The sequence below is a fragment of the Manis pentadactyla genome, chromosome 1 (assembly GCF_030020395.1).
Source record: "Manis pentadactyla isolate mManPen7 chromosome 1, mManPen7.hap1, whole genome shotgun sequence".
In the NCBI taxonomy this organism is placed as follows: domain Eukaryota; kingdom Metazoa; phylum Chordata; class Mammalia; order Pholidota; family Manidae; genus Manis; species Manis pentadactyla.
Window position 1 is genome coordinate 169085369 of NC_080019.1, and position 121896 is coordinate 169207264.

A 121896-nucleotide genomic window follows, 5' to 3' on the forward strand; every position below is an offset into this window, starting at 1 on the left:
CCTCAGAAGGCGTCCAGCCACTTTAGCTAAATCCCTAATCTTCACAGTGCAACAGACTCTGGAAACTCTTTAACTGGCCTTCCATAGGGGGATGGACTTCGGGAGAACATGGACCATGGGCAGTAGGGATACCTTTCTGAGTTTAACCATGCCCACCCACCAACTCCAAAGCCCTCCTAGGCCAGAGCCTGCATCTGGAAGTGCAGCCCATGCCAAGCGACAGAGACGACCAGCCCAAAGCCCAAAGTCTTCAGACTGCTTTAAGGGGCTGACGGTGCTAGGCAGGCCCGCTCTGCAGGTCTCATGGACTGAGGGGGAATGGAGAGTACTGCCTTCCCAGCTCAGAGCAAGGGGTAGCACAGAATCCCAAGGTCTTTAAGTCCACAGAATTGAATCTCCTGTCCCCTGAACATAAACCTATCTAGACTAATGGAAGCTTAGGTAACCAATCTAGACTAATTAGGAACAGATTAACTTAGGTTAGGTGACTTTTATTTTTAAACTAATTTCTTTGCCTTGGAGTCAGCTAGACCTGGTTCTGTCATTTCCTTACTGTGTGACCTTGGGCAAATTGCTTAACCTCTCTGAGCCTCCATTCATTCAACTCTAAAATGGGGCTAAAAAACTTACAACTTTACAGATATATCCCATCTTTCTTGATAGACCTTAGCCACAGCTACTTACCTTTATGATTACTTGTTCTGTCATTTTCCTACAAATATTTCTACTTCCTCTTATTCTACCCTTAGTGCAGTCAGAAGACAGCTGGTCACCATCATTCCTAAATATAACTACCTCCCAGAGACCTGAAAACAGTTAATAAATCATTCTTCAGCCTCTGAACTTCAGGCTAACCAATGCCAATTTCTTTACTCTTCCAAGATCCTATCTGAAACTCTTGAGTAATTTCATTTTTGCCTTACGGTTTCTCTCTAAAGTATTAACGTCTCGTGTTTTAGTGCCCAAACATGAATGTGTTATTTTAATAAGGACCTGATAAAAATGTTGAACATAGTAAAGTTTAATTCATATAATTCATGCTCAGCTTGGGGAGCCACTAGTACCCTTTATATATATACGTATATGAATGTTAGACTACACAAATATGAACTAGAGAAAGGTCAGTGTTTGCTCCTTTAAGAAGACAGACTTGCAACTAACTTATTAGTTATATTTGTCCGATTTGCTGGGGGAGGAGAAAAAGAACGAATACTGAAAGGGACACTGAAGGAAATCATTGAAGTGAGGAGAAAACCCTTAAGAGATGTTTTCTGCCCTCTGAACCTTCCGTGCTTGATTCTGTTCTCCCTTGGTGACAGTGCAGCTAGTATAAGTCTGTGCTCCACAGGCCCCTGCTGTGCAGGGCTGGGGTAGGACAGGAAATCACCACTCAGAAAATAAATGACCTGTCCCAGCATCTTTTGTTAATGAGTCCAGGGCTTAATAAATCAAGGTGACCCAGTCTCAAGAAACACAAGCCTGTTTAAAGACAAAAAAACCCTGAAACCCCAAGCCACAGAGGTGAAGAGGAGGAGAAGGGAGAGAGGGGACTGCAGGGAGTCCTTATAAATCACACCCAGATGAAACTAGTGCAGATGTTTTCCAGTTTCAGACCCACTCAAGAGGCAGAGAATGGACGCATGTGGGCGTGAATGGAAGGGGCTCTCTGTTGGCGAGGGGAGATGTAGTCGGCGGCCCTGTGGACACAGCCCCTGCTCTCATGCAGTGTCCTGGGACTTTCAGTGGCCAGGTTGGCAAGCTCTTACTGTGCTTCTAGCTGTCACAGGCCACTTGGCTTTTTCATCTCATTCCCCAGTCTCCCTCTAATCAACATGGCCAGAGCGTCTGGAGCAGGTGGACTGCCTAAAAGCCCTCAGATGAGAGAACCAAAGCCTCTGTGTCAAACGTGGGTCCCAGCTTCCTACAGTGGCAGGCCTCTGTAAAAAGAAGCGGGTGGTCAGGTAAACCAGAGGAGGGTCTTAGCTTACCTAGTAAACCGCAAGCTTTCTGAGGGTGAAATTTAACAACAAAATAGAAAGAATGTCAGATTGGAAATAAATAACTCTAGTATGTGGTAGAGAAATAGGAGCCTGTAGATCTAGGTGAGCTGCAGCATGAGACTCAGTTATTTGCAGAGGGCTTTCAAACAAAGCCATAATAGCCCAGTGAGATAGATGTCATTGTCCCTATTTTACAAATGCCATTGCAAATAACAAAGGCATTTGTAATGCACAGTTTTCACAAACACTATTTCATGTGGATACACCCTGTAGGCAGGGTAAACAAGTGTCCTTCCTCAGCTACAGATGAGGAAACCTGGGATGAGAGAGAAGAAAAGAACTCCCAAGTCACACAGCAGCGTATGGTGGAACCTGGTCGACACTCAAGGTCTCAGATCTGTCTGTTGTCCTTGCTGTTCAATCACAACTTTTTGCCAGGGTTCCATGATAAGATAGGGAAAAGACCCTGATCAAAGAAAATCAAAAGAAATGACATCACACCAAGTTCTTTAAAAAAAAATTATTGCCCATGCTGAATTCAGTTTTAACCACTACCACTTTGTATAGCACTTTATGTTTCTAAATTCTTTCATATCTGTTACCTTCTCTCAACCTCTTAATCAGCACCGTCACATAGCCTTGCAGAAACTGAGATCAGAGTGACTTGTCCGTGATCTCTCTCCATGGCAGAACGGTTATCTTTCCCTCTAGCCTGGCCTGCCTCCAAAACAAACACAAGTAGCCAGATGTCTTTTTCTGTTGCCCCAGTTCTTCAGTGACAGTTGTCACCTTCTCCATCCAGAGTTCTCCATAGACTTCCTACACCAGCTCTGCTTTCTTTTGAAATAAAATAATGAGCATTATGCTCTAATCCAAATGCAAGTCCAAGGGTTTGCCCAACCACACAGTATCATCGACCACAACAGGAAGATGCCACAGCAGGCTGCCTAAAATAAACCAAAATAAACCCACAGCTTTTAATTGGTTTATGACCTAGATCAGCAGGACAGCAGGCACACCCATGAAAATTAGAGCTGTTCCAAGTATTTTAGGTTGAATGGCAGCCTTCCACCAAGGCGGAACACAGTGTTAGGTTTCCTTTCCTTGTTTATGTTGGGTTTGGGGGCTTCGGTGGCGGGGGCGAGGGAGTTATTTTGTTTGGTTTTTTGGTTCTTCTCTGAGTCCAGATCTTTTATACTATGATGCTGGCTCTCAGCTGGATACCGAGAGGCAAGACCCCCCAAGAGGTGGGCATTTCTATGAATTCTGGCATATGAGTTTTGTGCTATAAAAGAAACTAGTATTTCATTCAACAAATACTGAATTCCTATTGTGTAACAGGGACTCTTTTAGGTAATGAAGAAGATTAAGACTTAGGTTTTATATTGTCTTGCCACTAAAGAGCTGGGAGACCTTGGGCAAGACCCGCCCCCTTTGTGGACCTCTGTTCTTGCCTCTGTAGAGTGAAAGAGTGGATTGGCTGGCCTCTCAGTCCTTTCTAACCCTGCTGCCCTATACCTCATGGGAATCTGTGCTGATGGAGTCGGCCTGGGCACATGACCTAAGAAGAATAGTGTCCTTTTAATTTGCTGATGTCCTTTTAATTTTCTAATCTACTTAGAAAAGGAAGAAGTAAAAGTGGAGAGTGTATTTTGCAAGGAAATCAGACTTTGCAGTGACTACTGAGTATAAGGAATTCATTATATATGTCACAAAAAAATTAACAAATACAACTACGTGTATCACTTCATGCTCTTTTCTGATAAATATTTTAGATAGCTATAATCAGTTCATGCATAATTTTTTTCATTCTTTGTTTTAACTAATGTTATTTTGTATGTACATTTTATATATATCACAAAGTGTATGTAGTCTTCTAATTTTTTAGTGGTAACAGCATTCCATCCTATCATACCATAGGTTTGATATTGGTGAGATGTTTGGAGTATGTCCTGCGCTTCCCCTTTTTAATAACTTTGGTATAATTTTTTTCCCTAAATTATTTCCTTTGGACACTCATTTAAAAAAAGGAATTTCTAAATCACTGATGTAATCAGTTTCCAAAATACCCAATTTATAATGGCATCAGTAATTTATGAACATTTCTGTTTTCCTATGACCCCAACTACATTGCATATAATAATTTTGATGACTTAGAAATCGTATAATGTTGATACCAATTTCTTTCAAGTTGTTCATACTTGCCTTTCATTATTATTGAGACTGATCTGTTTTCTATCTGTTGAGTAATTTTCTTTATTTCCTCCTATGTGAGTAGTTTATTTATGTCTTTTTACCTCATGTCTAATGATTTTTGAAAAAAACGTGTTCTGGCTTTCATGGGCCAAATTCTTAAGCACTCTTGAAATTGTGGATACCCAAATGTGAATACATTTATCATCAAGAAAGTGGAGATTTTGTATGTTTTGTTCACTGAAGTATTCTGAGCACCTAAAACAATGCCAGGCACATAGTAGGTACTCAATACTTAATCACTGAATAAGTGAGTAAATCATCGCTTAATATTTGGGAGATGCCCACTATGCATTGGGACAAATGTGGGCATTCAATTTTGACATGGAAAATGAGAAGAAAATTGAGGTCAAAATAGCCAAAGGAGAGGTGATGTGTCTCACATCAGAATTTTAAAAATCCACACCAGGTGAAGTGGCAAAGTAAGAAATTACTGAGGAGTCCCTTTAGATAATGATTTGACATTGCCCAAACATGGCATAGGTATTTCTTTGTGAGTTCTTGTCTCCCCCACTCATTGCTGTGTGCATTGGTATATTAAACCAACTTCAATATTATCACAATGTGAACTTAATTCAAGCAACAAACATTTTCTCAGTGTTTACTGTAATGTGCAAGCATTGAACTCTTGACAGGGCACACACTAGTGCACAGAACACAGTCCCTGTGGAGCCATGCACTGTAATACTATACATAAAGGAAAAGGAACAAGCTACTAGTGTAGACTACAACATATATAAACCTCAAATACTTTGTGTTAAGTGAAAGCAGTGAGATGCAAAAGAATACATATGCTATGATTCCACTTATATGAAATACCCAGAATAGGCAGATCTATCAATATAGAAAGGAGATTAGTGGTTACCTGGAGCTGGGGAAGAGAGGTGACTACAAATGGACACAGGGGATATCTTTGTGGTGATGGAATTATTCTAATAATAGTATAGTGATAATTGCACAACTGTAAAATTACTGAAAAACCACTGAATTATATACTGGAAATGAGTGGATTTTTATGTTATTTAAGTTATATCAGTATCATTGGGTTGTACACTAAGATTTGTGCATTTTATCATATGTACCTCTGTCTTTAAAAAATTAATTAATTATACCTCAATAAAGCTGCCTTTTTTTTTTTTTTTTTTAAGAGTGGCTGCCATGACTTGTGCCTTGTCAGAGCAAAGCCAAACAGTCCCCAGAGCAAGAAGGCAATGAAAACACTGTCAGGTAAGGGCTGCCCTCAAGGTGAGCCCACAGAACTGGGGGAGCCCTCAGGCACCTAACCCAGTCCTGGCACTCAAGGGAAGTTTGTCAGAAGAGATGTCTGGAGGGGAGAAATTGTTGCAGGCAGAGTAAATGGGAGGTGGGAGAGTAGGCAGACACATACTGAGTCAGTGACACAATATTCATGTGATGGAATAGCACGGAGGCCCATGCCTACCTTGTTTTGAGTTTAGCAGGTTTCAGAGGAAGAAAAATACTGGAAAATGTTTTCTATATTGATTATAACTACCATCTTTCCAGCACCTTGCCAAGAGTCAAGAGCTTAGTAACAACAATCTTGCAAGGCAGGATTACAGACAAAGAGACTATGGCCAAGAGAGGCTATGTTTCCCTAATATGAACACCAGAGCTGGAATCCAGACATAGGCTGAGTCTGAAACCCATGCTTTTCCCCCTCCTCTATCTCCTTTTACCACTACACACATATATGACTATTACCAGCGTGGAATTAATGACTTCTGTTGAGAAGGATGTAGGTTTTGCTGATCTGCTTTAAAGAATTCATAAAACTCATCTGCAAAGAGTTTGGCAAATGCACTTTGACAGGGTCTCAGAGCCAAGGCCGTGGTCATTTATCATTGTCTCTACTACACTGTTCTGTATACAATAGGCAGGCATTTCAAATGTGTTGTTTCCTATTTAGGTTCAGAAAGACAAGTAAAATCCAGTAATCTTGGTTCAAGATAAATTAAAGGAACTAAACTTCCTGAAGAGCTAGGAAATTCTGAAAGACCACAGAAAACCAGTCTGTGACATACAGCCCAAATCCCAAAGGCCTCACTAAACACCTTTCAAAAATAATTGTAGATGATCACGCAAACTGCTTATGATGATATGACCAAGACAGGAACATAATTTGTTTTAAAAATGTGTTTAGTTTCTCTTTCAGTATTTGTAAGAGCTCCTTCCTCTCACCTTTGGCTCAAATGTGTCTACCCCTAATGGGAATTGTGAGTCGGCTTGGGTGAGGCAAACACCACATTCTTCTCTAGAAAGAACAGACTTGCATTCCTATGAGCTAAATAAATTAGGCCCCGTTTCTCTGTCCATTAATTATGTGAAATAAACAACCCAGCTCAGAGAGCAGCACAGGAGATCATAACACATTTCCTCCTCAGACTCAGGGGAAATCTCACTTGACCATCCAGGAGAATGCCTATGGTCTGTGAGGACTCGGAGGATTGGAACAGGCAAGGCTCTGCCGCCAGATGTTTGTAAGAAATCCACTGATGGAGACAATCCCATGATACAATACACAGAGGACTGCTGTTGTGGGGGGTGGAGGCTAGAATTGCACAAGAGCAACAGAGTGAGAAGGAATTTGCATCCAGTGTTGCCCCTCGGGATCATCCCAATCATTAACCCTGAAGACAGCCTATGGAGTCTCGGAAATGTACTGCCGTGGGTATTTCTGTTATTTTTAGTTAAGAGTAATAGAATATATCAGGAGCATAGGGATAGGGGGTGGGGGGCGTAGGAGGTAATGCACAGCCTCTGATGGTCTTTAGTCAAGTTGAACCGGCTGGGATCTGCAAGAGAACGGCACGTCACCACTGTGAATCTACACACAGGAGAAATACTGGAATGACAGAAGTTTCAGAGTTGGAAATGTGTTGGTATTTTGGCTTTTACACACTTGTGACCAATACTGATGCTGTTCCTCCTCACTAAGAGAATCTCACCTTTATTAAGAGCTCCAGCAGTGCTCCCAGTTACCACACACAGCTTCCCAGACGCCCTGCCTCCAGGGGCCACGTGACCCCCTCCCGGCCAATGAGATGTAGGGGAGCCCACGGAGGTGGCTTTGGCGGTCACCCGCTTTGGCCTCTTGCCCTCACTTCCCCTCAGGGTGGGAGCGCGGACACCCAGACCCATCTATCACCAGGAGAGACCAGAAGGACCCCTGAGAGCTACGAAATACCGACGCAGCCTCTGTGCTTGATGGTTCCCAGCAAACGCTGCGCCAACCCTGCCCTGCCACCTCTGTCCTCTTTCTGCAAGTCAGATCTAATTCAAGCCACTGTCTGTCGGGTCTTTGATGCGCGCAGCCAAACATAACTCCTAACTGTCAGCAATCTGAGTTCGGTTAAATTTGGCGGGGACCACCTATGACGTGCTCGTTTGGGACTACAAAGATGAGAGAGAAAGCTCATCACCCTTACCAAGTTCACGAGGTAGCGCGTGAGAGAAAATGCATAAGCAAACCATTGCAGTGTAGTCCATACGTTCTAAAATGGAGGCTTGTTTAAAGGGTTACGGGAACAGAGGCATCATCAATATTAATGAGGAAGCAAAATACGCTGGGGTAAATTGTGTGGAATTACAAATTATTCTTGCACCTTTTATTACACGTACTCATCTAGGTAAATCCGATAAACCCACTGAGTAGCCACAATACATATTATTGATATAATCTGCCAAATCATGAAGTCACAGTTATTTTTTCCCCCGTAAGTACCACTTTACACTTGTTTATTTTCTCTGGTGGGGTCAGAGGACCTCCATGTTTCCTGAGTAAATGTCTCAAACCTTTGTTAATTCTTTACACACAGGAGAAACCCCAAGAAGTCCATGGAAAAATAAACTCAAAGAGCAGTAGTAACAAAGGACCGTTGGGTCTGAAGCACACCCCGAGGTGAATGCCAAAGTGCAGGAGCCACATTTCCACCCACTGTGGGGCTCACTGCAGCTACTGCTGCCTGTCTCCCTCCTCTGTGATGCTTTCTCTCTCCCTGCCTTCCTCCTGCCCTGTGCATCTCATGCCTCACTCCCCAGCAGCCCTCTCTAGATGCCCAGACGGCATCTATTCCGCCCACTTTCTCACATTCTCCATCTCTGTCTCCCTTAGCCAACCATGAATTAAGAATAATAGATTGTTTAAAGGTTATTTGATGCATTTATTGAGAAGATTTTTACCCAAGATTTTAATCTTTCAAGCTGATGGTTGGACTCATTGATAATCACAAAAATAAGTTTTAGCATATTTTTTGAAGAAGTAATACATTCACCTGGTTCAAAATTTAGGAAGCTTGAAAAGATATATGTAAAATATCTCCCTCACATTTGCTAGCTCCCTTGCTGAGGTCACCAACATCACCAGTTTTTGTGTATCCTTGCAGAGCTATTTTATATACAAGACAGCTATTTCCCCACTTTGTTCCACAAAAAGATGGCATATGCTAACATATTTTTTGAACTTTTTTCTTCAGTTAATGAACCTTAAAAATCTTCTGTATCAGCACATAAAAAAGCATTCTCAGGACTTTTTTAAGCTGAAAAGTGTTCCCCTGTACATATGGATCATAACTTGGTCCCCTATTGATGGACACTTAGGTTGTTTCCAACTTTTATTATTTAAGATAATGATGCAATGAATAACATTGTATATGAATGTTTCACAGATGAGAGTATATTTTAGGAAAAATTCTTAGAAGGGAATCAAATTGTATGAGCATGTGCAATTATGATAAATATTGCCAAATTTCTCTTCATAAAATATACTGCTTTATACATCTACTTACAGTGTATGGGGGTGCCTAATTACCAAAACCCAAACCAACTCAGTGACTTCGTCAATTTGATAGGTAAAAAATAGTCTGTCAGTATATTTTTAGTTAGTTTCTCTTATGAGATTGTTCATCTTTCTCACATTTCACAATTATTTGTATATTCTATTACACACCTATTGATATCCTTTACTTTTTCTTCTGTTGAGTAGGTAGTTTTTTATTGATATTTACAAAATTCTTCATTTACTAGAGAAATAAACCATTTGTCTATGATAAAAGAAGCTTATTTTTCCCCAGAGTGTCATGTGTCTTTTGATTCTGCTTCTCAGGGGTTTTTATTTTGCAAAGATGTTTAGTTTATATGTAGTTGAATGTATTAATCTTTTCACTTCTGATTTCTAGGTTTTGTTTTGTACTTAGAAAAAAAGCCTTCTGATGGAAGAGGAGTTATTTATTACTTTCTTAATCATACTTTATATTTAATGTCAACTATTAACTTGTTTCTTATGTGACTGGTACAAATTAACCAATGATCAGGAATCAATGCAGATTTGAGGGGGAGCAGTGAGAATCTGTGTTCAAATTCTGTCCACTCCTGGTTTACTGGTAAACAAGAAGGCTTGGAGTTATTCTGACATCCACCCCATCTATTTGTCTACAGTAGACAAATGACACACCCAAAGCCTCACAGACTAAGTATGTGTGAAGGAGGATGCCCAAAGGCTTTGACATGTGTACATAAGCCTTTGAATTCCTTCACCTCTGTGTAGCACAGTGCCATGTCTTCTGCTGGACACCTAGATGCTTCTTGTCTACATAATGTTAATGTGATTGTCCTCAAAGATAACAATTCATGGGGCATACAGTAAAACCCATTACAGCTAAAAAAGGATGTGTTGTGGAGGGTGTGAGGGGAAGAAAGTCAGTCAATCAATGTGCACCTTCCTGGCCGAGCAGAGCGTGAGAGGGGGCCGAGCTTTGATGTGTGTGTAATGAAGCACCTGTAACAAGCTAGAGCCACCGCCTCTTCCGCCCTCTGCCTTCCCCAGGCACAGCCTCACAGCCTCATGGGTTCCAGTCCCATCCAGATGAGGCCATCGCCCAGACAGGCACCTGATGGAGGGAAGCGGCCCTCCGAGGATTAAAAAGCCACCACCAGCCAGAAAGGGCAGTCCCCAAGGTGGCAGCATCTGAGATTTTGGAAGCAGTAGCCCATCCCAGTGTTCTTAAAAACTCAGAAGAGCAGGGAAGCTGGCCACTATGAACCCAAACTTGGCTCCAGAGCATCTTGACTTGCTTCCAAGGGGCACCACTCAGGCTTTTAGAATCTGTCTTCTATTTCTTGTTTTTAGGGCATTTTGAAACACTGTCCCAGCTACGTAGGGTTCTGATCTGAGAGGAGTGACCAGAAGATCTGCTACCATTGTTCATATGTGGTAGGTCACTCTAGGGATATTAGCCTCAGTCATCGGGTGCTCTCAGGGCTTGGGCTTTAGGGGGATGAATGGTGGAGCCACTTGGGGGACAGCAGAGCAGAGTGAGGCAGCCACAGATCAGAATGACATGTGATGCCAGAAGGCCAGGTCACCCTAAGTCAATGTCATGGACTGCACCTGTGTCATGGACATGGACTCTTAGGGCAGAGTTAGAAGTGGGGGCTGAGGGATAGGGTAGCTCTGTGTGCAAGCCAAGACGATATAGGCCTGCAGGTGCTCCCCTGCCCTGCACAGTCACCAGCTGTATATGCGATAGTCATTTAACATTTGGGGGTACCAGTTACCGCACAGGTGAGACAGTGGCCAGCCTCACTGGTTTTAAGGGAGCCCCACCTGTTTCTGATTTGGCTGGGAAGAAGAAGGGATTCATTAGTCAGGAGACTAAGGACTGAGGAGGAGGAGGCTATGCCCAAATGGAGAAGCAGCTATGTTTGAGGGAATCCTATACTCAGGTCCTCTACTGTCCTCAGATTTGGGATTCAGTTAGTTTGAGGACATTTTCTACCTGAAACTATGGCAGTGACTTGAAGCTTCAGTGCAGGGAGACATCAAGAGCCATGAGAGAAATGGCTCTAAGTTGTAAACTCAAAGGTAAAAGTGATCAGCCTGCAGGAAAGGGAAGAGGGGCCATTCACTCATTTGCCCACTGTTCACTGAACCCTGGGTGCCAGTAACTGTTTAAGGTGCCAGAGACATAACAGTGAACAGAACAAGGTACCTGTTCTCATGGTGCTCTAGTCGGGGTGGCAGATGATAAACAAGACATACATTTTTTTTTAAGACATACATTTTAAAAAATAAATATATATATATATATATCCTCCGTCTGTCACTTATCTGTCTATCCCCTCTCTGGCTCTATGAGCTCATAGCCTTCCTGTTAGCTAGTAGACAGAAGGAGGCTGGATGCTGTCCTAGATAGGGGGCCATGGAATGCCTCACTGGTAATGATGCGGCATGTGAGCAGTCAGAATGAAGTGAGGGACGGAGCCAGGTGAACCCAGAGGGAAAAGCATCCGAGGCAAAGTGCACGGTAAGCCCGGGGCAGGCAGGAACATGCTGAGTGCTGCAAGGAGGCCCCTGTGGCTGGAACACGTGAGTGAAGGTGGCATCACAGGGGATAAGATCACACAGGTTGGAGGGAGTTTGTGGTGCAGGCCACACAGGGCCTTGCAGACCACGGTGGCGATTTAGGGATACTGATTGCAGGAGATGCCAGTAGAAGGCCATATACTCATCAGGTTCCTGGAGGGCCTAGAAGACTCTGTACCATTCATATAAATGTGATTCTCCAGTTGTGTACTTACCTAGCCAGTCAAGGATTGTGCCTCCCACACCCCCGATTACAGGGAAACCAGTTTTCCCCTTCAACCACCCATTGTATAGTTCTGGGCTGCATAAGGACCTGAAGAGGGTAGAAAGACACAAAGGCTGCAAATCTCAGACCGCTTGAGCAGAGCCTTCCTCATCTGAATGGCAGTCACTACAAGTGCAGCCTCATAGGTGAGAGGTGCCTGGGCTTCTCACTCTCAAAAGTGGCCATTGCTCCAAAGTTCAAAAAATAGTTCCTGCTTCCTAGTACTTGAATTCTTCCTAATCTTTCCATAGTCCAGGCCTCGGCTTAACAGAGCCTAGGAGGCCACCTGCTATGTCCATTTTCCTCCACCTGGGACAAAGCACCAGCTGGCATCCAAAAGCTCCTTCCTGAAATCCCCCAAGTCCCCATACAGTGAAAGAATGAGCTTTGTCTAGAGAGTTTATAGGCTCAGTCTGGAAAATCCTGCACTTCTCATAAGATGCATGCGCATAAGCAAATATGCATAACGAAGCAACCCAGACTCCAGAAGCTGATTTCTTTCACAGATGCCCTTCCTTGAAGGCTTAGAAAAGGCAGGTGGTCTTGTCATTTGTACAGGATGTGTGTGTGTGTGTGTACATATACGGGCACGTGTGGGTGCGCTTTGGCTTATGACACAAAGGTTTATTTCTTGCTCATGCTACATGTCCATTACAGATACCTGTCAGTCCATACTGTCTTCATTCCCAGACGAAGGCTGAAGACCTAGTCCCTGTCTGCAGCAAGCTCTTCACCATCATCAAAATCATTCCCAAACACTGAAGGTTTTTGCAAAATAGGGTGCAACCTCTGTGCTTTCTTTGGCAAAATAAGCCCATACTGCCTGCCCAGAATCACCATCTTGCTCTCGTTTTCCTATTTGGTTTTTATCAGAAAGTTCCTGAACACACTCATGAAAGTCACTATAGTGTTGAAGACTGTTTAGTGACCTAGAAAGACAAGCATATGAAACAGTATGCTCAGTAGAGTTGCACATGTGTATGTGTGTCCTAAGTATAGGTAAATATGCATTGATAGATCTGCCAAAGTGGTGGCACTATGGGTGACTTTCATTTTCATCTTTTTTATGTGTATTTTCAAATTTAAAATATATTTTTAAAAATCCTTACATCCCAACTACCTGGATATGTGATCAGAAGGTTACAGTCTCCACCTCAGTCCTCCCATTTAACAACCCTCTAATATTACAAGGCAGGGCCTTCTAAGTCCATCCAGTAATCCTCTTTTAAATGGCACACATGTGTACAGTAAACATTCTTGGACTGACCGCCTGGCCCACTGACCAACCTCCTTTTGTTACGCACTTGTATGTGGCTTAGAATCCTTTGCACACTAGATCACAGAATTGGAAGCCATTTAAAAAGTGATCTGGCCTGACCGCCCTCTCAGTGCACAGCTCTCCTTGCTGCATCCCTGACTGGGGCTCATCTAGTCACATCGCAGGAGGGGGACCTACAGGGCAGGAGACCAGCCATTGGTGGGGAATGGCCTGGTTAAGAAGGTCCACCTTACGGAGAGGAAGAATCCATCCCCCCAGAATCCCCACTCTCGGATCCTAAGCCCCAGAACTCTGGCCCTGCAGCTTAAAGAACTCTTCTCCTGGGAAATAAAAGGGGACATGTAATGAAGAATTGAAGTTCACATGGTTTATTTTCCTCTTGTTGTAAGAATCTCTTTTAGCTCCTCTCAGTTTCTTTCCCATGCTACTCGGCACCACTCAAAGGTTTGCTCTCTTTTTTCATATCTGAGGTTTCTTTCTCCCCTGGGGAAAACATCATGAACTTCTCTCCACTTCGTCGTGACCACCTTTCTTCATCAGACTTCCCAGCTTGCTTATGTCCTACCCTCTAGGTAACTGGCTTTCTTTGACTTTTTCCTTCCTGTTCCCATTGCCCTTTTACCTTTCTTCATCAGAACTGTCTCTCTTTCCTTTACAGAGTCATATTAAAACAGTTAAGGTATTACAATAACAACCTTCCAAGTGTAAAGCAAAAGAAAAGCAGTACCTAATGATAAAAGTTATGGGAGAACAATTTGTTTCTTCAGATTTTCACAAAGATGATATTTCAGTGCTTTTTTTGCATTTTGAACTACATAATGCAACATAAAATTTGCCATTTTAAAGTGTGCAATTCAGTGACATTAAACACACTCACAGTATTGTGCAACCATCACCACTATTTAGTTCTAGAGCTTTGCATTACCCCAAGTGAAAACCCCGTGCCTGTAGAACAGTCACTTCCCATCTCCCCCCACCCCCCAGCATCTACAACAACTGCCTGGTGTTCTGCATAGTGGATTCACCATTGCTGGGGATTTCCTATAATTGGAGTCATATAACCTATGGCCTTTGCATCTGCTTTCTTGGCCATGCATAATGTTTTCAAGAATGTTTCATCACTATTGTAGCATGCACGCATCAGTATTTCTTTTTATGGCTAGGTAATATTCCTCTGTATGAATATACCATGTTTTGTTTATCCATTCATCAATTGATGGATTTTGGGTTGTTTCCATCTTTTAGCAACTGTGAAAAGTGCTGATATGAATGTTTGTAACCAAGTTTTTGTTTGACATGAATGCTTTTTTGAAGTATTAATTTTTTTTCTCCCAAACACAAGCTTGTCTGTTCCTTCCTGGGGCAGGGTTGGATGTGCCACTGCTCTGGGCTGCGCTAAGGGAACCTGCTGTCCCTTGGTCATCTCCATCTGTTCCCTGGGCTTGTGTGCCATGATGATCTGTTCCCCTCATTCCCATACCCTCTTCCCTGCACAATTTGCATGTGTATGTGGGTTTTCCCTTGTGCAGACAATTTGGGATTCATATTAGCAAGTGGATTTCCTCCCTCTTATAGAGGTGATTTTTAAAAAATAAGTATAATGAATGTGTCCAATTCAGAAAGGCCTTAGGCCTCAGTTCTCAGCTTCCCCTAGCAAGGCCCCTTTCCAACTCAATTCCAGGAAAGCTGGCTCCAGGAGCTCAAGCCAGGAGAGGCCCTTCCTCCAGGCCTCAGCTCATAAAGCCAAGGTGTGTCTGGGCCCCTCAACTCTGTCAGGCTTGGAACTCGAGCCTTCACTAGCTGGCTGCTGTATGAGTGCAGTGCTGCCTGCCAAGCCCCTGGAAAGCTGGGGGCCAGAGAGACGGAGAGAGGCATCAGATTACTGCCTGCAGAAAGGAGGGGGCTGCCCAACGGACAGTGCCTGCATATAGTGTCCAGTGCTGTGGCGAGCATCTGCACTGCAGATCACATCATAGCATGCCATCTGAGCATCTTGCCTCCCCGAGAGATGCAGATGCCCATGCTCCTTTCCCCTTTGCCTCTTCCCTGGGTTTACCTCTCTCCCCCTCCTCCACCTCCCCTGCTTTCTCAGATCTGTTTCTCCGCTAATTTTCCCCCAAAGGCTCTCTAGTTCTCCCCTGTCCCTTCGATTCCCTCCCCTTTCATCCTCTAAACCTTTTCTGTCCACTCCCTGTCTCCTTGCCTTTCTCGGTGTGCCTTTTGGATCTGTTTCCTTTGACACTAGTCCCAGGCCCGCTGCCAAGTTTCAGACCCATTAGCGAGGTGCCTTGCTGACTGAAACACAAATCAAGACTGATCCGGGTACAATTAGCAGCTGCTCGCACCTCATCTGGAAAGCATTAGCAGCACTGAGAGTGGAGGCAGGGAGACGGGAGGGAAATATTGATGCCAAACAGAAGAGATCTCCTAGTTTAGAACATGAAAGGATCCTGACTAGTAGACATATGACTGAAAATAAGATACAAGTAGACAAAGAGGCCCCTATGAGATGCTAAGGTGAGTGGCCTGTTAACTGGATAGCCTTCAGCATGTCTGTAAGAGATACAGGCTCCTCCACATTCAATTCATGTGTATAACTATCATCCAGGAAAAGGGGTGTCTGTTCCATTGAATACAGATGGGCAAACACTTGTGTGATCTGTGAGCCTTCTGCTCTTTTGCTGTATGCTGTATTTATCTTGGCACTGCTTCTAGAAATCTACTGTGCCTTAAAAATCACCTGGCATTCAGTTAAAAATGTAGATTCTGATGTGTAAGGACTGGTGGGGAGCCTGAGATTCTGCATTTATACCAAGCTGGTGGGTAGACTACACTTTAACTAAGGTCTAGGACAATCAACTCATGTAACTTGGGTCAAATAACCCCACTAGAGGCTTCTCCCAGTACCCTGTCCTCTTTTTTAGCACTCAGAATTATAACAAAGGGTACATGATGTAATCAGCTCTTTGATGCTTATCTTCCCAACTCAAAGGCAGGCTGCACAAAGGCAAGGCCCAGGCCTGTCTGGCTCACCTCTGTATCCCCAGTATGAAAGAAAGGCCCAGGGTATTGCATATAGTAAGTATTCAGTAAACAAAAATGTCACACGTGAATTTTCAGAAGTGAATGAACCAGCTCAATCCTCAAGGCCTATCAAAAGTCTCTCTTCTTTCAGAGAGTCTTCCTAGTCCAGCATTTCTCATCTGTACCTTTCTGGTGGCATTTGATGATTTCCCATGTGTCTTAGCCTTTCAGCTAGATCATTAGCTGCTTGAAACTGGGTCTTTGTCTTCTGAGTTTCTGAACTTTTCTTATGCCCTTCCTCCTCCATACCCCCCACCCACCTCCAGTCTTAGTACTGCCTTGTTCCAGTAGGCATTTAATGTTAGTTGATTGATTGAGAGACCCTAGGATGATGCCAAGTTCTGTTTAGCCCTCAATAATAATGCCCAAGGGGTGGCTGAATTTTAGCTTGGACCAAAGCCAAGGTTTTATATGCCCCGGTGGAAAAACCTTTAATACTACGTAACACACTCATGGGGTGGGAAGGCTGAGACATTATGTGTATGCAGAATCAAGAGATGGAATATTGCGAGGCTCCCAAAACAGTTATAAATCAGGCCACGCTGGAGGTTTTACTGCACAGCTGTGGCTATTACCTCACTCTTATTTTCTCCCCTGAAAGCGGTGGCTCACATTGCAGGACTTTACTTTCCTTGCAGAGCTGGGGCTGTTGTTCTTTTCCAGGATTAGGCAGAACCATTTATCTTGGAAATGCAGCGTACTGGCTCACAGCACTCTGCCACACATAGGAGAACCTGATTTTGTTCAGAATTGACTAAATGTCCTATTTTTCAAACAATTCAAGCCTTTATCAAACCCAATGTGCCTTTCACCAAGCACTTTCTCTCCATAATCTTAAAACACATGAGTATTTTAAGGGACATTTAATGCATGTGCTTTTGATTTATTTACCCTTAAATCATCAAAATATTGTTATGCAAGACCTGTTTGATGTCTAAAAAACTTCATGAGCATAATTTGGAAGTTTGAAAACCTTGCTTTCACAATAAAAACACGAAATTGTATTTTTCCAAAAATGCATTGCCTTTAACACAAAAGGATTTGAGGGTCTTTCCAGAACCCTAATTTCACAGGGCTCAAGGGGTTCAGAGCCTGCCCAGCCCAAGTTCACATCCCTATGTCTTCAGTGACTCAAAGTGTAGTTAGAAGTCCCAGGCTTGCAGACACGAGCTGCCACACTTGACTGAAGTCTGTGACCCTTCAGTACCCAATGGAGACAAAGCTTAATCTGTCTGGGGACTCCCAAAGCATACTGTACAACCAATACCCCAGATGCATGTTCAGTGTATATTCCCACAAAATGCCTGACTATGGCTTAATTATCTTAAGCAGATGAGATAGAAATCCAGGATGTCAGAGACACATTTTGAAATTTGAAAGTACCTGGCAAAGAAAATCCACCAGAATGCAGCACAAAGATATAGTTCTATGGAGTGGCTTTTCAGGGATCTGATTGATCTCAGGGTGGCTATTTGGCAGGGAATGTAGACTGTTCTGTGTTGCCTGTTAAGGCCCTGTCCAAAATTGGCCCTGAAAACTGAGAGCCACCACTTTGGTCTCTGAGTTCTGATTCACTTACAGTTGCAGTGGTGAAATGGGTGGGGTGGGTGAGTTTTCAAAGCAATGCTGATATGCACACATTTTTGTATGCCAATGTCCTATGTAAATGCAACAAGTTGAGTGAGCAACAGAGAATGCAAGAGATTCTTCTGAAAGACAAAACAAAATGCACCTAACATAAAGAAAAAACTCGGTGAATAGTTGTTGAATGAGGAGTCACTGCATGTGCTGACAATAGGTAGCAGGAATCTGGATCCAGAGCTGTCAATTCTCAGATAATAGGGTCACCTGTTCCATGTTTGGGGTAACAGGAGGACAGAACATGGCTGCTGGGCAGGTAGCAGTGGCCTTATCAAGCAGTGAGAAGCAGAGATATGGGGAGGCCCATGTTCCCTGGGCCTCTTGGCCTGCCTCCCCATTGTCCTCCCTCCTCTGCAGAACCCTGCCTGGAGAATGAGTCCCCCAGGAAGAATATTGAGCATCTGAGTTGATCACTCAGCAGAACTCACTGAGGACCTGCCATCTGTCAAGCGTGGCACTGCCATCTCAGAGCCACCATGGTGGCTAAGATGCAGTCCCCTCCCGTGGAGAGCTCCAATCTGGCAAAGGCAAGCAGCCAGCTTCCTGCCTGCCTGTCCAAGAGTTGGGAGTGTGAATGGAAACACAGGGCAGAAGTAAAGATAAGTCAGAGATGGAATGGACAGCACCAAGCCCTGAGCAGAGGTGACGGGCAAAGGAAAAGACAGCATTAAGGATGCCATTAAACTGTCACATCTCAAAGGATGGTGGTGGTCCCGACAAAAATGGGGATCCCAGAGGAGAGAAGCAGTATAAAGGTGCCAGGGCCTGTTTGGAATCTACCTGCTAAGTCTGGCAGGACATCTCTGTAAAATGGCACCAAAGAGGCCTTGCTTTGTCCATTTTGGGAGAAAAAGTAGCTGCCCAGAAAGTTCGTACGACAGCAGCAGAGAGAGGAGAGCAAGGTGAGAGAGGCGAAGGCCCTTCTTGAAGGGTTCCCTTCTTCACTGGTGTGCGGGTCAGAGACCAGCAGGAGCAGTTGGCTCTCTCAGCGTCGGGGTGCCTGGTCAGGCAGGACTACATGCCACTCTGTCTCACTCCCGATCATGATCATGCTAAGCATTCTCAAAATGGTGGAAAAGAATCCCACACTCCCATCAACTGGATCAGATGTGTGTACTTCAGAAAATAGCAGTGAATCTACATACAGAAAATTGTATTCAGAAATGCCTGACTCCAGCACTTAAGTTTCATGGGCCACATGGGAGGAACTGAGGAGATAGCCAAATTTACAGATATTCTGCCCACACCATGTAATATGGCATCCTGATGCCTTCTGGAAACCGAAGAACAACATAGTGGGAAAACCTCTGCACAACTAAATGTTGAACACAGACTAAATTCTTTACAATATTTCTATATTGCTCGGGACTTGGCCATTTCCATCATATTCTGAAGAGAAATCATAGTTTATTACCTCTGGCTATCTAGAATGCTTTGGATAATTTATTATTTCAAAGAGCTAAACATTCCAGAAAGCAAAGGTTTTACCCCTTTAAGTGCCAACACGTTATTTTAAGATTTTGAATGAAATCTTTCCCAAAGGCATATACTTTTCCTTAACTTCTTAAACATGAATTTCCCTTGAATAAGGCCAGGTACAAATTATGGTATAATAAGAGAAATACTGGACTATAAGTTCCTTGAGAAATAAGGGTGTGCAAAAGCTGGTGAAATGCACATAAGATCTTAAGCAGTCCATTTAATAGCAGTGTCTTGATGTCAATTTCCTTGCTTTCGTAATAGACTATAGTGTGTAAAGTGATACCATTGGGGAAGCTGGGAGAAGGGTAGACGGAAACTAATTTTGCAGATTTTTGTGAGTCTAAAAATCATTCAAAATATAAAGTTTTTTTAAAAAGAAGTACCCTCAGATCAGGGACTCTGTTTCCGTTATCAAGTGGATGCATAGAAGAAGGCAGAAAGGAAGGGAGGGAAGGAAGGAGTGGGGGAGGACGGATGAACAGATGGACTTAGAATCTTAAGAGATCTAAGAAAATATATGGGAGAGTGTGGAGTATTGGAAATCTGGAGGCTTTGAATTCAGGCAGGCTCTGAGGTCATGTCCCCTTCCTAGCTTTGTGACAAATTTCTTAAACTCCATGAACTTCCATGGAGGTAATATCAGAGATAAGAACACACCTTTGTGATACCAGAGGTAAGAGTGCACACTGCAGAGAATGGCTATAAATCGGACTAAACAATGATGTGGACAGGACTGACTTAAATAGGATGCCCTAGAGTATCCAGCCCTACTCAGTAAATTGTCCTGTTCTAAGTGCCCCTGAATTCTGCTGTTGTATTTCTGTAGTTCTGGTTACTAATGAGCAGAATTCTGCTCTCATACTTTAGCACTCTCGGCATGCTTCCTGTTTAGTTTGCTGCTCATCTGCTGTGAGCTTCCTGAAGTTCTATATGCAGTATTAAATAGGCTCAAAAGAAGAACTTCATCTGTGAATAAAGTACTTTTGTTTCAGCCCACAGACCCTGATTTTAGCTGCTCAGAGACCTTTTTCTTTTGGACTCATTTTCTAGTCTTCCGCTGCATTCCATATGGATGAGGTTCTTAGATGAGTTCCAGTTAGGTGAGGAAATGATAGTAATAAAAATAACAATATCCATCATTTATGGATCATTATAATGCTAACTATGTTAAAGGATTTACATATATCCTCTCACTTAGTTCTTACTGCAGCTCTATGAGGTAACTATTTTAATCTCTACACTAGAGATGAAGAATTTCATCTCTTGCCCAAGGTCCCAGAGCTCATTATCTGCAGAGCTGACACCGCAAAAGGCAGCAGACTCCAGAGCCCAGACTCTGATCACAAAGATACTGCATGCAACAGCTCCCTGGTCCTCCACTGCAGTGGGAAGTAATTTTAAATGACCCCAGTCCTTATAGTGGGAGCTAGGCCCCTTTGATGAAGGAGGTAAAGAGAGGGTGAGCAGGAAAGGAAGGGAGGAAAAGAAATGAGTAGGCAAGAATCCAGTTCTTTAAAAACCTCAAGAAGAGAACAGTCCTGGCAACAGTACTATTTTATACAGTAGATCCTGAATAAATGTTTGAATGTTGCAGAAAAAAATGGGGTTTCCCCAAACTGCCTAAAGAAAAGATTCTCTTATGGAAGGTTTCTCCCTTCTCTACCCTGAGACCCCTCATCTGTGCTTACTCAATCTCCTGATGTAGGGCAGAGCCAGCCAGGAACCTCTCCTCTCACAGAACAGGAAGCCGTAGGATTGGAATTACATAATTTCCCTTTACAAGCAATCTCTTAGGAATTGTCTACTTTGCATTTTTGAAGAATTCCTGTGAAGGATTTCAGACATTTGAAGAAATGTTAATGATCTTGCCCGACTGTAGGTGTTCCTTGCTTACGTGCATAAGCCCTCAATGGGAGCCATGTAGGTAGACAGAAAAGAAGAAAAAAAGGCAGAGAACTTGGGCTGAGGCACGAAGAGAATATGCCTATTCTATACAGGAGCGGAGGCCAGAAGCCAGCAAGGCTGAGGACCTAACCAGCTGTAAAGTCAGAGAAGCCTTTAAACAGAAGAGGTTGCTGGGCCTTGGCACGGATTTTGCAATGGGTTGTGGTGTAAGGGATGTTTGGAACAACTGTAAACAGGAACTGCTGTGTCCTTTTTAGGAATAATCACTTCTCCAGGCAGAGAAGTGGCTGTTGAGGCTGTGCTTTCCAACTCCCTCTTCCCTCCTGCCCCCATCTATCCTCCCCATTGCTCCTGTAAGCCATTGAGGCCGTACTCCATGGTTGTTCTTGGAGATTGCTACTCAGCAGGGCCCAAGAAAAGAAAAAGCCAGGGATCCCATCTGGCTGGGCCCACCTTGATCCCAGCTGCTCACAAGAGCTGTTTATTCCCACCAACACTGAGCCTAGTGTAGCCCTCCTCCCTACAGGGTGGCCTTGAGGGCTGTCCAGCAGGCCTGGCAAATTTCGTCAAAGCCAGAACACTGGGCAGGACCTCAGGGGGTGGGTCTGGATGCTCAGAAGCCCGGATTTGGAGAGGCAAGAGCTCAACAGAAGGTTGGGGCTGTGGAAAGAGAGCCTGGTGCCTCCACTTCCCTACTGGGAAGGGGCAGATGAACTTTCAGGCCTCAATGCCAAGGTCACTGCCCAGAGGCCACTCTGATCCAGTATCACCTGTGCAGAAGTAATTAAACACATAGGCTGTGGGAACAAACAACATGGATCAAAATTTTGGCTCTGCCTCTTCCTAGATGCATCTTACTGGGCATTAGTGAAAAACTTGGCAAGTAGCTGAATAAGGGGAAACAAAGAGCCTTTTAGAAGTCTAGGCATAGGCTGCACTGCCTCGGAGGAGGTGAAGGTCATTTATAAAATATGAGATTAAGGAGAATGAGCAAACCTGAAGATGAACATAGAGTCAGTTTTTCACATTTTGAGTTGCTAGAGCTAATGAAATAATCAAATGAATGTGCCAGTAGGCAACAGGCAAAACAGAAATGGAATTCAGGAGAAAGTTTAGAACCAGACTTTTTTCATCATTGGTCCATGTTTGGCCCCATCTTTTAAACTTCATTTTACCTTTAATAATATGGTGAACACTATGAACCTGTAGCCCAACACAAGGACTGACATTACCAGCAATGCACACCTACCCAGGTTCTTATCCACTTCCCATCCCTCCACCTCAGAGGAAACCGTGGTCTGTAATTCTGAGTCTATAATTCCTCTGCTTTGTTTTCTGTTTTATTACATGCATATTGTTGTCTAAAAAGTAAATTATTTTGCTTGCTTTTTAACCTTACGAAGAGGTTAAATTATAATGTCTGTTGGAACTTGCTTTGGTTACTCAACATCATGTCACTAAGATTCATACATGTTATGGTAGCTGAATGTCAATATTTTTCACTGCTGTTTAACATTCCATTTTGTGAAAATTCCATTTCTATTGCTGGCATATGACTTGTTTTCAGTTTTTTGCTATTCTGAAAAGTGAAACTATGAACATTTTTTCACGTGCCTTCCTGTACATACGTATATGAGTTACGTGGGGCTTATACCTAGGAGTGGAATTGCTGGCTCATGCAGCATGCATATATTCAGCTCTCTAAGATAATGCCAAAGTGTTTGTCAAAGTGGTTGTGTCAATTAGACAAAGATTTAACAGGTATCACCAGGGAGGCAACTGTTAAAGTCAGAGAAGCAGCTGAGTTTGGCCATGGAGATAGTGTAAAGCTAGAAAAAAAGAAGACTGAGGTCTGATTCTTGGAAAAACGTATGTTCAAGTATGTACCAAAGCACAATCAGGTGAGAGGAGAGTCAAGCATGCTGAAAGGGGAGAATTTCTTCCAGACTGGGGTGACCAGGATCAAAGGATGCTGCAGAGATGACTTGGGAAGGATAAGGGTTAAGAGAACGTCAGTGATTGCTAAGGAAACTGTAGCTTTGTTGACTGCTGAGGGTAGAAGCTAGATTTTAAAGGAGTTATAGTTGTGTGGGTGGATGGGGGTAGGTAGAGAGAAATACTGTGATTATGAATACCATTTGGATAGGTTTGACAGTGAGTTGAGGAATACATATAGAAAGAGGAGATAGCAGAGCTGAGACATGATTTTTAATTTGTTAATTTTTTAAGAAGGGGGAAGACTTGACATGTTTATAGATCCAGAATTGGAAGGCAAACCGAAAAAGCAAGAGATTGAAGAAAGCAGAGACATTCATTGTAGAGGAAGGTATTTTAAGGATCGGGAGACAATAAAATCTGAAGCATATATTTGTTCTTAGCAGCTATTTCTCTAAGGCAGGCAAGATAAGAAAAAGCTTTAAAATACATCAAAAATTATCATTGCCATCATAGCAACTAACATTGACTGAGTGCACTATGTGAAAGATCCTGTTCTAAACAGTTAATTCATTATCCCATTTAGTCCTCTGAACAGCCCTGTGGCAGGTGTACTTTCTATAATTCTGTTATAATTTCCACTTTATGGAAGAGGCAACCAAGGTTTAAAGACATGAGTAGACCAGGCAAGTTGATTGAGGCCTTGGGCTCTTAATCATTACACAGAAGCTGAGAATTAGAAAAGTGGAACAAACTTGTATGAGATGGTGAAAGCTTAGGGCTGAAGGGAATCAGAGATGAGAGTGGAATGGAAAGGCTTGGACTAGGCACCCTTGGTAACGTGTTAAGGAACCAGGGGAAGAGAAAAGGGGGGTGAACTTAGAGGTTCCTACTATGTTTCAGGCTAAGGGCTAGGCCCTTTACATGTACCAACTTATTTCAATATGAACAGATAACTAAGTAGCAGGGGCCCACAGACAATTAGATAACAGCCAAGTGTACAGAAACTCTGCAGGTTGGGCTCCCTCCAGCATGCTCAAAGGCCAGGAGCAGGAATCTGGAGAAGACAGACAAGCCGAGCATGGGTTGGGGATACACACAGTGGAAACCAAGAGGCAAGAGGGTGGGTGAGGCTGGAGAGAATCACTTACTGCCTGACCCTAGGGGTCTCAGGAAGGGAGGAAGGCAAATAAGGTCATAGGGGCTGATGAACTGAAAGAAGGCAGAAGATCCAGGGACTGAAGATCACTAAGGGGGTGCACAGCCAGTTCACCATTGACATGAGTGGGTAAGAGGTGGGAAGGTGAGAGCTTTAGGCACCGGGACTTTCATGGTTTGGGATCTTGGAGGGCGAGCAGCTGAGTGCTGTGAGGTTAGCTTTGTGCTCACTTGGGTGGGTGCTGACAGAGAAGAGGATGTAGGGGAAGCCACAGGGACTGAGAAACTAGAAGGCACTTTTACCTTATGCTCTTTTATAATCTTCATAACCACCATGGATAGGTGTTTCTAGAGGAATTGCATAGAAGACCAAATGAGGCTTCCTCCATTTGGAAGAAGCGGTCCTGGAATGTGAACTGAGACTTCTGTCCGCAGGTTCCCCTCTTCCTCTTTTGTACCTTCAGTTCCCACTCACCTCAAGAATCAGTTCAAATGGCATCTCCAAGAAGGTTTCACCTCTTTTAAGGACTGAGTCAGGTACCCTCCTTCTGTGATTTCACAATTCTTTCTGCCACCTTGTATCCCAATTGCTCATATATTTGTCTGTCACTTGTCTAAGGGAAAGTGTCGTTGTCTTTATTTATTGCCAGTGCTCAGTAACATTTCTTGCCCAGAATGGACTTAGTAACTGTGGAATGAATTAATGTATTTGAAAATAATGGGCAGGGCCCAGAGACATACCAAACCAGAAGTCTCCATTTCTAATATTTGCACTTACAGTCCATGTAAGTTTGGTTTGAAGAGAAAAAGATGGTTTTTCTCTAAAAATAAGGTCAGTGTGGCAGCAACTAATAGAAGGACATCCAAGAGAAGCATGGGGACAGGGCCTGGGAAAGGATGGGCTTGTCTGGATAGGAATGAGATCAGAAGAGAGTAGGAGATAAAACTCCAATCCTGAGTATCTCTTTGTTGAATTCCTTAAGTCATTTACTAATTAAAAGCCTCAGTTTCTATCTGGAGGCCAACAGATGGAACTCTAGCTTGACCTCCCTCCATTGCTTGCCTCCCCACCCTCACCAAACCCCAAAGAAAGTAGGGAACAAGCCTCAGATGCCCCCTCCACTTAGCCACCCACCACAGCCTTACTGTATCACTCATTCTTCACACCAGCTTTCCCTCTCTCCTCCCAAGTCCCTCACCTTCCAAACCACTCGAGTGCCTCCCCTCTACACACATGTGTGTCCATGCACACACACACACACACACCCCACGTCATTCCTTCCCCAGATAAACTTGTGTGCTTGCTTTGTCCCTGGCTGCTTCTCCTCCCTGTTTCCCAGCCTGGGAGAAGAGAGCCTGTTTTCAGTTAAGGCTTTGGTCACACACAGATGCCTTTTCCATTACTCTTATTTTTCCTCTTGAAGTGCAACATTTCCAATTAACTCTCCACAGGGGAGGAGGCCCTGCATTAACCACCCTGACGTGGGCATGGGGGTGGGCTGGGTCCGGGGAGGCCTGCCCTGGACAGCCTGCAGCCGACCCCTGAGCAAGCTGCGACGGCAGCTGCCTCTGCCTGGGGCCGGGGAAGGCCACCCTGTGAACACAGTCTGAGGCCATATTGCAGGTGTGACCACCTCTGTAGCTAAGGTCTGTGAAATGGACACTCTGCTGAGCTCCTTCACTGATCCTCTGGCAGCCTGAAGACACGAAATTGACCTTGTCTGTGTGAGGACATGGCATTTATCTTGCTCTTAGAACCTAGGGGAAGAGTTGCATGCCCGTGCGAGCCAGGAGCCTCATGGGTCTCCACTTTTGTACGTACCTCTGCAGCATAGCATGGCCCCCAAGTGACAGTAGGGTATGTGTGAAAATGCTAAGGGGTTCCATTTGTCCCCTGGGGAGAGTTTATGTCACTGCCAGTGTGGCATAAGAAAATATACAAAGTTGCTTTGAAATCTAGATGCTGAGCCATTGACTCAGCTCAGTTGCTAGTCCTCATGAATTAGCCCCCCACGTAGGAAGTTCAAGCTTGGCCTCAAGGAAATGAAAGACTGGCATTTCATGGATCCTGAAGGTTGGTCAACGTTGTCAAAAGTGCAAGTGCTTAACTTGGATATGTCGAGTGTTGGCTGTGAAAAGTCCTTGGTGTGATTTTGGTGAATAGGCCAGGTGCTGTGCTCGGGGCTTGGCAGTCACAGAAGCTTGCCTGGGGGAGATGCCATGATCTTGTGTTGTACCAGGATTGCCATAGAGAAACTTCATCTGTACGTGGGGTTCAACTCTACCTCTGCCAATTTGGAGCTACACTCCAGGAATCCTTGATACTGGGCTTCATGGGCCAGAGCATCACCCGATTGATCCTGGTGCTGGGAAAACAGGACCCCTCAGCCGTGGGAAGAACAAAAGCCTTGGGAACTGGGTTGTGGGAAACAGCAGGGGGATGTGAGGAATTTAGTTTGAAGGGAGGGACTGGAGATTCCTGTCAAATTTGAGGCCCAGAGAACTCTGACAAGTGAAGGACACACGCTGTTTATAATCGTAAGTTAAGTAGGCTTGATTGCACCTCGAAGGCTCTGGGGCCCCCTCTCCCAGCACCTGGGTCCAATTATCTAGGGCCCCATCTGCCTAGAAGAGAAACTGCATCTGGCTGTGATTCCCAGCCTGACTTCACTCTCTCCAGATACTCATCCTCTTTCTGATGTGAATTTTTAAAAATACAGGTGGTAGAAGGGGCCCAGGCTGTTGGCATAACCCTCTTGTGTTGTACCAGGATGTACCCTCTGGAAATACGTCACTGTTTCATATTTTACATCTGCCTTAACTTATTCCTCTGCACAGTTTTTCCTGATAACAATGTCTGCACACTGAGATACCTCCCCCCACCCAGCTTCCTTGAGATATCATTGACATATAATATTGTGTAAGTTTAAGGTGTACAATGTAATAGTTTGATATACATACATCTTGCCCATGAGTTTCAGCCCCGGGCAAGTTCACTATGGATTCAATGAGACCAAAAACTGACAATGGAATGTTCTTGGGGTAAAAGGGTTTATACCCAACTTTATTCCCACAGTAGCAGGTCAATCATTAGAATTCCGTCCACTCAGAGCAAGTCTGCATGTAGCAAGCAGGTCTCTGCCTCTGGGCCTCTCAGCCCCCGCAGCCATCTCAGTCTCTGTCCTCGGAGCAACCACCACTCCAGCCTCTGTTCTCCTGCCAGCTGTACAGCAAACATGCCACCATGTCGCCCAGAACACTGGGCGGACCTCTTTATATAGAGTCAGTAACAAGGTACTGCCCACACATGTGTAGTGAGGTAGCTGACCAGGGCCAGGCGAGAATCCTGGCCATGGGAAACTTCACTTTATCCACAACATACATATTGCAAAATGATTACAACAAAATTAAACTATATTAAATAAATTAGTTAATACATTCATCACCTCACATAGTTATATTATTGTGGGGTGGGGGGTGAGAACTTTTAAGATTTACGTTAACTTAAAAGTATATAATACATTGACAGATAGTAACTGTATTAGTTGGGGTGAGGATTTAATGTGTGTAACTGTTGAACCACTATATTGTATACTTGAAACCAATATAATATTGTATATCAACTATACTTCAATTTAAAAAATAAGGAAAAATACATAAATATATACAGCACAGTATTGTTAACTGTACACCATGCTGTACTTCAGAGCCCCAGAGATTATTCATCTTATAGCTGGAATTTGTGGCACCATCTTCCCCCACATTCTCTCCCTGGGCCATCCCCCACCATCACCACCCTGCCCTAGCAACCACCAGTCTGCTCTGTTTCTGTGAGTTCATTTTTAGCCTCCACATGCAGGTGAGATCGCACAGTATTTGTTTTTCTCTGATTTATTTCATTTAGCAAAATGCCTGCAAGGTTCATCATCCATGTTGTCTCAAATGGCAGGACTTCCTTCCTTTTATGGCTGAATAATATTCCAGTGTGTGCATGTGTGTCACATTTTCTTTACTCATCTGCCAACAAATGCTTAGGTTGTTCCCATATCTTGGTTATTGGAAGTAACCTGGCTGCTATTAACATGGGGATGCAGATATCTCTTCAAGATGGTGATTTCATTTCTTTCAGATAAATACCTGTAAGTGGGATTGCTGGGTCATGTGGTATTTCTGTTTTTTTTTTTTTTTGAGGAACCGCCATACTGTTTTCCATAGCGTCTGCACCAATTTACATTCCTGTCAACAAGTGCACAGGGTTCCCTTTTCTCCACATCTTCTCTGACACTTACTTCTCTTTAATTTTACTGAAGTATGTTGATAACTATTATATTAGCTTCAGGTGTACAACGGAGATTAAACAATGATATTGCTCACACAATAGTTAACGCCTGTCACCATACAAAGTCATTACAATATTATTGACTATATTCCCTATGCTGTACTTTCATCCCCCTGACTTTATTTGTAATTGAAAGTTTGTCTCTCTTTATGCCTTCCACCTGTTCTGCCCTTCTTACCACCCCTTTCCTTAAGGCAACCACTGGTTTGCTCTCCATGTTTGTGAGTCTTTTTCTGTTTTCTTTGTTCATTTGTTTTTCAGATTCTGCTTCTAAGTGAAATTGTACATATTTATATTTCTCTACCTGACTTATTTCACTTAGCGTAATACCCTCTAGGTCAATCCATGTTGTCACAAATGGCAAGATTTCATTCTTTCTTATGGCTGAGTAATATTCCATTGTAGGTACTACATCTTCTGTCTTTTTGGTAATAGCCACACTAACAGGTGTGACGTTGTATCTCATTGTGGTTTTGACTTTCACTTCCCTGATGATTAGTACTGTTGAGCACCTTTTCATGTACCTGATAGCCTTTGTATATCTTCTTTGGAAAAATGTCTGTTTAGGTCCTTTGACCATTTTTAAAAATCAGATTTTTGCTTCTTTACCTATTGAATTGTTTGAGTTCCTTATATGCTTTTGATATTAACCCCCTTATCAGGTATATGATTTGCAAATATTTTCTCCCCTTCAGTAGGTTGCATTTTTGTTTTGTTGAGATGATTTTCTTTGCTGGGCAGAAGCTTTTTAGTTTGTTGTAGTCCCATTTGTTTATTTTTGCATTTTGCTTTTTGCTTGTGATTTTGGTATCATATCCAAAAATCATTGCCAAGACCAATGTGAAAGAGCTTTTTCTTTATGTCCTAGGAGTTTTATGGGTTTAGCTCTTACATTTAAGTCTCTAATCCAAAGTTAATTTGTTTGAAAGGTATAAAATAGGGTTGTTTCATTCTTTTGTAGGTGGATTATTTTAATGACATAAAGGTAATTTAAAGTCCTTAGGAAAAGGCAAAGTGAACCAGGCAATATTCAGTGCATTCATTGTGTTCAGATTACAGGAATGGGCCCTTTGGAGAGAAAAGAGAAAAAAATATGGTCTTACATGTCAGAAGCAAACCTTCCAGATGGAGAGGCAACATTCATCCCTATGGAAATGGTAATTAGATGCCTAAACACAGAGACTAGTTGGGGCGAGGGCCTGTATCTCAGGGATCTGGATCTCCATTTACAGGGTAGGTAAGGAAACGTCTCTGAAATGATATTTTTAAACAAAAACCTGAAGAATGAAAAAGAGCCACCCTTAGAACAGGTGGAAATTCTTTCCAGGGAGAGGAATCAGAATGTGCGAAGTCCCTGAGACTTGAGTTTGTTCAAGGAAATGAAAGACCACTGTGACTAAAGCTTACTTTTAAAAGATAGTGCGATAATACTACATATAAAATTTTGTATACTGTATTTTCACCTAATACACAAATACATTTCCTAAGTTATTTTTTCAAAAATATGGTTTAGTGACTTATAATATTCCATACTAGAAATGTTAAATAATTTGCATAACTACATTTTTCAAAAAAATACTGTTTATAATTTTTTGCCTTTACAAATAATGGGAGCATAGATAGCTTTATATATAAATATACATATATACATAAATATTTGAATTTCTTATTTTTCTTCAGAAAAAATTGCCAGAAGTAGAACAACTATTTGGTGGATAAACATTTTCTAACTAAATTGCTCTCCAGAATGTTGACCTATACTACTTTCACCAGCAGTACATGGAGTCCATTCTAGGGGCAGCAATAATTTGATCAGGCTTTTAAAATGTTAACTATTAGATAGAAATTCTCAAATGTGAGAAACAATTAACTTTAAATTATTGATAAATGTTAGAAGTTGCTTCAAATTACATAAACCCAAATATATATAAATCAGTATAAATTAAAAGTGTTATCTCAGATCAATAAATGGCTTGAAAATTGTTTATTTGGAAAAATAAAATAAAATTATGTCCTTACATCAGACCATATACCAAAATACATTCCAGATGGCTTACAGAGGTAGACCTTTTTTAAAAAGGTAAACCATTAAAAAAAAAATTCTAAGAAAGTATACTGTATACTTACAGGGGAGGAGAAGCAAGGGAAAAAAAAACAGGAAAACAGAAGGGAGAAGGTGGATCTAACTGCACACAGATTCAAAACTCTTCTTTTTCAAAAGTCTTATGTGTCCTCTGAGAATAGAACATCTAGGAGTTTCTTAATAGTAATGGCCAACATGCACTGAGTGCTTGCCAGGCATTCACTAAGTTGCTTCTTACTATTTACTCCTACAAGGTAGATGCTATTACTATCAACCCTGGCTCAGAGGTGCCGAAGTCACAAGCAGTTAATAAACTGAACTGAACAGGGATGGTCTTAGTCAACAAAGACACTTAGACTCTTCCTCTGCTCCTCATTCTCCTTTTGCACAGCTTTTTGGAACATAAGCTTGGCCTGCTTGACAGTCAGCTGCCCATCAATGGCGGCAAAATAGTACATTGTGATCTCCCTTGTCTGAAGGCTGTAGACCGCCAGTTTGTGAGCATAAACCTGGTCCCCTCTGACTTTCTCCTTTACTAAGCCAACCCAGAAGAAGTCACCATAGGAAAAGAAAATATTATTAGAGTTTGTATCACAGATCCAGGGATGGTTTCCACTGAGCTGAGACAGAAAATTAATATGTTTATCAAGAAAGATTACAACTGGCCAGCAAACAGTCTTTTTTCAAGTCTGTAGGATAAACAGAGGTAGTCACTGACTGCCCTCTGGGCTGGTCCCTGGGCAGGGCATCTGCACGAGGCTGGTAGTACATACTCTGTCCACCTCTGGAGAAAACAGGCTGCTGTTTTCAGTCCTGCCCCAGACAGGCCTGAGCTCTCAGCCACAGGCATCTTCCTCCATGTATTTTTATTAAAAGAAGATAATCAAGGATGGTTAAGGGAATAGAAAGAAATGATTTCTCAGAAAATATTTTAAAAGCTAAATATGTATAATACAGTTAAACAATGACTAACACTGGTCCCTTCAGCTCCTTGGGAACTTCACTGGGACATCACATTGTTTAGGCTGGCCCACGGGCCAAGGATCAGGAGACGGCTCACCCTCACGTGGCCTTCCTCCATGAGCCCTCTTCACTCCTTCCCCCTGTAGAAAGAGCAGAGACCTAAACCTCAGCAAATCCTGATGTCACTTATTAGCTGTGTGGTCTTTAACAAAATCTTTAACCTAAGACTTAATCCCAAGTCTCAGTGTCATTACCTAGAAAACTGGGGCAATATTTCCTACATCTTGGAAAGATTTCAAGGATTAGTGGTAATAATGTGTTCAACAAATTTTATTAACTTAGTTTCAGAATTAAACTTACCTCTCTCCTCCTACTATTTTTCCTGATTTCCCTTTCTGTCCCTCTCTTTGTTTCTTAATAATAAAGAAGATGATCAAAGTCATAAGTACACATGGTTTAAAACACAAATAGTACTAAAGAAATGATTGTGAAAAGCAATAGTCACTTCTCTCACCCTTCCTAAAACTACCCATGCTCTACAAAAGTAACTATTGAATATTTTCTTCTGGTAATTATCCCCATATCTCCAATAATGTGCAGATATATCCTCTTTTTTTCCTTTTTTAAAATATGTACATGGTAAAAAAAAATTTTTTAATTACAAAAAAGATCATCTGTGGCTGCCATGAAAACGTGCCTTTCAGTGTCTGAGTTATTGGCCAGGGGTCCCAAGTGCTATGCTCTGAGATGCATCTCCATGCACAGAGGCCATGATTTAAACATGCAGGGACACAAAGACAGGCCCATTCTTGGGAGAAGTGGGACTCCTCAGAAAGGCAATTTTTGCCCAAGAAATGCCTATCCGCTTTGCTGAAACTTCCTTAGACCTCATCTAAGATTTTTCATGCCCAGACTTCCTTCCTTCACAGACCTGGCCTCCTAGCCTCCTCCATCTCCCTCCTCATCCTCCCCCATGGAGGTTCCCCAGGAAATCTCTTGCACATTCCCTGCCTTGGAATCTGCTCCTCAGTGGACCTAAACTCACATAGTGGTGCCAGGAGTAGTCCAAGAACAGGGGCTCCAAATTGGATTTGGAGGTTGACTCCTTCAGTGACCAGGGCCACGAGGACACCATCGTAAGTGATGTGAGCAGCGTATATGGTCACGTGGTGGTGGTCCAATTGCTTAAGATTGCACAGGAGGGGAAAATTTCTCGGTGGAGGGTGATGCCACAGCAGGTGAGATGAGCCAAGTATTTGAAAAACCATGAGGGAAACATTGTCTACAAAATCAGTGGATTTTCTATTTAGCACTAGGATGTATTGACTCCCTGCAGAGAGCTAATGAGAAACAGGGCCATTATTAAGCAGTCAAGGACTAAATGTGAGAGCCAAAGGCCTTTTTGATAGCTTTACAAAGGTGCAGCTAAGAGTAAAATGAGCAAAAAACGAATCTCATAGTTTCTGAGCTCCAGAGACATATGAGTGCCCAGCCAAGGCAGCTTTGCTCTGCAAAAGTTAGTGCCCTCATTGAAAAATACTAGGTCCCTGAAGTATAATGTGGGATTAGTAGAACAATAGCCCCTGAAGGTTGCCACCTGCTTAGACCTTCAGAGTTTGCGGAGTTGGCTCGGTCCTTCTTAGTCAGAGGCAGCATTTGGAAGATGTTGCTGAGTTTCCCTCCCCAGAGGATATACTCCTCAAGAGCTGTGCCCAACTCCTTTTCTGGAGGATAGGCCAATAACTAGGGTTAAATCTCGTGTAAGTGGGCCGGGGCAGTGCTGTACTTAATAAAGGTTGAACAAGACAGAGTAGATGGGGAGGCAACAAGGATGCTGCTTAACATCTACAATCACAAGGAGACAAGAATGGAGGAGCAGGAGGCTGGCAGCAGTCAACCTCATAAAAAATTGCCATCTCTTGCTCAGTTTCCAGACCTGAGCCTGTTTTCAGATCTAGAACACAGAGTCATGGGATGTGACATCATAGCATGTATATATTGTGATCATTCCTCCCATCCTTTCCCGAAGGGATCTATGGCCATTTACTCCAGTGAGTGTACACTGCAGAGTGGGGTACCCAGATATTCTAAAGACTGTTGAATACAGGGAGTGGATATAGTAGAGTGGACATTGATACCTGGAGACCCAGGGTATCATCATGCTCCTGCCATCCCGTTAGAATAGGGGACTAGGGGAACTAAGTAATAATGGAGTCTTGGCTAAAGTGTGGCTCACAGTGGGCCCACCGAGTCTGTGGATACTCCCAGGGGTCATTTCCCTAGTGTCCAAGTGTATAATTGGAAATGATACGCTTGCATTTGAACCCCTCATGGGGTCCTTAGCCTGTTGAGTAGAGTTATTATAATGGAGAAAGCCAAATGGAAACCTCTGAAACTTCTCCTAACCACTTTCAATATAGGGCAAGACGCAAGTCAAAGCCCATATAATATCCCAGGGAAGGAGTGTGGTGGAGATTTATTGCCACCTTTGAGGCACAAAAATAGTAGGCCCCATCTCTACTGAGTTCACCACTGGCCCCAGAAGGAGCTGGCTGGATCCTGAAGAGCAAGTGTGGACTACCCCAAGGACAGCCAAGAAGCAGCCCGGAGGGCAACTGCTGGACAGACTGGTGTTCTTTTTGCAACAGATACCATGACCACAAGTATGTGGGTATATGGCCATTGACCTGGGCAGTGCATTCTTTTCAATTCCATTGAGAAGAGAGTGGAAACAGTTTGCATTCATGTAAAACAGCACTATTTATTTACAGTTTGCCTTTGCGCTATGTTAATGCTTCTGCTCTGTCATAATACAGTCCAAAGAGATCTAGACTACCAGGCCATCCAAAGAATATCACCCCTTCCTTGGATGACCATGCTGATTAGGTAGGAAGAACAATAGTACTTAAATTCACTGGAGGTCTTAGTAAAACTCCTGTGCTCCAGAAGATGAAAAATAAACCCTGTGAAGATTCAGGGACCTACCACTTCCAGGAAGGTTTTAGGGATCCAGTGATCCAGGGCATGTTGGGAAAACTCTTTCAAAGTAAAAGACAAATTGCTCTATCTAGCATCTTCTAGCACAAAAGTGGAGGCCAACTGCCTGGTAGGCCTCTCTGGGTTTTACAGGCAACACATTCTGTTCTACTGTTTCTGTCTAAGTGCTGGAGGACACAAAAGGCTGCCTGCTCCAAGTGAGACTCAGAGCAGAGAAGGGGCCTGCAGCAGGGCCAGGCTGCACTGTGAGCAACCCTGCTTCTTACACTGTACGATCCAGAAAACCCTACAGTGTTGGTAGAGGGAAATCTTCCTTCCACAATAGATGAGAAATTAAATGACTTATGCCATCCACCATCTCTCCTCCTATTTTTAGTCCCTCTGTTTATTTCCATTATAAATTTAAATTGTACCTTTTTACATAGTTCCATCACCCACAGACTGCATTTTTTGGCTCCTTATTTTGAAAATAAGGATATTAGTTAGCATCCTTACTTTCTTCCAGTTTTCCAATCTCCAAGCCTCTGTCCTCTGTACTTTTGCACTGTCAATGTTGGTAACAGTTACATTCTGTTCATCAAATGAAATTAAGTCTTCCATCCTTTATCTATAGATTGACCCTGAGTTTGAAATCAATAAACTATATTAACAGTATTATGGCCATGTAATAATTATTCACTACACAACAAGTGCCTCACAATCATTACATCTCCTTACGTTCTTAGTTGTTTGACTTTTCCTTAGTTTCTAATTGCCTTGGGGGGGTTCCCCTCTTTTCTTTTTGCCTTTGCTAGAGCTGCTTTAACAAAATCTCTTCATTATAGCCTTACTTCTTTTGATACAACCCACTTTTTTCCTGAATGTTCTTACCCTAGACCTGCTCCTCCCCTACTCTGCTTTAGACTGCCTGCTTTTTTGATCTGCTGCACAGTTGTTATACTGGGATTTCACTGATCTTCTGGTTTGAATCCATTGTTTTTCAGATGCCATATATTTCCCCTGCCCCCACCTCCTCAAATAACATCTTATGAAAAGGTATACAGGAGATAAATATCTGAAAATATCTTCATTCAACCCTCATACTTAACTGATGGTTGGACAGAGTATAGAATAGGTTGAAAATCATTTTTCTCATTATCTGAAGGCATTACTCTATTGTTCTCTATATTCAATAATTTCTGTTGAGAAATCTGATGCTGTTTCTAGTCTGAGTCACACTTTTTATAAGTGCTCAGTTTTTATTTCTTGGAAGCTTGTGGGTCTTCTATTTTACCTTGATATTCTAAGAACTCACAAATAGGTGTCTAGGTGAAGTCTGTGCTTAGTACTCAATGGGACCTTTAAATATGAGGATTATGTCCCTCAGCTCTGTGAAATTCTCTTCTTTTATATTTTTTCTTCCATTTTGCTGTTTCTTATCTTGATATTTCTATTGATCAGAACAATTGCAGTGATCATTTTTGTCTCTTGTCTTTTATACATAGTTGTCTTTTTACTTCTACTTTCTATGAGATTTCCTCTACATTTTACTTTCTAACTCAGAAGAGAACTTTACTATTATTTTATTTTTTTCAGGCAGACATAGTTTTAAGGGTTGATCAACAGCATCCCGTTCTTATTTCACTCAAAGCTATTACAAATTACTGTATCTCAGATTTGAGAAACCATGGCATTCACAAAGCAAGACTTGGAGGTTCTTTTTTGATTTTACGGTTCTACTAAGCACAGACTTCACCTAGACACCTATTTGTGAGTTCTTAGAATATCAAGGTAAAATTTTGATTCTCTGAATTTTCTCCTACTTCCAGTCTTTTCATATTAGCTTATTTTCATGTTTCTCCTTCATATTGTAAGATCTCTGGCTCCTCATTCATATTTAAATATAAGGCAACAGGTAGATGGATTGTGAGCTCTGTGTACACAGAGAGCAGATCAAAAGAGAGTGTCTCCTCCAGGGTCAAGGAAAGGCAGTAAACTGGTCATTATGCTTTGAGATCCCTCAATAGAAGAGGTGCCAACTTCCACACTAGTTCCCTTAGCTTTTCCCAAAGAGTTTGTTCTGTTTCTATAGAGTAGACCCCTCCTTTCATCCGTTGTAGATACACAGCTGACTGCCTGACACTTTTGAACACAGTTGGTGGGGATGTGTTGAAATTTCGGCTGTTATATCTCTAGATGCTTGTTCTTTCTTCCCATATCTAGATCCTGGGCCCCCCTCCTGACGTCTGAAGCTTCTCCAAGGCTCTGCAGGACAGACTGACTTTGTCCTTTGCTGCAGCCCTCTCTACCTGTACATTCTTTGCTGTCTCCCCCACACTGCTTCATCAATCAGTACTCTTTCATATATTTTAGTCTTCCATAAGTATTTAGAAATTCCTTGTGCCCTGATGTCCCTGCTTCCATCTTGGTTAAAGAGGATAGCTAATTTTTTTTATTATCTCTTTGGTATAAATCATTTCATGTGTTTTTAATAGAGAAGACATAAATGTGCATGCTCAACCAACCATCTTGAACCAGAGGTTTCTGGCTTAGTATCATTACTCTCCAAAGCTTCAATCATGATTTTACCACAGCTTATAGTACACATCAATTAGAAACTAATGTCACTCATATCCATCTAGTCTTCTAATTCCCATCTCCGCTATCCAGTTCTGACTCACTACATCTCACCTAGGTTGTTACCTAATTAGTCACTCTAGCTTGATGTCTCTACCATCTTCTATAAAACATAAATCATATCACTTTCCTGCTCAAAAAACCTGGAATGCTCTGTAATGACTGTGAAAGAAAAACTAGTATTTGCTTAGCACTGAAAGTTCTCAGTACTCTGTTCCCTAAGCAATCCTCTCTCGTGTCATTTATCAGATTGCTTCTTCATCCTAGAATGTCCCTACTCTCTATCTCTAGAACTAAAACTCTAGATTTTTTACGCCTTTATTCACATCACAGCTCACTTACTTAGAATACCTACCTAAGGTGCTACCTCCTTCTGGAAGACTTCATTGAGTTTTTTAACTCCCTCCCCATGCTTTTCCCCCAAACTCCCAAACTCTGGGCTCTCCCAGAACACTGGCCGAACCTTTCTCAGAGCATCTGTTATGGAAGACCTATATGAGCATCCTCAGGGCAGACATCTGCCTTCTTCACCCCATGTCTCCATGACCAAGCAGAGGGACACATAACAAGAATTTTTTATTCAAGCGAAATAACTGAATTTGCCTTTCTGTCTTTTGAAGAAGTAACCTGATTCTAAGGTTGCCATGCAGACTCTGCATTTAGTCTTGGCACATGATAGCATCCAAAAGTTATTTGGTAAGTGATTGGATATTATTACTGCCTTGTTTTTCCCTAGAGGAACTTTAAAGCCCTGCAATTTATCACCCAGCTAAATCTAATAAATTAATTTATGTTAAAGTACTAGTAGAAACGGGCTGAAATTCAGGCTCTCAAGAAGTGGTAAGCATCTGAACTAAGGCTGTTTAGAAACCCAGCCTTTATTATCCCAAAGATCCCAACTGTCAGCCATTAACTTGCCTGGGGCCCCTGTCTACCTGGAAAGACCAAACATGAAGGAGAGAGGGAGGGCCAGAGGCAGACAGCACCAGGGGGGCAATGTTCAACTAGGCTGCAACCTCATGAACCAGGAAGGCGATGCCTGTGCAGACAGCCGAGTAGTCACTAGCATAGAGGCCTTCAGGTTGGCAGTGGGACGGTGAGAGGGAGGGGAGTAAGTCCAGGGGAACCCAACAAATCCTGGGAATTATCCTGATCTTGATATCTCCTCTACAGAGTATTTCAATCATTATTTGCTGGGTAAAAATTACCCATCTGGATAAAAGTTTGTGGGGTTTAGTAGACCAAATCCACTAAGTCATCAAATCCAAGTGTCATTTCTTGTTCTACCCACAGACTCTCGAGCTTGGCAAATTCTTTTCAATTTGATGTTCTAAGGGGGGGGGATAGAAGCTAGATGCACATTTTTTATTGTTATGCACGTGTTGCATAAAAGGATCTTTTTTCTTATCATTCATCTTTCTCTTTGCGAGCCAGAAGCAGGTTATACAAGATCCCCCAAGGTGCCTTAGTTTCCCTTCAACAACCCAGGGCTTCAAAGTTTGTGGCCACTCACATTTGTAAGTTTGAGCCTTTCAGGTAAAGGGCCAGAGAATTTGGCCTCTGAGGAAAAGTCTCTTGATGGGGTGCCAGGAAGGGAAGGAATGAATCTTCCTAGTTTCACCACTTTTCTCCTTGGGCTTCTCGAGGTATGATCCCGTTGTGGGGCCTGGGGGCCTGGAGCTGGGAGAGGGACGCTTCCTCTCAGTGTTTCTGAGAGATTCCTGACAGAGCCCAATGCAGTTCCCTTTTATCATTGCTGCACGCTTTGGTGCACCCATCAGGGCTGGCAGACATGCGTTCCCTGCTGGTTTAATCCTGCCTGCATTCATACTCAGGATGTGGGATGCAGGGAGGGAGGGAGGGGAGAGGGCAGAGAGGGAAGGGGTGAGATGAGGAGGAAAATAAGGTAAGAGGAGATAAAGCAACTTTGAAAGTACCAAGTGACAGACAGATATAGGAAGGAAAAAAACAAAGAATTTGCAAAATTAGGGGAAAAATACATTTTTGACAAATGGTAAAAATCTGAAAAAAACAGCAAAGGACTGAAAAAAAAAAAAGGGGCTAAACCCAAGGACCCAGAATGTGAGGGAGACTCAGTATGGGAAAAGAGGGACACAAGCTCCAGGCTAGTGCTGTCAGGGGTAGTTTATTATTATTTTTTTAAAGATTATGAAGCAGATTGTTCATTCATGATGGATTCTTTTCACTTGGCACACATTTAGAGAGGGCCGATGCTCGTGGGCCCCATGCTCGCCCACACTTGCAGGAGCTCATGTGCTCAGTTCTGCCGTGAGCTTACTCTGAGACCCAGAGAAGGAGACATAATACATCAGACTCAGTTTTACCCTCTGTAGAACTTGAACCCAAATCAAACCTATTAAAAAGTACTTTGGCCTTCTGGCCGTGATAGTTGTTTTAGGGAGAAAAGGACTGACTGCTTACTTAAACTCTGGCTATAAGAGTGCCTGTGCATCTCAGTGCCACAAAGAGCCTCCCCATCTGGACTGGCTGGCACTTCCTTCTCTTCCAGTGCCGTGGTTCCGAGAGTCCAGTCTCTCACTTGAGATCTCTGTCACGCTGAGAGAGCGACTTGAAGACAGAGGCTGAATCTCGTTCATTTCTACTTCCTCTCCGTACATTGACTGATACTTAGTAGGTACTCAGCTAACTTAATTGATGTTTAAGAGGCATCGGGAAAGGCATCAGAACCCGTAACTATGACCTGGGCCTTCCCTGAAGTTTAGTGTACAGGCAACATTTGGCATACAGAAGGTACTCAGTAAAGGAAGCTTAATAAGCTGGTGGAGAGGAAGAATAAGGCAGGACCGGAAACAGAACGCCTGCCAAATTCAAGGAACAGAGAGTTGTTGAGTGAGGCTAGATGAGTGTCTCCCCACCTTCTGTGTTCGCAAGAATCACTGGGGAAGCTAGTTTGGAAGTGCAAACTGCTGAGGTCTCTACCCCCAGAAATTCTGATTCGGTAGCCCTGAGGTCCTGCAGGGACATCTGCATTCTAAACAAACACTGCAGTTTATTTTCTTACAGGTGGTCTGCAAACCACACTCTGAGAAGCACAGGCCCAGAGACTCCGGAGGTGGGGAGGAGGTGGGAGTGGCGCGCATGTGTAGAAAGATGAGACTAGGGTTGGTTGAGAAGTTTGGACTGTGTCCAGAAGGGGAGCCCTCCAGGGTTTCTAAGCCGGGGAGTGACAGGGCCAGCTCCGTGATGGAAATCAACTGTTCTTATTACAGCTCAGGGCATTTTCTCTTTGCTTCTGCTCCATTAGATATCATTGCATCAAGGGCCCTGAACAAATAGCGTTCCATTAAAGACTCCAGTTTTTGTAGGACTCCGAGTTCAGTTACCAGTGGAATGTGAAGTTCACAGGCCTCGTTCAGGCTTGCAAGGAGAGGATTAATTAGGTAAAAAGGCAGTTGCACACATAAGTGGGTGCCCACACCCCAGTCTGGCCTGGTGTTTTGGTGTACTCATTCAGGCATACAATACTCTTTTCAGCTCTAAGCGCCACCTCTCGAAACAAGTTAAAAAGCGAATTCCAAGTGAGATGCCCAAGTGCTGTGTTTTACACAGACTAATGATCAACAGCCTTCTGTGTTTATGGTCCTGGCAACCAGGCTGGGCTCACACTGCTGAGGACGCTATAGAAAAGAATCACTGCATCTTACTTCCGATAGCTAAGTGTGGAAAAATATGTTTTAGGTTAAAAAAAAAGTTATTGCTATTATGAAATCATTTGTTTCTAAAAATTTGTGGCTTGTGCGGTTTTTGTTTTTTACATTTAGAAAATGCCATGTTTCATTGTGTTAGGACAGCACAACTAAACTTAACATGTCATTGTATTGGGACAGTGAAATTAAAATTAACATTAGGAAAGTGTTTTATATTTGGAAAGCATTTTTGCATGTAATATCTCCATTGATTCTCAAATAATCTGTGAGATAGGTGTTATCATTATCTTCATTTTACAGATGTCAGACTCTGTGATTTTTAAAAGCCATCCAGTTGGAACTTGTGGTACCAGGAGCCAATCTGAGGTTTTCTGATTCTATGATTCATGATTTTATGGTGACTGAGGGCCCCTGGCTCTTAATGGGGAATGTAGATACACCACTTACCACTCTCACACCTCAAAACCAGACGATAGCAAAGCTTCACAGCTAGTTGCCTTGACCTTTTGTTCATTTCAAACGCCCTTGACAGAGAGAGAATGGATGAGGTCATGGACACCATGTCTCATTTGATGCTTGACTGGACAGGAAACAAGATTGCCTATGAGAGTTAAACTATAAAGCTAACTGTAATAGACAACAAAGATAGTCCAAGTCATCTTATGGGTAGAATGGCTTAATGTGTCTAAGAAGTAATATGGCAGACAGAAAGGGGAGTTGGTTACCATCTCAGAGGCAAATGTAGCAGAATGCACTTGAGCTCTGCTTAGGCGAGGAGGTGTCATGGCCCAAAGCTTGACCCATGCAGGCCTAGTGGCATGGACAGCTTCACCACAATGGACTACATTCAACATTTGAACCAGAAAACCTAACCCCTTATGTCATTTCTATGCTCACTGAGGCAGCATTTAATGTCTGTGGGACCTCTAGGACACAGGCTCCTAGGCTAAGTGACCGCCAACCTGGCTGCTGACCAAGCACTCACTTATTCTTTGGAAACATCCAGAACAATTCTTGGAGGTGATGCTCATGGCTCCAGAATAGGCCTTAACATTTGTGAAGGCCAGCCCTGGCCCACGGCTTCCTGAAAGGCTGCCTCTGGTCTTTAAAGGAGTAATTTAAAACAAGAAACAGTGGTTTTTCCATTACGCTTTTTAAGAAAAAAATTAATGAAAAAAAAACATTTTCCATCTCCTGGCTCTGTTAAGCCATTCTGAGCCCTCCTCCATCCCCACAGTGCATGTTGCTCCCTCTCAGAGGATTTAAAATGTGCCAGTCCCCCTTTTCTATCTTGTCCTCCTCTCCCCTGCTACCTTCTTGGTCTCCACTCATTTCTTCAATTTTGTATCTTAGGTAACTTTACAGACAAGTTGCAAAGATAGTACAATGAGTTTCCATATGCCCTTCACCTGTTCTCCCTTATTGTTTTCTTTAACAACCAAGTCCAGTAATCGAAATGAAGAAACTAATAATTAAAACCATATTAACTAAACTATGGACTTTATTTAGATATCACCAGTTTTTCCACTCCTGTCTTTTTTCTGTTCTAAGATTCCATCTAGGGCCCACATTGCATTCAGCAGTCACATCTCATTGGTCTTCTCAATCTGCAGCAGATCCTTAGTCTTCTCTTGACCTCGACAGTTTTGAGGGCTATTGGTCAGTTATTGTGTAAGTATGTCCCCCAGCTTTGATTTGTCTGATGTTTTCTGTTTGGGGGCAAGAGTACCACAGAAGTGATATGCCCTTCTCAGAGTACCATACTGGGGGTACCTAATGGTAACACATCTTATTACTAGTGTCGTTAACATTAATCCCTTGGTTGATATGTTATCTATTGGGTTTTTTCACAGTAAAGGTAGTTTAAAAAAAATAAACTACTAAATACCTTGGGGGTAATATTTTGAGACTGTACAGATATCCTGTTTTCCTCAAACTTTTGAGCACTACTTTTAGCATCCATCAGTAGGTTTTGGACTGAAAAATTATTGCTGCAGTGTTCTAATAATGATTTTCTATTTCCCTAGATCCTTCTATGTTTATTGTTTGGAATTCTTCTGTAAGGAAGAGCTGTCCCTTCTGCCTTATTTATTTGTTTATATATTCATTCATTCATTCAGTTGTTTATTTATATCAGTATGACTCAAGAATATTTATTTTGTTCTATGGGTTGTAATCCAATCCAATTGCTAGTTGTCTTGTTAGTGAACTTGTTCCAGTTTTGACTGTAGGTTTGCTTCTTTGCCCTTTTCACACATACCCATCCTTTTTTTGAGTACTTCTGGCTTTTTTGGCAACATAATATTTGCCTGGATCTTCTTGTGATTTTTCTGCTATAGCCCTGGAAACACTTCTATAAATTTCCTACGTTTTTGCATTGGAGAATAATAAGTAGAAACTAATACTTGAGTGCTGGGTATGCTCACTGTTAGCAGATGGTCATTGCTCTTAGGACCTCAGCAGATAGAGTCAGGAAATGTGTGTATGGATACAAGGTGTGTATACACATCTATATTTATTTCTGTATCTTTCTCTCTGTATATATATTTTAAAAACCATGGTTTCATATCATACTCTGACTCCAGTCCAACACCACAGAGTTCATTCTAGTCTTTCCCTTTTCCTTATTTGCCATTTCTTTTTCTGACAGCAAGAAGTCTGGCTTTCATTATCTGCAATGTATTTATTTGTTCAACCTAGTATATACACAAAGTAGTTTCAGAATTGCTAATCCATAGCCCTGGGAGAAATAAATTTACTAACTAGACTACAATATTTGCTTACAGTTCTTTTTGTCTTTAGCCTTACATTATCCAGTCAAAACACTATTTTCCAAAGAAACTTGGGTTAGTTCTTATCTTCCCCACCCACTATGTCATTATTATTCATTATTATGTTATGCATTTGTAATTTAGTTAGGTTCAATGGTTACAGTTTGTATTCCATTTTGGATTCTATTCTGTAAATGCCCTCCCATCCTGCTTGATTTTTTAAAAAATTTGTATACAGTAAAATCCTCTTTATGAAATATAGTTCTATGAGTTTGCACTATTTGTTTTTCTGTGTCCATAAAACTGGAATGTTTTTTCTTACTTCATTTATTTAGGTATTTCTGCCTATTTTTCAAACTGCTTTATAATGCATTTATGAATTGATCTTCCTGAGGGAGATAAGTATCAGCATCTCTGTGTCTGAAATGTTCCAGGCTGAGAGGCCAGACTGTGTCTGTACAGAGCTACCACTTCAGATTTGGTCGAATCGTTATTTTCCATCACCTAAGCACCCCATGCCCGCACAGTCAAGTTGGCTGTGCTGTCCATCTGTATTGGCTCTTATGACATCAAAGAGCTGATGGGCGCAGGGTGTGTGGGAGCAGGTCTGGGAGAGAAATATTGCAGGCTAACAGCTACATGTCTTCCTTTCTTCCTCTCTTCCTCTTGCAGTTCTTTCCTTTCTTCGGCAAACATTTACCTACTGCCTACCTTATTCCTCAAGTTGTACAAGGCAATTGCACTACACTGGTAATTGAAGTGTAGGTCCTGGTTTCAGTGGTTTCATATCCATGAGGGGAACTGGAAACACACCACAATGTGGATGGCATCCCCCTGCAGTTGAGAATGTTATAGCCTGATAATACTTAATTATCAAATGGTGAGGAGGATGCTATGATATAAGAGAAAAAAAACAAGTAATATGGGGCCTTGGATAATAAGCACCTGTTGCACATTGGGGAAGTGCGGTGGGAAAGGAGGACCAGAGGAGCAAACAATTGAGCTAAGTTTTATAGGACGAGTAGGAGTCTGGTGCAGAAGGCAGTAAGGTGCTCCGCCACACACACGAAGGCCCACAGACTTGAACTACCCTGGAACATTCTGAAGGAGTTGTGTATGGTAAGGGAGGGAACAGGGTCAGGGTGGGGAATGGTTAGAGACCACATTGCAGAGGAGTTTGATTTCATCCTAAAAACAGGGAGGTCACTGAACAACTTCAGGAGGAGGGAGGGATGTGGCTGATCAAATTTGCCATTTATGGAGATATCTCCATCAGGAATGTGGAAAATGAATCGGTGATCAGGGCAGATGGGCGTAAGGCAATTAATGAAGAGGCTTTAGAAATATTCTACATAAAAAATGATGAAGGTCTGAGCTAAGGCAATCACAGAGGGGACTGAACTAAGGTAGTGGATTCTGGGAGACTCGGGATGTGGTGTTCTAGGACTTGGTGACCACTGAGGGAGAAAAGTGAAGAAAAAGGAAGCCTGGGGCTGATACCCAGGTTTCTTGCACAGATGTCTAAGTGGGTCCTGGTGGCACTCATTAAGGCAGTCTGATTTAGGACCTTTTTTTTCATCAGACATAGAGAAAGAAGCAAGTTATCTTTCTGCTAAGTAAGGAGGGCTTTGCTAATATTACTCATATTCATTGAGGAGGGATCAAATAAAAGAAAGTTGCACTTCTCCCTGCCATCATTCCTAGACCCCACTGGACAAGAAAGGAGAGGATCCCAGTCCCAAGAAGAGTGGACAGTTGTAGTCTCAGATAGGTTTGGGTTTGGTGTGTTCAGGCAGCTTCATGGGCATGTTACAGAGAGCAGTTACACAGAGCCTTGTACTCAGAAGGGCCCCAGGCTTCATTTTAATCTCTGTGGTCACTATCTTGGAATTTGTGTTTTGTAATGGAAGTTCAACTGGACAATGAAGCACCCACTGGAGGCTTGGAGTCTCAGCCCACAGATGGTCCTGCCACAAGCTGCCTCCCTGGGATTGCCTGCTCCCCTGACCCCTGTGCCCTGGCTTCCCACAGCCTTCACCTCCCCACACCTGCCCCATGGCCTCAGTCACCCACTGCCCGTAGTGGGGACATGGGCGAAAGTGGGGGGGGAGGGGTGTCATGTACCTCATTGCATCTCAGGGAAAGACAAGGCAGTGAGGGCATTCCCCACTGTGGGCTGGCAGTCCCACAGTGCCTCTAGGAGAGAACTGGGCAGGGAGGGACCCTTAGCCCATCCCCTAGTCCCCTAGTGTGTCTTGCTGTGGCCTGGGGTCACCTATCTGCTGTGGGTATAGGGAAGGGAGATCAACTACTTCATTCCTGACTGGGATGCTGCATTTTTATTTTGCACTGAACTCTAAAAATTATGTAGCCTATTCTGGGTATGTCGGCCAATGTCCAAAAACAGTAGATGGAATTGTTCCAACTCATCATGCATCCTCCAGGAAACTGGATCCTTTCTTGTCCTGTCAGAGGAGGAATAAGACATTCCACAGTGGGGTCTCAGATAGTACAGAGCAGAGACTGGGTCAGGGGTGAATCCCGTTGCCATAAGCTTTCTGGGAGAGACTCAAACCCTTTCTTTAAGGGCCAGCTGGGCATGGTCCTGACTCTTGCTGACTGTGGTCAGACATTCCGGGACTGAGCTGCAGGTTGACACAATAACCTACAAATCATTTCCAGAACAAACAGGTACTCACAAATAAGTGTGTAAGTATAACTGGCAAAATCTGAATAAGGGCAATGACTCTATCAGAGTCAATTAATTAAGATATTGTTAAAATATCTTTAAGGAACTATACTGTAGTTAGGCTAGAACTTGTCCTGTAGTTAGGGGGAAACTGGGTGAAGGGTATACAGGATCTCTCTGTATTATTTCTTCATTGTAGTGTGGTTGATATGCAATATTATTTAGTTTAAGTGTACAACATAATGAATTGACAATTATGTACATTGCAAAATGTCACCAAAGTTATTACAGTATTACTGACTATATTCCCTATGCTGTACTTTTCATCTGAAGACTTAGTTATTTTATAAATGGAAGTTTGTACCTCTTGATCCCTTTCACCCATTTCACCCCCACCCCTCCCCTATGGCAACCACCATAAGGCTGTGTAATTTATTTTCTTAGTCCTTTCTTAACTAGCAGAGGTTCCTAGGTAAGGCACTTGTGAAATTAGGCCCTCCACGCCTCAAACAATTCCATTTCTTAATTGATGAATCCAACCAAAAGAAGACAAACCAGTTTGTTCTCTGTATTTATGAGTCTGTTTCTGTTTTGTTTGCCTGTTTGTTGTTTTATATTTTTAGATTTCACATATAAGTGAAATCACATGGTATTTGTCTTTCTCTGACTTATGTCACTAAGCATAATACCCTCGAGATCCATCCATGTTGTTGCAAATGGCAGGATTTCATTTTTATGGCTGACCAATATTCCATTTTATATATATCACTGTATTATTTCTTATAACACATGTGAATTGAAAATTATCTCAAAATAAAAAGTAAAAAAATTACAGCTAAAAGTCAGTCATATGCTATCATTTCAAACATACCATTAGCATATTAAATAAATGAAAATTACTGTATAATAGCATGTAGTTTTGCATCAAAGATGAATCAGTCTTCACTTGCTTTAGGCAAGGGTCTGGTTTTTGGTTTGAAGATTATGCTTCCCCCTAAGACTCAGTATCAGTTGTTGGTATCCTTCAACATTCCAGACCACATAGATCCATTAGGCTTCAACTGCTATGAAAGAGACACTTGATTTTATTAATTCTTCATTAATTCATCCCTTGGATATATTTACATTGGGCATCCAGTATCATGCTAAGCACTGGGGATGGAAAGATGAAACAGGGATTGCCCTTGTGCTTGAGGATATTGCAGCAGAGAGGAGAAGTCAGGTGGACCCACAATCACACCTACAATGCTCATGACAGATGCCACAATAAAGGTGGAGTTCCATGGGAGGACAACTGGAGCTGGGAAGGGAGGGTTCAGGCAAGTGTTCCTAGAGGAGCTGATGTTGGAGGAATGCCTTAGGAAGTAGATGAGAGTAAAAGAGAAGAAAGGGTTTAAATCACAGGGACAGAAATTGGGCAGGCTGGGAAGCGTGAGAAAGTATGGTATTTGAGGGAGGGCAAGGAGCTGCTGGAGCACAAGATACAGGTAGGTGGGCCACTGGGGGCGCCAGGCTGGAGAGGCGGTCTGGGCCAAGGCAGGGAGCACTCTCCCCTATATCAAAGGAGCTGGGAGCCCCCAAAGAACTTCAAGGTAGTAAGTTGACATCTTCAGGAAGTTGATATCTTCAATTCTCCTAGATAAACAAAGACAATTTTTATGGATTTTTTGTTTATTTAGAAATAAGGAAATCAGTGGGCTGTGTGATTTATTTTCTTAGTTCTTTCTTAACTAGCAGAGGTTCCTAGGTAAGGCACTTGTGAAATTAGGCCCTCCATGCCTCAAACAATTCCATTTCCTAATTGATGAATCCAACCAAAAGAAGACAAAGCAGATGAAACTGGTTTCAGAACCTGAGTGGGACAGGTAGTGGGGAGGCTTCTACACCAGCCCTAGCATTTCTGTTTGCCTTTCAACTCCTCTCCCTTCCTGGAGCGAGCTCTCTAGAACCCAAAGAGGTGGGTGGGGTGGAGTCAGGTGGCGTATAGCTGGTTTTCTGTTGCTGTGGCCAGAAGTCCCAGTGAAGCCCTGGTACCTCATACAGGAGAAAGAAAATAATCTAGTGGGAGAAAAGCAAGCCAGCTCACTACCCATCTGTAAGCTTGCAACAGGAGCTTTGGCATTTGATTCTGCCCAGGGCCCAGAATATCGATTCCCATCTGTGGAAGCGTTCTGTAGCTAATGTGAGAAACTCCTTCCCTCTTAAATGGCTGACTGAACAAATTTAATGGAGGCTGTTACCCACTGAGTTTGGTATCAAAGCTCTGAGGTCCGGTTTCCTTTAAGTTTTGCTTTCCTCTGAAGTCTTTCGCCCCCTGCTCTTCTCTGCCGTCAGCTGTACAATATCAAACAGCTGGAGTCTGAGCAGCGCCAGGATCCAAGTTCCTCAGCCGAACACTTGAGGGTGTTGAGGGGGAATAGACAGAGGGAGTTAATGAAGGTGGGGGTTTCATGTGGGACTAAATGGGACTTGCTTGCTTCAGAGAATCTGATATCCTGGAAAAAGTAGACTCTCTTAGAACTCAGTGTCAACATATAGATTCTATTTGTCTGGGACTTAAGAAGTGTATAAAATCAAGCATGCAGTTTTGGTCACAGAAATGACCTTGGATTACCCTATTTTCCATTCTCTGTCCTCTGACTCAAACTTATACTAATATAACTGCCACTTATGGAGTACCCACCAAATGTTATATTAAATACATATATGGGTATGACATGGAATTGACCAATCAGAACGAGTGCTGACAATATACAACTGGTATAGTTCTATAGTTCAGATGACCCACTAAGAGTCATCTATGGGAGCTACTTCATATATATAATTTCTGATTTTCACAGATGAAGAAACTGGGACTCAATGTCCAAGCTCACTGTTTATTTAAGAATGAATCCAAACCCAGATTGGTCTTGATTCCACAATCTCTTTTTTGTTATCCCCCCTCTAGGGTACCCTTATCCATAGGCAGCCTATCTAGGGGATCTGGAGACTGATCCCTTAAAGTCAGAACATGTGGCCAGTAGGAATGCCTGAGTTGGTGGTGCTGGGCTAGAGAAACCATTCCCAGCCAGCTCAACTTGTATGGGGAGTTAATGGCATTGTACCAGACTCATGTGTAATTCTGCCTGAACCATGCAATTTAGAGTTTAATTACATGCTGCATTGCACTGTTTGCTAATTGTTGCAGAGATCAATCTTACACTGTCATTCATCATTCTTCATTCAGTCATCAGATATTTTGGAGCAACTGTGCATATTCCTTCTCCAGCAGCACTTGCAATAGCTAGCATGGAGAGGTGGGTCAACTCAGATAACTAGCTAAAGACCCACTAAAGAGCAAAGGAGGGCTAATAATTTTTCCTAATAATAAATTAATGTTTTTCCTAATAATAAATTAATGAATAATAAATTAAATTAATGAATAATAAATTAATAATAATAAATTAATGAATTAACTTTTGCATTTATCCTAAAAATGTATTGAGATATTGCCTTAATAAATAAAAACTTTATACATCCAACAGCTAAAATTTGAAACTGGGAAGTTGGATTCACATTTTATTTCCATCACTTCTGATCAAGATTTAAAAATCTCTATTCAAACTGTAGCTTTGAGAATAGGAATTTGTACAAAAGCCAATTTGCTAATTACTGTTAGTACTGTAAATTTTAGTCTCTAACCTTTAATCTTCACTCGTCCATCAAAACTGCATTCTCTTAAGGTGTACAATCCTGGGACTCTTCTATTAATTACAATTAGTAAGTTACCCTAGCTCTTTGAATCCACTTAGATGTGCTTTTGAAAAACAGTCATTTGGAAGCCCATGAAAGATTCCTTAATGGCTTAGCAAAATTCAAGCATCTTCTAAATGTCTTTCTTACCCCACCAAGTAACCTGTGACTTGTGAAAAAGTGTGTTGCACTGGAAAAACCTCAGGTTCTGAAATTAGTACCACCAAAGGTAAATGGAGATAATCAAACCCACATCAAAAGGTTGTTGGGATTCAAGATCAAATGTATACACAGAACCCAGCACAGAGGCTATGAGAGGTAATTGCTCAATAAATACTAGCTTATATCTCAAAGGGTTGTTGGAAAGGTTAAATAAGATCATACATACAATTGAGCTCACATAGTAAGCAATTATTTCTTAGCTCTTCCCTCGTAAGCACTGTCTCCACCGCAGTGAATATTTGGCAGTTCTTTTCTTTATCTGGTCAGTGTAGTGATCCAAACTGGATAATTCAATCAAGTCTCCACTTAAAGCCTTGTATTTGATGATCTCATTGTTGCTGAGATCCAAGAGATGAAAATGTACTTTGGAGCCATAGAAGACTATTTTGTGATACCAACCAAAAGTCTTTAAAATGTTATATCTGTTGATCTAAAACTCCGACTCATAGGAATTCACCCTTAGGAAACAATCAGAATTATAAATAAAGATTTAGGACACAATGTTTAGTCAACTGTGATACATGATCATAATAAAAATGGAAACAATCTAAATATGTGACAATAGGAGAATGGTAAAATAAATAACCATCTCTCTTTTTGATGGAACAGTACACAGCTGTTAAAGTTCAACTTTGGAGAAGATTTAATGACTTGGAGGAAATGATCACATTAGAATGTTACATTTAAAAAGTAGGATAGCAACTTGTATATATAATGAACACAGTTTTGCAAAAGACAAAGGATAAATCAGTGAAGAAACTTGCTCCTGCCTAAATTACCAAATGAGAAAAAAATATAATATTAAATACCAAATAAAGCTATTCATTTGTGTTGCCCTTTTAAATATGTTTCAATTCTACTAAGTTAGAATCATTTACTCAGTGTAGACAAACTATGTATTTGTATTGATGTGAAACAAAAAGAGAGAAGAATTCCTAGAAAAAACACCTCTGTTAACAGTGTCATCCCTGGGCAGTGAGTTTAAGATGATTCCCCCCTTCTTTGTGCTTTTCTGTGTTTTCTAAATTTTCTGCAATGAACACATTTATATATAATCTGGAAAACAGATTATATTAAAATAGAGGGAAAATTATCAAGTCCCTATTTCTCTTGTCTACATCTTAGCAATTTTCTCAGCACAATCCTTTCCAGATATCCTTCTTGACCGAGGAGTTCCTGTTTATATGCTATCGGGAGAGTGTCTGAGGCACACTGAGGAGGGAATGTCCCTCTCTTCATGTCACTCACTGGGATTCCTTCCAGTTCACTCTGCTTGGTTCAGCGATATAGTGGCTTATATAGACCTGCAGTTGCTGCCTGCCGTCCCCTAGCCCCCCATCCCACCACCGCACCACAATAAATGTGGTGATCACTTTCATGCTAAATGCTTCCCTCTTAATGGGGGCCCAGAAAGCCCCCAGAAAGCAAGATGCCCATAGGAAATCACCATGAATGGAGTGGAGGGTATCAGAAAGCACTTTACCACAGGCCCAGACTCTGTTTTGAGTGACTGGGGGCTAGAGTGGGATGGGGAAGATCAGGATGGGGAAACTAACATGGGAGGGAAGAATTAGACAAGGAACCTGCTCTAGGCAAAGGGGGAGAGTTCAGAGATACAGTGTTCATACAGGAGTAATAATACTAAACACAATTAACATTTATGTTAATACAAAGAGCCATAAAAACAATAAACACATCTGAGGTGCCAACAATATGCTTGAATTAAGCCCTCTCAATTAAGCTGTGATCTGCCTTCTGCCTAAACTCTGGGAAAGATGAGCAGCCATGTGAACATCCTGGGATGGAGGGAAGTACAAGGCTATGGGTATCTCTCCTGACTAAACAGGATTGGTAAGAACTGAGATTTTCTGTTTTCTGTTGTGCTCTGACTCACTGGTTTAGAGCCCAGGTGAGACCCCAAGGCCAGAATGGAGGGAATGGAGAGGCCTAGGAGAAAGTCCTAGGCAAAAAAACAGTGTGAATGAGTAAGGGTCATCTTTGAGATGTTGAGCCATGAGAAGTATATATAGGAATATAAAGAATCAATCTGATAACTTCATGTGATGTGCTCCCTTGGGAATCACACATTGCCAGTGGGAGTGGTACTTGGAGTCATCTTTGAAAAACAGAGAACGACACCCCTCCCAGGGCTCCAGGAAGGCTGGCTGACTCTTCCCTGGGGACTTAGGAGTGCTGAACTCAGGGTGGACCCCAGGCCTAGTCGTCCTGAATTGTGCCTCAGAAGGAAGACCATAAGAAAGGGAAAGCCTAACATGGTGATTGAATGGGGAAAAAAATAGGTCTTAGAGAATCCTGGAGATCAAATGAGAAGGAAAGTAGGGAGAGAATTGGAGAAGAAAGGAGAGGAAAGAATTGGAGAAGAAAGGAGAGGAAAGAATATAGGTACATAGTTCAAAAATGGGGCTCGTAGTCTTCAGCTTCTCGCTGAAATGGATGGTTCACTTTATCCTTTTCGCTACAGGGACAGGCTGAAGGATCCAGGCATACAGAGCTGAAAGTATTAGATAAATTAATAAGGCACCGGTTCGTGCCTGAATTACCAAATGCATCAGAAAAAAAAACAGTATAATGAAAATACATTTAAAAATACGTTTTAAAATAATGTTTATATTTTAAACTTTTGATTGAGATTCAATTAAAATTGTATATTCAGTGAAAAGTGGGTATTTTTACTGATGAGAAAATTGAGGCCCAGAAATGTTCAGTGACATTCTCCAAGTCACACTGTGGCTTCTGGACTCCCAGTACAACTACCTGCCTTAGAGGTGAGGCCGCACCTTCGTTTGCCCCGTCTTGCCCTGCCTGACCAACTCCCAGCACAGCTTCCTTCTCACTTGGCACAAGCTTGAGGTGCAGTTTGAACAAACAGCTCAGCTCGTCTGGGTCTTGGTTTCCTCAGCTGCCACATAAGGGTGTGCACTGGATGAGACTTTGCCATCTGTTTCATTCCTGAAGAACAGGAAGGGGACCCACCTTGCCACCAACTCAGCAGGTATTTGACTTCTCAGTACCTTGGAAAGTGTTTTATCAAATACTGCCTTGACCCAGCCTCAGTGTCCCCTGGGAACTTCCTTGGAACACAGATTATTGGTCCACCCCAGACCCTGGATCAGAAATTGAGAGTGGGCCCAGCAAACTGTTTAATGAGCCTCCAGGGGTTCTGCTGCAACTCAAGTTTGAGAACCACTATTGTGACTGTTTTCTGCCCAACACTAAGGGGAGAGTTTAACACCACACATACACCACGGAGGTAGCGAACTTCTCTGCGGCGTCTGCCCCTCCCCGGCCCTGCCCTCTCATCCTTCGCCCTCCTCCATCCTGGGATGCTGAATGGAGGTCAGGTCAGGGCGCTGGGAAACCCTCGCCGCCTCCCCACCTAGTGGGCAGCAGGAGGTAGCGTTGGGGCTTCCCCAGACCGATTTATTTTTTCGACAGCCGCTGTCCCACGTTTTTTTTTGGGGGGGGGGGGTGGGGGGTGTTGGTGGGTAAGTAGGGAGTGCATTTAACAACATAAAATTTTCTTTGAATGATATATCCAATAGTTTACAGAATGGAGCATACTGTTGGGGAGGAGCGGTGTCAGGAAAAGTCTTGGGGAGAAGAGATAGGGGAAGAGGAGAGTAGGGAAGGGCAGGAGTGCATGAGAGCAAGGATCTGATGAGAATCTAAGGAGGAAAATGGGATTCAGGGGAGCCCAGGGGAGTGGGAGAAGGGCAGAGGTTAATTCTGGGATGCGGAAGTAAGAAGGTGGGAGCTGAGCGCGGGATTACGGCGCAACAGAAAGAAACGCGTGTTAGAACTGCGTTTGGGGAGCTGTTTTTTTTTTTTCTTCCAGTTTCCTTTCCTTCCCAAGACTTTTTCTGGCTCCGTTTTGCTCCTCCCCCTCCTGCCCGCCTCCCCGCTGCCCCCCTCCTGCGCCTCGCGCGGCAATGGGAGGCTCCTAGGCAAGAGAAGCAAAAGAAGGAATTGTTTGGGAGTTCACTCATCCAAAAGAGCGTCTTCCATATGGAGGGACCGGGTGCGCTGGGCGCGGCGTCCCCTGCCTTGTCCTCCCTCTGCCGCCGTGGTCCCCGCTTCCTGCCGCGGGGACCGTGAGCCCCTGGCCGCCGGTGTCAGCTGCCGCGCGCGCACACGCACTTCCACACTTAAACACACGCACACGCACGCCCAGCCCGCCGCGGCCACACGCGCCCGCACGCGCCTCCCGCCGCGGCCGGCAACTCCTCGGTCCCGGCCCCTTTGTTGCTCCCGCCGCGGTCGCTCTCCCGATCCGTGTGTCCGGGTGTCACCGTGCGGGCTGCGGGTCCGTGCGGCGCGGTGCGCGTGGCTCTCTGCGTGGCCACCGCGCTGGCCCGTGGCCCCGGGCTCGTTCTTCCCAGGAGCCGCTGCACAAGAGGTGAGTCACGTCGCTGGAGTTTGTTTTCTTTTCGCAAAAAGTTGTGTTTATTTGTTAGGGGGGCAGGAGGCGGCCGCAGGCCGGACGAAGCCAAGGCAGCGCCGGCGGGTGGCTGGTGGGGACGCGCCGGTGGCGCAGCGGGTCTGAGCGCTCGAGGGGCGGCGGGCGCGCGGGGCGCGGGGACCGGGAAGGGCGGCGGGGCGGGCGGCGGGGCGGGCGGCGGGGTGCGGGGACTGCCGCGCCCCGGAGCCGCAGCGGGCCCGGCGCCACCTCTCGTTCGCTGCGGCTGCAGCCTGGGCAGCCATCCCCGGAAGCTTCTCGGGTGGAAGAAGGGCCGGGACTGCTTCCCAAACCTTCCCGGAGGCTGACACCAGCTCCGGCTCCGCGCCAGGCGGTGGGGAGAAGCCCACCTCCGGGTCGGTAGACGCACAGAGCCGCCCAACAACCCTTTGGGCCTCCTCGTGGGTGAGGGCTTAACGCATTGGCTAAGATGAGGGACCGAACGGACCGGGAGCGAAACAGCCCCAAAAGAGCTTCCCTAGCGGAGCGGTGCAAGAGGCGAGGCTGAAGACAGACGCCCGGAGGAGTCTGTGGGGTTGGGCAGCGGTGAGAGGGGGTGTGTGCGTGTGTGTTCGCGCGCGCAGCATCCTCCTCGGGGTGTGCTCTGGGATTTTTGTCGGTGTAACTGTGAGCAGGTAGCGAAATGATTCTCTGGGACAAGTGAGAAGGGGCTGTGGGGAGGGTTAGAGAACCCAGGAAGAATTTTCTGCTGGATTTTGAAGGCCGTGCCAAACGTTCAGGGAACCCAATGTTAGTTTGCTCTTCCAGGTGACAAAATTTTGATGGCTGGGGGACAGGCTGGCCTGGAGGAGTTGAAGGCGCCCTGGGGATTTGTTTAGTTTTGTTTTGAGGAGGACGGTAGCAGTAGCAGGGTTGAAAGTTGTTGTGTTCCTCCAGAGATGTGGCAGTGGAGCTAAGAATACCCAAACCGCACCAGCAATCCTAAACCGGCACTTTCTGGGTGTGGTGGTGTGTTCTCCCGCTTCTCAGCAAGTTCAAATGGGTTCACCTGACTTTCTGACCCAGAGTTACCTCTGTGAGTGGACTGAGTAAAAAGTCTGTTTTGGGTTCAGGCCCTTATGCCAGCTCCAGGTGCCCTGTACCCAGCTCTCGGTGCCCTGTACCCAGCTCTCATCCGTCACTGTACTTTGTTGCCTAGAACTTTGCAAAGATTCATGAATGTCATTTTCAAAATTCTCGAATGCGCAGACATTTCTGATGTATTCCAAGATTGGGCCCTAAACAGGAAGCCCAGCTCTGTGATGGTTTTGTCACCTCTCTGGTTACAGACAATAAATCAATCTCCATTTTCTCAAGGGCAGCATGGACAATATTAAAACACCATCCTGTAGGACTGAGTGGGAGCTGGGGTGCTCATTCATCTGGGTGACCTGTTTTCTGAACTTTAGAAGTGAATCTGAGGCAAGAGTTTGGCCATTTTGAGGTGCACAACAGGTTTCCCAGGAACGTTTCTGAGGTCTTATAATTGACACTTTTCAATGGTCTCATAATTGAAACCCATAAGGGTTCCCATGGTAAGTTTGAAGCACCTTGGGATCAGTGGGACGGAGGCAGGGTGAAAATAGAGAATGTTTTCCTGCTAGATGAGTTTTTGGAGTGGGTTTATGGAAAGAGGTAAAAAAAGAAGTGAGAGCTGCCTCATCGTGCCACTTCGCTGACACTGCCTGCCCCTATGCATTATTCAGAATTTGGCCCTTCAGCAGGGAGGCTAGCTACACCTATGAAATCTGAGGACTGAAGACATCAGACACTGTCCCTTTCATCCTCTTTCAAGAGATCACAGAAGAGTGACATTACAAGAGCCATTTTCTGAGGACAAATTGCTCAAACCACAGGTGTTTGCTTTACTCTGGAGAGGAGGTTGAGGGAGGCCAGGATGGTTAGCCCCTTGACCATAGCTGGGAAAGGCAGGTTGGCAGTGGGATGGGAAAGAAACCAGAGCGGACCTGCTTAGCTTTGATTGGTTGGCTGACTTGTGATAAGAGGGTGATTTATGTTCCCTCCATTCCCCAAATAGGTCGGGAGATTTTCCTTTCTTTGAAGTGCTCTTGAAGGGTGCCCAGCTCTCTTCAGCAACTGATCTGTGGCCTCCATGCCTAAGAAATAGAAGATTTAACTCATGAGAGAATGCACTGACTTCCCCAAGGACCTGAGGGTTTAAGCAAGAAGGGGTAGAAGAGAACCTAGAAGAGGACGCTAGGGGGTCTGGTTCAGATTTTGGCAAAGTCACTGATATAGTTAATGAATAAGGGTTTCTCTGTGTGTCTTTTAAACAAGTGGGAAGAAGCCAAAGATCTAAGTGCACCAGATAATTGATACCAGTATTTTCTGGCCTCTAAATAAGAAAGTATTACCTGGCACCAAAAGATAGTATACATTTGGGGTTTGCTTTCTTTCCTCCAAACTCCAAACTTCTTTGCTATCTTGGGAAATAATAGTAAGGGGAAGGGAATGGAAATTGGAGGAGGAGAGGAAAGGAAGTGATTTGTTGCATTAGAAAAATCTGCTTACTCTCACCTAAGGAACTTCTTGTCAACTCCTTACTTGAATTCAGCAATAGTACATCAGACCCCAGGCTGGGAGCTTTCTTATCCCAGGAGAATGTTTTCTTAGTCAAAGGTTAGTTCTCCAAACTACCCTCCCTCTCAATTTTTATTTACTGCACAAGTGTCTACTACTAATAAATAACATGTTTTTAAAAATTACCCACACTCCCATACTTTAACACAATTTGTTTTTGTTCATCTGTGTACATACTTACTTTCACAGAGTTTTGATAAAGTATAGACTCTTTTGTAGTCACACTGCCCTGAAGCATCTCTACATTTTTTTAATTTTGTTATCATTAATCTACAGTTACATGAAGAACATTATGTTTACTAGGGTCCCCCCTTCACCAAGTCCCCCCCACAAACCCCATTATAGAGATATGTATATATCTCTACATTTTTTATCAAAGACCCACAGAAAACAGATATGTCCAACCACTCTGCTGTTGGTATAAATGGCCTGAATCCTAAGGGTGCTTCCCAATGGAGCCTTCGTGTATAATATTTTCATCAGTTTTGAGGCTGAATCAAATATTTTGGTATAGGGGATGGCATGGAAGTGGTGTTTCTTCTTAGTCTAGAAATCTATGCTTACAAAAAGCCTCCCTAAATAGGGCTTTTGCCTCCTTGAAACCCTCAGGGTTGGTAGTGGGTAGAGAAGGGGAGGAGGAACTAGAAAGTTTAAAGGATCTATATCAGGTGCACTGTGCTGAGGATTGGGAAGCTTGGGTTGGAACCCTAGCTATGCCTATGGACTCCATTCACACAACTCAAACCACTGAACTAATCTGTCCCTGTATGTCCACAACCACCGAGTTAGACTCCCTCTCCAATCTTGCCCAGTCTCTCCTGCCCTTCCTTCTATTATTCCACCATCTGCACCATCTTTCCATTCCTGGTACCACCATTTTCTTTGAGCCCTTGCCAACCATTGCTGACCCATGGCTGGACTCCCCACTGACTACCTATCCCCACCCCCCACCCTCCATCAGTCCCACAAAAAGTCACCACCCGGTTTAAAAACAGTCTAAGTTTACAATTCAAATTTCTCAGCCCTTTCACGAGTGGCTCTGTCCCAACTCATGATAATATCTCAGTAGAAGCCTTCTGTTCCAGCCTGACCTATCTAGTAAGTGACCTTATATCTTTGCTGGGTTCATTCCTTGCTTACTGCCTTACCACCCCAAGACCACTTTATTCTATATGAGGCCTGCTGATACAGTTACTTATATCTGTATCTCTTTAGAGGTATTGGGTGAATACTGATGAAAATGAGCTGCTAGATGCAAAGGTAATGGTTTTGTAAGATCAAAAGACTGTTTTCAATGTAACCATTGTCTTTAATTCACTGTTGATTTAGTTTCTAGCAAGGGGCCAGGCAACTGGAGATTTAAGGAAGCCTATGGTCTTAGAAAAACTGCCTTTTTTCTGTCTCTTGTTTATAAAATGGGTTAATAAGGAATTGCTATGGTTTATAGCAATGCACCTTACCAAAAGCAAATACTTCAGAACTCTGTTTTGTTGTTCAAAAGATATAGCACTTTTCTTTCTTCTTCGTCCCACAGCAAGCTTCCTGGAACCCGTGACCCATGAAGTCTTGTCAACATCCACACCATCCAAGCATAGCAGCAATGAAGTAGAAGCAGCAGGTGAGGTTTTCTGCCCCATCTACTATCTCTGGAACAGCCATTTTTTTCATGTTTTTTGTTGCCACCTGATGATACAGCATTTCTCATCCTTTTGTATTAAAAGGGTCCAGCTTTGAGTGGCATCTGGACCGAACAGGTTGGCTTTAGTTCAATTCAGAGACTCTTACAGTCTGTGGTGGCCGCTTGCCCTGGAGTAGCCATGTGAACCCCCTTTCCTTGAGTCACACTCTGTTCAGCGTGGTGGGTACACACCATTTACATTGGGATTTGAAGTCTGAGGCTACTGTGGAAAAGTCCTGCCTAGACTAGGGGGAGGAAAGCCCAGTGTTTAGATCTCTGTCAATGATACTACAGTGAATGCCTTGTGATCTGATATTCTGGGCAGCAGTGTTTATCTCATAAAACCCAGAAGATTCTTTGTAGTCTTACCTTCTGAAATAAAGTTAGGAAATCATTTCTCTTTTCCAAATGGTGAGTCTGGCCTTCTCTTCAAAGAAGGCTTTTGCTATTTGGCACAAGGATTATTGGGCCGTAGGAGGAAATCACAGGAGAAAGGGCAGAGCCCATAGAGTACGATCAACTTCATTTGGTTGTCAGAGGACATGTTGAGGAAAGTCTCAACTAGTGCTCCTGGTTAGTGACAGAAAAGTACATAATATGGCCAGGGTTAGATGGGTTGAATAAAAAATATAACCCAAAAGGAGCTGAACAGCAGAAAGTATGGCCAAGGAACGTTTATTCTTCTCCAAAATAAGTTTGGACTGCATTGGACAAGATAAAGGTGATGACGCATGTGTGGGTTATAGCCTGCATTCTTTCCACCAGCTTTTCCTGAGTACTTGCTGTGTGCCTGGACCAGTAGCAGAGCCTACACTGTCCTGAATTCCATTACTGAAGGGAAGGAAAAGGCAGAGCACCACAATACAAACTGTAGTGTGGTAGTGCTGGATCTGGGTCAATTAAGGAAAGCTTCTTGAAAGAGGAGAGTTGATACCTCAGGCTGAGTCTTAAAAGCAGAGATGGGACTGGCTGAAAGTTTATTTTTTAGTACTTGAAAAGTACTGAAGTGTTCTTTTACCTGTATGTGGTGGGCATTATTTTTCCCCCTGAAAACGTAATTTTTCCTGGGATGACAGGCTGAAATATTCTTGAGACAGGAGATTTCAAGTTCAGAGTAGTTTTTTAATTTTAGGAAAATTAAAAACTGGAATCTCTTCATTGAATGCAGAACCTCAGACATTTGAATCTTAGGCAATTTTCTAAAACCAGTTGATGAATAGCTTTTCAGGGGGAAAAGTAGAAATGTATAATTTTTTTTCTTTCTTGTCATGTCAGGGTTTAGTCCGAGAATTCTTAAAACACATGCCTGAATTCAGCTTCTTACTTAATTTCATTTGCCCTTTTCTACTGTCTGCAGTAGGTTTGCTCAGCTCAGAAATCACTCCCAGAGTAGCACGTGAGGGGACATTTATTTTAGGGACAAATAAAAGTTACTGGACCCCAGTTGCCCAGGAACCTCCTTGGCTGCTGAGAGGTAACTGTCACACCGGATGGGAGCTGCAGGTAGGAGGAGGAGGGTATGTGGCACTGGCTGGCCCTGGGGGCCACCCCAGCTTGGGCTGGAATTGGACTCTTGCAGGGAGCCCTCCCCACCTTCCCTGGCCCTGCCAGTATGTTTCCAGATAAGTCCCAGCCAAGCACCTTTACTAGTGTGAGCTTACCTAACATTATAATCCTAGCAGGTTTAGTAGGTATGGGTCACAGTTAATTGGAGAGGAAAATTGGGGGGTTCTGGGTTTACTACTTTTCTGCTCCCTATCTACTGACTGTCATCCTAAGGCATTATGGCAGCACTTCCTTTGTATGTACCTGTGCCCATGAGAGGCGGATTTCGTAAGGCATCAGGCAGCACTACAGCCTCTTTGGCCAGTGAGACCACATAAAGCGATGGAAATTCACAGCTGTTTACCTCTGTCATTATGAATGGATGTTCAAAATCCTCTGCGTTACAGCCAAGTGTTAGATTCTAATGGCTTTCCCAAGGTACAGGCCTCCCAAGCAATCACCTGCAACCCTTCCTTGACACCGTTGGTGGTCTGCCGTCATGAAGCCGTGTCAGCTCCAGGTGGAAGCCCCAGGTCAGGTGCCTTTCGTTCTGTAGCCTTCTGTTGCTGAGATGGAGGCTGGGCAGTCAGGCCCAGCTCTCGCCTGTCTGGACTGTGGCAGCTTGCCAGCGAGTTTCACTGGGTGGTCTTTGACAATAGAGAGAGGAGGGGTTGGAGAGCTCAGCTCTCCTGCCCAAAGGGGAACAAGAAGGTTGGCAACCAATCCCCCATCACCGAAACACCACAAAAGTCTTGAGTGTGGGTGAAAAGGACAGAGCAGACTGCTGAAGGTGGTATTGTGATGGAGTTAATTTTTGTTCCCCAGTTTTAACAAATGAAGCCTCGTGTTTATGTGGCAAGTCTCCATCAGAAGGTTGAGCACACATGAGCAGCAGGCCCCTTCACCACAGGAGGGAAGAATTATTATTCTCACGCCATCTTTCAGGGACTCAGCTGTGGTCCTGGAGGGCAGGCGGAGAACGGCATGTCCCAGCACTAGAGAGGCAGCAATGCCACCTCTGTCACCCTTCTGGTGAAGTGGAGAATGACAGCTCCTGTCTAATGCACCTACTGTGTGCCGGCCCCTGGGTGAAGCAGCACACCAGGATCCCTGCAACCTCCAGCAGGCCTGTGAGGATGGCCGTAGAATCTTACTCTGCACATAAGGAAGCTGAAGCTTAAATAATTGTAGTGACTCGTTCTGGTCTCCCAGCTGGTAAGCATCAGAGCCAGTATTTCACTGCAGAGCTGCTGAGTCCAAAATTCAGACTTTGCAGAAAAAAGAATGCCTAGGTAATATCCTCCTCAACAGACTCCCCTCAGCTTGGGGGCACTGTTTCTTTTGCAACTAACAAAGTATAAGGGGCAGGTAGAGGCCTTTATCAGACTTGTGTGAAGAGACACACATTGACAGCTGGGACCACAGCTGGAAGGTTCTCACTGTTTCAACAGCAGCAGAATGAGGGAAGCCAGGCCTTATGGCACAGCCAGTGTCAGACTGCGGGCCGTGCTGACAGCCGCCTCACCTTGGGTCTCATCTCAGAACATGTCTCCTGACTTCTCGTCCGCTGGGACATCATCTAAATTGGCTCTCTGAATCTCCTGCTTCCGCTCTAGATGCCAGCTGAATCCATTTGATCCTCGAGTCTCTGCAAGTCTGATCAGGCAGGTCCTCTGTGCCCTCAGTGGGGTGAGGCGGGAAGGTGTTTGGCCCAGTGGATACTTTTACTGGTCAGGATAAGTGTCAGCTTGCATAGAAAAATACCCTGGGGAAGGGAGTAGCAGCTTTGACAGACAGGTAACTGACAGCAGATGGTACCTTCCAGGCAAATACTCACAGGGCAGGCAGCAGAAAGAATTCTACAGGCAATTACCTGCACAAGAGCAAAAAAAAAAACCTCTCCTTGCTGGCTGAGAAGCGTGGTGCAACCTTGGCTGCAGAGGACACACAGTTGGCCTCAGTTTCTTGTTTTTCTTTAACAAACTTGGAGAGCCTGAGGCCTGGATATTCCAGGCTGGGGATGGGGGGCAACATAATACACCTGGGTTTAGGATATAAGTAAGTGACCAACTAGTTGGGTAACTGAGACATTATGGAAAACTCTGAGCCTTTGTTTCCCCATCCTCCCACGCTACCTTCTCAGAGCCCCATGAGGATGCAGGGAGGTGGCACAGGGAATCAAAATGCTCCTCACCTCGGAAGCCCAAGGCTTCTGGCATCCATGCTCATGCAAGGTAAGTTAGAAGATAAGACATTCTAGGGAACTGGCCAGCCACCAGGGTCTGGGCTTCTGTGGTTGTGCTTCTGTTATCTAATGGCAGGAGCCTGGGCTGGAGGCAGTTTGGTCCTAATGCCAGAAACCCTTTGGATCTCTCCAAACAAGCTGCCTTTCCCTCCCTTGTGGGAAAAGACAGTGAAAGGTCTCAGGGTCTGGCAGGAGTTGGGAGAAGAAAAGATCACATGGCACCAGGATCCTGGTTAACTTTCTTCCTGAGAGAGGAAGGCCCAGAGGAGTCTGGGGGGGTCTGGGGATCCCATCCGAGAGAGGACAGCAGTTGGGAGTGACTCTTACCAGAAGAGAGGTGAAGTGCTGGAGAAGGATGGGTGCTCCAGGAGGGGGTAGTGTTTCTGGGGCCATTTCCAGGTTGGAGATTGTGTGGTATCCTGGTTAAAGGTGGGCTTTGGAACCAGACAGGCCTGGGTGTGCATCCTGGCCTTGCTAATCCCTAGATATATGCCTCTGGGCTCATTATTAGAACCTTGAGACCACAGTTTTGCAAAGAGGAAGCCAGATACAGCATATAAAGCACACAAAATGCACTGTGAGAATTTGGTAGAAGGTGGCAGTTACAGGGAAAGAGAAACAGAGTGAAAGGTGGGTTATTGATGGATTGGGCTCTAGGAGTAGGTGGAAGGTTGTGCTGCGAACCCCCACTGGCTCAAGACCCTACAGAGATAAAGAAATGAGAAGATAGGGGGAGCCCAGAGTGGAGCAAGGCCCTCCCCTGGGAGCACTGTTAGGTACCAGTCCTCAGGCCTGTCACTGGGAAAAGAATTCCCACCAGCCCTCTCCCCTGCTTCTTCCCCAGTTCAGCATCTTCAGCCAGTTAGGCCAAAAACCTTGGAGCCATCTTGACTATATTTTTTCTCTCAAACTCCCATTTGTGGGCAAATAATACTGGCTTTACCTTTAAAACGTATCCAGAACCCTACCACCTCTTATCACTCTGGTCTTCCACCAGCGCTTGTTGCCTACCCCTTGCAACAGCTTCCTGTGTGTCTCCCTACACCCACCTTCCCATGACCCACCTGCCCTCCAGTCTGTTCTTCACAGAGAAGCCAGGCAAAGTCATTTCTGTGTTCAGAACTCCCACTGTGTCCCATTTCATTCAGAGGAAACCCCCACATCTCCCTCACCTGCAGCTCCATCCTGGCCTCCTCCCTGCCCTCTGCCACAGCCACACTGGCTGGGCCTCCAGCTAGCTGGGCACCCTCCCTTCCCAGGTCTTGCACAGTGAGTGCTTTGCCCTCTCCTGGAAAGCTCTTCTCCTGGATCCCTGCCCCACCCCACCCCTCACTTCATCAGCATCCCTGTCTCCAGGCTGCCCTAACCTGACTGCCCTTTATTAACTTGCACTCCCACTCTCATTTTCTCTCCCTTCAACCTAATTTATTTTTCCTCAATGTTATCATCTCCTGAAATGTGTCTATGTGCTTATTTGCTTATTGCCCACTTCTCCTCTAGAATGAAAAATCCATGAGACCAGGGACTTTATTTCCTCAAGGCTGTCCAGTGCCTAGAATAGAATCTGGTATGTAATTGGTGTTCTTTTTTTTTTTTATTTTGGACAAAATGAAATGATTACATATGGATTTATATAAGAAAAATGCATTCTGCATGTATGCATATAAGGGTATGTAGGAGAGAGGTGCAGAGAATTCTAATATCCTTTGAGCTCTGGTTTCAGGAAAGCACAGAAGCAGTGTGCTGAGCAGTGGCAGAAATAGCCGGCTCCTGCCTTTTCCCCAGGTGACTGACTGCAGGAACACCTGCGGGAATGCCCGGGGTCCCATCTGCAAAGGGAATCTAAGAGTGGATGCCCTCTCTGGCCCTTCCTCATCACTCACTTAGGAAGGTTTATCTGTCGAATGTCTGCTTCGTGGCCAGCGCGGTGCTGAGCCTGGCTGGGAGAGGCGCAGAAGCCCAGGATAGCCTCCCACTCCGTCAGGCATTTATAGTTTAGGTGTTCGTCTAGGACTTCCTGCAGGTACCTGGCCATCCACTTCAGTGCTCCCTTCCGTTAGCACAGTTACCTGAGATGGGAGGTCTATTCATTCAGGTCTGGAACCACAAGCCAAGGGGCATGAATAACACTGGGTGAGTTTATGAACAGTCCAGTTCCTTGTACACGTGCGGGCCTGGGGGGTCAGGTCCCAGGCTAGGCGTGCAGGACCCAGCAGTGAAAGCCATGGGCATATGAGGAAGAGCAATACTGGATGTCTGCCCGGAGAGGGAGAGAGGTGACTTCACATTGCATCTCAGTCATTTCTGACTTAGTTCTAGATTTAGAACCTGAGGAAGAGTAAAAATAGGGATAAAGATCCCAGGCGGACTCTTGTGCTGACAACAAATGTACCTGGGAAATTACACGCCCAGACCCCCAGACCCATCACTTACTCCACCCGAGGGAGCTGGAAGCCCAAGCCATCGCCTCCAGTTTTCCGGATTTTAGCTCTTAAAAACATTAATAGTTTTTGTTGTTGTATTTGTTGTTTCAGGTTTACAGAGTTATGTGAAAAATACAGAAAATACAGAGTGGTCCTATACCCCTCATTCCCAACCAGTGTCCCCTATTATTAACATCCTATGTTGGGGTGGTAACATTTCTTACAATTGATGAGCCAATATAGACACATTGTTATCAACTAAAGTCTGTGGTTTACACTAGGGCTCACGTTGTGCATTATACATTCTGTGGTTTATGACAAATGCATAATGAATACCCACCATTACCATATCATACGGAATAATACTTCACTGTCTAAAAATCCCCTGTGCCCCACCTATTCGGCTCTCCTTCCTTCCCCACCTCAGTCCCTGGCACCCACTGCTCTTTTTACTGTTTTTGTAGTTTTGTCTTTGCCAGAAGGTCGTGTAAATGGAATCACACAGTATATCCTCACTATAGATTGGCTTCCTTCACTTAGCAAGCTCCCCTAGCTTTAAATACGGCCTTCTCCCCCCATACACACATCCAGCCTGGGTGCAAGGGGCTGGCAGAGGAGGAGCCCAGATCTAAGAGCTGAGCTCCAGGGTCTGCACCATCCCTTTATCATCTTCCACTGCACATGCCTGGCCTAGTGCTACCGGAGTTTAGCCCAGGCTGGTAAACTGTCAGGAGCTGCCTGTGTTTGGGTTCCACATCTGGAAGTATCAGCTGTGCAGACCTTCCCATCCCATTCCTAAATAGAGAGACGGGGCAGCACACGGGGCTGTTTGCCTTCCTCCTCAGTAGTTTGTTTTACTTGCTAGGAGCTGCAGTGAGCAGTGGGGAGGCGAGCTTACCCCGGGCAGGCAGCACTTCACAGCCACATCCCCCAGCGGCTGCGGCCACAGGTCCCTGAGTCTCTGCAGTCGCCACCCTCAGCCCCACCCAAGCTCCAGCCACGTCAGTGCTGAGCCCTGGGAGTGACTGGGTGCCCTGCCTGTCCTGTGGTCATATAGGGAGCAAAGGACTGAGAATATTTTCCCTGCCAGGCGGTGCTTCTTTCTCAAGTAGCCTCATAAATGGGGAGGATTCCGTGGGAGTTTGCTGGCACGAACCCCAGTGCTGAGTGTGCTCGCCAGTCACTGAACAGTGAGGCTCAGGGGATGGAGATAAGTGATGAGGATGGATTTTATAAAGGAACAGAAGGAGGGAGCTCCTCCAAGCCTCTTCAGGTCTGGACACCAGTGAGAGGGAAGGACATGGAGGGTCATGTGGTTCATCTGGTTAAACCAGGCCGACCAGTTCCAGAGGCTGAGAAAAGGGGTGCATTAGGTAGAAAGGGTTCCCACCCTGGGGAACAGCAGAACAGCAGCAGCCACCGGAGTCCCACTGCTTCCTGTTTGGGGTAAACACAGAGCTGAGGCCAGCTGCTACCTTCTCACTCCAGAGGATGCCAGCGAGGTGTCAGAGTTCAGCAGGAAGGAGGAGAGGACTCACAGGCCCCCTTGGAAAGTCAGCTTCCAGTCTGTGGCAATTCCACGCTGATGATCTAAATCCAGACCACCACGTCCTCTGCTGTCCTTTCTTTGCCTAGCCCACCATCCAGTCTGTAGCCTGAGCAGTGGCTCACCAAGAGCCCCAGGCCACCGTACAGTGGCTCTAAAGAGTTCTCCCTTTATAAGTGGAGAGCAATACTACCTGTCCCAGCTTTTTCGCTCAGACCAAGAACTAGGGCAATGGTGTATTCAAAGCTCTTTAACTCTTCAGTGGGTGACACTTTCTACAGGCAAGCTCTTCCTGATTTTGTTGTGAATTATAGAATCAGAGTGGAGCCTCCTGGCCCCTGTCTTCCTGGGTCTATCTCCAGGGAGGTTGCAACAGTGATTATTGACCATCGACACATTGTAGGCCTTGGCCTTTGCCTCAGTTTGCCTAGGGAGGTGATGACAGAGAAGTGCTGAACTGTGTGAGGGTAGGACCCATTTTCCTCACCAGATCCAGCCTTCACCCCTGTCACCCACCTCCCGTTCTGCCCCTGACCCACCCCAGGCGGTACAGTGAGAGTCCTGAGAAAGAGTCCCACACCAGCTTCTGCAGGCACATGCCAGACAGTGTGTGTCTGAACCATAATAGTAGGTTTTCTGAACCATAAGAAGTGTCTGATCTGACAAAACATGTAGGCCTTTTTTCTCCTGATTTGGGGGGTGGGGGTATATCTCAGAAAAACTTATTTTACAGCCTTTATGTTTATAAAAATAGAACTTTATAAATGTGATGCATTAGAACAAAATCACCTTTCACATAGGGAATGGCATTCTGTACAGTGGGGGCCATGGCAGAAACTCCCAACGCTGAGGGCCTTGCTCCATATGGGGAGCCTCACGAATGTGGGTGGAAGTCTCCAGGGCAGGCTGGGTCTTTGCTGGTACATCCTAGAACAGTATGTAGAAACCAGGGCAGGGTTCCAGTTTTGCCCTCTGCCACTGTACTGCCCTCTCCTGAGAAAACCAGCCCCCATGGCAGTAGAAACAGGGGGTCTCCTAATCACTGAGTTGTACATGGTCTCAAAATCAGGAAGTACAGGGGAACGGCGTGCGCAATTGAGATGGAATCTCAGGCAGGCAGAACTAATATCCCTTCATGGAAAATTCACAAAAATGCCTGTGCTAACGCCCTTGGTCTGGATGGTGGAAAGGCAGCAAGACCTTATTAGTTTGCATTTCAGCCAGGATGAGGTGTGTTTTCCCTGCCCCAGCCTGAGGGGTTCTGACCTTTCTCCCATGTGTGAAGAATGCCACCCACTGAAACTTAGGATGCCCAGGGCAGCTTGCCTCTCCTCAGTCACTTGAGGTTTCATGCTAAGCGATTTCTGGTTATCTAAAAACCCAGCAATACGCCTTGCCCAAGAGCACAGCTCTTCATGCTTCCTCGGGCATTTTCCACATGGGCCCAGAGACATGTGTATGACCATCAGAGCGGCCTATCAACTGACCAGTCAGCAGATTGTGGAGCACTGTGCCTGCTGCCCACAAGACACTTAGGACTTAGATTCTGAATATTCCCCAAATCGAAACAAGAGGTTTTTTCACACATTGAACTGCATCACCCACATTCTCTCACTGAAAGAGCACTTGGCCAGAGTAGGTGCTAGATGGTCACCGTTATCACCTCATCACTTTGACTTGAGATGAGCTTCTCTCCCAAGAGCTCCATATTCTTGGAGAATTTGGCTATTTAAAGAGAATTCTCTCATCTGTGGTATGTTTGGAGATGCTATAGGTAGAGAAATAGAAACCCAAAGAAAAGTGATAGGTCCAGAGGTCCAGGTTGGTTTTCTCAACAGTCTTTCACTTGTTCTTTGAGGCCTGTGCACATGGTTGGTTCTGGATTCAGGGAAAAGCCAGCCAGAGTTGAAGACATGTTATTGGAGAGAGATGCTCAGGGACCTTCTGGACAAAGAAACCCAGAAACGAAGAAGAGGGCATGGGGGAAAGCCAGCTAACTCTGGGTCCCTGCACCAGAGAGCCAGGGAGATAGGCTTCTCAGGGTCTCTCTGACTGCGACCAGCCGCCCTGTCAGGGCTGGAGCTGCCTCTTTGACCCAACACTGGGGAGCCTGTGGAGGTAAAAAATCGGGTATGTTTCCCTGCTGCCAGGACCTGGGCACTCGCTGAAACCTTCCAGTCAGTGCTCTTTGCCCTAACCGACCGGACACCGGTAGGTGAGGGATGGTGGTGGTGGTGTTGCCTGGAAGTTGGTGCAGGATTGGGAAGGTTGGGGAGGCTCTTGTCTTGGTTACCCAATTGAAAAACCAAGTTTTATTATTATACGTTTATTTAAAAACTCAAACACATAAAAGCAGAAATAGTATCGTGAACCCATGTACCCATCACCCAGATTCAACAACTATCAAGACAAACATAAGGGTTTTTACATGTACTAATTTGTTGTCATTACTGAGCTTTGTGTGCCACATGGGACAAGGATGGGTGCCACAGTGCTGCTCTTTCCAAAGGATGTGTGGAATCCCATCTTGCCAGCACCCTTCCCGGGGCATGGAAAGGAGAACAGCAGCCTAGGCCACTGGGTTTGGTTTCCAGCTGTTCTGCAGGGCCCTGAGATGTTCCAGTGTTCCTTCCTTCCAAAAGCTGAGCTCTTAGAGAGAGCTCGTGCTTTGTCTCAGGATTCCCAGGGCCTAGTCCTGACCCAGTGTTCAGTAAGCATTTATTGACTTATAAGGCAAGCAAGTGATTCCATGATTCAGGGTGGGCTCCATCTGGGCAGGTGTAAGTAACGAGCAGTTCACCAAAAGGGGGCAATGATGGGATTCAGAGGTAAGAGGCAACTACCTGAACTCTGGGTGATCCTGAGTAGGTGAAGGGTAGGGTACAATCATTCTAGAGTGCAGGGGCTCCTGACTTTGCCCCTGCAAAGGAGAGAACTGGATCAGAGGTGCATCCGCAGGCCCTGGGTATGGTGGGACGGGTTCTGAGAACAGAGGCTTCAGCTCTAGACCCGTTTTTCCGAGTGGCCACAAGCAACACACAGGCCACACACACCACCAGGACCAGCATATCATTCTAAGTACTGTTTTATTCACTCTGCAGTTGGCAGGGAATGGGGCTCCTCCAAGTGTGGGGAAGGGAGTCTGCATCTGGCCCTTGCAGCGCTCGGCAGCTCTCTGCCCTCTGAGCAGGGGTCAGGGGCTGAAGGGTATGAAAGAGTGTTGGAGGACCGCAAGGGAGATGCTGCAAACACTGCCTTCAGCTCCGACCTGCTGCCAGTAACCAGCAGGGGCCTCAGCCAGGGTGTTCCACGGCCCACGATGAATCCCAGGGCATCTCTGGGCCCTGACTTTCATCAGTGACCTACCTCCCCTCCCCGCCTGGTCTTTTTCAGTTTAAACTTTCCAGCCCTGTCCTTCCCTCCCATACACACATGATGTGTGTGTTAGTGTTTTAATTTTTATTCTTGGCAGAAGTTAAGACACAAAGTGGATTTGGAAGGAGATGAAACCGGTCTGGGTATATGTTGGGCAGCAGCAGCTTCATTCCTGGAGCGGGAGGACTGCGGGGAGGGGGGGGGGGGGCTGCGGCGGGACCCACGTCTCTAAGGTGGGGGTGGGGAGCTGTCTCCTCTCCAGTAGGGACCAAACTGAAAATGGACTCCTTTGGGGAGGCTGGAAGCTAGAGATGGAGCAGTTAACCTGTTTGGGAGGTCAAAAAGCAGGTTGCAGTGAAGCCAAAGCCTCTAGCTGATCTGGTGTTAAGTGGATGTGGGACCCCTGATAGCCAATACCTGTTCCACTTCCTGGTGGTCTGTGAGCCCCTGGAGACTGCTCTGGCTTTAAGGCATCATGGATGGCATTTCAGGTTTTGATGTGCAAGTGCTAAAATATGCATATTATTGGAAAACTTCCCTGTCTCCTGCTAACTTCTCTGTCCCCAGAAGTGGTGGTGGCCCCAGCCTGGCAGGGTGCCTGTGGCCCAGGGGCCTGTGTGAGTGTCTCCTTTGCTACTGTGGAGGCTGTCTTGGCCCCCAAAAGTAGGTGCTCTTTGCAGTGGTGGCCTCCTCTTGGGTTTTAATTTCTGTGTGAAGAGGAGAAAACTAGGAATCAGAAAGTCCAGAAAAATCTGGGGGATTCTGAGAAAAGTTTTGGGAATATGTCTTCTTCCTTAAAATGTATTAAGATATTTAGTTTGTGGTACGAAAAAAACTTTTCAGCTTTAAAAATTACAAGAATTTCTTTAGAATAATAGTAGGGAACATCTTCATGTAAAACTCTCCCTTCCAACCACAGCATCCCAAGCAACTAGGGCATTTCTGGCAGACATCCTTCAATCAAAATGACCCTCAGGTCCATGACAGAGACACTCCATGGTTCCCAAACGTGGCTGCACATTATAGTTCCCAGGGAAGAGTTTTGAAAATACTCATGCCTTGGCTCCACCTCTAGAGGTTCTCAGTTTGTCTGAGGTGCTGCCCAGGCAGTGGTGTGTTTTAGTCTTCGCAGAGGATTCTTCTGTGCAGCCAGAGTTGGGAACTCTGATGCTTGCGTAAAAACAGGAAGGAAGATGACAGCGGCCAAATCAAGAAATGGAAGAATTTTATTGTCTCTCAATGCTGGTGTATATAACTTACATCCAGACTTGAAGCACTGCCACCGACCTCTGGATGGGATCCAGGCAAGGACTTCTGGGTGGGTGAGGGACAGCACATCTTCAGGAGCGGAACGCAGAGTGCCGTGTGGAACTGCCAAGCCAATCCCTCCTAAAACATGGTGGCTGGTGCATGACTGATTCAGACTGACTGGTTTTTTCAGCCGTTCTCAGTTCTTTTTTGGAAAACATTTCATTGTATATTGGCTTAAAGCTACCAAGGACACCAAGATTAGCAGTCAGGGGAAGCAGATTGGCCTGGCTTTGAGTCCTTTACTTGAGCAAGATGCTTAATCTCTCTAAGCCTCCATTGCTGCATCCCTAAAATGGGCATGACAATACTACCCACTTTGTTTAGAGGTTAGACAAGATAATGTATGTACATTGCCTCACACATAGTAACTCAAATGGTCAAATACTTTTGTTTTACACTTAGATTGATTATTTCTTCCAATTCTAAAAATTTGCCTTAATCTCATATTGTAAAACCTGGCATGTTACATTCACTAAATCTCAATGACTTTTAACTACATTTACAATCAGTTAAATTAGGAAATTAGTAATTTAACAAGAAAAAGGCATGCTTTAAATGTTAATATGCCCAACATGATCATTTCAGCAAGCTAAGTACTTGATGAGTATATTATACAACTTACTAAACAAAGTCATCTCAGACCTGTAAAGGTTAAGAGAACATTAAATGTGTTTTAATTTTTCCCAAAACACTTGTCCGCACTGTGTGGAAGGAACAGAATTCTGGAATTAGGGGAAGTGTTCTTTACAAGTCAAAGTAGTTGAAGGCTGGCACAGGAAACTCTTTAGATGTAATAAAGGAGAAAAAGCTACATTTTATGGCTCAGAGAAATGAGGCCCCCAGGTCTATGGGGAAGATAAAATATCAGTAATGACATGATGATATTTGGGGATAGCTTTTTTTCAAATTTGGCTTTGTAATTACAAAAATTATAACTACATACCCACTTTGAATATTTCTGAAGTGTTTAATGTAAAAAGTGCAAACTCCCTAATCTTCCGAGATAACTAATGTCAACATTAAGTGTCTCTTGACTTTTTCCTATGACATTCAAATAACTGTACATCATATATAATTTTTTTTTAATCACAAAAATGGGATCACGCTATTTTACAAGATGCTTTTGGGTTATTCTCCAGGAACCTCTTAGGCTAACAACATTTCCCAAAGTGTTTTTGATGAAATTCTCCTCAGTATGGTACTCTGAGAAAAAAAAGTAGTGTGGTCAAATAAGTCCAGGCCTGTGATTCAGGCTTCGGTGTATACTCCCCCTCTTGGTGATTCATAATGCATAATAGCATGCTAAAGGTTCTGAAAAGGCCTGCAGTAAAGAAACCTAATTGGCTTTTCTTAACATAGCATTTCCCACAGTTATTTTTGCCAGCACATTAACATCCAGTAGGTTTTTAGAAGCCTTGTTTTAGGCATTCCTCACTAACCTCCCCTCCACCTATTTCCCCTCCTCCATCTGTAATCTTGTTGGATAGGCAGGAAGAAAAAAGCTCATCTGTTCATTTAATTAACAAATACTTACTGTGCACTTATTATGTGCCAAGCACTGTGGTAGATGCTGAGGATACAGTTGTGAGCAAGATAGCAAGCTCTGTCCTCAGACTTTCAGTTTCCCCCCACATAGTGATGTTGTTAGTCATATCAGGACGGCCGGCACCTGGAATGGCAGCGCTTCAGCAGCGAATTCTCTTTGCAGCTGGGGGAGCCCGAGGCAGCAGGCTAGAATTATCCCCACTCCTTCTGCTCCTGACCCTTCATCATGCCTCTCCACTTCCCCACACTTTGCTACTGCTATAAATAGTGGTGCCTGACCCAGCTGGCAAGAGTCCACGTGTTTGTTTTCTCTGCATGTGCCAGCCTCTCATGGAGGCCACTAGGCTTCACAGGCTACTGAGAGCTGATGGGATGGGGCTCTGGACTTCCCGCAGGAGGCAGGACTGACAGACCGACTGGAGTATGCTTCAGGTTTCCAAAGTGGTATTTATTTTAAGTTTTAGGTGGTTTAAAAGAGCTTTGCAATTGAGAAAGACTGTGGGTGGGGTGGGGACTGAATGTATGTATTTGGTGGTCAGGGAGGTGGTGAAGAAAGTGGGTTTGTATGAGGTCAGGTGGGAAAGAAAGTAAACTGTCATAACTAAGGCATACTTACCAAATGGAGCCAGGGTTAGTTGCTGTGTGAACACACACGTGTGTGTGTGTGTGTGTGTGTGTGTGTGTGCATCCCTGCGCCTTAGAGGTAGTGAGTGCACATGCCCAGAGCAGGGTGCCTGGAAAACCCGGGTTGGGGTGGCAGGCTCCTGAGATACTACGTATTCTTAAACCTCGTTTGTTGAAATACTACAGAAAAGTCTGCAACGGGGATTAGACTAATGAACATATTCCTGCAAGTAACCCTAGAAGGTGTTACTCATATTTACTAAGTTGCTGGTATTTATTGAACTACTTTGTAGTCCTTATTGTAAGTGATTTACTAGTGTAATCTGTTTAGTCGTCAGCATCCCAGTGAGAAAGATGTTACTGTGCTGTGAGCATGTGGCTGCTCCTAAGTTTAGGGTAAGGGTTTCTTGTTCACAGGCAAGTCTGCGAGAGACATGCTCCTGTCACAGGGCGGTCAGATATCGACTAAAGGGGGGTGGCATCTGCTCTCCCATCTTGGCCTGACTTCAGCAGTTCAGCCATATTACCCCAAGGCTTAGCTTTTTATTTGAATGCTTCACATTTCCTGCCAGCATGCAGGAGCCTATACGGGGTTGGGAGGGTTTGTGTGTGTCAGTGTGCTGGGTTGAGGCTGGTTTTGCATGGCATTTGCTTGAATCAGCCCCGGAATGAGACAGGCCAAGCAGCAGCAGTCTGACCCTCATTCATTCTGAGTCACAGAGCCTGAAACCAGGCTGAGTCACATGGAGGGAGGGCTGTGGACGTGAGCCTCCTGCCTCTGGCTGCTTACTCACCGTGAGGAAGGGGCAGAAAAGGAGTGCAGGTGACAGCCTAATTGGAATTGGTGCTAATTAGGTTACCTAACAGTAAATCCAAGGCATGTTTTTTCAGTCCCCAAAGCTGCCTCAATGCCCAGCTTCTCCTTCTCCCCCTCCTTGACGCTGTGACTGCAGTTCTCTCTGCCGTTGTTCCCATTCACCTTCATGCCTTAGGTTGGTATTCGTTAACACAACAGGCATTTCTGGAGACCTAGAACCTGTGGGACATGGACGATGCCCTTGTGAAGGAGGTGGCCATTCCTGACCCCTGAAGCCGTTGTTCCAGCAGTCAGGCAGACTATAACAGTGTGCTGGTCACAGGGACAGCGCAGGGCTCTAGGGGCACCAGAGCAGGATGGTTAACCACTGCCTGACACAGACTGGGTGCCAGGGAGCCGCTGTCGAACATAAGCACGTTTCCTCGGGCGCCTGCTTCTCTTCACGTTTTCCTTCCCCATCTCCTCCTTGGTGAGCCCACCCCACTGCCCTCATGCTTGGCTGCTATAACAGGGCCAGTGGCCTGCCCGCCTCCCCCACTCAATAAGATCCGCAGCGGGCTCCAAGCCAGATCCCGGAGGGAGACAGGACGAGGACCAGAGGTATCAGACATCCACGCCACCATCCCCAGCTCAAGCTTCACTTGCAGCGCGAGTACTACTGGGGCTCATCAGATCTCAGTGCCAAGGACCAGACAGAGTTAGGCTTGGAAAAGATCTTGGAGGGGCGTCTTTATAGCTTAGCACACTTTCATTGAGTACCTATTAAGTGTGCAGAAGAGAGACCTATAAACAAGTAGGTTGTAATATAGTGCAAAGTGACCAGGATGAAGCAGAGCTTTAAGAGAGTCCCATAGGCCTCGCTTAGCCATAAGCCCTCTTCCCACCTTAACTGACAGACCCTGAGGAATCTTCCAGGGCTCTGCCAGCGATGAGCATGGATGATAGGAAGGGGAATTATCTTAGGACTTGTGAAAGGTGCTGTTGGAGGACTGACCTTCTGTGCTGAGCAGGGCCCAAGTGTGCATGTGTGGGTGTGCACATGCACTCAAGTATGTGACACATTTCTTCCGTCATCCTCCCACTACCTGTGCTAGCACTTCTGGTTCCTTGTCGAGACTTAGTAAAATCGACAGTTTGTGTTTTATCGTTCCTTGAGGCCATGATACATTTTGATTTTGATTTTGATTTAGTAGAAAGACATCGTCAAAGCTGAATGTTGACTGGGATCCAGGGCCTCTGGTGGGAAGCTGTGCCCTGTTTTCCTCCACATGCCTCTGCCCACCACCAGTGCGTGGCACCTACTGGGCACTAGGTGTGGGTTTGCTGAACCCACCTAATTCTGCCCCAGCCCACCCCAGAGACCTGCACTCTCATCAGGAGCGGCTTCAGGGTTGCCGGCTCTTCTACGTGCCCTTCTCCACACGAACACTGAACAGAATGCCCTTTGTCATCCTATTCCACTTCGAAGCCAATCAGGTTACCTCTGTGGATGCTTTAGGGAAAATGCCTTTTCTGGGACTGTGTCTGTCGCAGACTGAGCATTGCTTGCTCTCTGGTGTATTTCCAGACATAATCCATCCTATTCTTCTGGGGCCTCCCCCCACCACACCGTGCCTTCAGTGGGTACTTCGGGTGGAATCAGTGAGTGTTGCAGCCTTCCCCGAGCCTGCTCGCGGTGAGTAGTAAAGGGTGTGTTTACACACTAATCACTTGTTGAGTGGGATCATTTGTCCCTTGTTCTGAGAGGACTGACAGCTCTTAAGATCTGCCCTGAGGGCTCTTCTGGTCCTGGGACCGCTTCACTCTTATCCTTGCCACGCTGTCTACCTGGGCTCTAATCAGCGCCTCTGACTTTGGATCATTTGTCAGCTGTGAGCACCAGAAGGCTTGGAAGTAGATGAGCCTATTTCCTGTCGGGTTACTGTGTTACCATTTTACTTAATTGTTTATTTGTGTGGATAGAGCCCTGGCCATAGGCTGTAAGCAGAAACAAGTAGGTGGGAAAAGAGCAGGTTATCTTGTTGCTTTGAGCATTTGCTGATGAGGGGCTGGGAATGGGGCTCAGAGAGGGATTGGGGTTTGTTTTCTTTTCTGTAAACACTTCTCCAGAAATTTTTGTGCCAAATGACAGACTGTCTGATAGGGACCTTTTCCTCTTTCTCTCTGAACAAGTAGAGACACTGTGGAGAAATTACGATCATTATCATTATCAAGAGTGCAGACAGAGGGCATAAGCAGGGGAGGGGAGGAGGTGGTGGGCGGAGGTTATTAGCTTAAGTGATATAAATGTTGACAAGCGTTGGGTGGAGATTAGGAAGTAGAAACTAGTCTTACCACAAATTTGGGAACACTACAGCACTCTCCATGGATTTCCTGTTCTGCAGGCCCATGGTGAGGTTCTGTAGAACACTATAAAATGTAGGTGTGACAGTTTTTTTGTTAACAAAGAATACTTCCTGAATTTGTGATGCATGTGTGTAGGGCAGTAAAATCGGAGCATTGATTAATTTTGTACAGTTTATAAGCAACCCGAAGCAAAGAGATATCATGTTTCTGGAGTTATTAAATGCAACACGTCTTCAAGTCTTAAAGGACATTAAAAGCCCAGTAGGTGGCAATGCCACTGTATAAAATTTAGACTTCCAGGGAATGGCTTTCAGTAGCAAAGTTCTCTGACACCTGTCTCCCCATGTTATTGCACTATCCCTATGTGCCAGGCTGCTCTCACGACTATTCTCACTACTCTTTATTGCAGCTCAGCAACACGCATGTTATCCTCCTTTTTCACAGAGTTCATTGACGTTCTGAGATTAATTTACCCTAAACTGCCTTCTACCAAGTGTAGAAGTAGCAGAGCTCATATCCAAACCCAAAGCTCATTGTTCCTTGGTACCTGATCCTGCTGAGTTCCAGCACTGTCACTTAGTAGAGAAGCTATTCTATAAAAAGAAAATTGAGATGACTCCTGAAATACATGATAAAGCATGAAAACAGGTTTTGGTAACTTCTCTCCCCACCTGTAAAGTAGGGACAGTAACACTCCCTGCGTTGTGAAGATTAAAAGCGGTCATGTCTGAAGCCACCTACACTGATTTAAGGGCCACTTGGAGTTGAAAAATAAAGGCCATAGTTCAATTATTTCCCTCTAGAAAATCCCTTGGTTCCACCCTTAGTAACAGTGTATTTCTCTCTATGCATCCCTCCTATATATCTGTGAGTCAGATTAACATTCCTTCTCAATCCCAAATTCCTGATCTGAACAAACCCTTCAATTCAGCAAATGCTGACTGAGCCCCTATAATGTGCCAAGGCTTTTCTGGGTAAATTTGACACATCCTTGCCTTTGGGAAGTTTATATAGTATTGGGTCAGAGGGAAGAGATAAGAGGCACATTATAGACAGACACATGATCAAATCCAACATGGAAAGTTATAATAGGGGTGCAAAGCGCTATGGAAATTGGGGTGAGGATTAGTCACTGGGGGTATCATGTGGGGATGTTTGAGGTAAGTTTGAAGGACAATTAAGAGTTCCTCTGATGGAATGAAGGGATAAGGGGAAGATGGTTTTGGTGGAAGGAAGAACATGTGAAAATGCAGCTTGACCAGAATTTAGGGTTTGTTGGAAGAAGACATGTGACAAGTTGACTGCCACCCAGTCGTGAAGCCCTGTGAGGCTGTGTGAAGGGGTCTGAATGTTACTTAATATGCTCAGTTGGGGAGCTGTCAAAGTGGATCTGTTAGTTCATCTGTTTGTTTATACCTGTCCTCAAAAGGGGAATAAAATCACTCATAATTTCTTTATATTTTCACATTAGCTGCTTTTGTCTCTTTGAGATTCCCTTTCAGGCCTCACCAAACTGCCTGCATGCTTTTTACATAATGAAATCAATGTTTTTTTTCCCTTAACATCTTTTAAACATTTTTCATGTTGTTGATTGATATTTATGATTATCACTTTTAACGGCTGCATAATAGTCCATCAATTATTATGCCATAATTAAAGCAGTATGATAGAATATAAAGAACCAAGGTTCAGACAGTAACCATGCCTATGGTGGCAAGCACTTTGTAATGTATTTAATTGTCAAATCACTATGTTAAATACCTGAAACTAATGTAAGACTGTATATCAAGTATATTCCAATAAAAAAAAAAAAAGGGTTTTAGAGTCAGGCAGACCTGGTTTGAATCCTGATTCTGTGATTTACCATCTGTGTGATCTTGGCCAAAACATTCAACACTCAGTTTTAAATTCCTCATTTATAAATGGATTGATCATATGCCTACCTAAAGGACAGGGCCATTGTGAGAATTACATCAAATTAGATGAATTAAGGATTATGGATAGATGAATTATGGAGATGGCCTATGGGAGGCACTTGGTGAATGTATGGTAGCTGCTCATGTATCATCTTTCCTGCTTGGTTGGGCTTGATAGCCTAGGAAGAAGGTGGGTGGTAAGGTGGATTACTGATTAGACAGGGAGAGGTGAGCATCAGGGGGCCAGTTTGAGAGCTCTAGACCTCATAACACATGCAATTATTGGGTCTCTGAAATGTGGCTCATCTAAATTTCAGAGGTGTAGTCAATAAAAAAATACATGTTAGATTTTGAAGGCTTAGTATAAAACAAATACAAATCACCGTTAATAAGTTTTATATTGATTATATGTTGATATGATAATATCTTGGATATATATTGTGTTTAAAGATTGAAATTACTTTCACATGTGTTTTGATTGTGAGTACAAGAACACTGTAAATGACACAATGGCTCGCATCCTATTTCCATAGCATTGTGTTTCTGTGGCTGCTCATGCCAGTGTTCGAGTCCGTATGATTGATCAGAGCTTGGGGAAGAATTGGGCAGAGCCAGGAGACTAGGCTGAGTCCAAAGTGGGGCAGCTAAGTGGATGGTGAGTCTTTACATGGTTAGACAGGAGGCGTAGGTGAGTTTGAGTAATGTTCGTGTAAGCAGGTCATTAGCAGGCAGCCTCTGAGCAGCCAAATGAAAAGCAAGTATTTGGTCTAGACCAGAAAGCTGTACCTGCGTTCCTTACCAGTTGGCCATTCTGGCTCTCAGCACAAATGCACGTGGCTGGTGAGATAGCTGACCCAAGTGCTCATCGCAGGGAAGGCTGGGCTGAGTCTGGTTGCTCTCCTGAGCTCCCCGAGTGCGCAGGACTGACTGCCAGGGAGCCCAAGGTGTCCCCGCTTGCTCCTTTGTGGAGGCCTCCTCAGTGATACATACAGTGTGCTGAGGACAGAACAACAGGCACTAGGACTGCCTAGAAAAAGAGCAAGTCCGCAGGGCAAGGCCTCTTCTGCAGAGCAGGTCAGTGCCCTCAGTCCTGAACGGCCCTGCTGCGTTGTGTTTTTGCATACTCTGGGCTAGTGTCCACAGGAGGAAGGAGGTATTACTGCCTCCTGGGTCCCTAAAAGGATGGAAATGGATATGATGTTGAGACTGGCTTCTGGGTAGCATTTTGGATAACCAAATGCTATTTAGGTTCTAGAGCCAGGAATTAAAATTGGCCCTGGTTCTTGAAATATCCACTGTACCATACCCTGCAGGACTGGTGGGATATAGGGCCTTAGAATCAAGATAGAAAATAGAAGCCAAAAAACAAAATTGAGAATTTTCCTATACTTTCTTCCTACAGTCAGTTCCCCCTGGATTGTGTTGAGAAAACCACAGATTCATGATGCATCTTATGGGATAAGAGCAGGGAAAGTAGAATATATCAAGTTTGGAAGGCAGAAAACAAACCACAGTAAGCACAGTCCTGCCTCGGTTTGAGCAGTCCCCTCTGACAGCCCGCCTGACTGGCGTTGGATGACCAAAGCCCCCTTGTGAGGGACTGGCATCTCCACGTCGGCAGGGCCACTGCTGCATTTCCACCAGGAGCATTTTGCTTCTTGTTAAAGCCATTGTCACCCACCTGAACCCTGACTGTGTTGTCCATTGGGTAAAGGGTTTCAAGTTCTTAGTCAGCAATAGTAAAACTACAGGAGCAAATATATGATTCACTCACTCAGAAACAATGTATTGAACTCTTCCTATGTGCCAGACACCATGGGATTAAAGTTTCAACTGTAGGAGAATATGTGAAAGTTTTTTATAGTTTTTCTTAGCTTGTATTTTCTATCTTGATTTCGAATTTACACAGAATAGTTTATGTTTCACTACTTATGAAATAGATTCTTTGAGGACCTCTTTTGCATCTTGATTATTTTTTCTAAGAAGTTGGGAGAAATGTACTGTGTTCCCTGTGGTGTGCCCTCCTTCCCTTTTAGGCCCTGGGGAAAGATCACCTCTGTCCTCAGGGAGCCCCGAGTCTCACTTCCAGCAGATACACTTACAAGGCTTCATCTGCTAGAGAGCCCACTCCCTCCGAGCAGAGGCCCATTTGCCTTAACTGTCTGTGGCAGACCCCAGCTGTCACTTCTTCCTCGACACAGACCAGCCAGAGGAGGAACTGGCTTCACTTGGCAGGCTGGTGGGTCTTCCCAAGTGGTTTCACCCCATTGTCACACCTGCAACATTTCAAGAAACTGTGGGAGCTGGGAATTGGCCACAGGCCTGACACCTCGGGGAGGTGGATGTCTCTGGCTTTAATGACCTTAAATTGACTGAGACTGGCCATGGTGCCAGGGGGTCCTAGGTGGGAGACCTAGGCATTGAGGGCTGAATAAGGCCCTGATGGCCCACACGCACCCATCGCACTCTCACACCGGGAGCCCAGACTCAACCTGCGCACATCTGCTTGGACAAGACCACACCCCTCTCCAACTCTGCTTTCCCCGGGGGCTCCCACTTCTCACCTCTCCCTACCACCTCCAACCCCACTTAAGACCACCATCACCTTCCTCACTCTGAGTCCCAAAGTCCAGCATTTCAGCCAGCCCAGGCCTCTCCAGATGAGAGCTCTCTGGAGACCCAGTCCCTTTGAAAGGAAGAAAGAGAGAAAAAAGGAGGAAAAACAGAAAGAAAGAGGGAAACAGAAGAATGAAACTGGTCCGAAGGGGCAGTGGTGCCTTGAGCTATCTCACTGCATCACAATGAATATGGACTCTATTAAGCTCCGTTCTGCCTGTTAGTGTTTCCCGGGGCAACCCAGCCCCCATATGGCAAGCATGCAGCAGATTAGGGTGGGCCCCGGGGCCTCATTGAAGGCCAGGGGCTTGACTGGCGGTTGAACCCCCTTCCCGCCTCCCCCTACTCCTCACACTTGGCACTGCCTGTGTTTATCTAAAGCGGGGGAGGAGGGAAGGCTGGGGTGGGAGGCATTTGTTGGACAGTTTTTGTCTGGCTCTGAGAGAGGGAGAGGAGGCTGGAGGCAGAGCAGGGTGAGGGAGGTTGGGGGAGGCAGACCAGCGGAGGTGGGGTGGAGAGGGGAGGCAGGGGGGAAGGCTTCATAAATATTCAAGAGGAGTGGTGAATGGAGAGAGAGAAATAAAGCAGATGGAATTCCTGTTAAAGAACAGCACAATCACCCTGTTTTGAGCCCTCCAAAAACAAAAAAAAAGAAAACGGAATGGCCTTCTAGGAGTGCAGGAGCTGCGTTTATCCAATTAGCAGGGTTGTCAAATTGAATTTATATGGAACAGGGGTGGGGGAATGAGATGGGAATGCAGAAGAAAGGAAGTGGTTTTCCTTTTCTCTCTTCTTTTTTCCAGTTTAGCAGTAAGGTTTGTGTTTTCTTCCCTTCTCTCTCTTTATGGGTAGATTAAAATAAAATATCTCTTTAAAGAGATGAGGCCATTTTCAGGAAGGGGTATGTGTGACAAAGAAACGGGACTCCCCAGTAACTTTTTCCTCCAGTGGTGGAGGTAGGAGAGGGTTGTATCTGCCCAGTGGGCAAATCCAGAGACCAGAACTTTTTTTCACTCAGAAGGCAGAGGTGGCTTCTCTCTGGGGAGGGCAGGGGAGGTGGGGTTCCCAGAGCCAGGATGACAGGTCCAGACTCCTCCCCCCATGCCTGGATGGCAAAGGGGTCCACCTGCCTGAGTGGAAATAGGCTCTGTCCATGCTGGCTAGCAGCTGGTTGTAAATTTGGGGGTTCAGGGTGAGTGAGGAGCCCAGGTTTTGCTAATCTCCCTAAAATGCCACTTGGATTGCATAGACCTATCTCAAAAACCATCATTAGCTCCCCTTTGTCTATGGTGGTGTGGAGAGAATGGAAGTTCCTAGGCCAGGATCCTCACCTGACCCTAAACTACTTGATGATGTAATTGGCCAATTACTAGGCTAATGCTTCCACACCCGTAGGCAATAAGCTATTACTGACTGAGTCACTGTACAAAGAGCTCTGCCCAGTGCTCTGGGTGGAGGCAGAGACGAAGGTGGATTACAGACCTGCAGACTGCTGGATGCAGATGTGAGTCTAGTGTTTGACCTACCACCTCAGAGTAAAGCTGGGTATAAACCCTTTTACTCCAAGAATGTTCCATTGTTATTTCTCAGTCTCACTAAGTCCATAGTGAATGTACCTGGGGCTGAAACCCTCAGATGAGACAGGTGCTGTGGTGTCATCCTCAGCAGGACCAAATCTCAATTTCCTACCTTGCCTTTTCTCGTTCTTGTAGAATAGTCTCCACTGTGGAGTACAAGCTCCAAAGGGAAAATATAAGAAATTCCATTGGTGCACTGGAAGAAATTAATAAATTAATACAGATTCTCTTAAGGTTTATTTCTACTTAGGGGAATAGGAAAGAAATTCAGCTTTCCTAATATTTAATACCAGGATTACAGTGGTGCCTTTTTGTCTGTATGTCAGGCAGTGACGTGTCACACCACCACCAAGACCTCACCACTGTGTGGAGGGCTTGGAGGTGGGCACCTCACTTGCTTCTTCATTCATTCCTCCAGTTTTCTGTTCTCTATTAAGTGGATTTGTATACTATATTACTTAGGTTTAACTAAATTAACTCTTACAAAAGGGTGACTTCTAAATAGGCTTTCTGTCTTAAGGTATTAGCTTAATGATATTATAAAACAATCATGATGAACAAGTCATTAAAATATGGTTTCACTTTTACCTGCATTTTTTTTTTTAGAATTTAATTTGGTGGAACATACATTTAACTTATAAATAGACATGCATGTATTAGAGATACTTACCAGAATATTTTCCTCATAAGGGACCAATATCAGAAAAGTTTGGAGACCACTGCTCAAGATAAGCCTTCTGTGACAGCCAGATGGCTTGATGCACCCCTCCTGGGACAGATCTTTGCCACCAGGTCAGAGTCACCCTCCTCAAAGTGTCCTCAGTCTCTCCATATGCACATCCCAGAAGGCCCAGTTTCAAACCCCATAGCCAGAAAACCTTCTCTGAAGACCCAAAATTGCAAACCCTCTCCTTCCTCTGCTCTCTGCTGTTCCCCTTTTGTGACTGAATTGGTGATCAGCTAAGGTTTCAGAGTAAAGGATGCCAAAGTTGTTATATAAGAAGAATCCCCACATTTCAGTGGGTTTGTGCAACAAAGATTTATTTCTTCTCCTGTCACAGAATGTGTGGCTATCTTCCATCTTGTAGCTATGCCTTCAGAAACACATGATATGTGGTGACATGTGGTCACCCGGACTGCAGAAGGGAGAGATGGAAGCAGCTTTCTGTTTCTCTAGCTCCTAACTGCCTTGGCCCAGCAGGGCATGTTCCTTGCACCTCATTGGCCAGTGCTAGTCACATGGCCTGAGCTAACTGCAGAGGAGGCTGGGAAATGAGGAGTTTATGGATATTTGCTGAGCACTAGCTGAACTTACATCCCAAGCTGTTTTAAGCTCCTCAGGACTGAATCCATCTTCTAGTACAGTGCACTGCATGCTGTTTTATATGTGGTAGGTAGACCACAGTAATATTTTTTCCTCCCAATAACTTAAAAATCACAATACACATAAATTTTTAATAGAAGACACACAAAATTTGGATAAGGAATAAGCTGGAAACATATTTAGAAGCTGGCTACAGCATGGCTCATACTGAAGAATTGTTACTCTCCTGTGCTTGACATCAGGGAGTGATCTGAGTAGATGTTCCAGTTGTTGGTCTAGAACTGTATGGCTCGATGTGGTAACCACTAGCCCTATATGACTACACTGAAGTTAAAAATACAATTCTTCAGTCACATTAGCCACACTTTAAGTATTTAACAGCCACAAATGACTAGAGGCTACCTAATGTTTTGGACAGTGCAAATATAGAACATTTTCATAAATGCAGAAAATTATATTGAAGGGATTTATGTGAAGAATAGTAAGAGATTATTCTAGTTTAGGATGTAAATGGTGAAAGAAGGAAAGTGACCACATAGAAAGTTAGTATTACAGATTATGATCCAGGTAACATTTTTTATGCATAAGAAGTAAATTTAAAAACATTCGAAATTTAGTTCTAAAAGTAGCTCTAAACAGTTGGTTAATATGACCTCAGAAACAATTTGTTGAGAGGCAGTCAAGTTAGTGGAAAGAGCACTGGACTAGGAGTCAGAAGACCTGGCTTGCAGCCCTACATCTCTCTTCTTAATTAGCTGGGAGGCCTTCTGCAAATCACTTAGCCTTTCTACACCTTGCTTTCCTCATCTTTAACACCCAGTATCTGTGAGGTATTACTCTATTTTCTCTGATGTCCTTGCTGGGTAAAACTGCAACTTCATAAGCAAAAATGAACTTTCTTTCTTAAATCCTCCTAAATCTATCTATTGAAAATATTCAGCCCTCTGAGAATTAAACTCCTTGTTTCCCCAAAATTTCCCACAGTGCCACTCTTATGTGCAGGATTGGGAAATGTGAATCTTACTCTACAGAACTGGAAACCTACAAAAAGGTAACTTTGGATCAGCAATATTTTTTTTTCATGAGGTGGCCTTTCTCAACCAATGGAACAAAAACTTTGTCAGATCTCATTCTTGTCACTGAAAAAATGCATTTTAGAGAGTCCCTGTGCTACCTGCTAGACCACATGCTCTCCTGCACAGCTCACCTTGCTGTTGGTCACGGGACATCCAAAGGGTGTGTTTGTGCTCCCGACCATGGAGGCTCCCTCCCTGCAGCTCTGCAGGCGCCTGGGTGCCAGGGCTGCGGGTGGCCTGCTGTGCTCCAGCCGGCCAGCTCGGGAGAGGGTGGAGCTGGCCTCCTGCTGATGATTGACTCTCAGTTGTTTGTAATTTTCTCACAAAATAAATACTCCAAGGCTGTAATTTCTCCTGCTTGGTCTCAACCCCAGAAGCGTATAATCTGTTGTTGTTGTTTTTGGAAAGTTTCAGAAATGTCTGCTTGGAGATTATTTCAGTGGGAACATGTATGTCAGCAGTTAAGCTCCTCAGACACACTTTTATTTTTCATTTCCAAAAAACCATTAAAAATAGCAAGTACCTAAGCCTGAATGAGTAATTCATGTCAAGAATCCATTTTCCCTTCTCTGCATTGGATTTATTTTTCCCAATCTCGCCTCTTTTTCTGAGAAAAGGCATAGAAAATAAGGAGTGAGACCTACTTGGCATGATCCAGAAAAATAACAGCTTTTTCAGAGTTGTGTTCACCCAAGTTTGAAATTGTACCTTGTTCTTTTCACAGTGGGACAAAGTTACAGTGCAGTTAGGTATTCCAATTAAGGCTTAGCTGTGTGGTTTTTTTTTTTTAATCATTAAAACAAAGCTCTCAAAACTTCTATCTTTGGAATTATCTTTCTAGACCAATTGGTCCAGGAAGCGGGGCAGTTTCCCCAGCTGCTGATAAGGTACATCATAGCTGCAGGGATCTCCTACCCCTGTCACCCTTCTTTCTGTGAATGAGACCCCATGTGTCCTCTTTTGGCATCTTTAGATGGTACCCGCCTGGAACCCACTGTGGGGATTAATGAGTTAACTCCTTTTGCCCTCTTTGGATACCTGCTTCTTCTCACTCCCTCTCCCTCTCCAGCTACATTCTTTTTTCCTTGTTGCTTTTAAAAGCACGATGGTGGCTGGCAGGAGTTGTGGGGTCGGTTTCCATTTGGAACCGTATAAATTACCAAGGGTGCAGAAGTAACGGGAATTGTTTGGCTGGTCCTCGTTAAGCAGGAGGGGGTCTGGGCTAAATTTCCTCAGTAAAACCTTTGTCAACTTTACAACCCAAACACCTCTGTAGCCACCCTGTGCTCAGATAAGAAACAACCCTCTTGTTCCTCTGTCTGCTTGTCTTCTTTTTGCCCTTTATTACTTTGTAGTTTTTTGCCTCCCTGCCTGACTCCCTCCATTGCTGCCTCCCCCTTTTTCTTCTCTCCTCTCCTCTCCTCCCCTCCCATCCCCTCCTGTCCCCTCTCCTCTTTCCTTCCTCTCCTGAGGCAGGGAAGGAACAGGTGTCAGCAACCTCCTTAAGAAGCTGGGGTAACTGAAGCGTGTCATGAACAAGCAAGTTCCCTAAAATCCTATAATTAGTAATTCATGCACTGTTTTAGATAAATATGTTATATCTTTAGAGAAAAGTAGGGAATTACAACAATCCTCTCGAAAACTGAGAAAACACCAAACACTTGCTTTTTGGTGTTGGTTTATAAACATGTTCATGAACTTTTCCCCCACAAATCACAGTGAAAAATCCTCACTGTTCCACATCACCCTGTTCCAGCTCTGGTAAGTGCCTAGTGCAGAGCAGGGTGCTGACAGAAAAAATGTGAAAAGGCTGCTTTTGTGGTTAAAAGCACAGAGCTTTGAAATGAGCCCGGCCTCTGGGTTTCAGTCCAGGCCTACAGTTATGTGGCCTTGGGCAACTGACTTGACCTCTGGAACTCAATTTCCTCACCTGTGAAATGGATGACAGGCCCCCACCCTTGTAGAGTTTTTATGAAGATTTAAAAAAACCTTGTGCAAAGGGTTTTAGCACTCTAGCTGTGGTGGTAACAGGCTCGCCCCACCTCTCCCACCATGGCTGCCCTTCTCAGCCATACTCACATCCATTGCACTTTCCTGAATTTCACTTTGCTAATAACATAACCCTTTGATTTACTGGATTGTCTGTCAAAGAGTAAAAGCTCTCTCCTCACCAGAGGAAACCATTCTAACTTGTCAGGAAAGAACTTTTGTAAAAACTTCTTTTAAGATTTTCCTTTAAAACTCTTTCAGCACATGTCCCCAGAGCAGTGGAGGACTCTTGGAGGTCCTCTGATGTCACAGACATGAGGCAAAGTGAGGCGTGAAAAGTCAAAGGGAAGGAACTCTTCCCTGGAGAACATGCTGAACATCAGTGTGGGGCTGAGTCCGAGATCCCGTCTCAGGGTGCTTTGTTGGGCACAGTGAACGTGGCCCTCTTGGCGCTCTCAGTGGCCAGCAAAAAGCTGAAGGAGCTTGGAGAAGGGAGAGGTTTAGGCCAGTCCCAAGCACTGCCTAGCACAGAGCAAGAGCCTTAAAACCCTGCCTTCGGTGTGCTCTGTCGGAGCAGTGGGGATGAAAGGCTAATGCCCGTCTCCTACAGCAGACTGCAGGCGACCGGAACGCCGGAGACTGGCGAGCACAACACGTCCCTCAGCTGCACAGCCTGACCACTTCCCCTGGGTTTTTCATTGGTGACTGTAAGTCTTTGAAAGAGGTGGGTGGTTAGATAAAGAGGCCCAGAAGGGTGAACCTTGTGAACATCTGTCACCTTCTTGGAAATACACTATTCATATTGCCACGTGCATAAGTCAGGAAGATGCATCCACCACCTCCATCCCTGGCATGTTACCTTCAATGTCATCTGCAAGTCATTCTAATGCATCCACCTAATAATGATGTTGACACACCTCCTTGTCAGTCTAATGTCCTGTAAGTACAGTGAAAAGCACAGAGGCCAAATCTTGGCTTAGGCTGTGACGGAAGTGTGTTCTAAATGTACCCTTGCCTCTGTGTGATTTGGATGAATCTATTAAGGACCAGAGTGTCAGGAAGGCATAAAGCCCTGTGATCATGGAAGGGGAGGAGTGAGCTCTCGGCAGGCAGGAGGAGGGCAGCTGACAGCTGAGGCAAGTCATCAGGCAGCTGGAGGTGCGGCCCAGTCTAGAGCCCCAGAGGAGGGCTGTCCTGGGTAGAGAGGCAACACAGACAATTGCCAAGAGTACAGATTTTGTAGAGATGGAAAATACCAGAATTCCAGCATGAGGAGCAGAGGGAAGGTGAGGGGACTTGGCTGATGCATGATTTTTGTCTGTGTTTGTGTTTGGCGGAGGAGAGGTTACAGATAAGCTGAGGAGGGTAGGTGGATTCCAGGAATCAAAGAGAGTTCACAGGGATATAAGTGAGGAGCAGGGGTGAATCAAAACAGGAGCGCCTCCGTAAGTCTCTGAGATTTTAGGATTCATTAATAACATCACTAAACAAGGGATTCAGTATGCATTATGCATATGCTGGCATTGCCCACCATGGTCTGTACCTGCAACATGACATGCTGTGTGTCCAGGACATCTGACCTCCCATAAGCCAAAGGCAAAGCAAGCTTCATGTGTCCGCATCTGACCCAGCCTTCCTACCCCAAGCCCTGCCCGCGGCTGCAGGCCCAGCCTCTCTCCACCCTGGGCTCTGCTGTCCTCAGCGCTGTCGCTGGGCTGGGCAAGGCTCTAGCCCTCTTACCGTAATAAAGCCACCTTGGAGCTCAAGGGGACTGCTTAGAAGTGCCTTAGATGAGAAGTTGCAGGAGAGTGTTCTCTGGTGTCTCAGCAGCACGGTCGGGTCCCCACGTTGAATGCCGCCAGCCTGTGTAAAGGAAGCAGGACAGAGCTGGGGCTGTGCCTGCCGGAGGGGTATCACAGGCATTCTCACCGAGGCCACTTCTCTCTTTCTTTCTCAGAGAAGAGTGAGCCAGGAGACTGAAGTACTCTTTGAGTGACTGCAGTGGCTTATGGGACGTTGGCTTCAGCGCCTTTGCGGTACACCATGCTGCGTGGGATGACGGCGACTCTGAGAGGACAGCGGCCCGAGGTCACACTCACGTGCCTCCTCCTGGCCGCGGCAGGCTGCTTTGCTGACCTGAGTGAGTGCTTCCCTTGCCTTTCCCAGCCTGCCCCTTGGAAAAACACTTTGCCCCTAGTGCCCAGTGGAAGGTCTGCACATTCTACAATAACCCTGCAGAGAGGCCACCTTCTTCTTAGATTTCAAAGACTACTTCATTCCCACTGGCCCTCCGAGACACCTCCATTAATACAAGATGAGAAATGATCCTGGCAATGTCACATTTGTTGTATTTTGGTAAAAACTGCCTTTTGTTGAGCACCTATGGTATGAGATTACAGCAGGCAGTTTATGTATACTGTAAGCTTCACAACAACTCTGTGAGAAGGGTGCTCTGAATCCCATTTTATAGGTAAGAAACAGACTCCAAAAGGCTGAAGCCACATGGCTCACAAGCAGTGGTGCTGGGATTCAGACCCCAGGTCTGTCCAGCTCCAAAGTCCAAGCTCTTCCTTTGCACCACACTGCCACTGCTGTCTACTTTTTGGGATTAAGGACAGGCTGGGAAATGAACCCAAGGACAGTAGAGAGCTTCAGAAAAAGCTCAACTCCTCTGGGTTGCTCAGCTCAGAAAAGCTGCATGGGCATTGCACTTCTAAAAAGATCATATTGTTGGTTTCCTGGGGGTGTCAGTTCATGGCCACATCCCTGCTCTTCCTCCAGATGAGGTCCCTCAGGTCACTGTCCAGCCTTCTTCCATCGTCCAGAAGCTTGGAGGAACTGTGATCCTGGGCTGCATGGTGGAACCCCCATGGATGAACACCACATGGCGCCTGAATGGGCAGGAGCTGAATGGCTCGGACGATGCCCTGGGCGTGCTCATCACACAAGGGACCCTCATCATCCCTGCCCTCAACAACCACACCGTGGGACGCTACCAGTGTGTGGCCCGGATGCCTGCAGGGGCCGTGGCCAGTGTGCCAGCCACCGTGACAATAGCCAGTGAGTGCTGCCTTCTGCACCCCCTGCCATGGTGCATTCTCTCTGCCTATTTTCCATTCTCTCTCTACCCACCATGAGTCACACACGCCCCTGTTATTGGTCTTAACAGGAAAGGGGCCTTCAAAGCTGAAATTCATGATCTGGGCCGTAGCTGCCCAGTAGTCCCCAGTGACAGGGGTCCACTGCACCCTTGGGAAGCTGCTCTCTGAGTAGGGGCAGTATCTAGAAAGCAGGAACTTGACACATTGACCAGTTTCTGTGGGCCCCAGAGCTGGGCCATTCCATGCCTTCCTATGTGGTCATTCCATGGTTTAGCTGTGTCATGCCAACTGCTCTCTGTGTCACTCATTTTCTGCCCTCCGTCCTCACAGTGGTTACGGTCAGAGCACTTACAGTGAGGGCTAAGTGAGGTCTGAACAGAGCCTGCCCAGCCCACACCTGTCTCCTGGCTCTCTGAGGGGCAAGCATATTCCAAACGCCTACTATATAAACAGTAGAATGCAAAGGGAGACTGTGACAGAGGAGTAAAGAGGAAAGAAAAGAGGAAGAGATCAGGTGCCAGTGTGATCGAAGGAGGATGCCACCCTTATCTATAGGTACCTCCGGAGTATACCAGGAGACCAGGCCCAAACACACATTTTCTGATTTCCTACCCATGGTGCATATAGGAAATGAGACCCACCTGATTAAATAAACTTCCAAAGTCTACAGGGCTGCCCCAACACCAAATCTTATATGCTGAGTCTATAGCCAGAAAGTATTAAGAATGACCTCTTCCTTCCTGGAACCTGAAGTATAGGGAACAGGGAAACTTGTTGCAACTGTAATGGTATTTGGCTTTAATTCTGAGCTCCCTGCAGCTCACGCCCTTATCCCTGACAGCCCTGCTTTGACCGATGTCGCTATCCTCATCACCCTCCTGGATGATGTGTTCTGGGAGGTTGGTGGCCTTTATGTCATGGGTCAGGCCTAAGGCAGCAACTTCTAACATGCTCCTTAAGGGCCAGCTGTGTCCCTGGGGAGTGAGAGACGGGTCCTGGGAGGAGCATGGTGAGAGGCAGGGAAGTAGAAATCAGGGAGAAGAGACCTTGCCCTTGGGTCCACAGTCCCACAGAGGCTTTATTTTGGGACAGAGAATGGAGCTCCGACTGCCAGCAGTATTCCTGTTTCTTTGGGAAACAGTCCAGCAGCCCAGCCCTCTTCTCAGCAGAAGGAGGAAGGCAGGGTGGGTCCCCTGCTATCTCCCTAGAGACCAGGCTGGGCTGGGTCTGGGAGCCCCCCACACAGTGGGAGCCACTTTTCTTTGACCAGAAGGAGCACCCACTGAATTTTCTCAGGGAGGGGGGCAGGCTCTGGGCCACCAGCTGTGCTTGTAGGGTGGAGGGAGAGGGGAGAGTGAGGCGGGGTCATCTCATCATAACAAGAAGGGCTAAGTGAGAGTTACCCTTCCTACCATCATACTCCTCTTTTATATTTTAACTTAAAATTACATTATAGGAAGTTTAGATATAGAAAATAATGTTTTCTCCATACCCACTATCATCAGAACCACCATTATCATTCTGGAGTACACCCTTCCAGTCTTTATCCATGCCCATACTTTTATTTAAATTGAGATGTAACTGACATACAATATTCTATTAGTTTTAGGTGTACAACATAGTGATTTGACACTTTTTATGCATTGTGAAATGGTCTCAGTATGTCTAGCTACCATCTGTCACCATACAAAGCAATATTAATGACTACATTCCCTGTGCTGTACTTTACATCCATGACTGACTTATTTTACAACTGGAAGTCTGTACATCTTGATTCCCATCACCCGTTTCTCCGTTCCCCCCGCTGGCCCCCTTCTGCTCTGGCAATGACCACTCTGGTCTCTGAATCTATGAGTCTGGGTTTTGTTTTGTTTGTTTTGGTTTTTAGATTCCACTTATACTTGAAATCATGCAGTATTTATCTTTCTCTGTCTGCCTTATTTCAGATAGCAAAATATCATATCTATACTTTTACACTGTTGTAATTATACCAGAAATATAGAATTTCTATCCTTTTCTGTCCCCCTTGACATTGTATGACAAGATTTTTCCATCAGCCATATGACATTTACTTTTTCTCTTTTTATTGAGTATAAAACACATCCTGTTAAGTACACAAAGGGCACTGATCTTAGGTGAACCACTGATTTTTAAATATGCACACACTGTGTAACCTTCACTCTAGCATGTTCCCTCCTGTGCCCTCCTAGTTAGTCTGTCCCTCCAGCCCTACCAGAACAGGGTTGCAATTGCTAATGGCCCTGGAACACCCCCCAGATGTACTCCTATCCCTCCTCCTATGGTTAGGCAATTAGGTTGCTTCCCATTGTTCAGGAGCACACATAAGGTGTGCCTTTTAGCAACATTTGTACCTTCAAAGGGTAAAGCTGCCCATCTCGGAGGACTGCTCATCTGCAGATGGTCAGCAGGTGTCTGAAGACTCAGGAAACTCCGTAACCACTCATTTGACCTAATGAGGAGCCAGGCTGAACCTTTCAATGTTCACAGGAAGGGAGAGTTGGAGAGCAGAATATTTATGTTGGAGCCCTCCTTCTACTTCAAGGTGTATCTGTGTGAGGAGAGACATTTTGCAGCCTTTATTTTTAGAGAATTCCTGGCCGTTTCTTTCTCTGGTGCTTGGCGGGATCTGCAGTCAGCAGTGAGGACCAACGGAAGGGTTTGGTTGCAACCCAGGAAGGCCCAGTGGGCGAAGAAGGGGCTTGTGCAAAAGCCGAGTGAGTCTTGTTTGAAAGCCAAGAACTATTGGCTTGTCAGTTAGACATGAATCAGAAGTGAAATGTTTGGGCCTGACTCGAAGGCTGGAAATGGAGAGAGCAAGCTTAGTCGGGGTTGTGTCATGGAGAAGAGGGAGTTGGGGGAGAGGAACCACAGCCTCTCAAACTTGGAGAAGTTTGGCATTGGGAAGGCAGGAAAGGCAGGAGAAAGGGGTGCTGTCTTTGGGTTCATGCCATGGGGGATTTGGCCCAGACTCAACAGCTAGATTAAGTTTCCGAAAGCACATTCCTGAGCAGAATGGGGGCTGTGTTTTGCTGGTTGGCTGATGGTGGAGGGAGGCTGCGTGGCAGAAGGGATTACCAAAGGCATTGTCTGCCTTCAGAGGCAAGGCTGGACAGTGGCATGCTGGTGCACACACATGCACACCCACCCGCCCTTGGCATTTAAGGCTCCCTTTTCCTCTGGCCTCTTCCCCATGTGTTCAGATGTTCCTCCTCAAACAAAGAAAGCACTTGCTGTTTGGCCTACCTGGCAAGACACTATCACCTGCGTCTTACTGAATTCTCTGAGATCACCAGGAGCTTTCGATGATGGGAGCTGGGACCTAGCTTGAGGATCCAGGGGCTGTTGGAGGTCTCCAGCAGAACCTTCCTGGTTCAGAGCTCTTTCACTCTGACGCTGGGGGTGCACTTGGGCTTTGCCCCTACCTGGTGAGATCAGCTTCTGGTGTTCAGGTAAAATGGAAGCACCGGCAGAGTCCGCCTGCACAGCTGACCCTGTGCTGCAGGTCATCCTGGCCGTGGAGATAAGGGCCTGTCCACTCTCTTCTGTGGAGAGGTTTCTTCCTATTGAACCTAAACTTCATTTGTGGTAGATCTCTCTTGCTGCTCACACTTCAGACCACTTTGTCTATTCCTGCTTTCTGAAATATTTTCCATTTTGATCTCCTTTATCCCTCTTACCTTTTTTTCACAAGCTTCACACCAGGAGGCCAACCACTCTACATGGCTCCCATCCCCCCGAACCAACAGCCGACAGTGCCAGTGGTGCTGGGTTCCTTCTTTCTGAGCCCTGGGCCAGACTTAGAATCATTCTCAGCACAGCGTAGCTGCTTTCTCTGTCTTCTCTTACCTCCAAATATATGCCATTCAAATAAACTCCTACACAATCCTTCACCTTTAACTTTTTTCTATTTTTTTTATTCTTTATTCTCCCAGTTACCCTATCATCCCTAGGTCCCAGTCGTAGTTGGAAATAAAACAGGTAATGGGGTAGTAATTCTAATTCTGGGAATTTTAGCTCTCAGGCTAATGTCTCGAGTTGATGCTGGTGTAATTGAGAGTGGATCTGGGTTCTTAGTCTCCTGGAGAAGATGAACTGCAGTATCATATTATCCATAAAGCAAGTCAGACCCATGAATTGCCTAAAAGAGATGTAAACAGTTTTAATGGGAGTTCAGGCTAACAGTGATTCATTTCAACTTCAGGTCATCGAGGAAAACTCAGGCATTGAACCTTGAAAAACGTGTATGGGACAACCTTTATCTCTGATTTCTGAGTCCTTACATACCTTTCTCAAACCTTCAACAACTAAATGGAGCTCTCAGCTCTGTGCACTGAGACCTGAACCTTAGTGTGGTTTCCTGGATGGTGCAGATATTTCCACAGTGTGCTTAATTTCCATTGTGAGGTATTTCCATGGTGAGTTCCATCAAATCCTCAAAACCAGGTGATGTCTCTGTCCTGCTATGCCATCCTTTTCCCCATCCCTGCATTTCTCACTGTTCCTCACCTCTTTTCCCTTTAGGAATATATGTTTTGTGATTAAGAAAGGAAACCTTAGTGTTTTCCCACCATCACCACTCTCCCCAGTCTGGTTCAGCCAGCCAGTGACCCCTTGACAAAATAAGAAGGAATGGTTTGCTCTAAACAGGAAAAACATTTGTTGTTGGCTCAGGCATCTCAGGGAATCCTGGGTAAGGCCTCTGCTTTGGGATGAAGGGGTGGCAGCAGGACAGAGAGCTGGGGAAGGAGGAAGACACAGGCGGCTTCCAGAGCTGCCCCAGCAGGGGAAGGGGTCTGCAGCTGAAAGCTGGGGCTGAAGGCAGCTGTCAGACTCAGTGCTGTCTGCCTCTGCGGGGAGAGACAGAGGCAGCTCCACATTAGGGTGTATAGTTGGAAATGGGAAACGAGCTTGAGCTTGAACGGGGCTGCCTTATACCATAAATCTTCTGTCTTACTTTGCCAGTTGGACAAGAAAATTATTGAAAGACAGCTTAGACCCAAAAGGTGTTCAAATATCTAAATAGGAAATGACTAAGGAATACCTTATAGATTTAGACTAAAATTACATTAATCTTCAGTTTTCTGCTGGATACAGGCAGAAATTCACACCTCACAACAATTTCCCCTGATATTCTGGTGATATCTTCAGATGACATTGGCAATACTAATCCCATCAGGCCTGGTGCAAGTACCCAGACAAATGCATGGTGGAAACTCTGCCCAGGGCTTCATGGCAGCAGTTGTCTGCCTCAGATTCCCTATTTAGCAATGGTCAGTATTTATCAAAAGAAAACCTCCAGTCCAGGGTGCATCTCCTACCAAGTTTAGAACTTTTAATCTACTCCATGCCTCTCCTCACTCTGGTCTTTGCAGACACAGCCACATGCTTAAATAAAACTGTAGGTCCATTTCTAATCTAAGAGAAAAGGGGAGGACCACATAGTGGGTTACAAAGTATAACCTATAGATTCAGCGAGCCCGAATGGACTTTGAGAAGACTTTGTGCAGCAAGATGAGAGAGGAGTGATTAGCTCGCTTGAAATCACTGGAATCCTTTAAGGAACATAATGCAAGATGGTTCCCTTAAAATGAAAAAAGAATCAAGGGAGCAAATCGAGTCCCTCGGCTCCCCACTTTTGTGTGTGTGAAAAGTTAAGTGATTTCTACTTGAACCTTGTTTTAGACTTTAAATGATTTTTGGAATCTGGTAATAACCCCAAGAATTATAGAACATGAGTCTGTCCTGCAAATGGGACAAAGTGTTCACATCTAAGATAAAAGACTGTTATTTAATAGTGAGAAAAAATGTAAACAAAAGGAAAAATTTAAGCCTGCTAAATGCAAAACAGTTTTTTTTTTCTGTAGGAAAATTGTGCTTAATTTTGAGTACCTGTGCTCCTTCTCTAGTTAAAACATTTGAAGACTCCAGGGATCACAGAATAAGACTCAGGCTGTAGTGTGATACTTAAGCCTCTCTCCCTGCCCCTGCTCCCATTCCAGACCCAGCAAGCTGTGTTTCCTCGCCTTACCTTGCGCTTTCCCCTTGTCGTCCTTCCGTGTTGTCCTGCGGCATCTTCCTTGCCCTTCCCGTCCCCCAGAAAGTTCCCATCTCCCCTGGGTGAATGAGTTCCTTCTCAGTTTTCAAGTCACAAGTGTCTTCTCCTCTAGGACTCTCTTCTTGTCTGGAGTAGGGTTTCCCCTTCCCAGTGTCCTCACCGTCCTGTGTTTACTTCTCTAGCCCCCTCCTGCTGTGGATTCCTTACCCACTCCTCTCTGTGACCACGCTGGCTCACACAAGGCCTGGCACACAGTAGGCCTTCAGGGAGTGTCTAGAAAGAAGAAGACTCCCAGATAAGACGTTTTTGAGGTCTAGAAGACCAGAAAGAACATGTAAAGGGCAAATAACGATCTCTTCACCAAATTCTGATACATGACACATTTTAAGGAGGTAAATAAAGGATAAAGCAAGAACTCAGGGTATAAAATTGATGGATGTCAGAGGCATAAAGGTTTCTATTAAAAAGAAACTGAGATGTTTGGAGGAAAATCTGGAAACTTTGAAAGGAGATGCCAGTGAATGTGGCTCCACATCCTACCAGACACCTCACAGGACACTGTCAGAGGTGGTGAGTAGATGGCATCACTAACTGCCACTGTTTATGGGAATATGTAGTTCCCAGGTGTGGGGGCAGAAAAAGTGCAAATGCTGTGGACCCCACTGGCCTTAGGGACGGTGCCCAGGCTCTCCACCTAGAATTCTCTTCTCCAGGGCCCTCTCCCTTCTTTCTCTGAGTGTCTTGGTCTCCATCTTCTCTCCTCTCTCTCTTCCTGCACAGGCTGCCAGCCTGCCAACGACTGTGCCAGGATCCAGCTCTGGCTCTCATGAGCCCAGACCACCAGGATTCACATTAATTTTCCCACTGCTAAGTTTATAGTTTATATTTGGTTGATCAGAGAAATATGTGTGTTGTGGGTTGCTGGCAAGTAAATCTTTTTTTCCTTCTTCTCTCTTTCCGTAGTGTATTTTTTCAAACCATTTCATTCCTTCATCTAGTCCAAAAGAAACTCCTCAGTTCTGCTCTCCAGCCCTACCTCACAGCAGCACTGAAGTCAGATAAATGAGACATCTTCCCTGTTCATCTGGCGGCCAGACTCAGTGGAGACATGGCTCCCATCCTTGACTTCAAGGATTTATCACATTTCTCGTTCTCTTATTATGTCTTTTTTTTTCCCAATATTTTTAATTGGTTCAAGCCAAGAAATTCCTGAAGCATTAGGCCAGTTTTATTACAAATCATTTAATGACACTGCAGACTAAGTTCTTTTTATTTTCCACTCCTCTCTTTATGCCCCTTCTCTTCTGCCCTCTTCCCCCCGCTCTTTCATCTCTTCTCCATCCCCTGCTTTCTCCCACTACTCAAACCTGGATACAAACCCCACCAGAACTCAAAGAAAAAACACAAGATTTAACAACTAATGTGTTTGGCATCTGCAAAGGGTTTTTTTTTTCCCCATGGAGACTGTTTTTATTTAAATAAAAGAGAGCATGCCTTACTTTCATCAGAAAGCGTGTTTGAGAAATTTCATGTCATGTTTCCATGGTTGTCAGGAGAGAGGTTTGGAGCCAAAATCATTTGTGCAATTGAACAGGCAGAAAAAAATCCTAAAGCAAGCAAACGTATGATCCACTCTCCCAGCTCGCACAGGCGGGAACAGTACTCCCTCTGCCAGCCCCCTTTCTGAGTTACTCCAGAGATGGAGGTGACCTGACCTAGGCTGGCGGAGGTGGTAGGGGCTATGCTCGGGGACACCACTCTTGTGAATACTGTGCCCTGCCTGTGTGTTTGATCTATCTTAGATCTATTAGATCTATTAGTCTATTAGAATAAAGCCCTCATGGTTAGGAACTCCGTGGTACCTTCTGTGGTGCATGACATACTAGCCAATTCTGCTGGTCCAGGCTGGCTGAGTGAATGGATCAGTGATGCCTGGACAGACTGTATTGTGCCAAATGCCAACTTCAGAGGATGCCGTCTGCCCAGCCTTGTGGGCTGCAGCTGGGTCTGGCTTCGTGGTCTGTGTGCTAGGGCTACGGACTGGCAAAAGGCTCTGTCATGGCCCTGAATGTGTGGCTTCCGAGATGTCTGTCCATCCCACAGCAAACCCCGTCCACTCCCAGGTGCTAGGCTGTCTGACTTAATGGAGGCCCAGTCAGGCTCCAGCCTCCGCTCTGCTTCTGTACTAATCACTGTGAGTTTTCACTTGCAGAACACTTTATTTCAGAGAGGTCATGCCAAGCCATGGTTCCTCAGGTGGCTTGGAGGTACAATGCAGTGTTGTGATGTTCTGCCCATCAGTGAAGCAGTTTGGGGCACAGGAGAGCCCCTGCGTTGCCAGAGGCCACACAGGGAAGCGGTGCCCAGGACCTGTCAGCTGCTTGGGCACCAAGTCCACCTATACAGCAGTGAGCCACAGGCTCTTCCTTTTATTCCCCTTGCACCTTTGCCAGCTTTTTGGGACTGAGGTGCAGAAAAGGGCACAGGGTCAACACGCCCCTGAGGAGTACTCCATCAGGGCAAACTCTTTTCGTGCTTTGGAACATTAGTCATAGATGCAACCAGCTATCACAGAGCCCAGGTGAGCCTGGAGACGTGAGAGTTAGGGAGCAGAATTACCAGTCAGCTCAGAGACTTGCTGGTGGCCAAGAGGCTACCAAGCCATCTGACCCCACTGCAAGTGAGCCCACGCTGGTGCCTTCACAACCTGATGGCTGCCATCCAGACCTCAGCAGATGAGTGCAGACTTGTCTTGTGATCGCTGAGAACAGGGAGGAGGGCAGGACAGGACTGACTGTACTTGAGAAATGCCTGGATGGGTAGAAAGCAAATTATTAAGTGTTGAGCTGAGCTAATGGAGATAGGATGTTGGTAACTCCATGCAGCCTGCAGTCAAACACACTCAGACAGAATTGAACTTTGATTTGCAGACTTCGGGAGAAGAGGAGCAAATGAGAAAACTCCCTGAAAGTGATTGTGAGGTTTATGGATTACACTGAGGGCATCTGTGGCACAACACCCCCTGTACCTGGATGGGTAAATTCTATAGAAAGGTTGGGGGTTGGGGGATGAGCCTACAGTTTATAGATTTGGTGATTTTGTGTTAGGAGACTGCATTAACATATACTAAATACTGTAGTTTAATTCATAGCTCTACTGAGCCTTTTATTAAATAAAGGAAGAATAAGGCCAGAAGATGATGAGAAATTCAAAAGGGGTTCAAGATAAAACTTGTCAATTTGTAGTTTCGTGTATGATTCTGGTGATGGCTGCCACACCCACATGCCTCTAAAAGTTACCTTCTTTTGGCCAAGAAGGTAGGGGCCTGATGCACCCTGTAAATGTGAAGAGGAAACATAGAACATATCCCATGATTTGTGTCTGACCTAGTATGGCTGTAATCTGAATATCCAGGGGTCCTACGGAAGTGATCTATCAGAAGATCCATCTTCCCTTAAGAAACTGAGTGCTTAGAAGGAAGGGGCTGGGCAGGGTTCTGTATGGAGCTGACCTATTATGGGCTTTCTCACAAAGCACAAAACTCTGTGACAAGAAAGGTTGGTCAACTCAGAGATAGCCCCAAAGACCTGTTGAGAGCTGAGAAACAAGAGGGAGTCTTTTGGCATTTAATTAGTCCAGACAAGTTAATAAAATAGTTGAAAGAATACACAAAGAGAGGATGCAAAAGAGGGGTCTTAGAGAAGGTAAGAGGATTAAAGCTGCAAAAACATTTCTCTAATGGATTTCTCAAACACACCAGCCCACAGGCAAGGGCAGGTGTCCTGTCAAACCATTTCCCCATGAAACCTGATCCATCAGTCTGCAGCCAGGCCTGCTTACCCCATTTGTAACTAAAGGGCCTGCCCCCTATTCCTACTGAGGCCCTCTGAGCAGCGACGGGGCTCGCCAGGAAACCGGCTGTGCAGACAAAGGGGCCTAGGAACAGGCTGGTTTCCTTCACAGGCAGCCAGCTAGATCTCTGCATCTGCCTCATCTGGTGGCTGATTAGGCTCTTATTGATCATGAAGTCGCCACCCCTCCCGGGCCTCCTTCCTGCTCGAAAACATGAGCAAAGGGGGTGCTCTGATTTTCAGATCATCCATCACATCATTACTCTGCCTTTGATCCCTTAGTGAAATGCAACTTTGCTCCAGCAGCCAAATTGGGAGTGTTTGCCTAGTGAAGCACCAGAGAAGGCTTAAGCTCAAGAGACACAGGGAGGGGTCAAGGCCATGGACCAAACTACTGCTTATTTATTTTGAAGCCAGGAAGGCTTGCCTGCCAGTAGACCCTTGTGGAGAGCTGGATGCCCATCTGGGGTGTCCTCCATCCTGCCCGCACCGGCTGTTGTGCACATGTTGGCATCAGAACAGAGGGGCTGTCTGGCTGCATTGCTGACCAATATCCAGCTTTGTGCCTCCCCCATTGCACAGCCTTCTGTCTCCAACCAAGCAGTTGTCAAAGAGTGCGGAAGGAGCCAAGAGGGGCTGGAGGGGGGCAGACTGTTTTCTAGGATTGGGTCAGATAGGTGGGTGCATGGAGGAATGCATGCTTCGTGCCTGGATAAGCCTTCAGTTACAATGGGGCAGCCGCCCGGGGCCAGTAAGATAGAGATGGCATTCTGGTGCCAAACCCCTTTCAGTTGCTCACATCTTTTGCAAAATGATCTGTTAGGTTTAAGTATATTCTTGCTTGAGGCAAATTTCCTTGGAATGAGGTAAAGAAAAGGAGGAGGAAAAAAAAACCTCAAAAACTCTTGGTGGAGTAGTTTTAGGTTTATTAGACCGTGGCAGAGAGGGCTCCTCAGTGACAGGAATTTTCCAGATGTCTCTGAGCCCACAGTTGCTCATGGCTTGCTTTGTGGGGTGCCTCCTGACTTGGCAGGTACAGCACGTACCGTGCTGAGGATTAAGGCCTGTGCATTGCCCCTGAAAAGCAATTGGCAACATCTAGCCTGAGCACAGGCCATCCACCTCTTCCCAAGTCTGTACCTTTCTCCTCTCTGGGAGAAAAGGTGTCCACTGTGTTGGCTCAGAAGCTCAGCCAGGTCTGGGTTACATAATTTGTGGGGCCCAGTGCAAAATGAACATGTGGGATCCCTTGTTGGAACATTAGTAAGAATTTCAAGACAGTGACAGCAGAGCATTAAACCAAGGCTACTGGAGCCTTCCAAGAGCAGGGCCTGTGCTACTGTGCAGGTTACACACGGGAAGCTAGCCTTGGGCTCAGCCTTCCCAACTGTTGATTCATTCAGCAAGAATTGAGAGAGCATGAGCTCCACCCTGAATCCTGTGCAGTGGGGCATGGGGTTGGGTCACGGACTGAATATTTATAGGCCACCCACTAGGAATTTACAATTTAGTTAGGGTCAGATATCACACACACAAAATATAATAGTAGTGAGATAATTCTTCAAAAACTTGGAAGCTCTACACCCACCCAAAGGAAGGAATCCACTAGAGATTTCACCCTGACCAGGCATCACTTGTGCAATCTAGAAAGTGAAATGAGGCAATAAAAATGAATCAGGCAGTCTGTCATCATTTTTGCCACACCACTCATGCAGAGCATGTATTTCTTATTCCACATTCATTAAACCTATTTCACCTCTTTCTGGTGACCTGGAAGTACCCTTTCAAGAAACATTTTATTTTCAAAATAGCCACACTTAGATAAAAGGTCAGCTGCACTTAGAAAAGGTTTATAGAAAATACACTGTGCTAGGCCCTTGTTCTTGACTGAGCTCACGTTGTAGACTGAATGCAACTAGGAAATTTGAGTTTGTAGGTAGCATAAATGGTCATCTGGTACCTCACTTGAGGGGCCCAGGTTCCAAGATAATCAGTCATTCAGTCAGTTAACGTTTAGAGTGTCTCCATGGGCCAGGCCCTGGGTTAGTTCAGAGGACACATATATGGACAAGACTTGATCCTTATCCCTAAAAAGTTCACAATCTAATATTGTAATCAAAGGGACAGTGATCCTTTCATAGAAACCAAGGAGCTTTCCTGACCTGGCTTGGCTTGACTAAGAGTTTCTGGAAAGTTCCATTAAGTGGGAACTCTCCTGGCCTAAGTGCCTTGCCCACTGAGCTCCCCTGTGGTGACAGCAGTTTGTTTTGGTAATTACCTCTTGCTTCTGGGAGAAACCTGACTCCCGCCTGCTCCTGTTGCCTTCCCTGGGTGTCAGTGGGAACAAGGCATGGGCAAATGGAGTCTTGCAGTGCCATGGCAGTGAGCCCTGATGGGATCAGTTCTCAGGAGCTGACCAGAATCTGGGGTGGTCAGCATTCAGAGACGGAGCCTCCAGGACTCTCTATGCACCCTTATGAAGAGAGGGTCTGGGTAAATACTTTCCTCTTACCTTATTCTACATTAGCTTTATTTCCTCTCTTAAATTAAATTCAGCTATAATCCTGACAACCAAATTTGAAATTCGGTTTTGTTACACAAATGGCCTATTTTGTTAAGCAGCATCAGTGATTTGACTCATACAAAAAGAGTTGTGTTGTTTGGACTGTTGAAGTGTTTGGGAAATATGCTTCTCTTGTTCCAGACGGATCTCTGTCCTCTCCCAGTTTAGATCCCGGTCTTGCCTGAGCCAAGTTAGGAGAGAAAGCCACATGCAGCCAGAGACGGCAGCCTGGTGTCAGGACTCTGGGCTGTCCCACGTTGCACTGCCATCTTTGTCTTAGGAAGCCCAGAGGGCGTCCGCAGACCCCCCATCCCCAGCCCTGAGAAAGGAGGCGCCATGACACAGAGCTTAGCTCCTGGGTAGCAGCGGTCAGCCTCTGGTTATAACCATGGTTGGCAATTAAGCACAATCTCGGGCCTGTCACTCTCAGTGGACATCTGAGAAGAACTGGGGAAGGCTGTTCTTGGAACTGGAGAAAAGACATCACATTCTCTTTCGTTGTTCCCTCCCTTCTCCATTAACTGAGCTGTGCCAGCACATTTGTGCCTTGACTGTGACCCATTTCTAGCCACGTTCTATAGGGCCAGCAGGCCTGGCTAGCTCACCCCCAAGTCTCAGTGTAACAAGAGGCTGGTCTGTGTCACAGGCACCTCCTGATGGATTCTCTACACCCACCCCCACCCTCCAGCTTATATAGATGGAGCCGGGCTCCTATGTGGTGATAAGGGCCAGTTCTACAAACTCCTGTAGACAATAAACAGCTGAGGGAAGGACTCAGAGCACCCAAGAGCACCTTGCAGCTGTTTATTGTGACTAAGGACACCAAGGCATCTGCCCCCTGGAACGCTGCATTGCCTGTCTCCTCCAGCAAGGCCCAACCGGTACCCATCCCTCTCTCTGCAGATCTTCAGGACTTCAAGTTAGATGTGCAGCATGTGATTGAAGTAGACGAGGGGAACACAGCAGTTATTGCCTGCCACCTTCCTGAGAGCCACCCAAAAGCCCAGGTCCGATATAGCGTCAAACAAGAGTGGCTAGAGGCATCCAGAGGTACGTGAGCAAGAGGAGCCTGGAGGCCCAGGCCAGAGGGACACGGGCTGTGTCTGACGGTGGCCTCCCAAACACCCATCAGCATATCGGCAGCCCCTCCACCTGCTGGCCATTCACCCTCTACATTGGTATTTAGCCCTCTAGGACCTACAGGGATTGGCTTCCCTTGTGGGGTCCTCTGCCCTGTCATGAGGAACGTCCCCATCCTTTGAGGCCCTCTGAGCTGCTGCCATTTGATCAGGGCTTCCTGCATAGGGTTCCAGATCCCCCCTGTGTGAGCTCCCTGCCACCACACACCCACGGAAAGGCTGCCTGATGAACCCAGCCGTCCCTGAGGCTCCAGGGTTACCCGGTGGGAGGCAGAGCCCTTCCCACACAGCACAGCAGTCTGCAGCAGAACTTGAGCTCTTCAGTCTCCCCATCTTCCTGGTCTTGCAGCTATGGCAGCTGCCACAGCTTCCTGCTCAGGCCACAACAGAGGCCACGCCTCGGTCCACAGAGTGCCAGCAAGGAGCGTTGATGTGTCCCAAGACAGAGTCAGCTTCTTGCCACAACACCCTGCACTCGAGGTCGAGCAGACCCCGTTTGACTGGCCCCACAGCTCAAAATGTATACCTTTTAAATATCCTGTGGATTTTTAAATATTTTTAACTTTTTCTAGTTATGAAAGGAATGTATGTTCCCTATAGAAAACTATTTTTTGAAAGGGTAAAACCCCTAATCCTGCCACCCAGAAATAACTGGAGACTGAGAGGAGAGCATTAACCTCTGCAGTCCCTAGAGAAGCCTGGCAGCAACAGCCCCTGGGGTCCCCCTGGCGCAAGGGCTTTGCCCATTCTGTCTGGCATTTGCCTGCACAGCTCACACCGGGGTAGGCCCGGTGACAGGAAGGCACTGGGCGCAATGAGCCTGGATGGCAGAGACACCTTGACTCCCAGGCAGGCCACCAGAAAGCTGTGACAGCCAGTGCTTTGCCTGCTGGGAAGCTGAACACCAACCCAGTCGTTGGGGTGTCCAGAAGCTGTGAATCTGTCTCCTGTTGAATGAAGCCGAACACAACCCTCAGGCCCCATGGCACCTCTGTCCAGACCAGACAAAGCCTAGCAGGCCAGCGATGCAGTGAAGGGCTTCAGTGGGCGTTCATGGAGTGGACAGTGACTGGGGGTTAGGATATTCCTCCCTGCTCGTAGCAGTTCAGTAGTGAGGTGTCTCAGAGCTGTGACCGTGACAGAGACTGAAGGGAAAATCTAAAGGCAATTCCCTCCTTCCTGGCAGCTTGCAGGAAAGATGACCTTATCTCCCCTGTACACAGCCTGAGCCCCTCAATCCTTACGTGACTCTGAGGCAGCACACAATATGCCGCTTTATAAATGAGGAAGCAGGATCTGAGAGGTTAATTAACTTGCCCCAAATCACACAGTTAGCACACAGCTGATCCAGAGGTTGAGCCCAGGTCTGGCGGCCTCCGAATCCTGCTTCCTTTCCTCCCTACCCCCGCTCCCTTGAAAGTGTACAGTGTTCTTCCATAGACCCATGTGCTAACTTGGGGGATCAGGCCGCCAGCCGGTATGGTAGCTGGGTGGCTAGTTTCCCATCCCTGGCCCTTCTGTCCCACTAGGTGAGAGGTTTTACAGAGAAAACAGCATTTCCACTTTGTGATTGCTGGGATTCCAGTGTACAGCCCAGGGCTCCTGCCCTACCTAACCCCAACCTCTGCAGGAGCTGCCACGTGCAGTATTCCAGGCCCACACTCATCCCATACCCCTCACCCTGTCCTCTGCTCAGGTAACTACCTGATCATGCCGTCGGGGAACCTCCAGATCATGAACGCCAGCCAGGAGGATGAGGGAATGTACAAATGCGCCGCTTACAACCCAGTGACCCAGGAAGTGAAAACCTCGGGCTCCAGTGACAGGCTGCGTGTGCGCCGTAAGTAGTAGGGGGCCAGGGGTCGCTGATGTTGGTTGGGGGACACCTACCTGTGCAGGGAGGAGGAGCCTGCGGGGGCCAGGATGGGGAGGGGCACAGCCATGCTGCCTCCAGATCTGTGTTTAAGGTAGGAGTTGCGGTTGTGGGGCCCAAGCCAGGCAGACATCCAGGACTCTGGACTTCGACAGGGTTGGGGGGCTCTTCTCCCCTCCATCCAGACCACGTGCTGGTCTCTCACAGCACATGGCCCTCGCCTGGCTGGTGGGTGGCTGTGCTTGCTGTCATATCAGGGCACTGTGAGGGACACCCCCTTCCCCTGCTTATCAAGAGCTGTCCTTCACTGTTACTTTCAAAGGGGTGGATCTGTTGGGCTGTGTGTGCTGGGGCAGGATAGTATGGCACTCTGCAGCTGACCGCATGTGCACAGAAAAGGCCGTGGTGCATTTGTGCCTGTGTGAGGCTGCCAGGGCTGCCTGGCACGGGGCCGGGCTGTGCCTCCAGTGGTCTGCACTGCTGAGGTGTACCTAATACCGTCCTCTGGTGAAAGTCCATGGAGGCCCACATACTCCCCCATTTATGTGAAAACAACTGCTACCTGTGCTGAACACCTCCTGTGTATCAGGCACTTTTCTAGGCTCCCTGCATATTTTGTGGAATGACATCTTACGTGGAGTTAGGTTTTAGAGTTGGTCCCAGAGATGGATTTACTATGAAGCTAATGAAGCAAGACCAGTCGTCCCTCACTTGCCAATTTTATACCTATGATTTTGCAATCTTTTTCTGAAAGAGAGCCTCCCAAGCTGTGTAAGTTTCAGGTCTTATGAAAACTGGATCTGACCCTGGTTGGGACATAGAGCAAAATCACACATAGTCAACCTCTCCTTGGGGATCCCTGGGAGATTGGAGAGCAACACGCTTTTCAGTAAGCTCTGTGTGGCTTCTCCTCCAGCTCCTTCCTCAGCTGAGCACTGGGTGATTTCCTTAGGGGATCATAGTACTGTATGAGAAATGCATATCTTTAAACAGTGTGAGTGACACTTGGGAACTGGGACCCACGGTTGGGGCTTGGGGGACCTGTGGGATCCTCGTATCTCATCCCCGGCTTCAGGCATGCCTCCTGAGTGCACGCAGGAGAACCCCACCCCCAGACCACATAAGCCGTCGGCCTGCCGACCTCACCCTTCCTTCCTGCTCACTCACAGCCATCCAGACTGTGTTGTGTTGCTCCTGCTCCACTGTAAACACGTTTTACTCATGACAGCTGTCTGCAGGAGGGCCTTGTTCCCCATAAGGAAACCAAAGCCCACAGAAGCAACTTGCCGCACTTTACGTAGATCACAAGCCCCTGAAGGGCGGTTTGAGTCCAACTCTGTGCTCCAGGACTGCCTCCTGGGCTGGGCCGCCCGAGGCATGGCAGAGGGTTTCCTCTGCACCCAGTCCTGGTCCCACACACTGCCCTGCCCCTCCTTGGCCCTTCAGGCTCTACCGCCGAGGCTGCCCGCATCATCTACCCACCTGAGGCCCAGGCCATCATTGTCACCAAAGGCCAGAGTCTTATCCTGGAGTGTGTGGCCAGTGGGATCCCACCGCCGCGGGTCACCTGGGCCAAGGACGGGTCCAGCGTGGCTGCCTACAACAAGACACGCTTCCTGCTGAGCAACCTGCTCATTGACACCACCAGTGAGGAGGACTCAGGGACCTACCGCTGCATGGCCGACAACGGGGTTGGCGAGCCTGGGGCGGCTGTCATCCTCTACAACGTTCAGGTGTTCAGTGAGTGTCTCCTGCAGACTTTCTTCTCCTCAGCCTTCTCTTTCACCTGCGTGGCCTTCATAGAAGCTCATAACCCAAGGCTCAGAGTCACGTGCCTCGTGGGTGGTCACGTGCCGAGCAGGTGATGGAGGAATACAGAGAGTCGGAGATCCTTGGGGCCTAGGGACTAGGGTCTACGGCCTGGTAGCCCTCATTCTCTCTCCCCTTTCCTGTCATGACTCTGTTGATGGAGGAAACACGGGACCTTTCTTTCCTTCTACCAGAAGCCACAGGGAAGGAGGGACCCGTTCCTGACTGCAGCCCCTGCAGCCCCCTCCCCCTGTCTGGCCCTAGATGGAAACACTCAGCCGTTCTCACTCCTGGTCTGGTTTCCTGGCAGAACCCCCTGAGGTCACCGTGGAGCTCTCCCAGCTGGTCATCCCATGGGGCCAGAGTGCCAAGCTCACCTGTGAGGTGCACGGGAACCCCCCGCCCTCCGTGCTGTGGCTGAGGAACGCTGTGCCCCTCACCTCCAGCCAGCGCCTCCGCCTGTCCCGCAGGGCCCTGCGGGTGGTCAGCGCGGGGCCTGAGGACGAAGGTGTCTACCAGTGCATGGCCGAGAATGAAGTTGGGAGCGCTCACGCCGTGGTGCAGCTGAGGACCGCCAGGCCAGGTGTGTGCAGCTCAAGGGCTGAGATTCTAGCTGAACATTTACAGAACCCTTTTTCAAATGAAATCCAGCTTAGAACCCCAATATAAAAAATAAATGAAAGTGGCTTTTAGTTGTGGGTCCAAATTTACATTAACTGTTACAAAAGTTGGAAGTGCACAGTTTCACTAGTAAAAATGGCCCATTAAAAGCCCTCTTAAATTATTTTGTCGATCTGAGAGGTCCTAGGGTTCCATGAACCCAGTTTGACAGCCACCACTCTAAGGAAAAGCCAGTCTGTCCTTCTCAGCTTGGTTCATTTCGGTTGACACATATCAATTGAGCAGCTACTGTGGGCTCAGCACTGGGTTAGGCAGTGTGCGGGATGCAGAGACACATAACAAAGACCTTGCCCCATTTCTGAAAGAATTTGAGAAAATCATGACAATGAATAATAGAAAGGCTGAATCAGCATGGTCAGATGCCCCCATCCTGCCCCCTACTGCAGGCGGTTGGGTAGAGGGAAAGCTACCATCGGCAGAGTCTGTGGGTGCTCCCTGAAGGAGGCATAGCCTCTCTGAGCCCCTCGGGTTCTCAGAGGGCATTTACAGTTGGCTTCACATCTCATGTCACATCCAGGTCACTGCAGTGGAGCAGGAAAGGGCCCAATTGGGCCATGTTAAGATCCCACAGTGAAGGGACATGTCCCCACCCCCAGCAGGGACATGTGGAAAAGGGCACAGGGCTCCTGCCCCTCAGGAGCAAATGGGGATCACTCAGGATGGTGCTGGAGTGTGGCTCAGGGGAAAAGCAAGTTGCTGGCCTCAGCAAGAAGCCTTTCACTCCTGGCAGGGCAGGGACACAGAGCCTGGCTGTGTGTTGAGCCATCTCGGGTCCCGAGGGCTCTTCCTGCCCTGGCAGGTCTTCTCTCTGCCCTCTCTCTCAGGTTTCTCCCTGGGGCAACAGCCCAGCAGGTGACCAGGGGGACTAACATCATCTTCCTTCCCTTCTTCTTCCTGCTTGGTCCACCAGGCACAACTCTGAGGCCGTGGCAGGATGCTAAGCCGGACACTGCCACACCTCCCACACCACCTTCCAGACCTGGGAGCTCTGACCAGATGCTGAAGGGGCGCCTGGGCCCCCCGGCGTCCGTGCAGCCAGCTTCCCTGCAGTGCCCGGGAGAGAAGGGGCAGGTGGCTCCTGCAGAGGCACCCATCATCCTCAGCTCACCCCGGACCTCCAAGACTGACTCGTATGAGCTGGTGTGGCGGCCCCGGCATGAGAGCAGCAACCGGGTGCCAATCCTCTACTATGTGGTGAAGCACCGGAAGGTATGGTGTGCCTGGCATGGCGAGCTCGTCTCAGCGAGCTGGGTGCGGGTTCTGCCTGCTGGCCATCTCTCCTGATGCTCCTGAGGCCTTGCCCAGCAATCCCCATGCTGGTCATGACCTCCTGTCTCCTCCATGGTACTTTCCTGCGCCTTCCCTGGAAGCTGGTTGTGAGGTGGGCGCTGGGGACCCTAAGAGGCCCAAGAAAGAGCTGTGTGTGTGCCTTCGGATCTGAGCTCTACATGCTGGTTTTCCAGAGGCTGCCGTCACGAGCTTCCAGTCCCAGGGAGCATTAACAGTCTCCCTGTGAGCCCCGCACCATCCTTCCTCCTCCTCCTGTCATTCTTTGCTGATGTTGTCTTGTTATGTTTTAACCAATGTAAGCTCTGCTAGGTACATACCTGCAGGAACTCTGGCATGGCCAACCCGCCCTAGAGCCAGGAAAACAAATATCTGTGAACAAGTGTTTTCTCTGAGGGCTATAAATACCCCCTCAGTGCTCAGGATTCATTATGGCTTGGGCTCCACAAGCAGGTATTTGAGCTGGAAGCACCTCATATTGGTGAGACCTCAGCTATTTTTCCTGGACAGAAGGAAGCCTGTCCAGGTGAATGTTTCAGGAGCTGTCAGGGAGGGAATCTTAGGCTCTGACAGGGTGTGGGGACAGAGCTGAGCTGGCCCATCTTCCTGAACACCATGTCTCATGAGGCAGGTCGGGACCCCCAGCCTGCTACCTCATTAAGGCTCTGCTGTCATCTCATTATCCCACAGGGCAGAAGGCCATGAAATTCCCTTTAAGCAAAATGTCCTTGAAAAACATTTCTGTTCATCCCAGGTGCATGCTGCTTCCTTTTCAAGGCTATCAGACAGTAGGAAATTATTATTCTTAAATGGATTTTTATTAATCTTGAGAATAATGCATTATAAATGCTAGTTTTATTATGCATTCATATTATTTTTGCTTATAAAAGTGCTATGTGCACTTGGTAGAAAGTATGGAAAATAGAAGTACTTATCAACTCTTCTTCCCCCTCCAAAACCAACCACACTAACTGGCCCTGCACAATGGAGAGTGCTGGCTGTGCAGCCCCTCTGGACCCTGGCAGCCCCTCTCACTTGGTCCTTTCCCTTCACATGCTCTCCTAGAAGGCTGTGGCTTGGGGCCAGTCCCCAGAGACGCCAAGGTCGTCAGTAAGACACCTAAGGCAAAGCAGCCTGCTCGGGTGGGGGCCTGGGGTGGGCAGTTCCTCACTAACCCCCCGGCTGCTGGCCTCTGCAGAGACAGTCAGCTAAGGGGGAGTGAATCAGTTTTTAACAAAAAGCCACATTGTTCAGCCCAGGTACGGGGCAGGCCTAGTCCTAGTCCTTATTTCCCCATGTAACTGGACACCTCCCTCCCAGACTTGTAGACAAAGATCAGGGCAGGCCAAATGCGCGTGGTCCCCAGGAGACAAGAATCAGCATGCGAGCAAGAATAATATTTTTCAGGCCAATAGGTGGCCAGAAAACAGCCTCACCAACAGACAGCCTGGCAAAGGCCTTGCATGGTGATCCGGAAATGCCAGGCTGAGGCTGCATTCACCCTCTCAGTGTGTGTGACAGTGACTAATTACCAGTCCATTTCTTATTTTCATTTTTGAGCCCAGTGGAAGTGTGAGGCCAGCACTGGGCGGGCTGAGGGAGAAGCGGATGCAGGGGAAGCAGTGGCACAGTGCCCCCACTGGGTCTGGCTTCCCTTCAGCTCCAGCCTGTGGGGCCCTTAGTGCCGGAAGGTGGACATTGCCAAGGCAGAAACTAGGTCCTGAGAGCCGTTCCTTTTTTTGAGGAGTTAAAGATCATCACACTAGGAAAGATTCTGAAACAAAAATCAGCATTTGGGTTGTGTCTTTTCCAGCCCCCTTCTCTTGCTGGAGACTGGGAATTATTCAGCTCAGTTTCACTTTTTGCATGTATGAACCAAGTTTCATTTCCTGATGCATCTGCAGACTCTGAACTACTGTGTTTGGGTTTCCAGTACCACTGGGAATTCTCAGTTTGTAAAAACTTCTCCCCTTGGAACACATCCTGGAAGCCTGACATGAATGAGCCCAGACCATCCCTGTCCCTTGAATAGCAGGTTTTGTTCTGCCTTGGAATATTCTGCTTGGGGAGAAGAGCTGTTCTGACCAGCTGCTTATTCCTTCAGCAAACCCCAGCTCGAGGCTCTGGCAGGCTCTGAGATGGGCACCGTGGGCGGTTCAGTCTCGCATCCTGATAAATGGGGTGGGTAAGGAGAAGCCACCTCCCAGTATCCGCTGCTGGGGAGCCTAGAGCTATTATATTTTTTTCTTTAGATTTCAAGAGCTGGGAATTTGAAGCCATTAAGGAGTAATTCATATTTCATCCACAGTTTTTAAGTTCTAAGCAAGGTCTGAGGGCAGGAGCAGAAAAAGGGAGAATAGAAATGGCCAAAACCTCACCGAGTAGAGGGTATGGGGGACGTCAGGAGAGGAACTGGGCATTTGTTGGGAACCTACTGTGTGCCAAGTCCGGTGCTCGACACATATAAATCATCGAATTTAATCTTCAGAGTAACCGGAGGTTTTATTTACCGCATTTTAGAAGCAAAAGGCTTAAGGATCAGAGAGGTTAAGAAACTTGCTCAGGTTTACACAGCTACTAAGATAAAATCAGGATTTGAACCCAGGATTTTCTGACTCCCCGACCCACTTTCTGTCTAGAATAGGTTACCTTCGATCATGAGCACGCTCTCTGGCACCAAGTCACCGTTTCTGCACTCACAAGCAACATAGCCTTAGGCAGATTACGCATCTCCTAGCCTTTAGTCTCTTCATTTGTGAAGCAGGAACAATATTAACACCGATCTCTTGAGCCATTGTCACATAAAGTGCCTAGTTTATAGAGCATATAAAGTGCTTAGCTCTGTGCCTAGCACATAGTAAGCACTCAGCAAATGTGGCTCTTTCTAGTGGAGCTGCTACTTTTATCATTATCATCATCATCTCATTAGAATATAAACTGATGGAATTATGTTTTGCTTTGAAGGGAGCAAGGAGAAAAATACAGGGATTTTTGGAATTGCAAAGAGAGGAGGTCTTTGGAGAAATTCTCAGCAATATCAGACCTCGACACCCCCCTGAGTGTTTTTGCTGGGATCATTAAATGAGGGATCAAGGAGCCTGACTTTGCTGTCCTGGCGAGGATGCATGTCCAGAGCCAGCAGACCAGTCTGCTCTGTGGCACCCTTCCCCCAGCCTGGCCCAGTCTCCTCTCCCTCCTCCTGCCCTCTGGGACTCAGTTCTGCTTTCCTTGCAAACCACAGCCCACCAGTACCTCCAGGCCAAGATACTGGTTCTTACACCAGCTGCTTCTCCAGCAGGTCACCAACTCCTCTGACGATTGGATCATCTCTGGCATTCCAGCCAACCAGCACCACCTGACCCTCACCAGACTGGACCCTGGGAGCTTATATGAAGTGGAGATGGCAGCTTACAACTGTGCGGGTGAAGGCCAGACGGCCATGGTCACCTTCCGAACTGGTAAGGATCAAACACTGCCCCCAGCTTAGGGTTTCTGTGGGCCCAGGTGGGAAACCCGCTCACCTTGTCACAGCTATTCACCTTGAACTTTATCTTCTTTTCAGCTGCGGCCTCTCTGTGATTTGTGTGCTCAGGCTGAGGTCCTACCTGTCATCAAGAGAGCCACTAGCTGGTGTCTCTGGCATCCTGCCTCATACTGGGCAATACCATGACAATCAGGCAGCCCACACTTCCAATGTCCCGTATTTGCATCGCCTTGTCAGACCCCCTGGCAGAGTCTCAGGCAGAAAGCAATCTGTGGAAAGGGAGACGTAGTGCATGCTCGCTGCCTTACTGATCTCAACCTGCTTCCCCCCAGGACGGCGGCCCAAACCTGAAATCATGGCCAGCAAGGAGCAGCAGATCCAAAGGGATGACCCTGGAGCCAGCCCCCAGAGCAGCAGCCAGCCGGACCACAGCCGCCTCTCCCGTAAGCCCCCGGCAACCCCAAGGGTCGGGGTGCCGAGCAGTCCCAGCCCGAACACGGCCCACTGCCTCGCAAGGCTCGTTGTTGCAAGTTGAATGGGGTCTTGGTTCTGTGAGTACGGGAGGCCTTCTGACATTTTCCGGGCATCTCCCCAGTTAGCCACAAGAAGAAAACATAGATTAGAACTCTTCAAATACACACTGGAGCCCAGCACTGGGATTGCTGACCCTGTGGGTCCAGAGAGCATGGAGGAGATAGCAGGGGCTCTTGGCTCTCCACACTCTGATGTTACAGAAGCGGAGCTTTCAGGGGTCTTAGTACAAGCGCTCCTCCCAGGAGAGGGTGACCCAGCCTTCAGGAGACCTGAAATGCAGCCGCCAGGGAGTGGAGGGCTGTGGAGGGGAGCGGGCCTCTACCAGGAAAAGGCCCCGGCCACTTGTGATACAACTATCTTCTCATTGTGTCCCCTCTCCTGCTTCCTCCCACCCTCATGCATGGCTTCCCTCCCCCAGCCCCAGAAGCTCCAGACAGGCCCACTGTTTCCATGGCTTCCGAGACGTCTGTGTATGTGACCTGGATTCCCCGCGGGAATGGGGGCTTCCCGATCCAGTCCTTCCGCGTGGAGTGTAAGAAGCTAAAGAAAGTGGGAGACTGGGCTCTGGCCACCAGTGCCGTCCCTCCCTCCCGGCTCTCAGTGGAGGTCACAGGCCTCGAGAAAGGTAGGGGCCAGGCTGTGTGCCCTACCTAGTCCCGGGCCACCCCCAACCCCCAGGGAGCCTTTGCAGGCTCTTCTCCCTGCCTGCTGTCCACCCTCCATCATGCTCACATGGAAGCCCTTGGCGGTGGCCCTTCAGTCCCATAGCCCTTCCGCTTTCTCCGTAAGGGTCCAGAGCCAACTCCTGTGTGGCTCCTCTCTGAGAAGGATGGGAATCCTAGTGAGTTCTTTGGGGACTTGCTTTTGGGAAAAGGCTGCCCAGAAAATCCCTCCATGTCCTGGGCCTGGATGGGCTGCAAAGGTATTTCCTAGCTGCAGAGTTCAGGAAATGTCTCTCACCAGGCACCTCCTACAAGTTCCGAGTCCGGGCTCTGAACATGCTGGGGGAGAGCGAGCCCAGTGCCCCCTCACGGCCCTATGTGGTGTCGGGCTACAGCGGCCGCATGTACGAGAGGCCCGTGGCAGGCCCTTACATCACCTTCACCGATGCCGTCAATGAGACCACCATCATGCTCAAGTGGATGGTACGCAGCCTTGCTCGGCCTGCAGTGGGAAGTCGGGCTGAGCTGTGTGCAGGGTGGGAGCTGGCCGCTGCAGCAGGGACAGGAAGGGGTTGTTCCTCTGCTCAGCCCTTCTTCTAAGACACCTCCCCGCTCAAGTATTCCTTTACCCATGTACCTGAGAACAGAGGGACTCAGCCTCATGATACCCAGGCAGGTTCAGAAGGGACTTATGTCTTCAGAGAAATGGCAGTTTGTTTCTTGTCTCCAAAAGCTGGGAGACCTCCTGACTAAATACAATAATGATGCCTCCAAGCATTCTCCAGAGAGCCTCATCATCAAGGTTTGCCAGGGTCCCCTGGTGAACGTTAAACTCTTGGCTGGGGTAAAATTTCCATCCACCTGTGGTTCTGCTCACATGCAGATTTCTCTGCTCCATTCCCTGTAGTATATTCCAGCAAGTAATAACAATACCCCGATCCATGGCTTTTACATCTACTACCGACCCACAGACAGCGACAACGATAGCGACTACAAGAAGGATATGGTGGAAGGTGAGGCACACTTTGTGCGATACCGTTTCCCATGCTGGCACGGGGCGCTAGGCGTTGGTAAAAGTATAAAACCTGGGCTGCTGACACGTTGTGTCTGTACCCCATATCATTGACTCTTCTGTGACACTGGGGTCATCAAGCTCATAAGCCCACAGGCTTCCTTCCCTGAGTGATGGGACAACAGGAAGTTGGGTGGGCACCGCGAACATTCTCTCCATTGTTCCTCCACTGTATGGCCTGCTGTGTCAGTAAATGGCACCAGCCCGGACACACAGCCCTGTCTGAGTGTCACTGCGATCAGAGGCCAAGCAAACCAGAGACAGATGACCATAGCTCTCTCCTAGGAGACAGATACTGGCACTCCATCAGCCACCTGCAGCCAGAGACTTCCTACGACATTAAGATGCAGTGCTTCAATGAAGGAGGGGAGAGTGAGTTCAGCAACGTGATGATCTGTGAAACCAAAGGTGATTCTCCGGGGGTTCTCTGCCCTCCTCTTGATGTTTTCAGTCAACTAAGACAAAGTCACTGCTCCGTGACTTTGCTGGGTAGCTCTTCCCCAGGAAGATGCCTTATTTTCTAAGCACCCATAAACACTGTCATTTTTAACCCTTCTGTTCATTTGCCTGTGCCTCATACTAAGTATGAATGGGTTTCCATCATGATAGCTTTAAGGAACATGGGCATTAACTCACATAGGAACTCATGGCATAGAACCCATTCCTAAGTTGGGAACTTTCCGTAAGCACTGTGTTCCTCTGGTAACATTTGGTGCTTATATTTGGCTTATTTAACGGCAGCCCCATGAGACAGGAGAGAAACGGAGTATCAGGAAATGGTACAGCCTGACCAAGCTCATGCACCTGGTTAGCAATGGAGCATATGCTTTGGGCCAAGTTCATCTAACTAAAGCCCAGACTTGTTCTCTGCATTATTATCATGTGTTAAACATATTCATACAATAGCTTGTTAAGTTTGCACATTGGCCAAGTGGATAGATACCATTTTCTCCACTTTGCAAATACTGAAAGTAATACAGCAGTTTTACTACCAAGGTAATAATCAGGGGAAGATCACAGAGGAATAGGAATGGAGATAAGAAAACAACCCACTTTTCTGTCATTGGCAACCCTCTCCCTCCAGCTCGGCACTGACCCTGAAAACAAGCAGGGTCACTTGTTCAACAAACAGTGTGCATCCTCTTCAACATGTACGACGAAGTGAGGGGGCAGGTTTATACACACAAAGTTCTGTGTGTATGACATGCAGAGGACCCAGGGCAAAGGGCAGGGACTTCACAGAGGCTTTGCGCTGTTCTGGAAGGACTGACTCTTCAGGCCAGACTGAGGGACAGGGCAAGGCGGCACGTAGCTCCGGATGGTTGGAGCGTGTGGCACCTGGAAGGAGGACGAGATGGAGGAGACCAGGGACATTGGTGGCACTGGGTCATTGAGGCCGCTGTGGGCTGTGAGGTGGGGGAGGGACCCTGCTCAGTTTGTCAAGCAGGGTCACTGGTGACTAGGCAGCTGTGGCCTGAGGAGACAGACCTGGGGCCGGGAAGCATAGATAGAAGGGGTGGCTTTGAGTCTCTCTTCTGAGGAAGCTTGGGTGGGACCAGACACTGCTGGCATGTTAGGCTGGGAGGGAGTGAAAGGAGTTCAAAGTAAACCTTCAAGCTTGAAGTACAGCCCAGGCGAGGCTCCACTGAGTGAAACAGGCAGGGCCAAGGGAAGCAGATGCCCGCGAAAGGAACGAGGTACGAATACCTGGAGACTCCCTGAGCCTGACTCTCCTGAGACCCTGGAATGTGGGTCTCCTGCCTCGGGGAGGGCCCTGGGCGGAGGGCAGTGCTTGACAGTCGTTGCAACAGAGGTTGACATCCTGGGAGCAGGACAGAGTGCAGATTGAGGGGACCGGGAAGACCTCCCGGCGTCTGAGGAGACAGAAAGAGAAGAGCAAGAAAAGAAACATAAGCCGCAGCAGAGAGGTGGGAAAATCAGAGGACCGTAGTGTCGGGAAGTCAAGGGGGCTGAAGGCTGTGAAAAGGAGCTAACGATGTCAGACACTCCCTGATAATAGCAAAACCCAGATGAGGGGTTTGCCGTCTTGAATTGTCACCCTTGAATTGGCCGTTCGCCATGACCGTCTGTCCCAGGAAGTCCCAACGCATCCACCTCCCCGGCTGTGCCACCCACACTCAGACCTAGTACTCCATGTCTCTTAATTCACCCAGGAATAGCAGGTCCACGGGTAACTTCCATTCCCGTTTTTTTTGCTGGGAAACTGTCATGCACCTTTTATATTTTCTTCCAAAAAGTTCACTACCTTATTCTTCCAAAAAACCCCTACATCACTTCAGCCCAAAAAGAGTCTGACTCTAGTGCCTGGCTCACATATATTTCAGGTTGTATTTTGAAATGCAAGATTCAGCTTTCTTCAGTAGTATCAAATTTCACATGAGATGCCAATTTCATGCTGGTTGGACACCACACTCATCTGAGGGTTTGGAGTATTGTGAGTGTGACCCCATTTCCCACACCCATGGAAGAGTACTTTTTTTAAATTTGTTGTGAAAGAAATGTCAAGAGAAATAGATGCTGAGGTGAGTTTTGTCTGCATCGACAGCCCGGAAGTCTTCTGGAGAGCCCGGTCGCCTCCCGCCCCCAACGCAGGCCCCGCATCAGCCACCACCGCCTGAGGCTGCAGAGCGGCCGGGAGGCGTGGGGGTTATGGCGGCGCGCGCCAGCGACCTACCCTACCTGATTGTCGGGGTTGTCCTGGGCTCTGTCGTCCTCATCATCGTCGCCTTCATCCCCTTCTGCCTGTGGAGGGCCTGGTCTAAGCAAAGTGAGTGCATGACCCTCAGCACCAACAGGAGGGACCCTACAGAGGGAGGAGGTGCCTCCCAGCCCCCAAGGAGGCCTCTGCCCTGGATGGGAGGGGACAGACACCCTGTCACATTCACTGGAGCCCATGCTTCCGGGTCCCCCAGAGGGCTGGGAGAGAGGCAGAGAAAACTCCAAGCTCCCTTTCCTTTCAGCCCATGGACCTTGGCAGATGGAAAGTATGAAGGGGACGTTGGTCTGTCCTCTCTGCCTCTCTGGAGCTCGGTGCTTATCTGGCTCCAGCTCCTTGTAATGTCTGAAGCTGCTGCTCTGAGCACACACTCTCGCTTGCAGTTACTGGCCCTGCCTCCTCTCTGGGTCTTTGGCTGCCTCTCGCTTCCCTCTTATCCTGGGCTAATCTGTGACCCACTAACTTCTGCTTCAAACGGCAGCACATCGGGTCGGCTTCCCTCATTTAAATGTTGCTCCCCCTGTTTGCTCACCACTTTCTTTCCCCAGACCCTTCCCCCTGCATCTCCTTACCCTGATCCCCGCTGTAAAAACGTCTAGGCGTTAGGAAAAGCAGGTGGCAGGAAGAGTACTTTGAGAGAGAGTATCTCATCCCTGGGCAGCGTCAACTCCCTGCTGACCTCATCTGACCCCATGTGGACAGGAGTTTTCTGAGGTTCATGTGGGACTTCAAGCTCCCCCAGGCCTCCTTGGCCTAAGCATTCCCCTGTCCTTCTGTCCTTCCAGAACATGCAACGGACCTGGCTTTTCCTCGAAGTGCCCTTCTGTCTTCCTCCTGCCAATACACTATGGTACCACTCGGAGGACTCCCAGGCCACCAAACCAATGGGCAGCCCTATGTCAGCAGCACCAGTGGACGGGCCTGCGCCAGTGGGGTGCATGGGAACAGGGGCTGCCCAGCAGTGGCCATTGGCTACGTAGGCATGAAACCTCAGCAGCATCGCCCAGGGGTGCCTCAGCAGGTAACGTGGTCCTGTGGCTGCGGGTCATCAGGCACAGGCCAGCACGGACAGAGTGGCTGGGCTGCAGCCCAGCTGTCCTCCCCTCCAGCCTCCATCCTGGGCTGCTGGGCCAAGCTTTCCTTAGGAACAGCTCATCTGCTGAACAGTGAACAGGAAAGTTACCTGGACTCTGATGTGATCTTTTTGTTACTCTTTCTTTCAAGCAGCAGGATGACACCCACAGCCTGCTGAGGCAGACCATTCTTGGCAGAGGATATGACCCTCCCCGTCACTGGATTCCCAGGTAACCAGGCCCTGCCCCATCCCTGCATTCCACTCCCATGCCCCAGAGCTCACTTTCTCTTTAGTGTCTCAAACCCAGCATGGGTCCCTAAGGTGAGAGCCGGTGCTTCCCCGGCAGCCCTGCTCAGACAGCCCGCCCCACTGGACTCTTGCGCTAAGGGGTAGTTGTCATGTTCAGCCCTTTCTGCTCTGGAGCTGCTCTCCGGGCACGCCAGAGCAGCCACACAGCTGGCTCTGCCCAAAAGCCCTGGACACCTGACTCCATATCCTCTCACACACTCAGGACTTTACAGAATAAAATGGAAATAGTCTAGAATTACCCATGGAGATGAGTGTGGCACCTTTTGGTGTTCAAAGGGGAGCAGCCCTTGGCCTGGCTGAGCTCTGACCAGCTCGGGTGCCCCCAACAGAGAAGCAGCCAGGGCGGTGGGGACGCAAGCCCACTCCGCACCTACCTCACTGCTCCATCTGATCTCACGCACGCAGGAGTCCCAGGTCTAACCCGGATGAGGGCTCTTTCTTATATACACTGCCTGATGACTCAACTCGCCAGCTGCTCCAGCCCCGCAGGGACTGCCACCGCCTCTGGGAACAGGGTGCTGCCACCGGCCAGCCAGGCACGAGAGCTGCAGCCCAAGGTCCTGGGCTGGAAGCAACGCGGGACCCTCTTTTTCACCCAGGTCTGTGCTGGGGCAGCGTGGGAAATTGAGCAGGCTGGGCATGACATGAGGTTGGCATCTGTGACCCAGGGGTAGTGTGGGTAGTAAGTGGCCCACCCACATCTGTGAGACAGAGGAGGGCACGTGATTGCCCTTGCTGGGTCTGGCTCTCCTTCAGGCCAGCGCAGACACCTGTCACAGACAGCAACTGCCCCAGCTCCCCTGGTGGCGGTCTGGATCTTAATGTTTCCCACCTCTCTCTCCCTAGGGCCCCCGTGCTGCTTGGGGCTTGCCCCAGTTGAGGAGGTGGACAATCCTGACTCCTGCCAAGTGGGCAGAGGAGACCAGTGTCCTCAGCGCCGCACAGGGTCCCGTGTAGGGCAGGAACTCTCGATGCAGCTCTCCCCTGGCCCACCAGTGCACGTGGCTTTTGAAACACCACCTCCTGCAATTTAGGCAGAAGCCAGTAGCCCAGAAAGACTATACATTATGGTTTTTAAAAAGAGAAAATTGGTATTTATTTTTCTATAATAGCCATATTTATAATATTTATGTACTTGTAAATAAATGTATATGTTTTTGTAATTCTGGAGAGACATAGGGAATCCTAGCCATTGAGGTATGAGAGGAAAAACAAAGAAGTCACAACATAACAGGAGTTGCCCGGAAAAGAAGAACCCAGCAGGAGGAGGCAGCCTTCACTTAGAACCCCTTGCTGGCCTCGGACGCTGCATAAGGCCCAGAGAAGCTGACAAAAGGAAGAAGCCCAGGCATGTTTTTCATGATGACTGTGAGGGAAGAGCAAGGGCCACAGGCTGCAGACACCTGTGAAGACGGCTGGATCTGGTGCTACAGGAAACGTTTCCAGAAGATGCCCATGAGAATAGAAGAGCTTTACTTGAAGTCCAGTACATTAACAAACCTTCCAGAATCAGTAATCTGTGGCAACATATCTCTGTAAAAACAAACACTGTAACTTCTAAATAAATGTTTAGTCTTCCCCGTTAACCTTCAACTTAGTCACATATGACTCAGCATTCTCTTTAGCGGTTAGGATTCAGTTGAGTATTTGAAGAAAATACCCACTTAACATTTTCAAATACATCAAGAGATAAGATCTGGAAAAGGTAGCAGATGTTCCTAGTTTTGTCTTTTGAATACATTCGTGTCAGTTGTATTTTTATTAATGCAGAATGCATGAGTAACTGTTTAGTCCAAGAGGGAGACCGGGTGCAGGAAGCAAGAAGCAACAGATTCAGACTTCTCTTACTGCCTGGACTTCAAGTAAAGCTCTGGTCATAGCAAAGGAATGAAACCAATCTTTTCTATAATAGGTGTGTGTCGAAAACTAAATATTTTCTCCAAAATACCATTAAGTGCTATGCTATAGGTGAACATAGGATACCTGATAAAATTCACTTCCCTTCTTTCCAGAGATACACCAACATTGCCAGAGGAGTTGACTCACTAGTTGTTTAAAAGCATTTACTTACACAGGGTCAACCTTTTTATATGCAACTGAAACTAGATGGAGGCTGCAGCTTGCAACG

The 121896-nt window shown here is 46.2% G+C and overlaps 1 protein-coding gene across 4 annotated transcripts; it reads left to right on the plus strand.

The window, feature by feature from the left end:
* The first annotated feature begins 54167 nt into the window (after nucleotides 1-54167).
* BOC (BOC cell adhesion associated, oncogene regulated) lies at nucleotides 54168-121652 on the plus strand. Of its 4 annotated transcripts, none has more exons than XM_057502649.1 (20): nucleotides 54168-54901; nucleotides 59097-59180; nucleotides 89473-89655; nucleotides 90297-90575; nucleotides 104010-104156; nucleotides 105942-106085; nucleotides 107565-107858; nucleotides 108238-108510; nucleotides 109519-109817; nucleotides 113191-113353; nucleotides 113712-113822; nucleotides 114332-114538; nucleotides 114877-115058; nucleotides 115483-115588; nucleotides 115933-116055; nucleotides 118214-118435; nucleotides 119170-119405; nucleotides 119612-119688; nucleotides 120174-120367; nucleotides 120615-121652. In XM_057502649.1, exons 3-20 carry the CDS (start codon nucleotides 89559-89561, stop codon nucleotides 120800-120802), a joined length of 3342 nt encoding a protein of 1113 aa, XP_057358632.1. In that variant the 5' UTR covers nucleotides 54168-54901; nucleotides 59097-59180; nucleotides 89473-89558; the 3' UTR covers nucleotides 120803-121652. The 4 variants fall into 4 exon arrangements, with proteins under 4 accessions (XP_057358632.1, XP_036785465.2, XP_057358646.1 ...); XM_036929570.2 differs by having other exon boundaries at nucleotides 54174-54901; nucleotides 113194-113353; XM_057502656.1 differs by lacking the exon at nucleotides 54168-54901 and adding an exon at nucleotides 54953-55507.
* The last annotated feature ends 244 nt before the right edge of the window (nucleotides 121653-121896 follow it).

What these genes read in the sequence shown, in the direction of transcription:
- BOC (XM_057502649.1), top strand. Translation starts at nt 89,559, where the DNA reads ATGCTGCGTGGGATGACGGCGACTCTGAGAGGACAGCGGCCCGAGGTC. An exon ending in TGACAGGCTGCGTGTGCGCC is followed by an intron (nt 106,086 to 107,564) that starts GTAAGTAGTAGG and finishes TTGGCCCTTCAG; the next exon opens with GCTCTACCGCCGAGGCTGCC. An exon ending in GGACCACAGCCGCCTCTCCC is followed by an intron (nt 113,823 to 114,331) that starts GTAAGCCCCCGG and finishes TCCCTCCCCCAG; the next exon opens with CCCCAGAAGCTCCAGACAGG.